The sequence below is a fragment of the Melozone crissalis genome, unplaced genomic scaffold, assembly GCF_028551555.1.
Source record: "Melozone crissalis strain CALT ecotype California unplaced genomic scaffold, PUWL_Pcris_2 ptg000002l_1, whole genome shotgun sequence".
Taxonomy (NCBI): Eukaryota; Metazoa; Chordata; class Aves; order Passeriformes; family Passerellidae; genus Melozone; species Melozone crissalis.
Window position 1 is genome coordinate 21,738,905 of NW_026535780.1, and position 138,450 is coordinate 21,877,354.

Below are 138,450 nucleotides of genomic sequence, written 5' to 3' on the forward strand. Positions count from 1 at the left end.
CCCTGTTAAAATTGTTTTCAAGTCTTAGTTACTTCACCAAGAATAACTGTTAAAATTTGCACTGCTTCGGAAGTTCCACTCAGATTCAGTTAAAATAGTTCTTTGTTATGAAAGTGGGTAGTTCTATCCATCTCTTGCACACCTAGGGGAGCTCTTTACTAAGTTTCATCCTATCACCCGCTCCAAGACTGAATCCAGCTCCTGTGGGGTGCTCTCAACCACAGCAATAAAGGTTTGGGGGAGCATAGAAGGAGCCTCTGTCTGAGGAAGCCACCAGTGGGGAACACAGCCAGAAAATGAATCTCTAGCATGTCAGTCTTTGTTTTCTGTTTGTGGCAGAGTTAGCCATGGCTTTTTATAATGCATTTACAAGCTCCTGGTCAGGAGTAATCTCTTAATGTAGGAATTTTGGCTGCCAATTTGTTCTTCTGTATGATAAAATTGCTCCAGAACCTATGGCAAGCTCCTTGCCAGTCCTCAGGAGTCTATTCCTACAAGCAAGATAAATCTTGCACTGACATCTTCATGTTAGCAACCATGGACTGTCTTCTGAAAAGTGAACATGAGTTGTTGCCAGTTCACATTTATATTTGCTGTTTCTGAAATATATTTTCTTCTTTCTATTTTAATTCTCCAAGATTTTCTGCAGCAAGAATCCCTCAGACTACAGAACCATTAAACTTCTAAAAAAAATTGCGAAGGAGCACTGTGTGGAATAACAAAAATATATTTGTGTCCTCCTGAAACTTGTTTATGCTGACAGGCTGAGTGAAAAAACTTCCTTTTCTTACTTTAAAAATACTTGATTATTGTAAATTGTTGTCAATGGTGATGATGGACTTCAACTAACAGAATTTAGAAATGCTACACAGGGACTGCCAACTGCTGTGTTATTGTGTAAACCTTATTTCTTGAAGTTGTATGTATTGTTTGGTGCCCGTGTGTCTGCATGTTTGTATGTGATGGAAGGGAAGCAATGCTGCTGGGTGACTGATGTGGTTGGAATGCATCTTTTTATGTAATCAAAGAACTTATCTCCTTTCCTCCTCTTGCAGTTTTACATCCTTGTGTGTCCCTCTGTTTCATGAAGATGAAGAAAATGATTGCATGTTTCCTTCTGCTATTTGCACACACTCTGCTTTCCACTGTCATGGCAAAGGATCTCCCTGGAAGGCATTTTACTCGAAGAAGGGATGTTAACACACAATCTCTACTGGGTAAGTTACACACAAAATACCCCAAACACCACTACCAAAAACTCTCTCAAATACAAACGATAAAAAGCATAAGCAGCTGGCCAAACCTTGGCTGAGTTAGTCTATAACAAAAAGGAGATTTTCATTTGCCAGCAGGTATGTGATAATTTGTTGACCAGGTAGCAGCTGTTGAAAGAAGGTGTTTACTTTTGGGGTACTAGATTTACTTTATGTAAGTGGTATTAAATAAAGATTTGCTACCAGACTGTTGGCTTGAAAAAAAAAAGAAACAACTTTGTTTTCAGTATTTAGAGGAAATAAGTGTTGGTCCATGGAGGTTCTGTCAAACGAACCTTTTATCATGCTGGAAAGTTTTACCTGTCTACATGTGTGTAATGTGCATAAAGATGATTGAATAGAAATCTATGGCTATTGAAATGAGGCTTGTCATTACATTATTGATGATAGTCCTTTTATTTTGTCAGATTTATTTATAATGAGTAGCTTATTTTATAATGAATAATTTTTTATAATTTTCCTCCTTTGCCAAAAATCTTAGGACAGGGTGTATCAGTTTCAGCTTATGGGCTGTCATGTTTTAAAATATAAGGTTCATCTCTCTATTGTTGGTCATCACCTGTGCATCACCAAGCAGTCAACTTTTTAATATCCTAACAGTTTGTGACTTAGAATAACTGTCTTTTGCTAATTGTTTAAAGTAATTGTCAGGTTATAGATGGGGTTTGGACACAGCCTATCATTAGGGATTAATTGGTTCACATCAGTAGTAGATCTCATCAGATACCTCTCTCCAGCCACTGGGGGATGGTAAGTGGGCTCCATGAAGGTCACCTAACCCAAGAGAACATGAGGAATATGAAGTGTCCTACAGAAGATACATCAGGAAGAAAGAAAGAATATGGGGGAATAGAGAGAAGAGCACCAAATTTTATCAGTGAAATGCTTGTCTAAATAAAATGCAATCCTTTACATGATGTAAAACTCCATAAAGTACCATTTACAATCTGGTACTTTAAAATGTTGATTTTCAATTCAACATTCAAATTGGGCAAATTTAAAACAAAAGATAACAGATTTCCATTTCTTATTCATCTTTCTCAAAACTAATAGATGCAGTCCTGAAACACTTGGGGTTCTGCTACTGAATGCTGAAAACCACAGCTCTGGAGATCTAATTCGCAAAAAACCATGGATATAGAACAACAAAAAGAAATACTCACATTCACAACTTACTTAACAAGAATCCCAAACTTTCTAAAATCCTAAATTCTAAAATGTGATTATATAGGAGCTCTTCCCAAATATTTTAGGATTCCTAGCAAATACCCTAAGGGAACTTATTACTTTAAGAAATAAACTGCCTGTCTCTAGAAAATGATTGCAGAGACAAGGTGTTATGTGGAGAAACAGAAAGTGTCACATTCCTTAGTTGCCATTTTCCCTGTGATTTTTTAAAAATTCCTTTTATAGCCTCTTTCAAATTTAAATAGTGGAAAATATATGAAAGGGTTACCAAACCAAAACATGTAGAATAAATTATTTATTTCTTCTTTCAAAAGCCAAGAGATTTCTGGTCCCTGCATTTGGAAACCAGTGGATCTCTACTCACTTTGGCATATGCAGGATGCAAACAGTTTTGGCTAAAGGAGCCTCTTCAAGATGTTAAATGATGCAAAAAACTTGGAACATTCTCTGAGCCAGCCCATAAAAGTACGTGGCAGTTTGGAGTCAGACTCTTGGGCCTTGCTCTCTGTTTCAAGAAATTAGGTCACCTGCTTATGTGCAGCAACGTATAGAAACAGTGGCATGGTAAAAACATGCCTCTCTGTAAAGAACAGAATGTGTAAAGTGCCACTGTGCTGGAAAGTTGAGTGTTCCTTAAATGCCATGAGAGAGAACAGGGCCAAAACATGATCTCAGTGACATCAAGTAATAGACTTAATTAAATCCCTCCAGAATTCCAGCAACTTAACAGGGATTAGAAGTTGTCACATTCTATGCAGTGTGCATATTATAAGTAGTGGTGGTGATGACAATTGCTGCTGTTGTGTAAAGACTTGCTTGGCAGGCAAAATGGAGCAAAATAGCTGCAAAGAACCAACAAGTACCTGGAAAAGTAATAAAAATTAAGGTTGGGAGTTGGATTTTTTTAGATGGAAGTCTCTTTTTCAGGACTAAAATGAAAGTTTATGCTATGTAAGTATAGCAGTATTAAAATAATTTTATTCCTTTTATCTTCTTTTCACCATTTTTAAAACAAAAGTGTACTGCTGTGATAGCTATTTACTGGTAAAATAACAGCAGTTTCCAAGTACAGAAGTAAAAGTCATTGTTCTAGGAGACTGACAAATTAAATAAGTAAAATGGAATGGATGAAAAATTCTGTGGGATTGTCCATATAGAGAGAAAAGTACTTTGAGATCCAGGTTTAGGTGGATTTAATTTTTCATCAGCCATGCACTAATACTTCATAGATTTCTTAACAGTCTTGTTAGGTCTAATTGCCTATACATTTTAACAAAGTCCTCTGGAGGAATGAGCTGTGTCTAAAAAGATATATATTCTTCTTATTCCTCAATTTTTCAACTAAATCTCAATACATGTTGTTTTAATTTGGCAGGTCTTTGCATTGCTTATTGCTGTTTAAAATGATTATTGCTATGGCTAGTAATTTCTGTGAAAGAGCTAAAATATCTTGTTCAAGGACATATAGGAAAGTTTTTGGAACTCTCATTTTGGAGAGTTTTTGGAACTCTCATTATGTGGCCCTTGAAAGCCAAACTCCTTTGCAGGTTTTTCTTTTATGAACCACTGAGTCAGACTTCCAAATATTAGAAACTTGTCAATTGTGCCAAATTAATTAACTTTTAACATTTTCTTAAGTCTTTCTTGCAGCATATTAGATATGCATGTATTTTGAGTAATAAAAATTTGTATTATATTGCTGGAAGATGCTGTTTTCATGCAGCTGTATTTATGTTTTAAAGAATTGTTTCCATAGTTGTGCAAGGTCTTGTGAAACAACAGAAAGATATAGGATTGTCAGTTTCTCTTTTCTGTAGCAGATAACAGTCACCTTTCCCCTTTTCTGACATATGAACTAAATGTTGCCTTCTTTTCCCCCTCATCAGTACTTTGATCCAGAATTTGGATCAAATTTGGCTTATCCTGACTTGTGAAAGAAAATAATATTTTGGTTTTTTCTAAAGAAAAGCAGTGATATGCTTGCTACATGGTTACAAAGATAAAAGTCTGTCTGTTCGATTAGCTGATTCCCTTCAGACACAATGAAATGGCCTTCTGCACCTAAACAGACTGATGAAGAGCAAGGTCATTTGTCCAGAGTGGTGATTTCCATACCGTGTTTGCAAGGCCAGTGAGAGGTCCACAGCACCCTTCAGCAGGTTTCATGTCTAAAAGCAACATGCATCCAGTCTTTGTAGATCCAAGATGTAGTGCCTTTTTGGTGTTTGAAGTTGGGAGGGTTTTTTTCTGAAGCAGATTTGGCCCTACTGCATCTTAATAATATATGAAAAAGCAAAGCAAATGAAAATTCTCACATTGTAAAAAAAAAAAACCCACAAGTGTTTGTGTTTGCTTTTTTTCTTGATTAACTCTGTTCTAATAAACTGGGCATGTATTTCATTTCATGTGGGCATACTTTGGAAAGATCTGAAGTGGATGCATGAAAGTTGTAGTGAATACAGTGAAAGCTAGAATGTAGAATACTGTTCAAAGCCATAACATTCTTTCTGTTCCTTAGGAATATGAAACATGCAGCTACATGATTTTGAAAATAACTGTGTAAGAAGAAAAGCTAATTTAGGGGGCATTCCTTTAGATATTACATGATACCAGAAGAAAAAACAAAAAATTAACAGATACTGCACAAAATTAAAACAGAAAGGAGGCCAAGAAGGAAATGTACTTGGCTCCTGTTCAATGGAAGCTGCTGCAAAATGCAAATGCCTCTGTCTGCGTTAAATTATATTTTGCAACAAAATGTACAATGATTTGTCTCTTGCTTGTATATGTATGATTCCACTAATAATATGAAGTAATAGGAACTATGTGGAACACTCACTAAGTTTATGAATCACTTGCTACATCCAGTTAAAACTAATCCAAGGATTATTATCTTCAACCCCATTCTTAAACTTGAGTGTAGGTAACTTTAGGGCTCAAGACATTATCAGGTTAAACATTCTGAGTTATTTTAGCAGCAGATTAGAAGGAAAAGTATGTGATAAAAGTGAGCCCAACCCATCATGCTTCTGTGGAGTGCAGATAAGATTCCTGTTTAATTTTGGTTTAATTCATTGTATATTTATACAGTAAGAGCTGACCAGAGATCTCTAAATTCTGCTAATGTGCTCTGTTGAGCCAATGTGGGATGCTTTCTGCTGTAAGGAGCTAATTCACAGCCTCAACGTATGGATGTGTTATTTCTTCAGATAAATGCAAGCCTGACAAGTTTTATGTCCTCAGATATAATCCTGTCAGAAAGTAAAATTATTGTAACTGAAATCTGTACTACAATTGAAATGAGAATTATGTCACAGTAACTACATCATGTGCTAGACATACTGTACTGGTATGGTACTGGGGGAGATGAAAACTCTTCCATGCAGCAGATGAAGGTAGGAAGTGATTGCAAATTACATCTTTTGAATTACCACATAAGTAGTTAAAATACAAGCAAAATCCTAGCCAAGCTTTTGTAAGGATACAGGGTAATCAAATACCTACCCATTCATTTACCTGTCAGTTTTCTCTTCAAAGCATGATGTTGTCATATAAATTGGAACACATTTTATTTGGAAAGAGAGCAAGCAAAGCATTTTACAGACAGCAAAATCTCCTGGTTTTTCCTTCTGAGGTGTGTAGATACCTACTGCAATCATTGTGTCTCAAGGCAATATTAGCAATCGTGTGTTTTGCTTCCCAGTAGTGCTTGTTTCAATAGCTGAGAGGTCATCCATGAACTTTATTCTGACTCTCAAAATTTCAACTTTCATCCTTATCTCTCAGCTGTTGGCCTCTCCCCCCCAGTAGCTGCTTTTTCAGATTCCAGGGTTTATCCGCAGTAGAACACCTTCTCTCTGTGTCTTTGAGGCTTGGTAGCATGGTTTGTGCTAAGGCTGTGCCTCCCCAGCCCCTCACAGAGGTCCCAGAGCCTGAGAAAGAGAGATCTGATCAGCAACCACATCCCTGCCCAGCCAGTTGCTCCTGCAGCAGCTGTTATCCCTTAAACAGCCCCAGCTAATGAGGGACTAGCTGGGACCGTGACAGACCTCAGGGATTTATGTTCTGATCTGAGTATGCTCATCTGTAGCCAATTATCATGGAGATCAGAAAGTTTGGATTTTGGTCTGTGCTAGCAGTTTTTAACCACAGAACAACATTCTGCTTGCCAACTCTTGTATTTAGTATTCATTATTAATTTTCATGTGTCAAAATCACATTCACTTTTAAGTCACCTATGGGGTATTTGTGTAATTTAAATTATATGGAGTATAATTTGATTTCCAGCATCACAAGAAATTATATTGTATTTCTTTAATGTGTATTTCCTCTATCAAAGCCTTTTCCCTCCTTCCTCTCGTCTTTCTTTGTTTTGTTTTCTTATTTTTAATTTGCCCCTCCCCCACCCACTTTTCTTCTTTTCCCTTTTTAAAGGTAATTTGTAATATTTCCACAGGATGAAAGAATATCTGCTGTTACAGAAAAAAACTTGAGTCATGAACTAAACATCAAATGATCTTTGTATTTCTGAATTTGTTTGTTACAACCCCCTCAAATTACTGTGAAATACCATTTCTGTTTGAAAAAAAGTTTGTCTTGAAAAAATTCAGTGAGGAACATTACTGTGAGTAAAAAAACTGTTGTTATGAGTATACTCTCAAGGAGCTCAAAGCCTCCTCTGTGTATTATGTCTTGAAGAAAAATCAGGCCAAAAGAAAGAACACTGATATTCAGCAGTGTGCTGGTTTTGACTTCATTTTGAGCACTTTGCCTTCTTAATTTAAAAAGTACATATGTGCAAAATTAATTTGAAATTCATGGAAATAGTAATTGCACGACTTCAAGAACATTTCATTTTATAGGCATGAGTGGGTGATCAGACATTATTGTGCAGGAGGACAACATACTTTAAATTGCTTTGGAACCTTGAAGACACCATCTTATTTAAGTACTGCTGAAGCAGAAGAACTGCTGGTTCACCAGTGGACATGATGTCCCACATGTTTTGGGAGACAGGGGGAATGGTATACAGCATTATCTCCTCATGCTGTTTCTGAATTTGTTCTGGAAAAGAATCTAATTCTTAGACCGTTACCAATAGATAGAAATATGTGGTTTCAGGTCAGCTGATCAATGAGTAATGTTGAGGTTGCCAACAGCTTTCCCCATAAACAAATACATGGACAACTTTAAAAAAAAGTATCTATAAGAGTTTTTAAAAGGTTAAGCTAATGTCCTGAAAGCAAGACACCACAAACTCAGTAAGGTCACATTTTTTCTCTAGATTGTCTGTGCTGCTACTAACAATTGTTTACTTTCTCCAATAATTTCTGTGTCACCAACAGCACCCTAGGTAGCTGAGGTAAGATAGGAGTCTCAGATCTTCAAGCAGAAAGCTACAAAGATCACCTTCTCCCACACAATCACCTTTTTCGTGTTGGTTGCGATTTGATATTTTACAGGTGAGTGCAGGAAAAGACAGTCACAGAGTAAAGTGCTTCCAGGCTGGCTGTGGGAACAGGATACAAAGTAGCATTACTGTGCGTACCACGAGTTTCCTCATCGTGGCTCAGAAAATGAATTCCTCATCTCTCATGGGTGTAAGCTATCCTTAGCTGAGAGCACATAACATTTGTTTCTGTCAGAGAGTGGTGGGTAGATTTTCATGTTGCCATGTGCATGGGGATATCAGGATACTTTATCCTTCTGTGCAGGTGTTCCCCTGCCTGCGAGGAAAACAACCTGCTCCCTGGCCCTCCTGACCGTGAAAGCAGGTTTGGCTCCTGTCAGGAAACCCAACAGTTTCTGTCTCAGAGCAGCTGAAATATGCAGAAAGAACTAAGAAACTTGAGACTGTCCTTACGCCATACTTTGGCTTCATACCAGAGAAGCACCAGTATAGGTAAAGAAATGAAGAAATACTATGAGTCAGTTCTGGTTCTTTGGATTTAGAGAGACTTAATGTTAATAATGACCTTGTTATTTTGAAAAGTGTGACAGGGAAGGAATAGAAATAGTGAGGTGAAATGAGAACAAAGTAATATACTGCTTTAGTCACTGTAGTGACTAATAATGAAGCATTTGCATGTAGAAGGAAATGGAAATCTCTGGACAAGAGCCTCCTGCTGTATAGTTGTCCCAGAAATTTTGGAAGTTCAGAAAAGATTTTGTCAGAGGCAATAAAGAAATGTCTGGAGGCTGTGTTCCATTTAGAGATTGTTCCCAGATGAAGAAATTTGTAAGGAAAAATGGGTGAGCTGCCAAACTCATAATGAACGTTTGGGTTAGGGCCATAGGCCTGTGTGTTTGGGGAAAGATTCGCAGCAAGCATGGGGGCAGAAAGTACAGGGGCAGGTCTTGGATCCACAGCCTGTCCCAGAACTGGGAAGAGGTGGTGTCACCTGCAGAACCAAGAGCAGCATGTATGTGTGCTAGGGAAGGGATATTGGGCAGTTTCTAATGTTTACTTCAGGAACTAGGTATGATTATATGTAATATAATATGTATATGAAATATACATATATATATTATACATATGAATATGTATATATGAAACATACATATTCATATATAGATATTTATATATGAAATGTACCATACCCTACTTTGTCCATCTTTGAATTAAAATGAAAAAAACCCAAAAGGAGTGGAAGTTAACTTGCTCAAAATATCTCACTAGAGACAGAAGTGCTTGGAATTAAATGCTCTTCTTCATTTATTCTTTGCAAAAATCACAATCACGAAATGTTTTTCCCAAATCATTTTGCACTTGGTATGTTTATGAATGAATTGGAAATTTGGCTACTATTTGCCTGTATAATTTTATATAGTCTATAATTTTTTAAGATTAAACCTTCTTGATGACCTAGAAAATCTTTTGGAATTATCTGAGAACATGTCAAACACAGTCTTTCTGGCTGGATATTTATCTAGGGAAAACCAGAAATATGGCTCAAAAAAAAAAAAATTTGACACCCAGGAAATTCATACATCTTTTAACAAATTTTGTACGAGTTATGGAGAGATTTATAAGGAAAGAAGTCGTAAAAAGAAGACAGGCTGGGAAAATGAAATAATAAAATGGTAAAGAAAGAAGAGACATTTAGAAAGAAGTTGTAAAATATGCTAACAGGGAGAATAGTTTTCTCCCCCTTTTATTTACTTTTCAGTAAAGACTTGTTCTGTTACTCAAAGATAAAATCTAAAAATAAACCTGGTGTTACTGCTGGCAGTGTCACAGGACATATGATTATTGTATATGCATTACTGGGGAGTGAGCTAAGAAACAAAAAATATTAAAATTACCATTAAAGTCTGCTGAGGCAATACTTATTCTATTATCTCATTTTTTCTTAACTCTTTTTGCTTGAATTGTCATACTCTATAACATCTTCATGGAGCTAATATTTACTTGTTATAAATTACTTTTTCAATATGTAAACTTGGTTGTAGCATTTGCCAAACTGAGCTGACCTCCTTTTGCTTTGCATACAACAATAGCCTTCTTTAACATTTATCCATTCTCATCTATGAGGATAAAGCCAAATAAGTAATATCTAGATTAAGAGAAAGGAAAAAAATTATTAAGGGGTCATAAAGATGTAGGACAATACCAGAAAATAACTAACTCATTTTTGAACAAGCATTTTTTCAAGACAACCAACTTGCAAACACTTTTGAAAAATGACCATCTAAAACTTTTGTCTTTGAATGTGTTCAGTTTGAATATCCACAGATGGAAATGTTTGAGGAAATGAAACAGTGCTGGGCACATTCTTGCACATTGGAACCTCCGCCATTATTGTTGCTGTTAGATGGCTGGAGCTGTCCGTGACCCACAGAAACTAGGCATCACCATGCATGATTCAGAAGGTACAGAGAATAATCCCTGCAGGGATTATTCCCAAGAGGCCTCTTGCATACAGCCACTCTGTTTGAGCAGGACAGTGAGTTTAACACTGTGGATGGAGCCAGGTGGGCTCTGAGCTTAGCTGGTGCCTCAGACTGCTCTCTGGCACTGAGACCAGTGATACAACGTGGTCTGCTTCTCTGCTGGGGAATACCCCAGCCCACAGACCAGTTCTGTCCACAAAGGATGGATCCCTGGTTCATGCTGTATCATGCCTGAGGACTGCATGAGAAAATAAGAACTGCCCTCAGACAACAGTATCAGGAACTGTTCTAATGATTTAACAGTCTAGAGGAGTCAATTTGAATGCCCAAGAAAGCTTCTTAGTGCTACTTTAGTTGTATTAAGGGAATGTGACATTAGTGAAAAATGAGAGGATAGAAACATGCTCTCAGACACAGAACCTGGATGGGTGAGCAAAATCAAAGCACTGTGAGCTTTGTCAAAGCCAAAACAGGCTCAGCATAATTTGCCTTGAGAAAGGAATAGAAGGAAACCTGCAGTCATCAGATAAAATGATTTGACTAACTTTTCAGCTTTAGAGGAAATAAGGATGCTCAGTATTATTTTAAGCCTTGTTTTATGAATCTCAGTAATTGGATCCTAGCTGGATTCTTCCCAGTAGAACTGAAATTTCCTTGCATTGTTAGTGTTCCAAAGGTGGCATCACTGTGGCTGTCATTTACGAAGTAGATACTGAGTAAAGAAGGAGAACATATTTACTACTGGCTTGTCTTCTCTTTCCTTGCTTCCCCTTTGGATAATACAACCCACACTGAGGGGTTTTTTAACTTTTGTGTTGGCAATAAAAGACCTCTGCTGACTTAGAAGTAGGTTTATGGATGAGTAGCTCTTTTCAGTGAGTAAATTTTTATAAGAGTGAAAGGGAATTACTTTTAGTTATGAAGATATTTGCCAAAATTGTGAAAAAGTTCACTGTTGAAAATGAGAGCTGGTCAGAGAAGAAATTATAGTTTACAGGACAGAGAAGCATGTAACTGCTAAAAAGCTACTGATTGCCACTCCTCAAAATACCTCCAAGCTGGATTTTTTTATCTGTAGAAGAGTAATATAATATTTTTCACTGAGCCCAAGTTAAATCAACTTTAATAATTACAGCATTTAAAAAAAAATTCATACCAAATCAGAAGACAAAGATTTTAAATACGTCTTTATTTGGAAATGTTTTATTAAAAGTTTCTATAGATAGTACTTTGCTGGTCGAAGTAGTTTTGAAAAACATTGTGTTTCATTCATCTTAATAGATTTTTCCAAAGTAATTCAGCACAGTGTGATGTGTTTCTGTCCACTAAGGCTCTCTGGGCTTTTTCCCACCAAGATTCATTCCAGACTTCAGAATAGACAAATTAGTCTCTTCAGACTGGGATCCAAATCTTTATATTCCAATTAAAAGGCTTCAACACCATGGCTGTAGTTCTGATTTGATTTCACAGAATGGACAAGGTTGGAAGGGAGCACAGTGGGTCATCTGGTCCAATCTCCCTGCTCAAGCAGGGCCATCCCAGAGCACATGGCACCGCATTGTGTGCAGATGGTTCTTGCTTATCTCTAGTGAGGGACACTCCACCACCTCTCTGGGCAGCCTGATCCAGTGCACCCACACAAATAAAGATTTTCCTCATGGTCAGGTAGAACTTCCTGTCCAACAATTTCTGCCCATTGCCTCTTGTACTATTGCTTGGCACCACTGTGAAGAGCCTGGTCCATCCTCTTGACACCGTCCCTTCAGAGACTGATAGACATTTATGAGGTCCCCTCTCAGTCATCTCTGAACAGGCCCAGCTCCCTCAGCCTTTCCTCATAAGAGTGATGCTGCAGTCCCCTCATGACCTTTGTAGCCCTCCTCTGGACCCACTCCAGCTCCTCCATGTCTCTCTTGTGCTGTGGGGCCCAGAACTGGACACAGCACTCCAGATGGTGCCTCACTTGGGCTGAGCAGAGGGGCAGGGTCACCTCCCTTGACCTGGTTCCAATGGTCTTCCTGGTGCGGCCCAGGATATCTTTGGCCTTATTGGCCACAAGAACACAGTGCCAGCTCATGGACATTTGATTGTCCTCCAGGACCCCCAGGTCCTTCTCTGCAGAGCTGTTTCCAGAAGGTCAGCCCCTGTCCTGTCCTGGTGCAGGTTGTTCTTCCCCAGGTGCAGGACCCTGCATTCACCTCTGTTGTTTCAGATGGTTTTCTTTGCCCATCTCTCCAGCCTGCTGAGGTCATTCTGAGGGGCTGCTCAGCCCTCTGGGCTATCGGCCACTCCTCCCAGCTTTGTGTTGTTGGGGAATTTGCTGAGGAGGCCTCTGCCCCTTCACCCAAGTTATTGGAAAAGCTAAACAATACTGGGACCAGTACTGATCCTTGGGGGACACCACCAGTGACAGGCCTCTAACTAGACCTTGTTAGTTAACCAAACCAAACCAAACCAAACCAAACCACCTCTCTGTACACATCGTCCACACTTCCTGGGTTTGCCCATGAGGATTTTGTAAGAGAGTGTCAAAAGCATTGCTGAACTCTAGGTGGACAATATCCACTAATCTCCTCTCATCCAGGCAGTCGTTTCATCATAGAAGGCAATCAGACTGGTCAAGCATGATTTACCTTTAGTGAATCAATGCTGGAATCTTTTAAGGGAAATAAAATAGCATCCATTTTACCCTTTTCCCTTATCTGTCCTTCCTCTCATATGCACACACATATTCTTAACCTTTTTTTCTGTAATTATCCTTCTTTCCTCTTGGTCTGCTCCCACAAATCATAACTTAGCATTATCATCATATTGCTGGGGAATCATTCATGTTATATTAGTAAAGATAATTTGTAATTTTTTATTTATAATATAATTAAGATAATAAGGTGGAAAATAGTTATGTCAGGATATCTGTATGCCATTAGAACTGGAATTTTGTTTCTTCTGAGCTTGGCTTACATTCAGCCTGCTCTGAATTTGAAAGAATAAGCAACCCGAGCATATTCCTACGCTTATGAATAAAGCTGTACTGTAGACTGCTCATGAATAAATCCAGGCAGTCATTTTTATTGTCATTAAAGAGCATTTTTATTCTATGCCAAAAAATGTTCTTGGTAATCTATGAAAGAGGCTTCTGAGTTAACAAGTGAAAACAGGCATCTTTCTCACCCCCTGCCTTGGCAGAAGTGCACGGTGAGTGTTCGTCAGCAGTCACAAGTGAATTTGTTTAAAGGACAGTCTACAGAGAGATGTTTTTCCAATTGAGTCCTTGATTGGCCCATTTGTACTAGTGCAGTATGGCATGTCCTTTGATTGTACAGTCAGACACTGCTTTTCCACCAAACATTCCCTAGTGCCTCATTCACTGTACACGATGGATGACAGAGTGCTGGGATTGAATTGGGTTTGGCAATACAGTTTGGAAACTACTGATTAGGGGAGTCTCATCTTAGTAAAATAAGGATGCCACTACAGTCTGATGAGCATTCTTCCCATCTTTAATCTTTCAAGCTAGGTATACAAACACAACTAAGAACCTCACAGATTTATTCATAGCCACAGGAATTTAGGAAGATGAACAGACACAATGATTGAAGCCATATGTATATCTGACCCTATGTTCTGACTCTGACAGAGGTCAAAAGTAGGTGCATGTGGAATAATTTAAGGACAAGAAAATGCCACCTGCAGTTATTCCATGAACTGCAATGCTTTTATGATGCAGGGATTTCCTAATTTGGAGGAGTCTCTAGTATACACATTAAACCTCTGTTGATTTCTTTTCATCAGCATCCCATCAAAGTCCTTTTTTCACATGCTTTTTCTGTGGCAAGTGTGATAGCTCAACTCACAGGCTTGTCTCAAGCCTGTCATGTGCCGGCTTCTTGTGAATGGTCAGTCTCTACCCATTCTCATCATGCAACTCATGCATGTGTCTCATATTTCTCATATTCTTTCAGAAAAGTATGCTCAGCAGAAGCCAGAGGATGTACCCAGAGTCCCAGAAAGCTCTTAGTATTCCTACAAGACAGCCAGCCATCACTTCTACTGCTATCCCTAATAGCTTGGCCTGCCCATCTGTGCCATAGTCAGATATAGACATACTCTGTCTGTAATATTTCTGCTTCAGTGATTCTTGGAATAAAAGGCTTCTGAAAGCTGACATAGATTTCAGGGAGTGTTCAGTATGAGTGTTTTTTTGGCTGAGTGGAGTGCCACTGCAGACAACAGGGTTTTCTCTCTGATGCAACCATATAATTTCTCTGTGATGCTGAGCTAGTCCAATACATGAAACTTTCCCCAGATGGGTATTAATTACATGCTTGAAATCATGACATTTGATTTGTAGAACTGCTGAGCGTTCACAGCTGCAGTTGACATCATTGAGAACAGTACTTTGTACATGCAAAGTGCTGCTTAGTGCCAACTTCCTTGAAAAATCCATCCCTTCTCTTATCAGTCAGTGCAATTAACAGATGCTTTTGACCTGTATTTCTTTGTGTTCTATTTCTCTGTTTTTAATGAAACACTTATATTCTCCTGATATACTTGTCACAGTATTAGATTTCTAAATTTTCAGACCCTGCCACATAAAGCATCACAGTGCATCCACTTAAATAGTTAACTCTCATTCAGAGAGGTTTTCCACCCTTGCATAGGTAATGAGGTCAAAATCTCAACAGTGACAAAACAGGGTAATGCACAAGTACCTGAAGAGTGACATTTGACAAGGGCATGTAGTGGTAGGACAGGAAGGAATGAACTAATAATAAACTAAAAGAGTCCAGGTTTAGATCAGGTGTAGGGAAGAAATTCTTTACTTGAACAGATTGCTCAGAGAAGTTGTGAATGTCCCATCCCTGGCAGTGTTTAAGGCCAAGTTGGATGGGGCTTTGAGAAACCCAGTCTAGTGGAAGGTGTCCCTGCTTACAGCAGAGAGGATTGGACGACATGATCTTTAATCCACTGCCATTAACCATTCTGGGCACTTACCTCACACACACACACACACACACACACACACAAAAAAAAAAAACACATAATGATCAAGTATCAGGCCATTTTTATTATATACTGGAGAACAAATTTATATTGCCCAAGTATTCTTAATTGTGCTTTCTCCTATTTTTCCTGAATTTTCACAGCACTTGTCAGAGTTTGTTTAGACAGTAAACCTGAACCTATTTGCCTTTTGAAATTGTAAAGTACTGTTTTTGCATTTTCCTTTTAGAAAACTCGTGCAACAACAAACGTCTGGACCTTGTTTTCATCATTGACAGCTCTCGCAGTGTGAGTCATTATGACTTTGAAAAAGTGAAGGAGTTCATTTTGACCATCTTGCAGTTTCTGGACATCAGCCCTGACGCCACGCACGTGGGTCTGATTCAGTACGGCAGCACCGTCAAGCAGGAGTTTTCACTGAAGACCTTCAGGAGGAAGCAGGACATCGAAAGAGCAGTGAGGAGGATGATGCACCTCTCCACTGGTACCATGACTGGACTGGCTCTGCAGTATGCAGTGAACATTGCATTTTCAGAGACAGAGGGGGCTCGACCTCTGAGGCAGAATGTGCCCCGAATTATCATGATAGTGACAGATGGGAGACCTCAAGATCCTGTGGCAGAGATTGCTGCTAAAGCACGTAACTCAGGAATCCTAATTTTTGCTATTGGAGTGGGAAGAGTGGATATGAACACTCTGAAGTCCATTGGGAGTGAACCACATGAAGAACATGTGTTTCTGGTTGCTAATTTCAGTCAGATTGAAACATTGACCTCTGCCTTCCAAGATAAACTTTGTGGTAAGATTTTTATCTATAGATTTGAATATATAGATGAAAGTGAAACAGAAAAAATAAGCATTATCATTAAACTTTTTTTTTACATGAAACCTTATCTGTTAGAACATATGTATTGAAGGGAGATTAGCCAAACAATATCTAGAACAGCAGTCACACACATGGGGAAAACTCATGCTACTTTTAAGTGCCATAAAAAATTATTTCATTGTTCGTGGTCGTAAGCAGTTAGGCAAACACACATATAATGATTTTCCTATTTATTACATAATAGCAATAAATTTATGATTTATGATATTTGAATATTAGTTAAGTTTTTTCATCTCTTCATTTTAAGAGTGGTCTCCCTTAGCAGTGAAACTTTTAACTGCTGGACAGTCTTTCTGTTCTTTAAATAGTCTTGAGAGTCCATGAATTCCTCTTCCAAAGCTTACATACGAATTCTATGCAAAGAATCATTTCTGTATATGTCTTGTGACTGGAAGTGAAACACAGACTTAGAAGGTTTTGTATTCCATCTGTTTTAAATACAGGAAGTTAGGAAAAGCCTTTGCAGTGACATTATTTATTCATCCAATAAGGTAAATATTTAAATAAGCATTAACTTACAATGGAGATATCACTTCCATCTGTAATTCCCTGATAAGGAATTACCTTTTGCAAATATCATGGCATTTGTAATTAATTTTATTTTAATCGATGTGCTTGGTAGACTTTTTCATTTATTCCTGACATAAATGTGAAAATATTTCCTACAACTTTGGCCTTTAGCTGATGTCTTTTCATTAGAATCCAGAAAAAGAATGCAGGGTAAGATTAAATGATCACTCATGTCTAGGGATGCTTTTGCCAGAAAAGAACTGCAGCTTATTGTAAGGATAGTCTGGAGGATTTTCATTACTTGATCTTTTCCAAAATTGTTTCAAAGAGCAGCTGAACTGTTTCAGCAGAAAACACCAACACAGACAGTCATCAGATAATAGATTTTTTCCCATTTCTTCCTTGCTGTATTATTATCTGGCATAGTGGGATATATTTAAAAACCAAGAAAGAGTAAACTAATCATGGATTCAGAGTTTAAATGGAACCTGCAGCAAATGCTGATTTTTTAGATTTTGTTTTAGAAACAAATCCCATACAAATAACATTTACTTGGTTGGGATTTTTTTCTCACTGGGCCATATCCAATAAATTTATTAGAGTTTTTAGCTCACTTTTAATCAAAATTATATGTTCCTCAGTGAAGCCACCCCCCACTGCTGATGGAGGACTATGGAGGTGACAAGGATAGCAGCTGCCTCCTGCTCCCAGGAAACGCCTCCACAGGATTTGCTGTGCTGAGAATTCAAAGTGAGATCCTAAGACATGTTTAAAAACTCAGATCCAGGTTTCACAGAGAGTTTAAACTGTTAGATTCATATGGATTTCAACATAAGGTGCTAAACTGGAGATAGGATCCATAACATTTTATTTGCTCTTGACTGTGAAGCAGCATTCAGCTTGATGAATTTCAAGAGAGTAAATCTGGGAAGCAGAGGCTATGATTGCTGTCTTGAAATTCATCATTCCTCCAAGAAATGTGGTTAGTTTAAGTCCTCCCAGGTGTGGACCCAGAGGCAGTATCAGTAGCTGAGTGGAACATCTGGACACCTTGTTTCTTTGCTAAAGCAATTGAAGGCACCCCTCTGGTCAAGTCTTCTGGAATGCTGTCTGCTGGGCTTTGTGCTGTGGGAAAAGACCTTGGCCCCTGAGCTGTCCTTGTGTCTGAATCACCCTTGTGTCTGTGGGAATGTGTCTTGATGGTTCTTGTGATGATAAGAGAAAACCATGGCTAAATGGTGAAGCTTTGTGGGGAAAACAAGAAGTAAGCCAAACTAGCCACTACTTACTACTGAATGGGAGAGATTACTAAGTACCCAAGACCTATATTCTCAGAAGAATCCCTGTGAACTGTGCTCTATTCTGTTAAGTCAGAGGTTCCCTACAGTTGCTGCCCCTGACTGTTAAAGGTTTGGGGATGTCAGGAACACCAGATGAAGCCAGGACCCCTTTTTATTACTAGTCAGCAAGGTAAAACAGAAGCAAGGAGTATCCTAGACAAGAGTTGAAAACTCAGAAAATGTCACTGGAAATGGGAACAGAATCCAGGAAAGGAGATGGAGATTAGATGAAGTGTGAGAAAGACAGGACTTGGGATGGAGCAATCAGGAGCAGATAAAGTCTTTATTATATTCCTGTAAAGTAAATAGCAATGTCATCCCCATTTTACACTGGAGGAATGGAGGAACAGAAACAGGGTTAAGTGTGTCAAAACTAACTTAATATTTGACTCTACCTAAAGTTACCTCCACTAACTTTAAATATTTGACTCAGTGCAATCCCTGATGTGATTTTCAGGCATGTAACATTTTGGGATTAATACAACATGTTATTCATGGCTCTACAGCCATCACTTGCACTCTTGCAAATCCAGATTCAGGTCTCTATCTGAACAGTTACAGTGTGAAGGCTGATGTTTCTTTGAAGATACTGATACTATTGTCTTGCCCAAAATCAAATAAGGACCCTGTGATATAAAAATAAGATCTAAGTCACAACAAGGCTCATGTTCAGATTCCTTAACTATGAGATCACCCTATTACCTTCCTATGATCACCAAACACCTCCTGCAACAGATGAGGTTGCAGAAATCATTCAGAGAGCAGACTCCACCACAGAAATCAGACTAATGACCAGAGTATCACTGCTTTGAAATGGGAGCAACAGAAACACTTCAGAATATGTACACTGTACTTGTGTGGTAGATGGGAAGATTGGTAACAGACAGCAACAATGTGCTCTCAGAAGGAACGGGAGTTATTGGACTCCTGTCATTGAACACTTTCATTTTCAGAATGACAGAAAGATGACAAGACAAGAAGTCGAAGTAGGTCTGTGTTCACATAAATAAAAGTACTTGAGAAGATTTATTATGGGAGAAATCTGTGAAATCCAAGAAGCTGATTAAGAGATTAGGGAATTGTGGTGGTTTGTGTGTTAGCAATAAATACCTAACTCTAGTAACTGTGCCAAAGAGCAGATACATAATCTATATCTTAAAATCACATGTGGGTTTTTTCCACCAGTACCACACCTACCAGGTTAAGGTACTTTGCAGGCTTCTGTTGTGGCTTTTAGAAGATTACAGTCAATATCTATTCCATAAATTTTGAGCTTTGTCGACCTAGCACATTAAGGAACACATCAATCCCTGATTGCTGTTGAGCAAAATAGATACTTTTCCACACAAAGTTCTCTGAGAAGTAATTCACCTATATATTATGGCGATTACATACAAGCAATGCTGCAGTGGAAAAAAAAATATCAGGATTTCTTAATCCCCAAATAATGCTCTGGAGAAAAATAGTTCAACAATGAATTTGACTGAATGGCCTTCATTCTTTTTCTCTTTCATTGGCTGTCTGCTGCATTTTAATACCTGCTATTAGAGACATAAAATACAAACAGAACAAAAATAGACTCAGAAAGACTTACAATCTGGAGGGTAGCTCATCTCACCTCCTGCATAATGAATCTTGGAGATGCATATCCTCAGTGTCGTCATGTATTACTTGCATGTCCCTCAACATTAATAACTAAGCAAGCAAACAGTATCTTCATTAAGTTGTTTTTTAATAATTCTTCTTTATTATTGGGTACTGTGTGGTGATTTTCTTCATGCGAGAAGTTGAATGTCCTCTAAATCAGCTTACACTTAAATTTCACTTCTTTTCTAAAGTTGATTATAAAAGGTTTGTTTCATTGTCTTCATAGGGCCACCAAATGATTAGATTTTTCAAATACTCCTTTGTGTATTTTTATTTTCTTAGGATTTCATTTTTTGTCTTTACTAGCAACACTTAATTTGAAATTTATGAGTTACTTCACTAAAATTTTCAACATCAGTTTTTTTTCAGTTGTGACCACAAGTAATTAGGACCAGCAGCTAATAATGTTTTCTTTTTTTCTTTCAGTGCCTCATATGTGCAGTATAGTTGAGCATCACTGTGATCACTTCTGCATAAACACCCCTGGCTCCTACTTGTGCAGATGTAAACAAGGATACATTCTGAATGCTGACCAGAAGACTTGCAGCAGTATGTTATCTTTCTTTTCTCTTTCATACTCCCAAAAGTTGTTTAACATCACTTACCCTTTCTGTTGGGCTCATAAAGAACTGAGGTCAGTACATATTTAATGACAATCATCAGAAAGTGTCTAGAAAGGTGAAGTTGTAATTCTTTTTCTTGCTTTAAGTGAAGTTCTTACAAATCTTTCTGAAGTATATCCAGCTGAATTTTATACACAACTCTGCAGAGGTACATTGTAACTATATGAAGTTACATTTGAATTTTATTGGTGTTTTAACTTCAACAATTAAAAACAACCAAATCAGTAACTTTATAATTTCAAATGAAGTGAATTTATATACTTTAATAACTTGTTCAGCTAGCAACAGTACTAAAAGGTACAGAATGGTGCAATAGACCCTATACTAGAAAACTGTGAAATAACCTGACATTCTGAAAAGCTCTTTCTAACTGCTGGTGGAAATATAAGGGTTTGCAACCTTTTAAAGAATGGTTTCAGAAGACTTGCTTATGCTCCCATTCCTCTCTTTAAAAGTGTTGACTTTTTTCAGTTTTGAGTAATTGGCTGTATAGTTTATAATAAACTTTATTTCCCTTTAATTTTTATTTTTGTGAACAGTATTTTGTCAGTCCATTTTAACTTCTTTCCTAGTAATCAACAGCAATTTATATCAGGGGGATCCATCAAATTTATTTCTGTATCCACCTTATTTTAAAGAAATTATGTAATGCTATATTTAATTACTTGTGGAAAATGTACGTGCTAAAAATTCAAGTTTTTATTACACAGCAGTGTACAGATTCAGATGAAAGTGCATGGATTCAAATGAAATCTGCTAAACTGATTTTAGCCAGAAGAAAAATTTTGAAAAACATCTTTTCAAGAAACTGTGGGAGACAGTAATCATAAGAGCATAGGATGTAGCTCTTACAATCGATAATTTAGAACTAAGGTGAAGACTGCAGGCTTAAATCCCATCATTGTATTTGATGTTCTGTATCTTAGGAGAGTGCCATAAAACTGCCAGGTTTCTTGAGATATTAGTGGACTCTTAGTCTCTCTTGCTTAGATTTGTTTTATATCAAATATGAAGCACCAATGAAACAGTGAAGGTATGTAAATAAATTTTAAAAAAAAGTAATTACAAGTTTGAAACATTCTTTCTTTATTGTCTCTTCTTCTTTTTACTCTGTTACATTTCCATAGTTTTTCCTCAGCCAGCAGTTCAACATTTGGGCATTGCTTCAAATACAGGTTAATTTCCAAGAGTTTTGGAATTGTATGTAATTTTCCTGCTAGTGACCCAGGCACAGTAGCCCTCAATATGCTCCCTCTCTACCATTTTTCAAAGCCCTTTGCTGCATTGCTTTACCTTGTTTTTTAGCTATGATATCTATTGGTTTTCCCCACTTACCTCTCACATGATTTCTTTGCTTGACCTGCTTTGATTGTCAATCAGATGATACCAGATTGCAGTTTGATCAATATGAAAGCCAAATTAGTCCTTCAATGTGTTTGCAGCGTTTAGGTTTTTTACATCACCAAATTATAAATTAATTTTAACAATTAGCACTGGAAATCTGAGAGTAATCAAACTGGCCTTAAATGTGCTAGGATGGTGCAAATCACTGGTGAAGAAGAGAGATGATGCTCTATCAGTCTAGAGGAGGTCAAACAATTAAGTCTAAAACCCCCACAGAGATGTAACAGAATTCATGAGGATGGGGAGTCATGCCTGGACAAAGGGGACAGCTTAGTTCTGGAGGTAGGAGAACCACAGTGAAAGAAAAATGCACAGTCTGAGAGTATTTTAGTTACCTTCACTAGCTGTTAATTGCCCACAAGTGCACAGAGACAATGGATTCCTCACTTGACAGCTAAGTAAAATAAATCTTCATCATGTTTATGTTAAGTACAATACATGATCAACATAAACCAAATGTATTTATCTAAGGTTTGGTCGTATTGGCACCTCTTCAATGAACAAATAATTTCTTTACATACACAATTTAGCACTTTCTGAATTAAACAATACAGAAAAGATGAATGCTATGTAGCTAATGTTATACTGTCTTTTCATTCTTTTGTTAGACTCTGTTTTTATTGTTCTGTTCCCTTTTTTTCGTGTTGTGAGAGTATATGCTATCAATACTCAGTCTTTAAAGCCCTTAACAAAATGGCTTCAATCAGCAATGAACTGGCAACTTCACTTCATGCTAGGAAATGGTTTTTTTGAAACTGAAAATATTCTTACATTTGTTTAATTATTATGGTTTTGCATCCATGAAAGGATGCTCCTTTTGTGTACTGTGGTCTAACTTTTGTAGAGAGGAGTGTTTGTGTCAGATAATGGGTATTCTTTACTTATTACACTGTATTTGTTTGTTTAACTAATCTCTCCCATTCTTCTCTAGAGATGCTCAAATCTTACATTAATAAACAAAATGATACAAAAGAGGAATGTAGCTGAAACAAGCTGGAAAATTATCTATTTGTGGGTGTTTACACTGGAACAAAAGAGTTAAGCGACTGTTTATGCTGTTCATCATGCTGCTTGATATGAAGCAGACAGCTATAAAAGAAAATTTGGTTTTGCTTGGCTGATTTCCTCAAACATGTTCCAAAAGCCTATTTTGTAGCTGTAAATGACCATTATGTGTTGAGCAGTCTTTGAACAACACAAAGCACTCTGCTTACCAGAGCTTTCGCTGGGGAAACTTGGGGTTCTCATAAAGCTTTAGTCTGTTGAAAAGAAAGCCCAGTGTGCTTTATTTGGCTAGGTGCTGAACTGACCTCATTTGTCATGGTCATTTTTTTGAGATCTTTTGCATGGGAGGGGTGACTTGCTATGGTATTTTGCATAAAAATGAAAAATTCTAAAACCCAGAAATTTAATATGCCTGAGTTTTTTTCTGTTGTGTTTTCCTTTTCTTTCCCTTTCCAACCTCATCATCATTTATCTGGTTATGCAAAATAAAGCCCCAAAAATACATAAATAAACACAATTACTTTTCTTTAAAAAAAAAAACCCTGAAAAATGCACTTTGAACATTTTAGGGAAACATACCTCAAGGAACTCTACTAGACACCATTGGTCCATTAATAGTCTTTGCCATCAACTGAAGGAATGAGTGCCTCAGCTTTGAGTGACTGATCTTATTGTCTTTCACTGTTTGACAGAACATTGGCATGATCTGTGTTAAAATGAGCTCATCTCTAAAGAGCTGTCCATAGCTTCCTGAAATTTATTTTGATCTATGGTCTACCTGTGCATTGTAGAAGGTCAAAGAATGTCATACTCATGCAATTATGTGTTGTAGCTCAGGACCTTTGTGCTGTGGAGAAACATGCCTGTGAGCAGATTTGTGTGAACACACCTGGGTCCTATGTCTGTCAGTGCTATGAAGGATATGAGCTTGATGCAGATGGAAAGAGCTGTGTTGGTGAGTATGAATTGAGCAATTCACATTTATCTCTTGACAAAACAAAAGCAAAACTCAATATAAAATAGTATCCACTTTAGCTATAGACAAATATATTCTCCTGAGTGAGTGGTAGATGAGAAAGCAGACATAATTTACATGTTTGTAGGCCTTTACTGATAATGAATGGTGTCTTGGGAAAATTGTTCCAACCAATTTCACACAGAAAGTAATTTTCCATTTTGACAACACACCCGATGTTTTATTCAAGATCCATGTAGGTGGCCAGCAATGTACTGGCATGACATATGTGGCCATTAAAAAACAAAGGCGGACAATCTCGGTAGCTGCTCTTCAGACAGAAGTAATGCACAGAAAAACTTCAAAAGAGGACAATTTTTTGATGTTTTTTCACTTGATTTTATGGTGATGTGAGGAGACATTTCAACTCCTTTTTGGAAAGGTTGACTTTAAGGACAGTTTAACCACTTTAGGAAACCATCCACTATGTGCCTTTAATTTTCACTGCAGGCAATGTGGAAATAAATATAACTTCCAAGAATTACAGCTCAAAAGAGAGAGTGTGGAAATGTGGTACAATAACTCTTTAACACAAAACATACTCCCCTCTGTATTACTCTATAAATATCTCAGTCTTCTTCTCTGTTCATATGTGGTAAATACTTCTATTACAATTTCTTTTACAAGTCTATGTACCAATTCTTGTAAACTTTTCATTCCATGCTCCATTCTGAGAAAATACTGTCTCCTGTCTTCTGTTTCCACTGCAAAAAGCCCTAGTGAGATCTGGATACAAAATTACATTATTTGTTAGGTATTCTCTTCAGGCAAGCACTTAGATGCATGCTTAATTTCAAACACAAATTGAAGTGCCATGGAAATGAATCCAAGTCAGTCCTTGGCCTCAGTTCTGCCACAGGCTGCCACAATGCTTTTGTCCAACAGCCTACTCTTTCTTGTCATTTTAAGACAGCTCTAGCATATCTTCCTCGTATTACCTTCAAAAAGCTATTGGCTTCCAGGATAGCCCTGTTTTGAAATGCAAAATAGGTGACAATTTATGGAACTTTCTTCATGTAGCTTCATGCAAGACACACAAAAAAGATTTTGAGATTTTTTAGGCCTGGGATAGCATGAGGTTTTGAAGAATATTCACTCTCTGCTTACTCTTCAGAAATGTTTCCTTTACTTGTAGGCTTCATGATTTCAGTATAGGAGTATTTGAAGGTCTCAATATAATTTGTCTCCAGCATAATTTGGCCACTCATATACCATTTTAAGAACCTGGTTTTTGAAACAAAATTGTTTTGAAAATGCAGATAGTACTGGTTATTTAGGTAAGTTTTTATGTTCTGGCCCAGATTTCTACATCTAACATTCACCTAATAACCTTAGCTGACTCTCTTGACTTACTTGTGTTAGAATAAAGGATATACTTCTCTGCTATTTATTTGACTATATCCTGAGACAGGAAATCCGTGACTTCTGGTAACTTCTTTCATCCCTGATTCTTTCCTACCAGGTATTCTAATCCAAAATATTCATGCTTAATGTCATCAGCTGTTGTTACTATTTTCTATTAAGCTGAAGTTCCTTGACAGCCCAAGATATTCTTTCCAGGAAAGTAACTACCAGAGCTTTCATTGTGGTGAAATTCTTTGTATGTCAAGTCTAATATTAATTTTGTAATAAATGCGAAATCTATTTTTGTTATTTAAAACTTCAGAATATTTTTATGCCACTTATTACATTTCTTGCATTGGTGTTTGGGACTTTTGTCTGTTAATAACTTATCTGCAAAGTCTGGGGTAATTGCTCTTTGGAGGCATGATACATCTTTGATGTTTTTTTTCCCTACCTCCTCACTGACTCTCTTTGGCTTGAAGAGATACACATTTATTATGAGCACTATTGTTGACATTTAAAGATTTCATATTCTCTCTTCTATTATTTTCAAAATAGAGCATGCATGGGTTCACTGTCTTGTCTTTTACAGGAGTTTTTCTTCTCCACTTGATTTCTATTAATTTTTACCTTTTAGTAACAAAACATGAATACATGCTATTCATACCACTGCAATAATTAGCAGTATTAATTGGAATTTTAAAGCACATTATTAACATTTCTATTTTTTATTTTCCTTTTTCAGTTGCATATTTGGCACTTAACTTTTAAATTTTTTACTGATGTACAAGAATGGTTAAATGTATATTAATTATATTTAGTCTATGCAGAACTTAGTTTCTCTACATTTCTTGAACAGGAAAAGATTGGGTAATTTAGTAATTTGATGCTAATTTGTCTGCAAATCCTATTGACAGCCTTTAGAATTTGACTTTTCAGGTTTGAACAACTTGAGATTTTTGAGGAATATGCTACTACTAAGAATGTACAGCTTATGCAGATGTGATCACCAATGAATAATCATCCTTGCTGGAAAATTTTTTAGGGAGACTATGTGTAGTACTGACTCAATAGTGATAACTCTCAGTTTTCGTTACTCCCAAGCCAGTTAATCCTTCCTTTCTGTTAAGTATTTATTATCGAATGAGCAGGATCTGAATAAAGATCTTGATGCACACATATACTAGAGATCACTGAGAATAATAACAATTTTGCAAAAAGCAGTGACTTCATTAAAGTTAGTCACTCCTCCCCTTCCAGAGAATGAAAAGAGAATTTCAGTAGGAAATATGCATTGTGATATTCTTGGAAAGAGTCAAAGGTTTCCATCTAAGATCTCTGTGACTTCTAAAGTTTTAACTCCAGCAAAAGCAAATTAGAAAGTACCGAAACTTCATTTCATGGGCATGTTTATTAATTTTTTCTGATGGGTTAGTTTAAGGATCAGTGGTGATATTAATTGCTTTATTGACATGTGCCAGCCAGTTACCTGAATAGCAATAATTACATGAAATCTCACAGCCAGAACTCACAAGTATCCATTCAAGCTGACCACTGAACAACCAACCAATCTGAGAGTTTCCAATGCAGTTTATGAACGAATTTGTAGGATAAACAAAACTTGGAACTGTCTGCTCAGCAGTAAATCTGGCTGGCAGATTTGCCTTTTTTGATCTGTTTTCCACATGGACAAAGTCCTGTCAGCTGATGTTTGCTGGTAATGAGCTACCCTTTCTCCACCAGGCTGCTGGACACTCAGTCTCTCCACCTTGGTGTTGCGGGACATGCTGTCCTCTCTTTCCTGGCACTAGTGTTAGTTAGACTGTATCCATCTTGCTGCCCTTGCTGGGCTTGGATCCCTTTTTCTTGGCAGTGGCTTGGCTGCTGGCACTACTGGATTTTTTTGGCTGCTTCTTAGGTTCTTACGAGTCTTCCCTGAGTGTGTTTTGTTCTTCCCTCATGTGCTTTTTCATCCTCTTTATGCCTTTACTTGCTTTACACCTTTTCCTCCTACCCTTCTATTTAACTTCCTTCATCATCCCACACCTGAATAACCTCTATAAACATCATAGGGCTAAAACAACCCCTTATGAGAAAGGTGACCCATGCAGCCCATGGTTCAGAGAGGGCAATGTAAGCACCCAGAGTGCAGAACTGCTAACTGGAAGTCAAAGATGGTTTTCATCACTTACTAATGCCAAGGGAGAAAAACAAGGTGGAACAAATATGCAGAGATGACAACTGAATTAACAGTTTGCTCACTAAAAAGGACACTAATAAATCATCTAGAAAAAATTTCTTATTGAAATAGACATGAGAGAAAATTCAGAACAGTGAAATCTCAGGTTTTCACATTCTCATGTATATCTCATGACTTAGCATAAAATATGCTCTTCTCCCAGGGATGTGGGAATGGTTCAAAGCTGTGCCAGGGGAAGTTTAGACTGGACATTAAGAAGCATTTCTTTAGCAAGAAGATGGTCAAACACTGGAACAAGCTTCCTACAGGAGGAATGCTGTAGGAATGTGGATGCTCCAAACCTGTCAGTGTGTGAGAGGCATTTGGGCAAAGTCAACTCTGAACTGGTCAAACAGTTGAACTAAATGGTTATTGTGTGTCTCTTCCAACTGAATATTCTATTTTCTTATAATCATTAGTTGGGCAGTTGTAGATATTGCAATAGAAATTAATTTTGTTAAGGTTTAAATGCAGAGGAAGAGGTAACTTTACAAAGACATCCATATGGGCTATTTCCTAGGTATGATGCTAAATTGCATGTATTCTTTGGCCTACTTATTTCTTAATGTGCCTTTTAAACACTTGAAAATGTGCACATTGGAATTAATTTAAGAGGAAAGTTAATTGTATGGCACATTATATCCCTGAAATACGTATTCAGTAAATAAGTTTTAGTATTAATCGATTCTGGAAACAGGAAGGTTCCTGCCAGGAAAATGGTATCACATGGTAGCCAGAAAGTAATTTGACTTGATTCAACAGAACTATTCTGAAGGGTTAAAAGAAACTCTTTCAAAGTAGCTGAATAGGTTATCTGCTTTCCTGACTAGATGATCTTGACTAAATATAGTAGCACACCTGAGTGTGCGTGATTTACATAGGTGGGGCAATTGAAGAAAAAATTGATTGCATTAAAACAAATTACTGCCTCTTAAAGAAATTTGTGAGCCTCAGCAGTATAAAACAGTGAAAAATTTTACTTAGTTGGCAAAGAGGAACCTGTCTTGGTATGAAGCTAAGTACATTACTGTCTTCTGCAGAAAGAATCAGGTAGACTTTCCTAATGTAGGTCTGGCAGCTCTTTGTAGATAGAGCACCAGTTTTGTGACTTATCTTTAATTTCTTCTAAGACTTTTGTTGTGAAGATGAAGCTTAACCTACAAAGAAATTTTTAAAATCCTTTAATTTCTTTAGCAACTTTAAATCGACTTGTGTAATAAATGACCAGAGTTATGAAATAGATGACAGGACTGCCTGTGACTGTTTTTGTCCCCTGCATTATATAAGCAGAATATCCATGGAGAATATCAGCCTGAAACTCTCAGGCTTTGCAGTTGTAGCTGCTTTGCACAGAATGAATCTGGAGCACATTAGAAGAAATGAATGTACTGTGACAGTCTTCAGTGTAGAAGATAATGCCAAGATTTTCCTATAAACTCAGGCTACAGAACCAGCTCTTGAGAATTAACACAGCTGGGAGGGAACTAAGGAAAAGTAGAGCAATTCCAGGACTGGAACTTCAGAGACAGAAGACTAAATCAAACAAACTTTTCTATGCCCTGGACTACAGTGTGAACATTGGACAGAGATGCTCACTGATGCATGGTTTCTAGATCTGAGAAAACATGTTGAGAAAGCTCCTGACAGTCTGAGAGCTGATAAATGTTCAAAGTTGAGAAATTATTCAGGATTCATTTAAAATCTGATTTACCAGCTGTTGTTGTGAGTGCACTACTTTTTCCAGACAAGCTTTTCAAGACAGCAATTACATCAGCTTTTCCTTTTTTTATAGCTACTGTGTGTCTCTAGAACCATAATATCCATGCATAACAGTTCTGGGTTTTTTTCCTAATTGCACGTTCGTCTTGTTCTTTTTCAGTTGTGGACTACTGTGCTTTGGATAACCATGGTTGCCAACATGAATGTGTTAACACCAAGGACTCCTATTACTGTAGATGCCACCCAGGGTTCATTTTAAATCCAGACAAAAGAACTTGTGGAAGTAAGTTGTGATAAAGTTTAATTATGAACAGTTTATACTTTTTCTGTCTTCCAGCTGCCAGCAGTAGTCCTCCCACTGGTCCTGGGAGTGCTGACTAATGCATCAGGTATAGAAATGCATCACGTTGGAGTGCCCTGGAAGCCAAAGGTCTTGAAAGCAAAGCAAGTAGTTTTGAGGGGAGGGCCTAAAGGTAAAGGTCCCTCTTATGAACAGGAAACTTAACATGAAACCCAGCTCTTTTTCAACAGCAAAAAGCTGAAGCTTTGCCTTGGATTTCTCTTTGATTATTCTTTTTTTTTTTTTTTTTTTTTTGGTTAGAATATAATCTCCCTATCTGGGTAAACAAACAAGTCTGTGCAAGACAATTTATAATCAGTTTGCTTTGTAAGATGATCTAAAATAATCAGTAGTTTCCCAATCAGAAGAAACATTGCAGTCTGGTTTTCTGTGGATTTTTCTCCAGAGTGAGTTCTCTGATGGTGTGGCAAAGCTCTGTCAGTATCAGTATCTTCTACCAGGCTTCCGTGTTTCCACCAGCTTATAATAACTTCATGGCTTGCTTGTTTGTTGTTTGTCAAATTCCATACCAGGCTAAAAAGATTTAAAAATTACTGGAATTAGCAGTGGACATGAAGTGGAGGAGATCTGACAGACCAGAAAATATTCATGTCAAGGCCTCCCATAATTGTGAAACAAAGCTAAAACCTCCACAGTGTTTAATGTTCATAACTCCCTTTAAGGAAATGTCAAGGGAAAACCTTAATGTACTTTCCTGGTTACCTTTCTTCATAAATGTGGGCTTTGATAAAGAAATATTACTATTGTGCCTGTAAGCAGGAAAGCTCCATTAGATTTAGACTATTGCTGCTGCCAGTGATGAATTTAGCCCATATTATTGAATAATATGTTCAAACTTTATTTCTGAAAAAATGCATCAGTGTACAACTGCATTTCTGTGTGAGGGGCATTTCAATCCTTCTGATGAGAGATTTGGTTAGCCCATAGGTTGTATTTATATTGTGTATTATGGTTGATATCTATTCCATTTAAATTTAACATTTAGGGAGAAAACATGTAATCCAGTCTGGATATGTGTTCTTACCATCAAGGGAAAGAGACATGCACTTCTCAAAGGTGAACCCTTCCAGTTCTGACACAAATTTATGGAAGTGCCTGTATTTTCCTTGAATATACAGGGGGTCTCGATGACTTGCCAGATTGGACACATAATTTTTAGATGGTCAGAGTCAGGGAAGATGAAATTTCTGCTTCCCAAGGGCCAGAGTATTTGTAGTGGTTAAAATCATTTGTAGAATGTATTAACATTCCCATTTGTTAAGTATCTATCAGCTAAGGGCTGGCTAATTATACTTCCACATCCGTACCTATTTGAAATCTTATTTTAGTTGCCCAAGCACAAGTTTTTGTTAATTTCTTTAAGAATTTGGATTTTGAGCAGTGTTTTCTCCTCCAGTTTGAACCAAAGAAAGTCCTTAAAACTGCATAAACACTTCATATTCCTTGACTGATTTTTAGTTTATGGCCTAACTGTATGCATTATTTTAACATATTTAAATTGATGATTCACAGCATGTTGACATCTGAGGGAGTATTCTGGGAGACTAGTATTTCAGGCTTGACCTGTCTCTATCCTTTATCTGTTGCATGAGACAGTATATTAGGCATAAATAAGCACAAATAAGACTTACTAAGCCACTATTCTTTACACTCGATATCCTCTGAGCTTTGTGGATAAATTAAAGCATGAATGAAAGAACTGTGTAGCTCTTAATGCTGCAAAAGTCAAGACAGCACGAGAGCTCTTCAGAGCAAAAGTGTCCCGTAGTTCCCATATGTTATAAATCACACTGAGTTTGAGTCTGCTTAAACAATGCCAACAAACTACAGATCACTGGATTTAAAATGTTTGTGACTTTAAAAATTTAACATAAATTTCTACATGTTTGGCTTATGTACTGAGTCTCAGGGAACATGGCCAACAAGTCAAGACTCACACATGCCAGAGCAGTTCTCTGCATCAGCAAGCAGGCCTGAGGCACCCACTCCTGAGATCTCGTGATTGTCTCACAAGCCTGACTTCCCTTTCAAAAATAGAAAGTAAGCCTTTATGCTCATGGCTACAAAGAAATGCATGGAAATATAAGTGTTGTCAGTATGGTCGTGCATATCTAACAAATGTTTTCTCTGGGAGCTATTCCAAAGTTCTTAGAATGAAACACAAGGAGAAGTCTCATGAAGCCAACCTTGCCAACACCATCAGAGTGCTCTATGGCTGAAAGAGCACAGCAAGTTTGGTTTATCAGTGAGGCAGCTGGAGGACATTCAAGCCTCTATTAAGGAGATTCCAGCCACTCTTGCTGCTCCCCTCAAGAGGACAGATGGCAGCTTCTGCTTGTACTGGGTGCTGCTGAGCCTCAACTGTTCTTTACAAAAGACCTGTTTCAGTTCTGGGTTCACATAATTTGTAGCTGGGCAAGGCTCTGTTAATATCTTTGACCTGGGCTGTGTTGATAAACATACTAGAAGAGTGTTTTTAGTGTCCCAAACAGAATAGCCTCAAGGTTTCAACAAAGATAATACATATTTTTCAGCCCTTGTGGTCATCTTCAGAATCAGTTATCCAGGAAAAGTCTCTCCTTGAGTGAGCAAGGATTTGAGCAGGTAAATGCACCACAACACTGCTTAGGTCCAGAAGGCATAGAACTGCATTCCTCTGGTGCACACACAAGGCTTTGTGGGTTCTGTCTCTTCAGTGCCCTCTTAAGTAAAAATATATTTTCTAATTTTCATTTTAGTAAACAGATATCTCCATGTTATGTATAAATGTATGTGCATATGCTGTCAGAAAAAGCTTTGGTAGAGGAAATGTAAATGTTATCAATATTAATTAATATACAGAGTGATGTACAGAAATTATAACATAGTCCTTCTGAGTTTTCTTAGGAAGTCACATTCCACCTCATTTATTCTGAAAATATAGGTGGTTTGTTATCACAAAGGGCTTTCATCATATATAAACACTCAATTCCATTAACCTTCCACAAATCCAAAGAAAGAACTGTCCATGCCTCTGAAAGCAAATCACCTCTGGGAATAATAATTAGTTAACTTCTGGGAATAATAAAACCCCCTGAGTTTTCAGGTTGTATAATGAGGTGTTCAAAAGTGCCTGGACGTTTTTTGAAGTGTGATTTATGTAATTTGTGACTTGTTTATCTACTTTTGGCAGTGATAAGGGGTTAGGAGCATTTTTCACTAATGTAAATTAACTACACTGACACAAAACTAAGTGATGGGCAGACTCTACATCTAAGTGAATGTCAGGTTCATTGACTTCATCAATAATGATAAACTCTATAGGGGAAATATCTTAGTGCTTAGTGCACAATTGCTGTCCTTTCTAAGTTATTTATCTACAAGTGGTAGCTGTTTCTAGACTGCTCATCTTCTCTTCCATGGGCATTTCAAGTGGAAGAATTGTGAAGCAAGCACTCAGATCTGTTAAAAACTTCCACAGTCCTGATGACTTGTTTGTCCTGCTATGATCTAATAAACAGCATTCAAAAGCATGTTTGTGTGTTTGCTACACATCACGTCTAACATGCTCTGAGTGAGTAGGGGCAATTTTGATGAGCAAATGTATAAGGCTTAGCTGCAAAATGTTAGGAAATATTTAAGATTCTAACTTCTCTACTGCATGAACTATTTATGTTCTGTAATAATTCTTTGTAGTATGTGTCAGATGTATATCAGTATAGCAGATATTTGGAAAAAAAAGAAGCATTTTATTTTCATGGTTTTAAACAATATGGTAAAACACCAAAATGCTGCCTAAGGGGAAAAAAAAAGGCAAAAGAAAACAAAAGAACTCATTTTACCTAGTTTATTTCCAAGAAATTGTATTACTCACTGGCACTAATGTTTTTGCTGTTTAGAACCAGACTATTGCTCTCTTCAGGACCATGGTTGCGAACAGGAATGTGTTAATACAGATGATTCCTATTTTTGTCAATGCCAAGAAGGGTTCAGACTTAATCCAGATAAGAAAACATGCAAAAGTGAGTAATTCTTTGGACATAATAAAGTTCATCTGCTTTTATTTCTTGAACCTGAGTGAATTGTTTCCCTTCTGAAAAGAGGGAAGTTTTCTCTATAATTAAGGTTGAAACAAATGTTTCTTTATAAACTTGAACTTGAATGGAATGAATCATGTTGGGAATGTATACATTTCTCTGTTTGGTAGATTACTTTGTATATTAGACATTTTTGAAGACTTTTATGAAAACCTGAGGATTAGTGTAGGAAACAAAATTACTTGAAGTTCATTACTTATTTGAAACTTTCTGGCCTTGGTTTGTAAAGACATCAATAGCTTTGAAATTAAAAAAAAATCACCTTGTTTTACCCAGTTGATTTAGCCAAGGACAGATACATTTCATCAGCTTGGAAATTTATTGAACAGACAACACAGCTATCAAAATAATCTTAGAGTCACCCAGGAAACTTTACAGTTTCCTAAAAAAATTGTAAAAACAGCATGAGCAATGTTAGCGTTATAAACCAGTCAAACGTGCCATTTACTTTAGAATGACTTAGTGTTACAGCTCTTTTACTTTAGAATGACTTAGTGTTACAGCTCTTTTTGATTGGAGGCCTGGAATCACAGCAGATTTTTACTGTGATGTGTTAAAGTTTAGAGAGAATATATTCAGCAAAATGAAATAGCTGATCTCGTGACTCAGTTGTTGGGGGGAGAAAATTGTACTACTGATATTTTATGAATAATAAACTTGTTTGGAGCAATCTAATTCTATTTCTAGGCACTCATAAAATGTACCTGGTTTTGAAACTGTAGTTTTGTTCAGTCTTAAAGATACAGTCTCACAAAGCATTTTTGGCTACACAGTGCTGCTTTTGCAGTAATCCATGCTATTCTGCTTTTTATTATCTATATGGTATGTTAATACATTCAGGTTTTTATAGATTCAATAGCCTTGGTAGAGCAAATAGAGCCAATAGAGCAAAAGAACAGCATCGTATAAAATATTTATTGCCAAGGATGTAATTGCAAATTAAAGGCAAATTGTAATTCCCATTTGGGGTATTTTTCCTTATGGGGCTTTGGATTTAGCTGCAAATCTGGTGATGTTTCCAGGATTGGGCTCCTATTCCAAATCTTGTTGTAACAAGGGTCATGTTAGCTAAGCTTGTGAAATAAAGCAGAATGTTTGCACATATGCCCTTTCCAGAAGTCAGGGACAGTAGGTGAGTGGTGACAAGCACCAGGCATTCCTCCTTCACCACCATGTGTGACTTCTGATGACTACAGGAGGAGATCTGTGGGGGTCAGAGTGGAGCCTTACATAGCTGAGTGTTTGCAGTCTGCTCTCAGGTCCTCATCTCGCTGTCAGCTTTAGTAGGTGTCCAAAGCACAGAATCCAGTATTGTTTGAGAAAGGAGAGCTTTTCTAAGCCATTTTACTTTAGAAGCCATTATGGCTGGCTCCAATTTTTCTCTCCACAGAAGTAAACATCTGTGCTTTAGGTCAGCATGGCTGTGAACACAAATGTGTTAACATGGAAGAGTTGTTTGTGTGCAAATGTATCCCAGATACACCCAAGAACACCATGGTGACACATGCAGCAATGAGTGTGTCTCATGAACTGCAGTGGATAGTTTGCTGCAAGGGAGAGGTGTGAACAGTGAGAAAACACTCCTGGGTCCCTTTTGAGATGCTTCTGAGTCATGCAAAGCTCTGTTACTGCAAAGTCCACCAGAAGCCAGGCCTAGTGAAGTAATGCTGTGGTGAGATCCCTGATCCAACAGAGAATTAAAGCATCATTTTCTCCAATCCTAATAATTGGGGAAATGTGTTCAGCCTTTCACTCAAAGGCGCTGTGTAGCACAAAGGCAATGCTTGCTGCTGAACATCCATATCATTGCTATGGACTGTGTAACCTGCACACCTGCTGCTGCTGCATGCTGCTATGTGGGGATGTGAAGAGACCCATCCTTTCTCTGTGTTTGCAGCTTCAGTGATCCATTCCATGAGGTGTCCTTTTTCAGAAGAATGTTGCCAAATGAAGGATTGGTGTTTCCCAGAGAAACCCCAAGCACTGCCCACTTGGCATCACCCAGTTTTAGAAGATAGTTTTATTGCAGAGAACCATTTTGCATATCACCTAAAGCACTGGCAGCATTTTTCCCTGATGTAGTTACAACCTACTTTTCCAAAGGAATACTTAGTCACTGAAGTTTTTAAAACACTTCGTAGGACAGGGAATAATAATTTTTAAAGAAACTGTGATAAGGGCATATTTAAGGTAACCTGGATGAGTTGCAACTTTTGACAATTTTAGTTTTAAATTACCTCAATTTGAATTTCTAAAAATTAATATATTCCAAGACATTCCTTGTTTGTAAAAACAGTGAGCCTTCCTCATCCTTTCCCCTGGTTGCATTTTTTACACGTGTAATAAAGCACATATGATTACAACATTTACAGTTATAATGATTTCCAAAGCCCAGTAATTAGCACCTTTGTGATTACTGCACTCTTCAAAAGAGTGTGTTAAAAAATTCTGCATGAGAGCCCCAAATATTTAAATGTTAAAAATTCATATTGATGTGGGTGTTTGTATTGAAAAGATGGAGCCAAACAGATGTAATTTTTCACAGAGAATATGGGTATTTTCTTTTTTTTTGTTTTCACATTTTTTGTGTGCTCTGAGAAGTTACACAAGCCTCTTCATGATGATGTGAACTCTTGGAAAAAAGAGGAGGTTCCAGCTGGAACTTGCTTTAGCTAGTAAAAACTGACACCTCAGCTTCATTTGTTCAAGCCTACATTGTCTCTCTGCGTGTAATGGCAAATCTGGACCAATTACTGCAAACTCGTTGCTTAGTTAAATAAACCAATAAACAGAAATATTTAAAATAAGTGATTTATTATTAAGTACAGATTTTTTAAAATGTAAACAAATTGCTGCAGACATCTCTGTTCACATCTGTAAATGATTTGCAGAGGAGACATGCGAGACTATGTGTGTGTGTCTGAGGGAACTCCACTACTTTTGATCAATTTAAGCTGAAGTGATTTGGGCCTATATAACTAAAACTAGCCATTAACAAACCACTACTGAAACACTATGAGGAAGTTCAAAGCTTTTTTCCTAAAATGTCCTTTTTCTATACTCACAGACACAGCAAATTGTATAGTACATCTGCAAGTGCATGTATTTCACCCTACCGCTTTGCTGTCCACTGTGAGGAAATGTATTTCTTAAACCCAGTTCACACCTCTCTCCCTTCCCCCACCTTTTGTCTTTCACACAACTAGTTGCATACAAGACTTAAAAGATATATTCCATTTTATGTTACTTGGAATAGGAATAGGAAAATCAAAAAAATGGAACATGTTAAAACACTCTCACACTCATAATTTCTATCTGTCTCCCATGAGGCTTTAACTGCTTGAACCTGTTGGCCAGTTAAAGTTTTAAATTGGTGATTTCCTTTTGAAAAAAGAATTTAATCTTTATGAAACCATCTGAAAGCCATAATTTCTATTTCAAAAATTGCTAATACCCATATTTGCTGTGAAAATTTAAGGGTGAACAGAATGCTTTTTAAAGAAGGAAAGCATGATTCTGTGGGTGAGACCAGACTGGGCTTCAGGATTCTCCCTTCTCTCCACTTTTTGTTAGTTCAATCACATTGTGATGTTTGGCAAAGGAAATCTGCATTTCACCAAGTTTGCTATATGCCAAGTGGGGTTGTTTTAATAATTTCACTTAGGTGTTGTTAATTAACTCAGGTTACTCAAGTAGGTGGGGATACTGGCATAAATAAAAAGCTGTACTAATCTTTTTGCCTTGCTCTGCAAAGGCATCATGTACTAACTGCAGTGTCATAGTTTATGTATCGAAGACACCAATGTGATTTTTTCAATCATTAACACAAATCAATAGGAGTGGACCACTGTGTTGAAAGCAACCATGGCTGCGAGCAACTGTGCCTAAATACAGGTGACTCCTATGTCTGTCAGTGCTCTGAAGGATTTGTCATCAATGAGGACCTAAAAACCTGCTCACGTGAGTCTTGTGAGAACATCCTTTACTTCAACTCCCTTGGGAAAGGATTTTGGTTTCGTACAGGGAAAAAGACTCGCCTTCAATTTATTCTTACTGTCTGCATTTCGTAATACTTTAGTAATTATTTGAAAGCAGAAACAGAAAAATTATTTAGGAAAGAATATTTTTGAAGATGACTGTTAGTTCTGATATATTTAGAAAAGTTTTGGGAGACATATTCATCCCCTGGTTTGAGGATAGTTTTTCAGTCACATGACAAATGTATCTGACAGGTCATCTGGACAGCAGCATCCCCAAGGCAAAGTGCCCCACCTTACCTGGGGCAGGAGGAGAACTGAGAGCCCCACACTGAGCTTTACATTTAGCATGGGAACCCTTAAAAAGTGAGCAGTTGTCCTAGCAGCTCTCCACTCTTCATAAATCAAATTATCATTGAGAATTTATACAATTTCACAAACAGTTGAATGGCCTCCTTAACTGGAAAAATAATGTATTGAAAGTGCCAAAAAAAAGAACAATATGAGTGCATTTTACCTCTTGACTTTTTATGGACCTCGTTGGTGAGAGTGTTCTGTCCACTTTTTCCAGATTTTGGAGGTATGTTATCTTTCAAGCTTGTGGAGTTCTGGAGCAGCTCGAGAGTTCACCCTTTTTCTTGCTCTCAGGCAGAAAGTTTTAAGAGAAGTCAAACTGCAAGTCCTCAGTCACAAAAAATATCTAGAGAGAAGTGAGGCAAAGCAACAAAGGCAATTTGCCTTCGTATTTATCCCTGTGTTTGTCTTCATACAAACCTCTTTAGCCCCATCCAATACCTTGACAGACTTTGCTTCTGTCTGCCACTGCAGCTCTTTAGAAAAGGGCAGACAGTAACACAAAAGTATGATTAGTATACATGTAACAACAATAGGGTCTACTAAAAACAATTTTTTTAGGTATTTATCTCTAGTACCACTGAAAATTTAGAAACAGCCAAATAATGGAGATTTATCAACTTGCAAACGGAAAATCCATTTTCCTTCCTAGTAACATGGGATTATTTTTCATTCCTGAGTTATTTTCCTCCAGGCTGTACTTGGAAACCTATCAGCAGCAGAGTACAAGAAGCATTTGGACAACATTCTCAGGCAGATGGTGTGAGTTTTGGGGGTGTCCTGTGCAAGGCCAGTAGTAGGACTTGGATTGGTCCTAGCAAGTCCCTCCCAAATCAGGATATTCTATGGTTGTATGAAAATGGTGCTGAGTGCAATGAAACTGAGCTTTTTTGAATAGCTCCTCTTCTCATACCCCTGTCCTCATACATATTTAGGAAAGATTTGTCCTATTCCTGAGCTCTAGATGAGAGGTTGAAACCCCATGAACATTTTTAGGGACCATGAACAGAGTTTTGGCACTTTGCAATTTCCTGAATGGTAAGTTGAAAGGAAGGGATTAGCATTTAACATACACCAGTCCTAGTGAGAAAACATCTGGGACAAGCTAGTGTTATATGAACTGACTCAAGGATCTTAAGAAAGCTATGGGAACACCTGAATGGTAACCAAATCTGTACTCAAGAATTCATTACAAAAAAATAAATGTGTGTAGCCAATAGACAGTATCCAGTCCTGCTTGCAAAGTCTCAGGAGCCCTATGTCCTTATGTGACAGAGAAGAAACACTTGGGAAATTTGAGATGAAAAGTAGACCATATTTGACAGTACTTGTCATTTGCAATTCTTTGTAAAATCCTGAATAGTCCAAGCCAAATCCCACTGATATCTGAGAGGTTTTCTTCTTGCTGCCACAGGAACTGGGTCAGGTCCACAAGTGGGTTCTGGGGACTGCCACCTTCACTTCAGGCCATTTAGAGACTATTTAAAGAATGTTTACAAGGTAGCTTTTATGTCTTTGCCAGTGTCTTATATAAAATCATTGCCAAAGTATTTTGGTTTTTTAATCCACTTTAATCCAATCCAGATATGGACTCCGTTTAGTTACATTAAACACAGAAAAGTATGAGTTCTCAACTCTGCTTGAAGTAAAAAATGAAAAGTAGGACCTCGCTAGGACCTCTTACATTTTATTGAAGCTTTATAATCAGATGAGAAACTGAATTACTGTTTAAGCAGTTCAATGTATTTATATTTACTTGATTATATGGAAAGCAAACACTAGAGATGAAAAGTAATTGAGTCATTATTGGTTAAATTTTTAAATAACTTTGAATGCTCCTGCAGGAGTTGACCATTGTGCTCTAAGTGATCATGGCTGTGAACATTTGTGTGTGAATGGTGACAGATCTTATACTTGTCAGTGTTTCGAAGGATACAGGCTCCGTAACGATGGGAAAACGTGTAAACGTAAGTTATTATTCAGCAACTCAGAGTCTAATATTGCACACAGAGAAGAAATCTGTAAGGTAGGATTGGATTGCCTAAATGTTCAAGGATTTCTAGAGGTCATATTTCCCCTTTGGTGTCACATTTGCCAGCAGTATGGTGATATCTTGAATATGCTGAGGCACCTAAAATGGTACTGAATGCATACTTTTAGGCACCTGAATCGCATCCTAAACATCAGTGATATTTAAAAAGTAGCCCTGAAATTAGACAGTTGTGGGTCCAAAACTATCCAGAGCTGGGACAACTGTGATTTTCTTCTAAAATTTCAAGGCAAAAATATATAATGTTTATAAAGTCTTATCCAGCATGAAGCTTGCAACACTATTAATGGAAAGTTCATTTGTCCAAAATAGGATAAAGATTATTGCAACAGAAATATCATAATTGGGTTACAAATTTGGCTATATTACACAGTTATGAGTGTCAGATATCAAGGAAAAAAATAATTTTTCTAAACTTTTATAGCATAAGTCACCAAGTGATCAAAGAAGAATCATGGATAAATTTCAGAAAAACTCACAGGCATTCAGTATTTTCTTACTGCAATCCCCATAATATCTAATGTCAACATTTGCTGTTTAAAAATGTTTACAGAAAAAAAGTAAAGGCATCCAGGTATTACCATGATTAATTGAAAGCTTGTTATTCTTAGCTGCTGTTTCACAACATCACCCTCTTTTGTTATTCTGTGCAGAGACAGATTCTGCCTGTCTCAAAAAGTTAGGATACACTAAAAGCAAGTTAACTTTGAACATACTACCCTTAACAGACAGAATTTTTATATATTAAATTATTTCCAGGTAAAAATGTCTGCAAATCAGTCAACCATGGCTGTGAGCACATTTGTGTTAATGCTGACAATTCCTACGTCTGCAAGTGTCGTGAGGGATTTGAACTGAGAGAAGATGGCAAGACCTGCAGAAGTGAGTGACTGGTATCTGTTGAACACTTTTGCATGTACAAGGAAGGAAAGGGGTATTTTTTACTTCCTACTGGAAAAGAAGCAACAAACTTCCTTTCGACAGCTATATTCTCTAACATGTTTTCATTCAAAACCTACATTTATATCAATCATTCCCAGGAGAGGACATCTGCAGATCAGTCAGCCATGGCTGTGAGCATATTTGTGTTAATGAAGATGACTCCTATGTTTGCAAGTGTCATGAGGGTTTTCTGCTGAGAGAAGATGGGAAAACATGCAGAAGTAAGTACTCTGACAATTACTCATAGAATTTTATTTACAGTATGTACATCTGAGAAGCATTCAAACAAATACAAGAGTTTACTGTCATAATAAAGGAGTAGTCTTCATATGTATAATATAGGAATAGAATTTATATATTTATACATTTAGACTGTCCAAATGACTGTAAGAGACTCTGTGGACAAAAATAGTGTTTTTAATAGATCAGCTAACAGACTGGAAACAGAAAATATGATCCATTTGCTGTAGATGTTCTTTAACCAAATATCATCAACTGTTCTCAGATAAAGACATTTGCAGTTCAGTTCACCATGGCTGTGAACATGTTTGTGTTAATGCTGATGAGTCCTACATCTGCCAGTGTTATGAGGGATTTGCACTGAGGGAAGATGGAAGAACATGCAGAAGTAAGTTTCCTTCTCTTTAGTAGATTTTCTTTATAATCTGCACATTTGGAGATATATTTTAAATATGGAAATCTTATTTTTTAACAGATAAAGATGTTTGCAATTCTGTTGACCATGGCTGTGAGCATATTTGTGTGAATACTGATAGTTCATACCTTTGCCAGTGCTATGAGGGTTTTGTATTGAGGGATGATAAGAAAACATGTAAAAGTAAGTTATTTTAATGTTACTATATTTATTATATTCAGATATCTACATAAAAAACATATTATTTAGAGGCAGTTGTTCTTATAGGAGATTTTTCCTTGCAGAAAGGAGAATAAATTCTTTGTTTACTAGGAGTTTACTACTGTTAGTCTTTAAAGTTTTGGAAATGTTCTTACTCATTAAACTGTAGTAAATAAATTCTAAATTATTTCTAGATAAAGACATCTGCAAATCAGTCAGTCATGGCTGTGAACACCTTTGTGTTAATAATGATGATTCATACACTTGCCAATGCCATGATGGATTCATACTAAGGCAAGATGGGAAAACATGCCGAAGTAAGCAGTTTATTAATAAAAGAAGAAATGTATTTTTTGTCTTGCTAGAATATTATTCACTGGTTCATAGTAGCCAGAATGGAATATTTTTATCTATAGATCATAAGACTTGTATGAATTAAGGATTGTTTGAACTAAAGCTACATTTCAGAAAAATAAGACCATTTTAAGGTTTGAATGTAGGTTTTAAAATGTGAACTTCATTTCCAAATTAAGTATATTGAGTTTTAATCTTGAGCATAGGATGTTGCTACATTTTACTGTACTGTGTTCTTCTGTCTGTATTCATGCAGATCATGACTTGTTCTGTAACCTCTTAGCATGTTTTTTCTTTTGTAAATTATAAGCAAATTAAACTCCTTCAGGCTTTTTATGTCTTCTAATCTTTTTATAACTCTCTTCTTGCTCCCCTAAAACCTCTGCTGTTTATCAGTATCCTTGTGAATGCACCACAGTGAAAGAAAGTCTTCTAATAGGAGACTCAGCAGGATCCACAGCAGAGGAACAATAACCCATCTAATTCTTATTTGAATCTTCCTATCATTTTAAAAATAATTTATCTTTTGTTTAATCTTTTTTTTTTTGGCAAAAGACAGTGTTAGTCTCTGACCAAAATATTCTGCTAGTACTCATGTTCAATTAGTTATCTACCATGATCAGAAGTTATTTAAGATTCACAGTATTACAGGTGCCCCATGTCCTTAAGGCTGTAAGTACAGCCTTCATTCCTTGTTTCTGAATGTATATCCTTCATTCTGGCTGTTTTAAAATACATATGATTTGATGTTATCCACAAAGATTCATGTTACCTTATATCAGCAGCTGCTGTATATTCATTTGCTATTCTCTCAGAAGTGGAGTAATCTACAAACTTTATTAGTGATTATTATATGTCTTATTCTGGGCTGTCCATAAAAATGTTAAGTAGTAGAGAAGCAAAGCAAATTCTTGGAAAGAAAGTTACTTGAAGGTTACTCATTTTTAATCGGTTCTGTTGCCCTTTCTAGCCAGTGTTAATCCATATAATGTTGATTGTGTAGTCTGTTTCTTTAATCAAAAGAATACCAAGACTGCTGCCATTTTGAATGCTCCATTGTATGAACAGCATAAACTTTGAAAACCAGACTCATCATCAATTAAGAAAGACATTTATTTAGTTTTTCCAGGATTAATTTTTTCATAACACCAAATTGATTGATATTAGTCCTCTTTCTTTGATTTTACTCTGACTCAAGTTCCACATTATCTGTTGCATTATTTTAATTCAGATAAATGTTAATCTGGCAGGCTTACAGTGAACTACTCATCTTTTTAAACCATATGCAACCATACTGCTTTTTCAGTGTGTATACATACACTGAGAATGGAGACAACTCAGTGTTTTGGGGCTTCCTCAGAGTTCTAGGAGTTCCTGAAAATTAACATTAAGCATCAATGATATTCTTCAGAAACGTCTTTTGCAACTCTCTGCTGCAAGTTATCTGGAGTTTCTTATTCAAAAGTGTGTGTGTGTGTGTGTGTGTGTGTGTGTGTGTGTGTGTTTGTTAGGTAGATGCTGTGTCACCTACTTCACACAGAGTGAAACTCTTCACTCCAACAAGGTCATCAGTAATCTATTTCATAGGTTCAGATCTGAATACACCAAAGTGTTTAATATTTCTGCATGAAGATTGGCAGTTCTACTTTTCTGTCCATTAATTAATAATGCATTGTTAAAATGCTTTTTGTTCCTTATAGTATCTAAATAATGTACTCATACTACCCTTTATTTGGTTGACCATTCACCCCCTTCTCCTTCATCTTATTATTTCAGTGTTTCAAATTCCTACTTTTTTCCCATTCTGTAAATACTGTGAATGTTCCTTTCTTTCAGTCATTTTTCAAATCTTATAGCTGTTTTCAACTTCAATTTCTAGATTTTTAAACTAGCCTGGCATTCTTTTTAGATTATGAGACTACATTTTTTGGGGGTGTCTAGTAAAATAACCTTAAATAGTGCAATCATTGATAGTTTTTATTACTATTATTATTTCCCTCTTGCATCCCAACATAGTCTGGCTCATGCTTACTTTCAGCTATGTAAAATTTATCCTTCTGAAGTAATAGCCATGTCTGCTGCTGATCTGTATTTTATTCTGTTTATAAACAAATGTTTCTGAGTTGTGCACAGCTGTGTATAAGCAGATGCTAATTTTTACTTACGTTGTAATTTCTCCCTTACCCACTATGACCAGACCTTGTTTAGATTGCCATGTCTTAAATATAATTATTTTTGAGTTAGAATATTGTCTTATGTAGTAGCTTTTGGAATTTTTCTTTTGGTAGCAGGAAACCCCAAGAAATTTGCCTCAGGTTGAAGTTCTTCTAAAGACACAAACCTCAAGAGTCAAATTGAACTTGGCTCTCAGGAGGCCACTTTTTGTGTAAAGGTAGTTCTCCATTAGAAACTGATATTTTTTTTGTGTGGCATGAAGAAGAAAAAGGGAATGCTGATAGATGGCTCCACTTTCTTCTGCACTTTCTCCCCATCTACCCTTTTTGAAGAGGTTTTAACCAAGTGGTTTAACATTGCAGTCATACAAGTCCACGCATCAATTTTCAGCAATCCAGTTAGATTTTGTTTATTGTCTTATATAAGTAGTTCCTGTTCTTTCAGGTTTTGTTTACACAGACTCTTGGCACTGATATAAGGATGTCAAGACTTATGGTTAAATCATGTCCTGTGGTGTTTTTCTTTGTTTTGTTTTTACCAGTATGGATTTATGCTAAATGACTGTACTAAATTATTCCCCCCTTTCACTCTTGGTGCTCTTAATGTAAACTCCTCCTCTTTAATCTAGTCAGATTAATCCTAAAATGGTTTATTTTCAGTTGGAGGTCATCCAAACCATGAAGTTCTGGTCAGATGATAAAGAATAGATACTCAATGTAAGCTAAGATGTCCATCATTTAACTAGTGAGAGAGAAATTTGCTTTCAGTTTGCAAGCTTCCATCTCTTTTTGCTCATGGGATTGATCCCCTAGTTGTTGTATTTATTTAAAAAAATAATTTAACTAACAAGCCACGTAAATATTATCTAACTATTCCCAGGCAAGGATATTTGCAAATCAGTCAACCATGGCTGTGAACATGTGTGTGCTAGTGCTGGTGATTCATTTGTTTGTAAGTGCCAGGAGGGATTCCAGCTAAGAGAAGATGGAAAAACTTGCAGAAGTAAGTAGTCTGATATTACTCAACATACTCTTTATCTGCAGCTCATGCTCGTGTAGAAATGGGCTAACCAGCAAAAGCTGTCATCTGTTTTCAGATAAAGATCTTTGCAAATCAGTCAACCATGGCTGTGAACATGTTTGTGTTAATTCTGGTGATTCATATACCTGCAAATGCCATGATGGGTTCCTACTGAGAGAAGATGGGAAAACCTGCAGAAGTAAGCAACACAGGAACTTAATTGGATGAATTACACATTCAGTAATGAAGGCCTCTGCTGATGTGTGCTGACTACCAACTCTCCTGTTTGCAGACAAGGACATTTGCAACTCAGTTGACCATGGCTGTGAACAAGTTTGTGTGAATACTGAGGATTCCTACATCTGCCAGTGTCATGAAGAATTCATACTGAAGGAAGATGGCAAGACATGTAGATGTGAGTAGCCTGAGCTATAAAAGTATGTTTTTATTTGAGGCCTTCAAGTGTTGTGGGTGTGAGTGCACACATGTATGTTTGTGATTTCCAACTATTTGGGTTGGTTTAAAAAAGATACTGTCTCTACCTAACAAGCCTCACCTCACAAACCCCATCCACTTTTCTCAGATAAAGATGTTTGCAACTCAGTCGACCACAGCTGTGACCATATTTGTGTTAATACTGGTGATTCCTATATCTGCAAGTGTCATGAAGACTTCATATTGAGAGAAGATGGAAAAACTTGCAGGAGTAAGTTATTTAATCTTGTTTTGTACTTCCTGATCTGTTAATGAAACACACTATGCAACATAGTGTGTCATTTGTGTCTTTATTATAGAATCAGCTTAATGTGAGCTCCTTCATAGCAAATCATAGCCAAATTTTTTATATTTTGTGAAATTTATTTACTTAGCTAACTGTGCTAAATACAATTTTCATTATTCCAAGGTAAAAATGTCTGCAAAACAGTCACCCATGGTTGTGAACATGTCTGTGTTCCAACTGGAGATTCATACATGTGTCAGTGTCACAAGGGATTTATATTGAGGCGAGACAGGAAAACATGCAGGAGTGAGTAGCTGAAACTTCTATGGGGAATATGTTTTTCAGTATTAAAAGAAAAAACAGCCTTACTTTCACTCAAAGCTTGTTCAAACAGTTTTGTATTAGAGAAATAGTCTAATAAGAGGATTCTCTTAACAATTCTCAGATAAAGACCTGTGTAAATCCATTGACCATGGCTGTGAACATGTGTGCATTAATACTAACAACTCATACAGCTGTCAGTGCCATGAGGGCTTTGTCCTGAGACAAGATGGGAGGACATGTCAAAGTAAGTAACTCATGGTATCTGTCAGCCCCTCTTCTCTGGCATTGCTACATAAATAAACAAAGATATTGTACTCCTTTGTCATATGTTCTTCAGATATCATGTTTGGGGTCTTTGGATTTATAAAATGTTCAATAGAATACAGATAAATACTTCCATTTTTCCTAGGTAAAGATGTCTGTAAATCAGTTGACCATGGTTGTGAATATGCTTGTGTTAATAATGGTGATTCTTATATCTGCAAATGCCAGGAGGGGTATGTACTAAAAGAGGACCAGAAAACATGCAGAAGTAAGTATATTTTATTTAGAAAGCATTTGTTTCTTTTATTTCTAAAATTAATTTACCTCCCTTCAAAAAAATTATAGAATCATAGAATGGTCTGGGTTGGAGGAACCTTATTAAAGATCACTTAGTTCAATCTCCCTGCTGATGGCAAGGGCACCTTCTACTAGACCAGGTGTCTCCAAACCAAATATAGCTTGGCTTTGAATACTGCCACAGCCTCTCATTTCAAACATGATATAATATTTGAAAGCCCAGGGCATATGTGTGTGGCAGAAAATGTCTCAAACAATTAACTTGATGCTCTCCTAAACAAAAATCTATCAAATTGGAAGAGTTGTTTTAGTACAATAATAATTCTTTTGAAACATCAGGGAAAAGCCAAAAAGGAATCTTATTACCAAGGAATGTCCATTTTAATCAGGTCCATATACTGTGGGTGTTTTATCTTTATGTACTATATTTTAAATATGTACTATATTTTAAATTAATTTTATTTGCTTATCTTCCAACATAACATGAATTTATCTCATCATCTCTTAATACTTGGAGGAGAAGTTCTACTGGAATTCAGTAAAAACATTTATTCTGCCAAAAATGGATGCCTTAGTTGAGGAGACTGTGATTAGAACAGTAACAAGTTGTGGCTGTTCTCGATCCTAACTGACACCATGCACCATGCTGCCCTTTCTTGACTTATGCAGTGGTATTGAGGTGGTTCTGATATGTACATTAATTGCATTTTCATCACCTTAGTACATGTGAGGTGTCTTTTTCTCAGATGACTGTAGAAAGGAATTCTTGAGCAGTATTAAAATAGATATTTCCTAAGAATAGAAGTCCAGGCTTTAAAGCTGAAAATCCGTTATTTGTACTTTGACTTGGTAACAAACATCTCCAGTAATTTCTACAGAGTAATTTCTGCTGAATAATTCTCTTTTGTGTAGTGCTTACAACATTCTGCCTGTACAAAGATCAGAGGTGAGTGGAGGTCAAAGTTTATTTGGTCCAGACTAAGAAGCAAATCTTACATTCCTTAGTATGGCATATTTTCCCTGGAAGATACATTGATCCAATAGGAACTAGCTCCAATTGGAGCCCTACAGCTGGCCTTTGCACAGAGCACACTAATCTCTGCCTGCTGAAGGCAATTCCTCTCCAGAATTTAAAACAAAACAAAACAAAACAAAACAAAACAAGACAACTCACCTGGCAGAAGCAGTCTGAAGCTTGGAAGACATTCTCCAATCTCTAAAATCCCTAACCTTGTTATTGATGCCCTACAAACTACTTTGATTTTTGCATCTGCATATGCCAAAAAGTATGAGAAATACAAATTTTACAAATTTGCCTGTCTTCTGACGAACTCCCAGCTCTAATGGGTCAACCAGAAATACAGCAGCAATACATAGGTCTTCTAATTACAAAATTGGTAGACACTTACAAGCAAAAACCCCCTTATCTTGACAATTCTGATTCTCTCAATAGTTAAATAGTTGTAACACTAGTAGTAGTGTTGTATAGTTGTAACGCCTGTAACACTAATGCAGCTTCAGTGATTCTCTTCCATGTCTCTTAGTGCTGACAAATTTGACAAATGCAAGCTTAGTATACAGGCTTATCTCTGGAAGAAAATGATGGCAACTCTGTCTATGTTCTTCAGTTCTCTCCACTAAAGAGAAATTCTAAATATTTACTGATTGTTGAAGCATTTTTAACAGGTGTAGTATTCTGCAAAGCAGAATATGTCTCAGTAAATATTTGCTGTGGTTATAATTTTGTTAAATTCTTAGTCATTGACCTACTCTTAGCTTTTGAGACAGACTGTACACAACATCTTCAGACACATTGGCACAATAAGATGAGCCAGGAACAGGGTACTTTAAATGATCCCTGAATTTTTGCCAGGGTATCCAGATCCCTTTCCCAATCTTGTGGACTTTTTTCTTGATCTGTACACTCTGTTGCTCTTTTCACAGGATGCACTGAAGGCCCAATTGACCTGGTGTTTGTGATAGATGGATCAAAAAGTCTTGGAGAGGATAATTTTGAAATTGTAAAACAATTTGTCTCAGGAATCTTGGACACACTTGAGATTTCACCCAAAGCTGCTCGAGTTGGTTTGCTTCAGTATTCCACTGAGGTTCGTACAGAGTTTACATTAAAGCAGTTCAGCTCAGCCAAAGACATGAAGAAAGCTGTGTCACAAATGAAATACATGGGCAGAGGTTCCATGACAGGACTGGCACTGAGGCAAATGTCTGAGAGAAGCTTCACAGAGACAGAAGGAGCAAGACCATTCTCAGCAAACGTGCCTCGAATCTCCATTGTGTTTACGGATGGGCGGGCCCAGGATGAAGTGTCTGAGTGGGCTACCAGAGCAAAGCAACGTGGTAAGTGCAAGTTTGGTGTCAATGCTTTTATTGTCTCATTCTAAAAGGCAAATATTGTTAGGAATAAGATGTAGTAACAGTTTGGATGTCTAACGAAGAGAGTGCTTGCCAAAGCAGCGTGGCCAGTACAGTGACAGTGGCCGCTGTCCTGCCCATCAGATCTTTGTGTTCACAAGGGCCTTTGCTGCCAGGCATGTGCATCCTCCCCACAGCAGGGCTCTTGGGGAATGCCTCACCACAGGTAGTGGTGCCACCCACCTGGCATCCCTGAGTGCATCCTCTAAGGGTAGACATTAGATACACAGACATGGGAACACCGGGAACTTCATCAAAAATTTTAGGAAAACAAGAAAAGAAACCCCAAGCTGTCTCTTCAAAATACAGCAATCTATTCTTGTGAAAAATACTATGGTAATGATTAGCTATATTTATGTTTATAGGGTATATTCTTTTTATTTTTAACCAGTTTTATAGCACTAATGGTGTTCTGGAAGGAAGATGACTCTTTTGGAAAGAATATAACTGTAGTGTTGTCTATCTTACTGTTTCTATATACCTATATGCTAAAATGTGACTGAAAACTGGTGATTTTAGTTTCTAATTTCTAATATGTTTGGGCAGACATCCATCCTTTAGAACACCTGTGCCACAAATCAGAATCTTTTCATCTGTTTAGCAGAGTGAACTGAAAATTTTCAAAACTTGTCAAGAAAATAAACAATCTCTTTTTTTTTTGCTAAATCTTTTTTTTTAATTTTATGAGAAACTGCTTTAAGAACCATGGCTGATAGGCCACAACACAGAGAAAATAGCCAGACTTCAAAAGATTTTGCACATCTTTTTTTCTGTGCTTGTTTTATTGATTTGACATATTAATCAGAATTGGATACATGATTAGTAGAGCACTGATCAGGATCAATACCTCTCCATAAGGAGAAAAGGGGAAACCACCCAAGGATATGAGAAGGGCATGGGCTAACAAGAGTGGCATTCCAAAGAAAGATAAAGTGATTTTAAAATAACTTTAAAACCCCCAAACATTTACAGGCTTGCTAGTGAGATGAACCTACATGAGGATTTACAGAAGGAAAGAAGTACAAACCAACTTCCTTACTTGCTGAATGAAACCTCAGCTCTGGACTGCTGACACTGACTCTGCAATGCTACAAGCCAAACCCACCCTCTGTGTAATTACAGCATAACCAATAGAGTAATGCTCAATATGAAATGGACCTTGAATAACTTTATCACTGATATCCCCAAGTCTTTAAATAGCAATAACTTCAGCATGACTGGTGCATTCATTAAATTGAATTAGCTTCTGGTGGACAATTTCCTTTCCTGGATAAAGTGCAGTGGTAGGCAGATTAATGAAGAAAAGTAAGGAGATACATTAAAAGTTTAAAACTTGGAAAATGCATACTTTGTGGTATTATCAGACCCGTGATTCTTCAGCAGAAAGGTTAAAAGTTGCAATTCAGTGAGTGTGCAGCAGTTATCACCTCATGTTAAATAAAGATATCAAACCTATGAAGCTCCTAGCTGTACTATGAATCACAAAATCAGTACTTGTTGTGGGCACTTTCTAATCCAGAACTGATATAAAGAGAAATGCTCTATCAGACCATATGCTCATGAGCATAAAAACATAACGAGATTATTGAAGATCTCCATGTTTTGTAGTTATTGCTTGTTTAAAATCTATCTGGTGAGAGGGCTCTGAATCACCCCCTCCTTCCCTGCTTCCAGAGTTAAGAAAATTACACATCCTCATTTACCTTCTCCCTAGCACCTCTGCTGTGGAAATACTTGTCCTGAGCATCCCTGTTGTAAGGCTTTTTCTTTCCTAGCCCCATAAATTTCTGTTTTCCCATTCTTACCCTCCTGTGAGGGCCTTCCAGCCTGTTAGTGCCCCTCAGAGAGCAAGAATCAAGCCTCATTGTGCTCTGAGGATTTCAATGAAGCACTTAGGTATTTTTCTGAAAAATTACTGCCATCTTTCAGGATTCTGCCCCATTTGCTAATATGTAACATGTTTTCCCATCAACCCTGCATTGCATATACCCTACAGACACACACAAACCAGGGACTTGCAGTGCAGTTGTGAGGCTGAACTGTGTGATTCTCTTGGATTGTTTGTAATACTCTTTCTGGGACCATTTACTATCAGTAGTGGCCAGGCAAGTGTCATCTCTCTAACACAAAAACTGTATGTCAAATTACAGCAAACAAGAGAGCTTCTGCAAATCTCCCAGTAATTACAACATATTAAGCCTCTTCACTGATTTTAAAGTTATATATAACATACATTTCTTGGGCTCTCCCTGTCTCTCTTATTTTCCTTTCATGGACGAACAAGTGCTTAGAGTTAGAACTGCTGAAATAATAAGTATGTGCAATTTCTTTTGAATCCAGGTATAATCATCTATGCCATTGGAATAGGAAAAGCAATTGAGGAAGAACTGCTGGAAATTGCTTCTGAGCCATCATATAAACATCTCTTCTATGCTGAGGATTTCACAGCTCTGGAGGACATAAGTGAAGAGCTAAGAGCCCAAATCTGTGAAGGTAAAAAAATTCCATTTTCATTATAGAAGTGAATGTTTTCAGGTGTTTTGCTTTTTGGATTTTTCTGCCCTTTAATACATGAAGAGTATGTACTGATAATCAATCACTGGGTAAATTATCTTCCCTTTATTTTCATGAAAGTTGCATAAAATGTACAATTCTACGCCTAGAAGAATTAATCGCTTCTTCTCTTTTCTGTTTCTCTGGCTAAGTCAACCATGCAATGAACCCCACTCCACCAAATAAACATGATCTATTTCATTAGGAATGTGGGAAAATAATCAGGGATTTGTAATACCTTAATGAGAATTTTAAAAAAATCCTAAGACCAGCAGCAAAACCTAAACCACAGCAAAATAAATCATCAAGACCTATAGCATGTATTTACAGACTAAAAATAGTTCATTGAACATACACTCACAGCTACAAAGAGTGGATGTCAGTTTTGCATAAGCTCTGAGTTTTGCTACACAAATGTGGAAGGTTTGTTTCAGAAAGCACCCTTCTTCACTCTGGAATAAACAGCTTTTATATAAACATTCCCAGATGAAGTTTTGCAAGGGGAAGGGGGAATCTGAGCTGAGATGAAAGCTATGGAGCCAGAGAGAGGACAGCATATCTCTCCCACTCACACATTTCCAAGACTCAGAATTTTTTGCACATTCAAACTGGTACCTGAAGCAAAATTTAGAAACAACACATGGAATGATGTTTGTCATAAGACTAGAATTGTGCAAGATTATTTAATTTTCACTAGATTTTATCTGGTTGTTTTTCTTGGAATTAAATCAAAACAGATGTTGCCTTTTTTTTTTCTTTTCTTTTACATTATTGTATAAAATTAGCTGCAGGACATTTCTTTATACAGATCTCAAGAAAGAATCTGTAAAAAAGACTTTGAGGATGTTTCTTAGCTTGCATACTCTTTGTCCTTCAGTCCTAAGAAGTCCTAGTTTCATCTTTCTGAAATACTAAATGATAACATAAAGCCAAGTCAGTTCAATTAACCTTATTAGGCAGACAATCTTCCAATGACAGCATGTCATCTTAAAAGCTTTTGGAGAAGCCAAACCCAAAACTATCTGGCAGCCAGAACAATAATTCTCACTCATTAGCAAACCCCAGTATAATAACTCTCACTGACCAGCAAACCCCAGAGCTCAGGGATGGAAATGCATCCTTCAGGTACCCACAACAGTGGTTAGCAACCACATTTTTTTCCCTTTTAACTACATTATTTAAAATATTAAAAAAGAAGTAAATCCTGCCCCTTTGTGGCAGTTTCTTGTCTATACCTCCAGTAACTGGGCAGCACTGGTGCTTCAGCTTCTGTCCTGCCCCTCTCTCAACAACAGGCAATGAATGCCTCACACCTGTGAACTGAGGACTGACCAGCCTGGACACTCCAGAACTACCTATTACTCATCAACTCACTCCACCAGAAATTCTGCCTCCAAACCTGTTACATAATCTAAAAGTTCTTTTTTTTAATTCCTTCTGTTGTATACAGCGCAGTTTTTCTCCTCCTTTGCAATAGCAATGACTTTTGTCTTTACTCCAGCTTTGGTCCTTAGCTGAGGTCTTCTGAGGCTGCACCTTGTGAGGACAGTAGGAGATCCACAGAGCCTCTCATCCCTAATCCCAGCTGTGGATGCACTGCATGTTTCCAGCTAAAGTAGAAGTTCTCCAAATGTTTCTTTGAGGGTTAGGCTTTTTTCTTTTATTCTGCAAGAAAGCATCTGCCTTGTAAAATAGCTGCTGATTACTATTAATTATTCTTGATGACTAGTAGTAAAGGCAAAAAAGGAGGGGTTTTTTTCCCTATTGCCTCTTATTAAAAGGAATTCAGTTGGAAGGTTCCCATTCACTGCCTTGGTTCATGTTAATTTCTCATCTGACTGGAAGCACTAACGAGGCTCCAGCAATGTCATACATAATACACACTCAATATGATTGCAGCTTCAGCCCTGGGCATGTGCATTGTGGGAGCTTTTAATTACATGGTCATATACTATTTTTGTCACAAGACCCCAGCCCTGATCAGATGACAGTACTCAGCAGCCAGCTGGTTAACATTCTGTTCTCCTTCCAAACTGTGGATAGTTATCAGTTCAGCAAATATTCAGATTCTGCTTTTGATGACACTCTCACAGGCTCCTCCTAACAAATTACTTGTGTTTTTTTTACAAAACAGAACACTAAAAACCAACATCCAATTTCAGCCTTGTTCCCCAGCAAATTTATTCATTGCACTGACTTCACCAAGGGATTCAGGGTGATCAGCCTCTGTCACTACTTGTGTGTTTATTCAGCTTCACAGAGGCAATGAGATCAGAAATCTTAGAGCCCCAACTATTCTTCAAGCCTGAAGAGAAGTTTCTTAAATGCCCAATTGCTATTCCAAACTGGAGACCTCCTGCCACACCTCTACCAGTGCATCTGTCATTTTTCTGTCCCTAATTACATGTCCATACCAGCCCAGTGTCCAAAACTCAAACATTTCGGGTTAGTTCCTCTGCCCTTCCTAAAAAAGCCCCTCATTAGCTTGCAGCTCCTGAACAACTTCTAGAGCAAGTCATTACCCAGGGTCAAACACTCAAAATTCATCTTACCTTCTCCATTGCTCCTACAACAGAAATCTTCACCATCCTTGTTCCCATTTGATCATTCTTCAGCTAGACTCTGTTTCTCGTTCATTTCATTCCCTTGTGATCTCATCCCACACCTCTCTGCCCTGAACTCTTCTCCAAAATCTGAGTTCCTTCCAGCAGTTGGTTCTCATGCAGACTGACATATCTATAGCTCTCTATATAAATATTGTAGGTCTGCTGCTTGGTCTCTGGTCTCCTTATTCAACCACTCATCTGCTCTTCCCTGATATTCATGCTCAGTACTTTCAACCTCCACCCAAAAGGGAGTGGTCTCCTTCCCAGTGCAATTTAGCACAGCTGTATATTATTATGCATCTGTCAAAACTGACTAAACCAGCAGGGACCCCAATAGTTATAGCAAACCTGGATGTCACAGAAGCATCTTTCACCTCCCTACTGCATCTTCATGGCATATGGTGCGAGTTTGCACTGTCACCTTTTACTCCCATGCATTCACTTTTAGGGAAGGAGCTCTGGCTTCCAGAGGAGGGGCTGTGTCCCAGATGCTCCATCACCCTGGCATCATCGGTCACGCCGTGCAGTTGTTAAATACCTGCTCTTCAGCCCATCTGGGCCATGAAGGGCCCGGAGTCAGTGGAAGGTGGAGTGTTCATTTCCTAGGGAAGGACCCGTGCCTAAGGAACCGCAGCCGCCTCCACGCTGCCCTCTGGCGGCAAGAAACGGGCAGGGCACACAATGGCGGCCGTTCTGCCTCCCAACAGGTTTCTGTTTCCTCTCCATCTCTTGACTGAAAAGATCGGGGTGTGCACTCTGAAATAAATCCTTACATTTTAAAGGCTGTGCTTCATGAATTAAAAACGTGTATTTTTTGCCTGTAGTGTATCAAATAGACTCTGCTGCACCCTTCTCACCTAAAAACTCCCAACTCCCTGATCAATGTTTCCCATTATAAAGAAGAAAACTGAAGGACAGGAAGAAACTTTTTCTTTCTCCAAGCAATGTTCTTATTCAGTTCACCCCAAAGGATGATGGATGATAATGAAACATGAAAGAATTTTCATTGTAGGACACAAAGTAGACTGCTGTCATTTCAGATTGCTTCACTATTATTAAATAATCACTTTGGTTTTGGAGGAGTTATTCTGATAGTCTGAGTTGAAGGGCAAATTGTGGAGTTTCAACACTGGACCTCTTCTAAATTGCACAGGTATGAGGCATTCTCCATGTGTTATGAGAGATAAATGGGGAATGTGAACATTTTTATTGCTCTTTTGTGATATCATTTCCTTTGGAAATTTCTATCTACCAGCCTTGAGAGAGTCACCTCACCAGCAGGATGCATCATCTGGGAGGCTTCACAGGACTGGTCCACAGCCTTCAGGTTGGCTGTTTTAACTCAAGTGTCCTCTCCTGCTGCCTTTTCATGCTGCCTTCTGTAGAGAACTCTCACAATTCAGCTAAAATGGTTTATCCCATGTCCCTGCCTCCTCGCTCCTCCAAGTCACTCTGCAATGTGAAAAATGGAGATTCACTGTAACAAAAGCATGGCTGCATGCTTCTTACATCATTGGAATGAAATACTTCATGGGGAAGCTTGTATTTCAACACTGGGCTTCACACCTAAAGCATGTTCAGCTTTCAATCACTTCTGTTTTTCACAGGAACCTTCACAATTCCCTTTCAGTTTTGCAACCCACAACTTATATCATGTATACAGTAAATACAGCCTAACAGCCTGGTTCCTTCATAGCTTTGTATCCCTAATCCTTTCCTTGAATGAGTGAATTACCTACTAATTAAGGAGAACTCAGTGCATGCAAGTAGAAAAAAAAATTATAATTTAGTGGGTCTGATTTTTAGAGTGTTGGGGGGGGTTTCCTGCAGGACCTGAATCAACCACAATAGCCATCACAGATGTCATTGACTGTCCACATCTTGCAGTACATCACAAGTATCTTTTTGAAGACAGTCACATCCACTCAACAACAGGTAATTGGGTTCCTTTGTTTAGAACAACCCGCTGTTCTTTGAACATGGAAGACTACATATTGTGTACTGTTTTCCAGTACCAACGGGATCTGCCTCAGGGTGTTCCTTGGGATGTTGACCTGTTTTGAGAACAGGCAGCTGTAATAAAACTGCTCTGCATCCATAATGCCTTGTCATTTCCTCCCCATCCTATTCAATTTATTCAGCATTTAGCCTATACTTAAGTGTTTCTCTTTTTCAGCAAAAGCCTCAAAAGACAACGACCAGTGCAAATGTGAAAACCTTGTGACATTCCAGAACTATGCAACCAGTGAAGTAAGAAAACTCACCCAGCGATATATCCTTTCTGAGTAACTGCTTCTTACAGGTAAGATAAGAAAGGCAGGTTAAAACAAACTACATGTTTTCAGATCAAGTCTAAACTGCCTCCATAGCTAAAAACAGTTTATTGTTATGAAAATCCAAACTACGTAATAGTTGCCAATAGGCAAAGCCTTTAACTTTTAATCTGCTTCTTCTTCATAGAAGGAACAAAAATATTAACAAGGATCTTGAATTTTAATAACTCCTTAAGTAAACACTTTCAGGAATAGCAAAGAAACAACTGGTCAAATTCAAGACTAACATGGTTTGCTTTGGGTTACTTCTTCAGATGCTACTGAAATAGCATTTACAGACTACAGGTTTCCCTGCTGAACTCCTTGGTGAGGCACATATGCAGTGAGTAATTTAAAACCATACTCTAGATAAGGAGGAAATCAGAGGACTCAGGTTTGGTTAATCTTGCATTAGAAGAAATGCAGATAAAAGTTAGCAAAGTGCAGATCACTAGCTTCTGCCACTCAGTCTATTTCAAGGGAGCTGCTAGTGCAGCAGCCTTTACCCTGCCTGCAAATCCACATCTCAGGAAACAGCAGCAAACTGGCAATACAACTCATTGTGCACTATTTATGCAGCAAATTCATAAAAGCTGCTTCTGATCAAATAAACGCTAACAAAACATCACATCTTCTACTTGTGTAACTGTGTGCAAGAGCAGTAAGCACTTACTCTCTGCACAGAGGAGTGCAGTGATCCCCAACAGCTCATCACTCTGTGCTTCCTAGACAGGAACAGCTTCACACGGTGAACTGTCAGTGCAGAGGGAGGCAAGCAGAGCCCTCGGTGACTGGTAACCTGATGCAGAACATGGCAGACACTTTAAGGAATTATGTTCTAATCACTTGATTAAATTACTCCATGCAAAGCAGACTTCATAAAGAGGAGAAAGCCATCATGTAAGGTTATTGCTAGGTGCTTCAAATGCTCATCAACACACCTACTGCTCTGATAGGACTTCTTCCAACAACTTTGGAGAAAAACTTCTAGGTTATTTCCCACATCCTTAAGTGTTACATGACATGCAGCATTCCAGCCTGCATGCTAACAAGAAAGGAGACCAATTCTTGCCCCTTCAGAAGCTCTTTACCACAATCTCCTGCAGTGGGCTGTGAGGACCTCTGAGCTTACTCAAAGAACTTAGTTACTAAGCTTAGAAGCTTAGCAACATGTGCTTTTTTACTTTACCATTTGAGCAGGAAACTGTGATTTTTACTCCAATGGCTCAAGGTAATGGAAAACCTGTCAACACTGAACCAGAGACTAGGAATTTTGATAGGAACAGTGCTAAGCACTTCCTCAGAGCACTGTGCAGCCACTGCTTTGAAGAGTATGAACAATCCAGTTTCCTCTTTATTACAAACTTAATTTCTCTGCCTTATCTCAAGAGCAAGCTCAGGTATGAGGTGCTAAACTAGTCCTTGGTAACTGCAGACTGCTGGCTAGTCCTCATCCAGAGATCTGGGGGGTGGAGGACGGAGAACTGGCTACATAAGTAGCTCCAGTTACACAATACAAATTCAGAGTGACCAGTCCAAACTGTTTTGTGTCCAGCTACACTAACTTCTATCAGTAAGTTGAGTGCAGTTTCACTGTTTCAACTTTGCCTCTGTGAACACTTGAGAAACACTTGAGAAAAATGGCTGAAGAAAATGCAGTTCACATGGTGCTCCTGTGCAGAGTAAGCTTGCCACAGCAGACAGATGAGCAATTACCAAACCCAATGTCCAGGCAGACTGAACACCCACAAAAGCAAGATACACACCCTTGCTCCTTACTAGCAAGAGATTTTCCTGCTGACAATGAGGGGGACAGCACACGTAGCTGTTCTGGCCAAATTCTATTTGCCTGTCTGCCCTAAAAATTCCTAACAGCAATGTGTCAAAGATCCCAATTTATATGCCCAGTTCTCCATTTCCCCTTGTGCAAGACGTTAAAATGTTGAAATCAAGACTCTAGTCAAATAAGTAAGGAGTGGGGTGCAGCAAATTCATCCTTCTGAGGTAGATCTCAGTGACTTCAGATCTCACTTGATGCTAGGCCTCCTCTTCCTCTCAGCTTCCCCTGGCTGCAGCCTTTCCATAGCACTCAGAGAGAGGGGCTGAAGTAAACAGTACCGGTCCAACATCTTCCTGCAGGAGACAGCATTCCTGCCAACTGGAAGTGCTTATCAGGAAAGGGATACTGTACACTACTTTGTATTGCTACAGCTTCTTACTGTAACTGGAACCAGCCCTAGATCCCCCAGTTTGTTGTTCTCTATTCCACGTTTGTCTGGAAACCACTGCCACAGTTGTGGACAGGAACAGATCATGAGGAGCAGACATTCTTACTGGGGTCTCAGAGCCCCAGAGTTCTATAATCTACTGCCAGTTATGTGCAGTTTTCCACATGATTAAGTGAAACATTTTTAAACAGCATTAACTAGATAAATATTTACCCTCACTTTAAAATGGAGAAAAGCAATCAATTTGTAGAAACAGCCTTTTTAATAAGCTACAGTCTGAACTCCATGTCAAGGTAAACCTGTTAAATAATAGGGCTTCACACAGCTTTCTCAACTCAGCAGAAAATAAAGGGGATTATTGTATGAGAAACTACTGGGATTGTAAGAGAACAAACAAAAATGTTTATGGACCATAGCAATCAGGTAGCTGACTTTTTAATGCATTTTATCAGTAGCTCTCTTTCCTTAACTTTTATCTACTGGAAGAAATGACAAAGAGAATGGAAGACTTGGAAAACAGACTAAAATACTGATCAGAATTTGAAGTGTACACTACACTGTATATTTATACATACAAATTTGTCAGAGCTATTTTCTTAAACTGGTTCGAAGTAAAATAACATCTTTGTGTCTGAAGTTGAAAAGAATATTCTGGATCCTTGCATTTATATGCCATGTGTTGTCTTGCATCGATTACAGATAAAAATGTTGATAATTTTATATAAACAATTTAGTAACTAGCAGAAGTTCTAATTAAGCAGAACTGAAATAAGCTATGCAAAATAATAAAATGGTGTTATTTTTTGAAATGAAACCTCCATGTTTTGAAGTATTTTTAGGGTATGAATTTGACTTGCTTTTCTGTATTTCCCTCCTCCACTCCTAGTATTTTAAGCACAGAGATTGTGTATGTATATAGTTCTATGTACAGACATACACAGAACAAGCAAGACAGCATTCACAGCCATTAGGATTGACTTGGATTCTTCAAAAAAGTTACTACTGGAATCAATAGGAAGTAAAAATGTAGTTACACATTTGTGTTTAAACTGTAATGGAATTAAATTACCCAAGTGAGAAGTCTGCTGGGTTATCAGGGCATCACAACTTGAAGTTTCAAAACCTTTTCCTTATGTCTAGACTACCCAACTTCTCCCTGCTGTCCTTTTGTCAGTATTCACTGATTCTCTAACTTTCCTGAATGCAAGGAGTATATTAATTCTGAAAATATTACTTGGTCAATTCAGCTAGCTGCACACCTGTCAAACACTAAAACACAAACAAAACCAAACAAACTGCTTCTATTCTGGCCACCCGAAGTGTCTTCAAGTCTCACTCCCTTCCCTTGACTGCAACTCATCTAGATCTGTGGTTAAATAGGTAAATATACCAGCACTTCCTCCTTTGCTCTGACACACCTCAGAGTTTGCCTCTTGACTATCTCCAGATGGAAACGCCAAATTTCATTCACTTTATAACAGAAGTAGTTGCAGCAAAACTTAAGTGATTAACTGATGTCAGACAAGCTGGTGAGTGTACATGGATATACAACAGCAAGCTTTGAAAGATACCTCATGCTTTGGCATACTGTGGAATTCTGCGGGGTCACAGGTACATCCTGATTTTCATTAGGTGTTTGTTTTTACCATGTCAGAAAATCACTGCCACCTCAATTACCAATCCCTAGTAATAAGGAACATCCTGCAGTCATGGTCTCAAACAAAACAGGCACAAATCTCTAAGATACTGACATTCTCAGCAATTGCCTTGAGAACACCAGCTCATCTGTCTCAAATATCTTCAGAAAACTGAAAAAAAAAAAGGCTACTGATTTAAAACAGCTTTGTGAAGTTAACTGGTATCTTACTGAAAGCCTATACTACACATCTAGAAGCTATACCCTGTTTGTCCTTTTACAGGTATGTACTTTTGGATGTTAAAGACAAAGGAACTGATGCACAAATTCTACTTGATTTCACTTGGTAAAAACAGTGTGAAATATTAAATATAAGTAAACCCTTAGGGTTCCCCACCAACATCCCAAATTTGCTACTGTCCCTTACATTATGGCTTACGTTTGCATTAGCACTCCACAAGCAAACACTAAGGGAGCCCCAGCCCGTTGGGATTTGGCACCATACTTGCCATGATCAAGCCTTCCTTCACTCACCTCTTAAGATCCACAATGCCTACAGAAAGAACAGCAATTTTGCCATGTGAAGGTTATTTCTAACAGAACAAGAAGCACAGCAGTGGTAATGAATCTTCATTTATATAGTTTGTTCCCTAAAACCAACAAAAATATAATACAAATTTTTCTTTAAAAGAGATCTGTAACCAGTTTTATTGTAGAAATAACACCTTTACAGCATTTACTTCTCACTGGTTTGTTCTGGCATGCTTCTAATGATGTCAGAGTCACCTGTAAAACAAAAATGTATTGTTAGAAGAGGACCCATGGGAAGATGATTTTAGGAATAAAAGTAAGAAAAAAACCCTCTACTCATAAAATCACCACAGTGATTCTAGAAAAAGAAAACAACCTAAAAGAACAGACAGTCTGCTCAGGAAAAAAGTGAATAATTTTGATAAAATTGACGATAAGAATACTTGTAACTGTGTTTTTCTAATCCAAGCACAGTATTTTCCAATAATTACACACCTGTCACCAGCATTTACAAAGCCAGGACTAAAACAGCAATCTAGTCCTGGAGGACACAATGCATAGTTTTACTCTAGCGAATGTCTAGCCTCCCCTGATCACAGAGATATCAGGACAGCGAGAATATTCGCATTGTCAGCTCCAGAGCATTGGGACTGACTTACAGCTCCCACCCCACCCAAAACCAAACCTGAAAGTGACATTTTGACAATTAAGTTTACAGTTACTATTTGAATACAAGCAAGCTAAATAAAGCTTCCTGAAGCAGTAGGAAATTCAAATCATTCATTGTGACTTGGGGAACAGCTGGTTAAAGCCATTACAGGAATCATTAAACCTATGTGTATGCATTCTGGTCAACAAACAGAACAAGGGATTGACTCTTCTCTTAAAACATTCTGGAAAGAGGATGGGAAGTCACCTACTTAGCATTCTATATAAGGAATCTGAGCAACTCTCTGGGACAAACACTGTCACCAAACCATACTAATTACATACAAATGCAGTTTTAAAATGAAGCATTTAACATGATTCTCATTCCCTTGATGAATATCCACCTGCCTATTGGTTATTTTTCTATATACTATTCTGGGAAGCAGGACAAGTCACAACCCTTTGTCTCAGACTAAGAACAGTCAAACAGGGCTGTTGTAAACACTGTGTTGTGCAAGCCCATGTCCTAGCTGATGGGTTCAGAAACAGGTCCCATATAGTTGCTTCCCAGACACCAAAACCTCCCTAAAGACTGACAGGCAGACAAAATGCTCACAGGCCTCAGCAGTAAAAGAGTTATGTGCAAGAGATGCAGCAGTGCTTCCAGGTTCTGAGAACCCTGGACTCACAAAAGAACAGGATCTTGGTCAGCAAAAATTTTAAGTGTTAAACCTGATGGAAAAATGCAGTCAAGTGTGTCATCACTCCTGCTCATTCCTTGCTCAGTGCTGCTACTCACAGGAGAAGGGAGGATCCACAGACACCTCCTCATTTGGCCTCTACACTGCAGGAAGGAATTACCTGGGTCGATGATGGCCAGTGTGCACACTCTGTAGTATTTTCCACACGCTGTGCCCAACTCAATGTTGTTCCCACTATAATGATGGACACCAGTCTTAGCAAGCATAGCGTAGTACTCGATCTCTGATTTTCTGAAATCCAAAAACTGGGTGTTAACAGGACCACAAACAATTCTGACAACTGCAATACAGAGAGAGCAGCTTTAACTCCTACCACACTTGACCCTTAACTTTTCCTTCCCACCCAGAGAAACACAGCTGCTTCTTGTGAGGCAGCATCACTCCACGCTTGTGGCTCAGGAACCTTTATTTAGATGTCTGCTGAAGGTTTGCAACAACAAACCCTTCAGGCTGCTCCTACTCAGGCTCATTTTCACATGGTAGAAGGATTCAGCACTTGCAGACCTCTGGAAGGTCTTTCTTTAGGTGCCAAAGTGCATAAACTAAGAGTTAATGTTGATGGCCAGATGGCTGAACAGAGAGGCACAGGTGTTGCAGCTGAGAAAGGAAGCATGTATTTTAATTTAAAACAAAAAGTCCACCTATGCTGCCCTCTCTTTTGACTTCCACCAGGACAGTCTAGCAGTCAATACTGTTTCCCAACCATTTTCAGATCCCCACTAATACTGGGGACTGCTGCCCACTGCAACACTCTTGGTATTTCTCAAGTATCTAATTTCTGGGCTGTGCACTGACATTGTCTTGAGCCTGTCAATATCCCTCAACAACAGAAAGGGCCCAGGTATTCAATGAGGAAAACATCATGACATAGTACAAATTGCATTCTCAAAAAATCAGTTTCACTGGCCAGGACCCGAAATTTATAACTAACTTTGACAAAGTGCTTCAAATATTTTAAATCTGTCATCAGTTTTTCTAGCTATAAAATTATTTTCCAATATACTACCTTGGAAAAACATAGGAATTCAGCCCCATTACACTCTTAGTGAATGCTATCAAATATGAAAAGCTTCCAAGACTTTCTCTAGTGCAAACTCCTTGAATCAGAAAGCCAGAAAAACACCAGGAAGCATGTCAACACTTCTAGACTTGAAATCATTACACAGCAAACTACTAAACAAACTTCAGAGCACTCTAGAACATGCCAGCAAAGCCCTCTGTATTAAGTCTCTGGAGCAATTAGCACGAAGCACACACTGCATTTGTACAAAGAGCCCACCTCGGAATTGTTTTCTCCCACATCTGCTTACCTCAAAGCAGGACAGTTGTTGGCGAGGATGACCAACTTGGCTTTGCCCTGACGAATCATTTTCAGAGTTTGTTTGTACCCAAGCACATATTTGCCACTTTTCATAACCAGCTGAAGCCTGGAGTTGATGGACTCCAGGGACTTTTTCTGAAAAAGATGTAAAGAAACGTTATTGTGTTACTTCACGCTTTTCAAAACAATGGGGAACACAATAGAGAAATTTCAAATACGTGCACTTTTCATAATCTCCCTATAATCTGAAACATGGAATAGGAAAGGCCAGTCACTCACCAGAGTATAAGAAAGCTCATAGATAGGGGCATTGCTGATACTGTGTTTTCACAAGTTCAGAAAGTTCTTTCTTATCCCCACATCCCTCAATAGAAAAATGCATCTCAAAAATACATCTCACTATTGTTGTTGCTATCTACATAAATCAGTGACAACTGCATGTATTTGACGAGCTCTTGTCAAGGCTTTGCAAATCTAAGCCAGGTTCAGAGCCTGTCTCTCCCCAGGGCACACACTGACAACGCTACATGGAGCAGCAGAAAGAAGGAATTCTGTGCGATATCGAACTGATATTACAACAGCGGAGCTCATGACAACAGGTTAGGCGCATCTGACGGACGAAATCACCACCTCTAACCAGGAAACTCAGATCTGTCAGAGCCACTGTAAGAGAAAGGCCAGAACATGGCAGGAAAGGCAAAACCTGAACTCCACCCGCACTAGGACTCCCTCGGCACCACCTCTCCCTCCCTGCAGCCCCCTCAGGAGCTCTGCAAGCCCCCGGGACATCGCACGGAGGGACCCGAGGACACCGAGCGCAGCGGGAGGCGGCCCAGGGGCGCGGCCAGTGGCAGGAGGGCACGGCCTGAGCTCCGAGGGCCGCGATGGGCCGTGCCCAGGGGCCCCCCAGCACCCCCGGCCCCCAAGCCAGGCCCCGCCGGGGTCCCCCCGCGCACCAGGGCGCTGCCCGGCCGCTCCGCCACCACGTGCGCCCGGCGCGGCCCCGCTCTCACTCACCGTCTTCTTGGCGGCCACCATGTTGCTGCCTCGCGCGGCTCGGGCGGTACCTGGAACACAGGGGGATGGAGGGGAGCGGTCAGAACCCGGCAGCAGCGCCCGCAGCGGCCCCCGCGCCCCCGGCCCGGCCCCGCTCACCGCAGACGCGCCGCCAAGATGGCCGGGCCGCCAGAAAGGAAAGAGCGCCCGGCAAGCACCGCGCGAAGACCGCGGCAGCTCTCGCGAGAGCCGCGCACACCGAACCCCGCCCCACGGCTGCCAATGCGCCCGAATCGCGGCGGCGGCCCCGGGAGGGGCGGGGCCTTGTCCGAAGTGGGCGGGGCTACACTATATGGGGGCGGGTCTTGAGTTAATGTAGGCGTGGCCTGGCTGAACGAGAGAGGGCGCTTGGGGCGTGTGGGCGGGGTTTGGGTGAGGGGCTCGGCGGCGGGGCCGGTTCGGCGGCGGGGCCGGCTCCCGCCCTTTCCCATGCCTACCACTTCCCTCGTTCCGCAGAGGGGCATTAACGCATGTTACACATCACAGCCTCGCGGAAGGCTTCAGGAGCTGATGAGGGAAGAGCCGTAGCGGCCTGAGCCTCCCATCATGGAATCACGGAATGGCCTAGATTGCTAGGGACCTTGAAGCTGACCTAGTTCCTGCCCCACTGCCATGCCATCTTCTGCTAAACCAGCTTGCTCAGAGCCCCATGCCACCTGGCCTTGAATACCTCACAGGGTCGGGCTGTGTCCATAGCACCTCTACCAGTGTCTTCACCATCCTCACAGTAAAGGGCTTCTTCCCAGTATCTAATGTAAACCTCCTCTCTCTGTTTGAAGCCATTCCCCTTTCTCTTGTCACTAGCAGTACATGCTCTTGTAAAAAAAAAAAAAAGTCCCTCTCCATCTTTCCTGTAGGCTCCCTTCAGGTCCTGGAGAGCCACAATCAGGTCATGCCAAAGGCCACAATCAGATCATCCCAAAGCCTTTTCTTTCCCAGACTGAGCAATCCCAACTCTCTCAGCCTTTCCTCACAGCTCCACACCTCTAATCATCTTGGTGGCTTCCTGTGGACTCAGTCTGACAGGTCAATGTCCTTCCTGTGCTGGGGACCCCAGAGCTGAGCACAGTACTCTGGGTGGGATGTCACCAGAACAGTGTCCCTGGGACTGTCACTTCTGACATAGGGCTGATGGGGGAAATGGTGGGATGGAGAAGGTAAATCTCTTGGGCAATGCAAGGTACCAGCACAGGGGACATGTGGTGGTCTGCCCCGTGTCCCTGCTGTCCGCACTGCCTCGCTGAAGCAGCAGCGCCTGCCCTCTGCCCTGCATCACAGCCCCTGACAGGCCCCAGTCCTGCATGACTGGCCTGTTCCAATGGGACACAGCTCTGGGATGAGCCCGAGCCCAAGCCCACAGACAGGTTTCTTTCATGAAACCAGCCACTGAGCCTGGGAATAGACTTGGGCCCGACTCTGCGTATGTTAGAGGTTCAGCTCTGGGTGCCCTCAGTGCAGCTCCCGGGTTTGCCGGGTCCATGGCTCTGCACTCCCACCAGCTGTGCAGTGTCTGTGCAGTGTCCTTAGCCCATCCCCAAGCAGCTCAGCCCCTGGCTGTGCCAGAGTGACAGTGCAGGGAAACTTCCTCCTGTCCTCCATGCACTCTGGAAACCAGCAGCTTGAAAGTTATTTCACTGAGCACACACACACTGCAATGTCTAGGACCAGGGCCGCGACATGAGGCTGCCATTTTCAGGCCGAGGACATTTGTTCTCAATCCCACAGTTCTGTCCATCCTAGAACAAGCAGGCCAGGCTGGCACAGGGAGGAGAGAGAGCAGCAGCAGCTCAGCTGGCGCCTGCAGGGATGAGCAGTGTGGATGCTCTGAGTGTGAGCTGCGGGGCTTGCCTGTGACACTCCCCTAGAGGATGCTCAGGGATCCAGCCTGGGGACAGGACAACAGGTTTGCTGCTGGTGTGACTTGATGCTCTTAAGACACTATCCCAGAAAGGCATCACAGCGTGTACAGTTCTTATAAAATTACAAAACTAGCATAGGAGTTTTGCTAGACTCACCCAGGTTAGCACAAGCACGGCAAAGTGGTGGGCTTGTTGGCCTTAGGAAGTGTGACACATTTATCAATATGGAATATGGAGCAACAAACTAAAAAGCCAAAACAAAACATGTTGCATTCAGTTATTCTAGTATGCTTTTATTAACAGGTATTATTTCAAATAAGGGAAATAATTTATAGCAATGTATTGTATGCCCTTCTCCTGGTATGGCTACCTCCATGGTAACTTTTTCTGATGTATGATCACAGACCTAACCAAAATATTTCCAACAGGATATCCTTCTCAGTGACAGGCAGCCTTTGGTCAAAATGCAAATCATCACCCCAATCATTTTTTTCTGGGTAACAACCTTGGGTTTTGATAGATCAGTTTAAGCATCTAAATTAAGATCTAAAGTAACACTGAGACAAAGATATGTTGGAAAAAATGTTACCAAACTTAAATGGAGCTGGAATATCACAAGTGAAACTCTGACATTTGTCCATCTCTAAAGGTAAAGTTCTCTGGGAATAATGTCTGTGTTAAGCACATAAATTATACATGTAGTATATAAATAATGATATAAACATGTTACATTTTGTTGTATCTCTATAGTCCAATATCTTTTATTGAAGAAAAATCACATTTCTATCCCTTTACAGAGTATGATTCAAAAAATTTTTAAGTATACTCCAAACTTTTCTTTGGCAACTGAAAAGTAAACTCCATTCTATGTCTCTTTCTATTCCTGTTCCACTTTTTGCCCTTGTCCCGGCCATCAGGTGCATTGCTGTTATTCCCCATCAAACTGTGACTTTGCTTTTAACTCTTTATACTTTTACTCTGTTGGTTATGGTCTGGTGAAACATTCATCTTTCATCCTTGTTGAAATTCCAGGCAAGGGACTATAAAGCTCAGTGGGCCTCCTGAAGTCCTCGGTGCCATTCCTTTGGGCTATTCCAGGTTTTACGTCGCCTTGCAAGATGCGGGAGCCGTGCATGGCTCCGGGAGAGGGAGCTGTTTCCAAGGATACCCTTGCAGCCTCCGCTCACGTTAGGAGAGAGCGACTTTCTTTAGCTGTTTATATTTATATCACTGCTTCTTTCTAGTAATGTGCTTTTAAAAAATCTCCGCATTTCCAAAGGAACTTTCTGATAGACACTTTTGTCATTAGACCCCAAATTCTGCCCTAAATCTAGGTGGAATAAGGATTGGGCTGGGGGTGGTGGGAATACATGCAGAAATGGGCACTATTGTCTCTCTCAGCCCCCAGATCTCCCTTCTGTGAAGGCCTCTCCTGGGGTCTGTGGTCCATAAAATGTCCTTTATAAAGACAAAGGGCCAGTCCGAATCAGATGAAAATTACACTAGAAGAAAGAAAAGGCTTTGGCCCCACTAAAATTCCTTAAACAGTATTACACAGCCACTGTCTGATGTTGGAATATTGCAGCTGGGAGTGCATGGGCCTTGACAGCAGCTGTTTGAGGATTAAGGAATGGGGGAAGGCACATCAGGGAGAGTTTGGCACCCAGGCACCCTCAACACCCTCAGGGATCTTGAGCTCCCCTCCACAACGGGGCTGTGATACAGCAGAAATAGAAGAAAGGCAGGGAAGCAGCAGACAACAAAGAAGTCTCAAGATGGAGTGACCCAGGGAGCAGCTCAGGAAAAGCAGTGTCCCTCTCCCAGCACCTGCAGCCGGCACTGTGGTCTCATCCAGCCGCCCTGCCTGCCCCACCATGCTCAGCCAGGCAGGTCAGCTCTTTCTGGGGCTGAGCCAGGTGGGGCTCTGGGGCTCAGTTTGGCAGGGGACATGAGCATGCAGGGAATGCAGAGTACTTGGGGAAAGCAGGACCACTCCTCACCCTGGCCTAATTAATCTCTGGTGAGAGGCCAGAAGCAGGGTTTCCAACAAAGAGGGAGAACTTAATCCAGAGAGCAGTGGTCTTGAAGTTCTTTCACCACTTTTTCCCCACTAAAATGCTGACAAGGTTGTGTAAGAGAGCACCAGTTAGAGGTGTGAAGAGGTAGAAGAGTGACAGCACTACAAGAAAAGTCAGTGGTGGAACACTGACCTATCCCAAAAATTAGAAACCAACTTCATTTTAGGTGAATGAAACCAACTCAGTGTATCTAAAAAAGGGAAGTCAGGGTGATTCCTTGTTGGGATTAATTAAAAACAGAGGCCAGACAAAATTAAGGGTGTAAAAAGTGGTTATATTTATTGAAGAGCATTCAGGTACACTTCAGGCAGACAAAGTCTACCCAGAGACTACACCCAAAAAAAATGAATGACTTGTCATGGGTTTTCATACTTTTATCAGTTTGATCCATTTGCATATTGAGGGTTCATCTTCCAATCACAGCGTCAGATAATAAAGTCATTTACCCCAAGTTTGCTCCCCTCCCAACTCACTTTTGTTTATTTCTTGGGGTCTGAGACAGAAAGGTGTCCTTGATTCCCAGGCCTAGAGAGGAATTGTTTTGTCTGACCAAAATGGGGAAGACAGTAGCTGACACTCTATATGGAGTTTAAAGTTATACACTGAAGAATTGCAGGATTACAAATATATGAAAAGCAGAAAAGCTAAAATCCTAAAGCATCAAGGCAGTCTCCTGCAGCAGCACTGACACCAATGGCAGTGCATCAGCAAACAAGCCATAGTGGCAGGGGCACACACACCTGGGGACAGATAAACAAGTTCATGGAGCTGGCCAGCGTCACCCATGGAGACTCTTGCTGCAGTTTGGCTGCAAGGAATCAGCACTGGACATAGTGCCTATGTGGGTTCATCCAAGCAGCATGCCTTTCTGCAGAGAAATCCCAAAGCTACTTCTTCTCTGTGTTATAGAACCCCAAGCACTGTCCCCACAAATGCAGTGGTAATAATATCATCAGCTTTTCTCAGTACTCACTGGAAAATTCAATGAACAGTAAAATGAGGTACTAAGGTTTGTGTGCTAATTATGTGTGCTGTTGTAGACAGTGTATAGTTAACTGAGAGAACAGGTTAGAAAGAAGAGAAAGAGAAGAATGAGAAAAAATCATTCTGAAGTCTGGAAAATGAGCAGTACATGGGCCCCCTCTGGTACAGTCTGGGATGGATCATTCTGTTAAATTCTCTGAACTTCTGAGGTCTTTATAAAGCTGAAGTGGCAGTGCTGCTGATCCTCAGAGAAAGTGAGGATCACTCTGGCAGCCAGGGATGCAGAGGAACATCTGAAACTGTACCCCTGCTTAGCCCCTTCCCCTGAGTGTCAGTAGGCAATGTGTAGAACAGTGTGTAGGCAAGGATGAATATATGCAAAAAATACAGTCCTGCTTTGATTTATAGTCTGGTCTAGTCTCTGCACAATTACACAACAATGCTGTGTGAACACCTGCAGCCATTATTTTCTAGTTTTGCACATCAGAGCTATTAAAAGTGACAGATTGTGTTCTCTGATAATCATTTCATTTACAGCAAATGCAAACATGTTCATCTGATTTTCACAGGGCCATGCACTGAACTATCCCCTGTATTGTCAGGCAGATGAATGCAGCTCTCTGTTTCAGATTACTGGGAATTTAGAATCACACTAAGGCACAGGTCCACTAGATCTGAATTAAAACCTTTCTTCAGCCACCCTTGAAGCAGCTTTACCATGAGGAAGGGAAGGGAGAGGAAGAAAGAAAGAGAAGAAAGAAAGAGAAGAAAGGAGAGGGAGGGAGGGAGGAAGGGAGGGAGGGAGGGAGGGAGGGAGGAAGGAAGGAAGGAAGGAAGGAAGGAAGGAAGGAAGGAAGGAAGGAAGGAAGGAAGGAAGGAAGGAAGGAAGGAAGGAAGGAAGGAAGGAAGGAAGGAAGGAAGGAAGGAAGGAAGGAAGGAGTTGTGGAGGAAAATGGGTCAAGTGGAGAAAGGCTATCTCATTAGGGAACAGGGACAACCTTGAGGTTAAATACTGTCTGTTGCAAATACCTGGATATCTGCAGACCTGGATAGATTTTCAGCCAATAAAAGCATGTTAAGTATGTGTGTGTGCGCATACATAAATATATACATGTATAAATACATGCATTTTTATACCTCTATGTGTAGCCAGCTTAAATCCAGTGCCAGTACAATGAGAAACTGCATTTTCCAAGGGTCAAATTGTGCAGAAATCCACAGGTGCAGATTTCTAAGGACAGTAATTAGTTTGATGAGAAAATCTTCAGATTGACCCCTTTCCAGAAAATTACAAGGCATGTACTAGGAGCTAAGTTTCAAGATCATTGCTATCCCAGGCAAAACAAAAATAGCTATTTCAGAAGGCAGCTCTCTGCAGTTCATAATTCAGCATCACAGAACAGCCTTCAATGGACCTACAAATATTTGAAACAGTGAAACATTTGGCCTGAATTACTTGACACAATAAACAATTTAGAATATGTTATTACTTGTACTGGTCGTCCTGTACCCAAAGAGCTGAGAAAAGAAGTCATCAAAAAGAAAACTTTTGAATAAAGTAATGTCTTGAAAAATCACTGTGATTTGGAAAGTAACAAGATTTGGGACTATCAGAAAATAGATATAAATTTAATTGCTGGAGTAGGAATAATATCTAAAATACTCAAAAATCTTAACAGCTAGTGAGCTCTGGAATGAGTGGAACAAGTTTGGTCATGTAGTACTGGCCTGGAGAACTTAAAAATTATCAGGGCCTTAGAGAAATCTTCATGAAGTTTGCTTTTGGAAGTGTATGGCTGATTGTATATAAGAGGTCATAGGTATTTGTTGCTTTACCTCTGGATGTACAGCTATTCCTAAATATTCATAGTTTACATTTAATTTTAATTTCCCAATTTGTATTCCCGAATAAAATAACTAGCTTAATATAATTGTTTCATTTATTTGCTCTTAAATTTGTGGGGTTTTTTTAGCTACTTTGGTACTGCCTTCAGCTGGGGCAGTCTCTGGGTGGTTTGGATTAGAAGCAGAGAGTCTGTGGAGAGGTGCCCTGCCGAGGGGAAGGGATGGGATGGAAAACCTACCAAGGGTTTTCAACATCATGCTGCAGCCACAGTGTCACTTTAATTTCTTGGGGACTCTGTAGAAGGTCTGTGCAATCCCGTGCTCCCAGAAGGCAGGAGGGTGGCAGAGAGGCAGTGTGTCGCTATCCCGGGGGCTGTGTCTGTGCTGAGTGCTCTGTAGAGGGCACAAGTTGGCCAAGCCTGGCCTGGCCGTGTGATCCAGCTGAAACTCTGAGGTGCAGCCCTGTCCCGGCGTGGCCCTGCCGTGCCCAGCTCCAGCACTGGCTCTGTTATGCGCAGCCTTCCTGCCCGAGAGACGCAACTTCTCCTTCACACAGGAAGAGGGAAGACCATGACATTGTTAATTAGTGTTTGTGGGAGTCACCTGCCAAAACGCCCTTGGGCTCTCATTTCTATTTCTGTATCCTATCCAAGGCTGTTTAAAGAACAGGAAGTACAGAGCACCCCGGGTGAGCCTTGCTGCCAGCACACACTGCCCCGTGCTCCTCTCTCTGGCCTTGCAAACCCTGAGTTCCTTTCTCTGCTGCATCAGTCAGCTGGATGGGAGGTGCACTCTGCGCAGCTCACCCTTTGCTTAGGACAGGGAGGGAAGCAGGTACAAAGCTCTGCAGGCAAGAGAATGACCTGAATGTAAACTTCCCTTTCTTATTTCCCTCAGTGCCCAGTGTTTGATGAGCCTGTCCTGGTGGTCTATCCTCCTTAGTTTGTTCTTTGAAAGATCACAGAAGAAAGGTGGGATATCAGGTATGTTTCCTGGCATGTCAGGCTTCCTCAGCTTCGGAGTCCCAGGCACTTCTGTTTCCTACCTGTGGCAGCAGAGCAGTGGGATGCCTGGTGTCTCCATCTGTGCTGTACAGGAAATCCCCACGTGCTGTGTAGGGAACTGAGCTCGCTCCCACCACAGCAGTAAGGATTTCACACCAACAGCATGGATGTTAAATATTTCTGAAATTAATTTTCAAGTTGCTAAGCCCCTTTTTGCACTTCTGCTTTTGTTGTCACAGAGCAACACATTTTGCTGTTTGTAAAATTATCAGCATTTCAGTGTCTAGCGTCTCATAGTAATCTCATATATAGCTACATGAAATCCATAGAGCCTACAATGGATTTTTTTCTGTTGTTTTCTAAAAGCATCCTGAAAATTAATTCAAACTGAAGAAGCAGAAACTATTGCAGAAATTATTGGAGTTATTGCTACTGCTGTACCTTGGCTCTGGAACATCACAACCCTGGACAAATGTCCAAATATAATATTATTTGTCTGAATAAATTTATGGGTGGATAAAAAAAGCTCATTTAGAAGAACACATGGCTAGTCTAAATTTGACATAATCAAATTCTGTCTTGGGTGCAATACATACATTATCTGCTCATGCAAGCAAATGTGAGGCAAAGATTCTTCATTCTTACACTCTGGGAAGTTTTTACACCACCTCAGCATTCCTGGACATCTGTTGATTTGCCTAAAAGCAAATATAAAAATATTGTCTTTATTTTGCCTTTCAGGCTGATGGTAAAGATGTTGCAGGTGGCCGCTGAACCCAGAGGACTCTGCAAACCAGGGATTCCTTTTTGCCTCCGAGCTGCTGAGACCCCAGGGGTCTGTCTGTCTGTCCCTCTCAGTCCCACAGGTGCATCCCGCAGCTGTTCCTGTGTGCAGGGAAGGCTGCCGGCGGGGCTGCGGCTCCTGTGTGTGTACGAGCCCACTCCCAGGATGCCCAAAACTACAAACAGCCAGTGCAGGTAACCCAGTCCGGCTGGTCCCCTCCCCGTGTCCTGTCTGGGGTTCCCTACAGACACCCCATACTCTCAGGTTCACAAGCTCAGCCACATTCACGGACTGCCGAACATCAGCGTGGCCTCCGAGTCCGTGTGATACCGCTGCCCAGACCTGCATCCTCCTAGCCGGGCTGCGGGTCTCCTCTCCTCGGTGCTATCGGGCTCCAAGCTTGCTAGCGAGGTTTACGAGCACACCCTCAGGGTTAAACTCCGGGGCACACGGCCCTGCAGTCCCTTCCCTCCGGCTGCCACTCACACCTTGTGGCACCCTGGCACAGCGCAGGAATCCGCCCCGGGGCAGCCGGCCAGGCCTGAGCGCCGGGGGAGGCTCCAGCGCCGGGGCCGCCCCCGGCTCCGCAGGTCCGTGCTGCCCGCGGCCGCGCCAGCCGCGCTCCGAGCCGAGCCGAGCCCCGCCGAGCCGAGCCCAGCCGGGCCGAGCCGAGCCGAGCCGAGCCGAGCCGAGCCGAGCCGAGCCGGGCCGAGCCGAGGCGGCCGTCGGGAGCGGCTGCAGAGCCCGCCGGCCCCGCCATGGGCTGCTCCAGCAGCGCCCGCAGCCGCCCCCCGGAGCCGCCGCCGCTGCCGGGTGAGCGGGGCGGGGGAGCCGGGCGGGGGGAGCCCGCAGAGCTCTTCGGGGATGCAGGGCCGCGCTGCGCTCAGGTGGTCCCGTCCTGTCCCGTCCTGTCCCGTCCCATCCCGTCCCGTCCTGTCCCATCCCGTCCTGTCCCGTCCTGTCATGTCCCGTCCCGTCGCGGGGAAGGCGCCGCGGGTGCGCGTCCCACAGAAACCCCAGAAGCGGGGCCAGGAGCCGTCGGGCTTGCCTCGGTTTTTAATTCTGCCCGCGCCGAGGAGGGAGCTGCGCCCTGTGAGTGATGGCTTCGAAACTGGTGTTTCTTGTGAATGAATGCCCAAGTCACTTCCACTCCGCTCCGCAGGTTTTTTTGTTTGTCTAATTTCCAGATACGTCCTGCTGTTGGTCTTTTTGTGTAGTACCTTGCCAGTCTAGTGCCCTTTCTTTCTTTCTTTAAAAGAATAATGAACTAGTAATATTTGACCCCGCTATCCTTCCTTTTTCTTACAAAATCCACCCCGACAAAGTGTGCAGCATCGGCAATGTTCATGTGACTTTAATTGGCTCAAGTCACAGCAGACTAATTTTGTGAGCAAGGTATATTTGCAGGATGTTCCATAAGAATATCCTTGCTATTCAGTAAAACTAAAACAAAACTTTGTTTCCATGTTCATCATATTTGGCTCTTTGCTCCAAGGAAGGTTTGGAAACACTTCTGTAAGAACCTGAATGCTGCAGTTACAGGAATTGTCCTCTCCAGAAAGATCCATCTCGAAGGCAGACCCAAAAAAGTTGTTTGCATTTCATTTTACTGCATTTCTTTCCTATATTCTTGAGTTATGATCTGTTGGTGCTACTGTGCCTGCAGCATCCATGGTTTTTGCATTGGTTTATATTCTGTGTGTTGTCTTGTGGTGCTGTGGCTTGCGACTGCAGAGAGGAGAGCAGGTTATGGGCTGAGCGTTGTCTGTGCCCCCACAGAGCCAGCACAGATCTGCTGAAAGCATCAGGAGAAACCTCTTTATGCTGTACCTGCTGTCTCAGTCACCTGTCAATGTACCAATTCCTCTGCCTTTCCATCCTCCACTAAATGATACCTGCAAAGGAGCACTGAAGGGTTCAAAGTAACAGCAGAAGTAATTTATTCTGAGTATTTTAATTATTCAGTATAAAAGCAAGTTCATGGCAGAATAGATCATGAAATGTTCTAAATACATACACTAATGTCACAGCAAGGACGAAATGCAGTTTGTAATTACAGCTGAAAGATCTGCATTAATTTGGCAATTACTAACCAGATATGTTAACAATTTAATAAGAAAAGATAATATGAAAAAAACTTCTCTAAATAAGTTAACAAGGGCAACTGCATTTCATTTTCTTCCAGTGATGTGTAACTCATAAAACTTTGAGGCTTTTCCAAAAGGAAAGAAGGCAAAGAGAAAATACTGTAGCCATGGCCCACATACATTCACTGTGTTTTTCTTTGTTTCTCCAGCTAAAAGAGTCTACAGCAGGAAAAATAAAAAATTTTAAATTTAAAAATAAAACAAAACTAGAAGAAATTCTAGGAATGCTGACTGCCACATGATATTCATTTTTCTTGGGGATAAAGATATTGAACAGATTAGTGAGAGGATTTATTTTTTCCATATTAGGGAATTCTTTGCATTTCAGATGAGAGCGCAGGAATGCTTCCACGGTTTCCAGCAGTGCAGATCTTGTGTTGCATGGCAGTATTTCATAATCCAATTTTTATAAAACGTTTTGATGTAGAGAGGGCTAGCTGGAAGTTATAGGGCTGATGCTTATAGAAGCTGCAGGAGATTCTTAGTAATAATAAATTTGAATTTTTTCTTTTACTGCTAACATGAATTAAAACTCTGTATAACATGCTAATTTTCATGGCTCATTTGTTTCTATCTGTAGGCTTTAAATGATCTCTCTCCATCTGGCACTGAGCAAGGTGAAGGTGTGAAAAGTGTCTAAAGGGATGAAAAATAAAAATGTGAAAACACCAAATTTCTGGTCTCTGAGCATACATTACTTTTTTAATCACTGCTTAGAGTAGCTTAAGTTTAACATTTACTCACTATTCTGATTTGGTATCTCTTTCACCTTGAGCTTCATTTTAGGAAAAGGAGTGCTTGGGAGACAAGGTGTGATAGAGATCTAGAGAAAGCAACCAAGGAAATATATTTGCTGTTCCTCATAATGCAAGAACTGCCACTTGATGAAATGACCAGCAGCAGGCTTAAAACCAGCCAAGATGTGTTTTACAGGGGGTGTAAGTGGGCTGCAGCCCTCATTCCCATTGGGTATAGTGGAGACTGAGTGTAAACAGGTTGCAAAGGGGCTTGAACAGGTTGACAGAGGAATTCCCCTGACAGATTGACGCTGAGCCCCGTGGGCTGGGGCCCTCTGCCCTTCCCCCTGTCAGAGGCAGGGTCTTGCCCTGGGGGGGTCTGTTGTCAGAGACCCATTGCTGAGTTTGCCTCCTGTTGTTGCATTATAAATTGCCATGCCACTGTGGATTTGGAGGGGTTGTTTGGAACTTGGATGATTTGACAGTTCCTGGGACAAATGAGATTTTATCTGTCTCATAGTCAAAATTGCCTTCTGTCTGTCTCAACAGTCCAGATTCTCAGTTCTTGCTCTTCTTCTGGCTTAGCCATCCTTCCCTGGGTCTGTAGGCACATGCTGATAAGGTGACTCTTGCTGGGGAGCTGTTTTGTTTGAATGTCTCAAAAGAACTCTAAACTTACTTTAAGGGCAGCAATATTCAAGCAGATGTTTTAAGAGCAGGGTATACTACTTTTTTTCCTGTTCATCTATGTCTATATGAACATGTGTAGATGTGTTCATCTGTGAACAGTATCATATGGTTCTGCTTACTGGCATTGACACTGCAATCATAATTTTCTCAGAAAATACAGTTTTTCCAGTTTTGTAATTATTATATAAACAGATTTCATGCTTGAATTACCGGGGGTTTCATCCTGACATTCTTTAGGAAAAGGTTAAGTACAAGATCCTGTCAAACTGAATTTCATTAGAATGTTAGTAAGTCAGTCTGATAGGTAGGTATAGCTCATTTTGAGTCTTCAGCTTTTATCCTTAAATACCTGTCAAAGTAATTTTGTCAGTTCTTTATTAATAATTTTTTTTCTGCCAAACTCCATTGCTTTGCTAGCCAATAAGTTGATGAAAGATGAAAGAAGTGGAAGTTTTAATTTGTTTAGGCTTCCTGTTGCTGATTTTCTTTGCTAGACAAAACATAGTATGAATGGTAGTTTAGTATTGAAAAAGACAGACAAAGTGGTTTTTGTTTTATGAGGTGAGCACTGCTCATCCTCTGGGTTCTCAGGGGTTGTATTCAGTCCACCTGAAGGTACCACCAGAACTTCTCACACACAGCCCAGGACAGCAGCTCCCTCACACTCCCCACATTGATGCTGTGCTTGGTTTGGGGTAGGAAAAGGTGCTTCCCTGCAGTGTCCCATCACCAGCAAACCACCTGCACGCTGCAGATTCAAAAGGGAAAATGTAATTGAACATTGACTTGCAAACAAGTCTGCTCTCTTCATGTAAAAATGTATTGCATGCATCAAATGAAAACTTATTTTTACTGTAAGAGCCACACCATCCTCTACTGGATATGTGCAGCAGACCTGGGAGGGAGTGTTTTCCCCAGCCAGGAGGGAGCTCTTTGTCAGGTACTGCTTGTGTGGTTCACTGTGGGTTTAGTTGTCATCCAGCTTATGTGCCCATTCACCAATTGTCTGTAATTCTCTTTTTCCTTTCCTTGCCCCGCTGTGACTGAAAGCATCCTCAGGTGCAAACACCGTGACTGCAGGTGACCGTGGAACTGCAGCTGACCAAGCCCCGCTGGAGCCAGCAGAGCGTGCGAGCCTGGCCTCGGAGGGGAGCAGCCCGGGCCAGCAGCTGCCGGCAGAGGAGGCTTCAGCCGCGCTCCGGGACGTGGAGGGACAGACGGGGTCGGTCAGTAAAAGGGAGGAGCCAGAGGGCACCGAGCCGCTGCCTGCAGCAGAGGAGGAGAGCTCCGAGCTGCCCTCCGTGTGGCGAGAGGAGAGCGGGGGCCCCTCACCGCCAGCGCCAGGAGAAGATGCTGGGGCACCATCGCCAGAACCAGCAGAGGACAGTGGGCTGGCAGAGGGCAGTGACAGCTCTCTAGTGGAAGTCGTCGAGAAAGTACATATTGCTGAAGAGGAGCACCTCGCTGAGGGTAATATTTGTGCTTTCATAAATTCAGAAGACCAAAATTTACCTCCAGGGACTTCTGTGTGGGTCCTCTTGGCTTTACTAAGAGCCTCAAATGAGCTTCTGGAGTCAGAATTTGGTCCAGGGAGTCTGTACAATGGGAGGCATAGAAGAATGTGGCTGGGGAAGCCTCGGATTTACAAGTCCAAGCTGTAATAAATTTAATCAGCAGTTCCACCTCTTCTATTTAATTTAATGTTCATTTTGTTCTTAGCAGGTAAAATGTCCCACCATACCCCTCATTTAAAACATTGTATCTCTGGGTAGCTCAGATACATTCCTTAATATTTGCGCAGCCCAAGGTTCAATTATTTAGTCACATGTACTAAAAATTAAATTATAAATTACTAATTATTAATTATGTGCCAACTGTCCCTGCACACATAAAGCTGGATATAGAAGAAAAAGCATCTCTTGGATGCACACTTGGCATCTCCAGTGTGTCCTTGAAGCTTGGCTACAAGACAAGCAGAATAGAAGCAGTAGTGCAGAGATATCGGGCTGGTTTTGCACCAATGCTTGGACATGACTGGGTAGGGAGAGAGGCTGTGTGAGGAAGCAGTGGTGTCTGAAGTGATGGGATTTCCATGTGCTGTGGAGGGACCTTTAGCAGGAGGTGTGGTCCTTCCTGGAAATTGCAGGCTATGCTCCTCCTTGGGCTAGTGCCCAGAGGACATGGACTGCACTTGCCGAAGATGAACACTTCACAGGAGAAATCAAATTTCTCGTAAAAGGTACAAAGTAGCTCAGTAAGGAATCAAGTGCATTCCTAGGGTTGCTTTTCTTCAGGGAACAAGCAGGTGAAGCACATGAGGAGTATTTCTCTGCAGGGAGACATCCTCACTCCCCTTTGGCCTTGCAGAAGTGTGAGGTGCAGAAGGACTGATCCGTGTGAATTCCAGAGCCAGTTACACACGCTGCCACTACTCCTGTGGCTTTGTGCTGCTTGTCTCTGAACTGGTTCTATGAATCTCATTCTTTGCACATCCTTTGTAGCTGAGCATGGTTGTTGGATTGCTTTGTCCTCTCCTGTGTCTCTTCATGAAAGAATTTTGTCTTCTACATAATCATCTATCCTTTGGAATAAAGTCTTGTTTTATGTAAGCAGCAAATGACGGGTTGCTCACCTGTTAAAGACACATCCTGCCCAGCTGCAAACTCCAATTTGATTATTCACCATTTGTAAGCCTGAGGGCAGTGCCAGAGGCAGAGCAGCACACCCTGGACCTTGTGCTGTCATATCTCATCAGTAGAAACATGTTTACAGTTGTCTGTCTGTCTGTCTGTCTGTCTGAAGATGAGTTGTGGGGCCTCTAGCACCAAGTGATGTGTGCAGGGCGAGTGAATGAAGCTTTTGGGGAAAAGAGTTTTGCTCCTATTATTTCCGTGGTAGAAGGAATGCCTTAACTTGTGTGCACTCTCTTTCTTTCTTCTGAGGAAGAAGGGATTTTCTATTTTGATGCTATGGTACATATGATACTTAGCATTTGTTTTGCTTTCCCTTTATGCTTTCATAGCTATGGGAGGAAATGAGTTAGGCAGCAGCTTCCCTGAGAAAGCAGGGTTTCAGCCAGACTTGCATGTTACCATGTTTTCTATTTCTGTTTTTTTTTTCCAATTGCAAATAAAACTGCACATCTATGAAATAAAATACAGGAAAATACAATTTGAGCAGAAATATACGCATTATTTCCTTTGGATACAGCATCAAGGGGATTTTGTGAAAGCATTAGGAGAACTTCATGAGCATAAGGCAACCATATTTCAGCTGGATGATGAAAAGTGTTTGTTTTGCTGTTTGTTCTCTCTGGGTTCATTCAGGGGATACCTTGATAATGTGCATTGGAGAGCTTACAAAACAAAATCAGGTTTACAGAAAGAAGCTGGGACACTTGGTGCTTTTTTTAGTGGATCCTAATTTGATCTCCATGGTTACCCTTCCCAGGTGAGACGGGAGAACAGGTGGAAACTGAGCTGCTCAGTGAGACAGTAAGTGAAGGGCCTGAAACAAAAGAAGAAGAAACAGGAGAAGCTGTGGATAGTGCAGCAGCGACAGAGATAGGTATGTTGACAGAGGAGGGAAGGACCACATGGGTTGTTGTTTAAGAGACAGCAAAGACTGTCCTGTCCTTATTGAGCATATCTTGTTATTCCCCTGTAGGCATACAGCTGCTTTCTGCATTTTTACACAAGAGAATCAAAAATACTTTACAGTAAAAGACATTTTTGGAAGCAGCCAATTGGAAGTCATGCTTTTTACATGGGTCATCTTTATATAATACACAAGCCTTAACAGTGATAACTTTACCCACTTTGGGAAGAATGATAGACTGTAACATGCAGTCTTGGAAAATAAAAAACCTTTGTTCAAGTCATGACTCTGCTTATTATTATTTGCAGGCTTGTCTTTGTAAGTTAAGCCTTAATGCTGCTTTGTGATTTCCATTCTGTGCCAGTCATTTTAGATCCCCTTGATCTCCTTATCAGTTGAAATTAGCAGTGAGGTGCTGTGATGAAAGCACATTACACAGCATGTTCAGTCACATGGTGGGAAGGAAAAGCCACAGGCCAAATAAAGTTCCTCTGGAAAACTGTCACATCAGCGAAGAGAAAAATTAAAGGGGATAAGATTATCCCTCTGGCAGACTTTGAGATTATGGTCAAAATTCTGTCACCACTGTCTTGCTACAAAAGTTATTTCTTCTTCCTCCACATTCACTAAGAACCTCACACGTGAGTCTATCATGTAAGGTGCTCACACGCCCCAGAAGGCAGAATTAGAATCACAGAATAATTTAGGTTGGAAAAGATCATTGAGTCCATCTGTTAACTCAGCCCTACCAGGTCCATCACTAAATCTTGTGCCTAAGTGCTGCATCCACACGTTTTTTGAACACCTCCAGGGATGGTGATTCCAACACCACAGGTTACCCTATGGTATTGCTGGAATGTGGAAAAGGATGAGCAGGCAATGCTCCCCCTTTCCCCCAGCAAATGTTAATGCAATAGCCGGAATCACCCTCTCCTTCTCCCCTTCCCCCTAATCACTGTTGTACTTGGTCATGCTCAAAATCTCTCTGGGCTAGCAGGTATTTCTGTAATTCAGAGGAGAACAGCTTCAGCAGAAAGGGTGGCAGATACCTTACACCAGTGTCTTTCATGACTTCCAAAGGAGCCCCTTGCACCTGGGGTGAGCAGTCTTTGGTTCCTTCCCAATGCTGGGATGTGTCACAGCCTTAGGGCAAGCCAGCTGTTGCACTGCTGCTAATGCTCCTACCAGAGGGCTAAAGGAAATGATATTCTTTGTTAAAAGCTCCTATGCTTTTGCAAAGAATCATCTCTCCATGCTATGAATTCAGCAAAGCACTTAATTTGTTCTAGGAAACCTCAAAGAGCATCTTCCTGCTCCTGAAGAGTTAGAGAATCATAGAAAGGCTTGGATTGGAATGGACCTTAAAGATCCCCTAGTTTCAGCCCTCCTGCCATAGGCAGGGATGCCACCCATTAGATCAGGTTGGTCAGAGCTCCATCCAACTTGGTCTTGAACATTACTAGAAATTTCACCCAGTGATGAAATTTATTGCTTTATTGAAATTCTTCCTGCATTTGTCTGCTTTGACAGTATTCTCCCCAACAGTTTTGTAAGGGAGCAGAAAGAGCAGCCCTACTTCTCTGTCTGTAATGCATTTCAGATGATGGGAGTGCACTGACCCAGCTCAGAGAACAGCTGCAGGCAAGAGGAGCAAACAATGCTAAGAAGGGAATACTGATCATTTAAACCTGGGGTTCTGTTGTGTAAGGGAGCAATTCTTCCATCTTGAAAGGATATTGGAGAAATAAAGCAAGATTCTGGGCAGGAAAGCAAGACTGCTTAAGGGAATGGAAAAATTCTTACTTTGAGAGACATCAAAAACATTCACATCTTTGTCTCTAGGAGGGTATGACTAAGAGGATACAAGCTGATCCTAGTTCAAAAAAAAATTAAAAATAGGGCTCTAAAAGTAGCTGATGTCCACCTAAGAACAAGGGAATGCTCAGTAACATACTAAGTGTTGAATTTGAAACCATTGAAGGGACTTGGCTTTTTTAATGTTATATTAACAATCTTCTTAGTCACAGAGAATCACTGCAGTTGGATGCCTTTCATTGGTCACCTTCATTCCCATGCAAAATTTCCCACCTTTCCTGTGTTCCTTACCCTCCCTCATGGAACACCACAGCTCAGTGTGAGGAAGTCCCACATTCTCATGTTCCCTACCCTTGCTGAGTCTCCTAGCTGGGGAAGGAGTACTTTGAGGTGGGATGGCCAGACACTGTGATTTCAGCCAGTCACCCCCTGGGGCACTGCCTTTTAGCCATCGAGTGAGCCCCAGAGCTTCTCAGCTGCTGATGGCCAACAGTAGCTTCAGGGGCTGGACACAGTTCCTCAGCCATACTTTGTCATGGAATAGCTGAGGTAGAAAAATAGCTCTGGAGCTTGTCTAGTCCTGCTCAAGCAGGAACAGGTTGTCCTGCTGGGTTTTGAATCCCCAGGGGTGGAGACTGCATCAATTGTGTGCTGCCTATTTCCATAACTTAACTGTCCTTACAGTAAAAGAAAAAAATAATCTTGTATTTAAAAGGGCACTTCAATTTGTGCCCTTTGTCTCTTGTCCTTACTTAGGATTTACTATCCATGAAATGCCTGCCTCTGTGCCAAATCTGACTGGAAGGGTGTAGTGATTTCAAAAGTTGTTAAGAGAAAAGGCAGCAGGGTGAGGAGGAGAAGAGACTGTAACAGTGACTCACAGAGGTGATGTTAATGTCTGTGACAGGAACTGCAACTGTGTATGATGGGATGGCAGAAGAGGAAGCAGAACCACTGGTTGCTTTTAGGTCCATACAGAATATTCTTACAGATTTGGGAGAAGAGCAGATATCCCCTCCATCCTGTGATACTTCCAGGGAACTTTCACTTTGAGTTCCTGTCAGATTTAGTGAATATCAAGTTATACTTTCCATTAATTGCTAAATTAATTTTCTCCATGTGTTTCAGAGACAGCTAATGTCAAGGAATAGAAGTTATGTCTCAATGAACGTCCTCTTCTTGGGCCTGCTCTTCTGTTCACATGAATATTTTTAAATTTTATTGGGTTGGGAAAATATAAAGGCTTTTATGGATTGAACCACAAGCTACAGACACATGAATAGGAGGCATCAGAAAAGGTTTTATATAATACAGATTTTTTGAAGTCAAGCTGCCAGGGCTTCAAGTTTTTGAAATACTCAAACTTTCATCTCCCTGCCACAGAGTGCCTTCTATACACACCAGCATACCTTTTCAACAGCAGTATGATCATTCCTTTTTCAATTAGGAGCTTTTCCCAGGTTCAGATTAACTGGCTTCAAATTGTTGAAACCTTCAACCAACATTATATAGCATGAAAAATAGAGTGTAGCTTTTTTCTCTTCAATTATTGTATGGAGGCAGGTCCTCTGAGTGCCTGGACTACCAATGCAGGCAGCTGCTGAAATGTACAGCACGCAGAGGACTGGGAGAGGAAATTTACCAAGCTCTAACTAAATGCAGAGGGCAATTTTCCAGAAAATAGAAGATAACAGAGTGCAGTGTCCACGACCCAGCTGTGTGCTGCTCACTCCCCATTTTTAAATTCAAATTTTTTGAAGGGATTGTAGTACAATACAGGGGGCATTTTTAATTGAATGGGATGTTTTAGTTATATAAATCCTAGAAGATAACTTCACAGCTGTTAACATTAATGGCCAATAATAACCTGTCTTTAGCTGTGTAGCTCTCCTCATATGCATTTGTGGCTTCTAAAATGGACTTCTAAGAGAGAAAATACAAACCTGTCTAAGAGACAAATATAAGCCTGTTCCCAAAGAAAAGGTTATCTATTTTATTTCTCTATGCTATCAGGGACTGTCTGGGTTGTTTTCCAAAATGCTAAATAATAATTTGGAGATGAAGCTGAATGGCAATACTTTCAAACAAATTTCCTGTGAAATAGGCCCTAGATAGGATTGGTGTTTTGGGTCAGATAAAGAGTAGAAATTTGTTCTGGTGCTGAATGTTGCAGGATCACAGAATCAATTAGGTTGGAAAACAACTCTAAGTTACTTTAGTCCAAATGTTGACTGAAGACCACCTTGTCAACTAGACCATGGCAGTAAGTGCCACATCCAGTCATTTCTCATCCAGGGATGGTGACTCCACCACTGCCTTGGGCAGTCCATTCCAATAACCCTTTTTGTGAAGAAATTCCTCTTGATGTTCAACCTGAACCTTTGCTGGCACAGCTTGAGGCTATGTCCTGTGCAAAGAGACTCGATCTAATACATTGCTGGGGACTGTGTTTACAAGATCTCTGGCATAAGGATGTAGGACATGGAGAAATGGCCAGTTACCTAAAAATGGCAAGCACAATATTGCTCTTTTAATGGCTTTATTGTATAATAGGACTTAACAAAAATCCTAACTGTCACCAGCAAATTATACAAATCCCCTCTAAGAGATAATTTCATAGTGCATGCACATGTCTGACTCCAGCTGACTCTGATTTGTATTAAATAATCCAATTGATATCCTTGGCCTATTAACCTTTTGTATAAACTGATAGTTCTTGGCTGTATTACTAAATCTAAGGTTTTCTCCTTAGCAGCATTCTTATGAACTTGTCAGTTTCATTTAATGTCAACTTCCTCTAGGCAACACCACAAACTTTTAAAAGCCAAATGCATACATTTTTTAGGGAATTTTTGCTAGGTGGATGTCACTTTTAATTTATTTTTTAGCTTTTCTGGCCTTCTGTAACAGAGAAGCTAAAACAAGCTGCTAGGTCTATTTAAAACATCTATTGACGTTAAAGTGAGCATCAAAAATACAAACAGAAGTAGTCAATGTTTTATCCACATACTCAAACCATGCCATGAAAAACAGCACCATGCACTTTCAGGAGTTGGGGAACAGGTATTGAGCAGAATGAGAACACCCCAAAGTGACATGGGACTGGGCTGGGTGTACAGCCATGTTCCAGGATGCCCCAAGCACTTCCATCCTCAGCTGATTTCCTCCTGTGAGCTGGGAATTCAGTTCAGCCACCAGCACATGTACTAGCACAGCCCCACTCCAAAACACAGGAGATGAATCGGCAGAGACAGGCTGCCAACAGGCAAGATCATGAACTGCAGTCTGGCAAGCATGAAACTATTTTTAAGCATAAACCAACAAGAGTTCTGTGACAGAGATCAGTAGTATTCATAGCAACAGAGGAGACTTCACTTGGAAATAAAATTTAAAGATACAAGGGAGTCACAATGACCTGCTCACCTCAGAGTCACTCTTTCTACCACTGTTGTAACAAGGATGACAGGTGACTGTGTATGTTCTTCACAGTTCAGCTTCTTCAGGCCATTAAGCAATGCAGATGAAAACAAGAGGAATATAAACTAGTTAATGACTAAACAGTAGCAGTATTTCTCAATCATCTTCATCCTCACAAAGTCTATAATCACAACAGGTGAATTCTCTTTTTCCTCTCCTAAAGAGGAAGTATGCTTGATACTGTGTTAAATATGAAAAGTTAAATCACCTAAATTATCAAAATGTGCTTGCTAGAAATATGCTGAACACTCCTGCCCTGAGAAATAAGACATCCCTGCCATGCAAATTTCATTGAGATCTGGTATTCATGGTCTGGAGCTACCAAAGCATGTACTATGGATAAAGAGCCACTGCCTGCAGTTACTTGCCCCGGCATACCTGGGACTACTCAGAGGTTGCAAGGAGCAGAAATTTGTCTGTCAAAGAGCTTTCTCATGTTAAAGGCTGGGAAAAGGAGGATTTGCTGCAATATTTGTGTTTATATGATACACCTCCAGATCTTAAGCAACATGTTGGTTTTTTTTAAAATACAGTCAAGCATTTTTGAGGATTGTTTTGTATTTTATCAAAAGCTAAACGATCTTCAGTCCTCAACTTCATCCAAGGTAGAAGTAACCATTCCTCACTGAAGGGAGTGCTGGGCAGTGCACTAGAAAGAACAAACTTATTTTCCAAGCTAACAAGAAAGTTCTGGTAGAAATTTTTTTTCTAGTTACCAATAAACACAGCCCTAGAAGAGGTTAAATTTGCACCCTGCCAGCTCTGTGCAGACACATACACACACTGTAGGGTCTCAGAAGATCCCAGCACATCTGGCTGGCTGGGGTTGGCTCTTTCACTCAATGAGGAACTGCTTTTAGGTAAACACTGCAGCAAGAGAAAGTGCTGGTAGAAGAAGATTGGGGCAGTTTATGTGGTTTAAGAGAACACAGGTTCATTAAAACTAGGTACTGAAATTTATTTTTTGCATTATTTAACCTGTAGAGAATATAATCACCTAAAGAAGAAAGAGTCTTACTAAAAGAAACACTTGGTAGAACATACACATTTCAGTACTTTATACATTGCTTAACTTTCACAGAAAGAGAAGAGGTGTTTTGCTGTGTTTTTTTAGTTACATGTGATAGAAACAGATTTTAAATGCCAAAATGAGGATGGCACAAGATGAATTGCAACTTTGTATTTTGCATGCAGCTCAATCTACCAAAGGAAAAACAAAACCCTGTCTTTTAACATACCTCATTTTAAAACTGGATTTGTTAAATGTCTATGTACTTAGTTTGCAAATTAAGACCTAGGAGATAGGCTTTTCATATTGGAGAATCATGGGTGTTGGCCTTTTTGTTTTAAAGAACAGAATCAAATAATATAACTGCTTAAATAAAAGAAATGTTTCACACTTCTTTGTGGAAGGCAGATTTTTTATTTTGAAAACTACTATGTTAGAGCTGTAAATAAGAGAGTTTATTTCAGTTATTCTAAACTTCCTGTATCAGAAGAATACATATCAAGAAAATGTCTGGAAAGGCTTTGATTTAAATATATAGTCTAAAAACTACAACTATCCTCATCTGAAGAATCATAAAGCTAAAAGGGAATTTCTGTTCCTGAGTTTTTGCAGAATGCACCTTACTGATACAAACACTTAATGGAAGCCTTGTTAGCTGCATCCAGCATGGAACTTTTCCAGGTGTTTCATTTACATCTCAGTCTCAGACTGTCCCCCACTGTGCAGAGCAGCAGCGCATTCACTCTCCTGCCACCCAAGGAGGGCTGTGATGGACTCTTAGTGGCCAGTGCTCAACTCGGCACGCCACAAGAACACCGCAACTGCCACCTAGCGCTGGGTTCCAGGCGGGCACAGGGGGAAGGCAGCGAGCAGTGAGGAGGGATAAACCACGGGGTTATAAAAGGCTGAACACAGCTCATGCTCAAAACAATTGAAATCAGCTCATTTACAGTGAACTTGAACTGAATCTCCCACAAATCCGTGAAATAGATCCCAACCAAGTAATTACACCTAAACAAAGCAGTAACAGAGAAACCCAATATAAATCAGGAATTGAACTCCATTTAAAAGTTTAAATGTAACTCCATTCAGTTACATTATTTTTAATTATTATTAATTAACAAAATGAAGGAACATCTGCTTTGTGTTTCCTAGGAAGTCATAGCCATATTAGTTAGTACTAACTCCTTCCTAACACTTCTGACCATGTGTTTTCTTAGGTGGGATTGCTTATGGAATCAGAGCTATAGAGCATAAGATGCCTTATTAGTACAGCCAAGAAGACAGAACAAGATCAGCAACAAAAAGTTTATGCATAGGAAGTTTATTTAGAGAAAAGTCAGGCATTTTTCAAAGGCTGTTTGGAAGTCTGCTGTTTGAAATAACAAAGGCATTATCTTGCTTCTAATAAAAATAATTATCTCCCAGAGAAAGCAAGGTAATACTATATAAAAAAATCCTTGTATCTGCACAGATTTGCTGTGTCAACCTCATTATGAACCTTTTTTCTATAATGGTACAACTTATAAGCTCAGTGAAAAGAAGGAATGGCTGTTTCACATTAAATCTAGGACTGGTAAGTAGGGCTGACTGTTCTCACAGTATCTATTTATACTTGACAGAAGATCAATACAGAGGGATGGGATAAGTTACTGGCATCACCAGCTGGATTTCTCAATATTGCTTAATCACCCCATCAAACCAATGCTTCTGACCTTAATGGCAGAGGAAAAAATGACAAGAACTGTAATGATGGTAGCTGAAAGCTTCCTGTCCTGGAGAATTTAATCCTTAGCTATTAGGATGTAGATAATAAGCCTACTCTCTTGGTTCAAATTTGTTATTGAATAAGCAAGCTGGAGACTTTTTTTGTAATGGAGTATTAAACCACAATCAGGAAAAGTTTGTATCCATAATAGACAAGCACATTTTGCAGTTGCAATTTTATTTTATTCTCATTAAACATTCTTTAATTTTTATTGGTTTTTTAAAATCAAAAGTCAAAGTTGAATTGCTATAAAAAAGATCACAAGAAATGTTACATGTAGATATTAATATCCATCTGATTTATAAAGGTACCACTTCAGAAAATCATAATTTTCTTCTTTCTGAAATTACTGTCTTTATTAAGCAGTTGCTTACATATGAAAAAAAAAATCTGAGTCCCAACAGTCATCTATTATGTAAAGAAAGGTTAAGAAAATTCAGAAGCAAATAAAGTAAAATTCTGAAGTGAAGATGTATGCTAAGCAATTAATGTGTTCTGTTTTCTCATTTCTGTCATTTTTTTAATTTAAAATTTTTTACTAAAGACCTACAATTACAAATCAGTATAGTTTTCCATGTCCATATCACTCATAGTGTAACTCCAATACATTCACCCAGGTATGTACCTTAACACCTGAATATCCAGTCACCCCCACAAAGGGCAGATCCTGTCCTGCAATCTGGCTCAGCTGATTTTAGCAGGACTCAGGCACTTTTCAGAGTTTGTCAGTACAGAACTCACTGTGAGTGCTGAAGAAAGCACCTTTCCTCAGTAAGTTTACTGATTTCAGCTGTGTGTAACTGCTGTTAGTCAGCTGTAGGAATTGGATATAAGGGAGAAGTATTAACTCAATCTAAAACTGCCATTGTAAGATATCCAGTCTCTACTTATAGTCATGCTGAAGCATCTTGGAGAGGTCCCTGAATGGCAATAGCTTCAATCTCAACTCTGGCCCCCTGTGACAAAACAATGAAGAAACATATTAGGAATTTAATGTATCTATTTTATGAAGCAATTGGATGAACAACACAACTTCATAAAAAACAGAGTGACATTTGAGAGAGATTATATTTCTGACAGTTGTATTACTGATTTAGCAATGTTCAGTATGTTGTAAATTCAATTTATGCTTACTCAAGTATCATAACCCCTTATTTCTAATGTTTTATCTATCTTCCACCATAAAGAAATAAGTATCTCACATGCGGATCTCTGACAATGTGTGGGAATAACAATGGTATACTTAGAAAAGAAACTAATTAAGAGTCTTTATTGAAATAATTGCAATCAAAGCTATTTCAGAATTCAAAAAGCTGTCAGAATGCTTCAGTAGTATTTCAGAAAATGTTGGGGTTTTTTGTAGATACAAAAGTGACACTTACTTTGGGCAAAGCAGCAACTTGATAAGCTGCTCTGGCTGGGAAGTTTGCCTTGAAAACTGTAATTTAAACAGAAACATCCAGCAATCACTAACCTTGGCTTGATAAAACAGAGTTCAAAGTAATCTGTATAAAATGAAATCATTGGAACAGTTTCAGGTTCAAGGCTCCAAGACTTCTATGCCAGCCTTGTTTTTTTTTGTTTTAGTGACTGACTGCTCTCAATCTCAGCAAGCCACCACTCATCCCCAAGCAGTCAGCTGCAGTTGAGACCTGGTGGCCAGTGATAACCTGTATTCTGCTGACACTGCAGGGCCTTCACACCAGCTTGGCTGCAAGAGGATGATTAAATCAGAATGGTGATCATCCAGTTTCAAACACCAGGGAGTGGGAGATGGCTCTTTCACAGAAGGAGTAGGAGAGAGAAACAGGCCTCTGCCAAAAGAGTCATGAGCAAAGATCCCAGATTCACATGAAGTCACCAGGAGTCCAACGTTACTCATATCAAAGGAAAACAGAGGAAAAGTAGGGCCTTGATTTATTCCTCTGTGCCCATTTAGACCTGACAAACACAGATATTAGAACGGGGGTAAGGCATGGGGAAGGGTACTGGTAAAGATATAAGAGCTGGATTTATAGATTATTAGAATAGTCCAGACTGAAAGGAACCTTTAGAGATTACACAGTCCAATTCACCACCATGCCACAGCCAAGAACATCTTTCACTGTATCAGATTGCTCAAAGTCCTGTCCAGCCTGATTGAACACTTCCAAGAAACCTGCATAATGAAGTCAAAGTTTTACTAGTGACAGTAATCACAAAACTGTTAATAATGGAAATGTTGGGGTCCTGCATTGAGGTAATGATTCACAATGAGAGAACAGCAGCAACTGTTTGCTCAAACTCCAGCTGGAGGTCACAAGTAACCAAGCATGCAGCTGGTCTGGTTTTACCCTGCTTAAGCACTCACACCCCCAGTACATGTTGACAAGTAGGAGACTGTGTTACTTGCTTCTCAATGAGACTTCATTCAAGACCAGATGCTGCTATCTAATTCAAAGCCAAAGCTATATAAATAAGGAGCTCATGCAAATTGTCCCAAATTATTCTGCACAACATGGCTCCTTGGAATCACCTATTTCAGTCTACATTCACTTTTGTTGACCAAGCACTGTTCTCTTTTTTCCTTCAAGGGGAGCAGCATGGCTCATCCTTGTATAAAGAACGAGCCCTGTCCCATAACAATGGCCCTCAAATTGTTCAGAGATACAGACTTTAAAGAAATGGAGATATAAAATCTGAAATTCAGCATTGGAGGCTGCCTACAGTAGAATTACAGCCAGGACAGCAGAACATCAAGCAAGGTAAGAGGCAAAGAATATCAACTTGTAGGGATAGCAGGAGCTGATTTTCACAGGACAGTGAGTTAGTCAGTGAGATGGTAGAACACAAATCCACATGAAATTAGTCACTGCTTGATCAGATACTTGAAATTTTAAAAAAAATTTCTACAGGAATTTCAAAAAATATGGAACTACATCATCTGAGTCATTAAAACACTTTGACTACCATGAACATAATTTGTTCCACAAGCCACAATGGTAAAACACAACTAAAATATCTACTTACATTGTTTGTAAACATCATTGATATCATTGTAGTCCTTCATGTCAGCCATCAAAACTGTGGTCTTCACAACTAGAAATTATGTAAGTGCAGTTATTTTAGACCTCTGACTTGCATTAAAAAAATTGAAAAACTTTAGTGCATTTCTTGCTTTTATTTTATACATTTCTCTCAAGTATTCTAAACATTTTGAAAAGTTTTGCAGATATTGACCATTAGAGCTACAACCTAGGGAACCACCTAAAAAAATCTGAGCATGTGGTATGTAATAAAACTTTAGGGAATTAAACCATTCCTGACTAGCTCTGAAAAAGCCAAATTCTCCCAAGAGGCACTGAACTGATAAGCAGATCAAATAAAACAGGTGTTATAAGCCAGCTGCTGGCAATAACTTATATATAATAACATCTGCTGCCAGAAAAAAAAGTTCATGGAAGGTCTGAAAATATACTCTGTGCTAGAATTTTTCCCAGGACTGCCTAACCCAGCATTAATCCTGGTGTGGCTTCACCAGTAGAATCCTCCCCCCAAAACCAGTGTCTAGAATACTAACAGCACAGATACAAACCTGCTTTCACCTAGAGCAAAGCCTAGGATGCTTAAAATGTCTGCAGTCACTGAAACATTGTCTGTACCCGAGCTCCCCCAGCTGGAATTAAAACATTAGTACCATTGCCAGAAGTTTTTGGTGAAAGACAGTGTACCATTGATACCCATTGCAAAGACTCCCATGTAGATTAATTTCTTTTATTTTTTAACCTAAATTCACAATTTTTGTTTCTCCCAGCTATTGGTAACAATTGAATGTCCAGCAAATAGCTTTCTTTTTTTTTTTTTCAAGGTCACTTGATTTTTTAATATTTTAATTCAGGTAAAAACAACCACCTGTCTGCCAGAGTCACAGCAGCACTTACCATTGCCATAGTCACAGCCTGCAGCTTTCAGGATTTCTCCCATGTTTTTTAGAGCCTAAAGAAAACATGAAACAAAAATCTTTTAGCTATCAGCTGGGTTATATTCATGTAAGTACGTAAATATAACTTGTGACTTGGCTGAAGTTTTACTGTTAAACCAGCAGAACCTCAACTGTCAAAAAAAGACTAACTTAAATAAAAATTAATAGGAAGGAGCATCTAATAAATATTAAACCATCCACTCATTAGATGTAAATACATGATGCAGTTCCATCTCATCCTATTATCTCACTCCACCTCTTTGCTGCTGGGGGAGTAAAACTTTGCCTGACTCAAGCCAGGGTTTTTATTGGGGTGTGAACCTTTGCTTCAAACACTGATTCTTTCATACCTTCCTACATGAAACAGATTTCCACCCTGACCTTCGTGTTTTCCAAGTTGTTGGAAAAATGACAGCATTAGTTAAGAGGGAATGATTTCCTCCTGCTTTTCCCCCATCTGGACAATGTGATGTGCTCTCGATCCTCCTCAATTTTTCACAATTCCACCTTTAATGAGACACATGGCAACTCCATTACAAGTTCATTGCTGGAAGACTTCTTACCTGCTTGGTTTCCTCCTTTGCCCCTCCAGAGACAAGCTGCCCAGTGGAAGGCTCCAGCCCGATCTGCCCTGCAACGTACATTGTCCGGTCCACCAGCACGGCTTGGCTGAAAGCACAAGTGCCATTTTAGGTCTAATGTTGCCCCACAAAAACATTTCAAATTTCAAATCCAAAAGCACGTTTCAAATTTTCTACAGTACTTTATAATGTATCAGGAAGAAGACTGAGGTTTTGCACATGCAAGTCTGTACGTGCAGTCACACATCAATCTGCTTATGCTTTTGAAGAGCTGGGATTACACCATCTAAGCTCTGCCCTCGAGGAGATAAACCTTTGTTTCTTGCAAAGGCACAAGGTGTAAATGCAGTAACACAACACTAAACTGAGCTACAGGTTCCCCACAGCAAATAGCACAGAGGGAAGGCAGCGTAAATAAAAACTTTTTTTGCACCTGCCCAGATAAATATTGCATCCCTGTCTGAGAAGCAGACAATACCTTTCAACCACAATTCACCTGCAGAGCAATGGAGAAAAGAAAAAAAAAGGAAAGTCAAAAGATATTTAACATTTTTCTTCTTAAACAGGCACTATGATAAAAAGTTACAGCTGTGAGGTGACCCTGCACCCTGATTCTCTGGCAGCATTCCTCCAGAGTAATGAATTTGGCCAGTCAGCAAAACACCTTGATCACTCCATTCCTAGAACAATCACTCTCCTCTCACCAAATAACCTGAGTGACTTCTTTGCTGAGTTAATTCAGAAGAATGCAAAATTCAAGCTATTTGCAAAAAATGTATATAAAAATGTCAAGTGTGCTTTTGCTGAAGTTGAGCCAGCAACTATTAATGTCTCTACTACAAAGAGGTTAAAAGTTGAAAGCAAAGATTTAAACTACCTAGCAAACATTATACAAGTGACACAACTTAATTATCTTCAACCAATAATTAAAAGTATTTTGCAAAGAAATTATAGAAAGATTCTTTTGCAAGTGCTTGTGGCATGTCAATACCGGTTTTCATATCTCTTCTCATTCCACAAGAAAATGGAATGTTTTGGCCATTCAACAACTCTCTCAAGCTGCACAAACTAGAGTTAGGCACCTCCCTGAAGTATCTGAAATAGGAGGTTTGCTTCCCTTTAATGTTGATGGAAAAAGACGGACATATTCAGAGAATATTTTCAGTACATCTCTCAGCTGAGATTCACTCAGTTGGATTGTCTTAATGCATTCACCTCACAAGGTACTAACCTAATCTAGGGACTCAGTCAAATGATCAGGGTTAGGCAGTCTGAACTTCCCATCTTTTCTGTTACACCTGCCCTACATTCTCCTGAATTTCATGAGGGGAAAAAATAGCCAGTAACTTTGTCAGATATGGTAAACTGTCTTACATGGGAATTATTTTTTCTGTCATCAACTAACAAAACCGGAGTAAATCACAAAACTACACCATACAAAGAAGAGAAACCAGTGAATGGTTTTCTAGCTGACACAGTCTTGTTGATAGAAATGTGTGCATGTAAACATAGGTTTCTTTAGTTTTCTTTCCTACTACTGCTGCTGTGGAGGGAGGCCCTCAGAGCACAACCTTCTGTTTGTGTTTGAAGCACAGGGAACTGTGCAACAAGAAGGTATGGGCTCTCCACTGAAAGAGATTGTCTTGTACTGCTTACCACAAAGCAAATGACAGTGAAACATTTATCTCAGAGACCTTCTGAGAGTCCTAAATCATGAATAACTTGGGAAAGAACAAGCTGAAGCCTTCTGATACCACTGCCAGACAAACATCTGCAGCAGCCTTATTGGGTCTGCTCAGCTTCCTCCTCTTGGTGTGCTCACCAGGGAATCCTCCATTCACTGAGGCTAGGAACAATTTACCAGCCAGGGAGCACAACTGCACTGCACTCAAATGTACAAGTGCAGCTAAGGGAAACTTCAACTCCACAAACCCCAATCAATTCTTAACTGCAGATGCACCTTGTAACTAGGGCCAGTTATAGCTACTCATTAATCAGCAGGGATGTGATGTGTGTCTGAAGTCAGTCATGTTTCAGTGTGCCTGAATGCATAACTGGGCAGACACTGTGACCTTGGAACAACACTGTCTGTCAGAGAGATGGTGTTAGGAACCATGCTCTGTTAATCAGATCTTTACACAAATGACTGTGGATTAATACAAGAACAGTATCCTTTAAAAGGTTAATAACATTAATGATATTAGATCCATACACAGATATGTGTCTTTTTATATATCTGTCTACCTACCCATCTCAAGGTACTGGCAAATGGATGCAGCAAAGGAAATAGAAAAATACAGTAAAAATAGGTCACCAAAAAGCATATTGAAGGGCTGTAGCAGAACCAGGAATGCAGCTCATTCATCCCAATCCTTCATTGCTCTGTAACCAAGCTCAGACCTCACAGCAGAGATGTGGCAGTTATTTCTTGTGCAACTTCTGCTCTCTGGACTTTGACAAGTTTACTAAAATCTGATAAACTAAGTTAGTGATAAACTTATTGATGTTAGACCCATCATACATTTAACAGGCTGCACAATAATCAGTATTTAATCAAAAACTACCAATAAGCACAACATTTTGGAGTTGAAAGCCATGTTGAAGTCTGGGACAGTGGTGTGGACATGCAGACAAAGAACTGTTGCCTTCCCATGTCTTAGATGTTCTCCTGATGCCAAGCAATGCCAGGTCCCTGGCTGCCATCCACCAACAGTTTATTGTTTACAGAAGTTAACCTTCATGTCATGTCTCTCTACTTCTACACTTTGTATTTTTCCATCTTTATAATGCCTATAAGAAGTCTGAAGCTTAGAAAGCTCAGGACACAAAGTAATGGAGACAAAAAATGCACCTGGAAGGCACAAAGATGCTATTGTGAACACAAAGCCTGAATATAGAATTAAAAATTCTTAGAAAACATCCTGGTAAAAACCCTTCATTACTTTAGCTATGACAATCTACTATACTGACTGAACATATTTTCATATCCAAATTACAAAGAGAAACCTTTCTACAATTAAAACTGGGATTTTTCATTTTAATGATATGCAAAACTGCTAAAGCAACATACTTGCAAAAATGCTGAACATCTTACATAATTTCACAGCAGTTCAGCTTTTAGGCTGAAAAACATTTATAACTACTCAAAATAAGAAAGACTTTTCAATTCCCAGGCATTGAATTCTCCATCCAACCAAGCTTGCCCTGGATTTGGCTCAGCATTCACTCTGTATCACCTGCATAGTCAGCATCTCTAGCTTCCCTGCACAACATGTTTGTCTCTAGCCAAGCACCTTTTTCTGGAGAACAGTCATACTTCTTCCTTTTTTTTTTTTTTTTTTTAATTCACTCCTTACTACTAATTCCAGAATTATTTTCCCAATCTAACTTTTTGAGCTATCTCCCTCCGCTATGGGGCTGCACTTTGCCGTGGCCCCACAGCCCCACTCGTGCTTTGGGACTCCAGGTGCCCCTGGGGGTTACTGGGGAGGGGGAACCAGGAGCAGCCCCTGCCCTCAGCCCAGGCCTGCCTGACAGACCCCAGGGACCTGCCAAAACCCCGCCAGCAAACCCTGCTCCTGCACCTCCTGAGAGACTTCCCGCTCCAAAAATCACAGAATTGTTAGGGTTGGAAGGGGCCCCTGGAGATGATTCAGTCCAACCCCCCTGGCAAGGCAGGGGCACCTGGAGCAGGTTACACAGGAACGCATCCAGCCGCGTTTGGAATGTCTCCAGAGAGGGACACGCTACAGCCTCCCTGGGCAGCCTGTGCCACTGCTCTGCCACTCCAAATATAAAGAAATTCTTCCTCATGTTGAGCTAAAACCTCCTCTGTTCTAGTTTATGTTCTAGTTTTCTAGTCCCTTGTCCTGTCAATGGGCACCACTGAAAAGATTCTGGCACCATCCTCCTGGCACCTGTCTATGAGGTATTTATAGGTGTTGATGAGATCTCCTGTCAGTCTTTTCCACACTAAACAGCTCCCCCATCTCTCCTCAGGTGCTCCAGACCCCTCATCATCTTTGTGCCCCTCTGCTAACCCTCTCCAGTAGCTCCTTATCTTTCCTGTACTGAGGAGCCCAGAACTGGACAGGGCTCTCCAGATGTGGCCTCACTAGGGCTGAGCAGAGGGGCAGGATCACCTCCCTCGACCTCCTGGCCACTGTTCCTGCTGCACCCCAGGACGCCACTGGCTGCAAGGGCTCTGCCGGCTCACGGTCAACTTGCTATCCGCCAAGACTCTCAGATCTTTCTAAGGTATTACCTGTAGGGACCCAGTGCAGGGGCTTTAGTAGTGCTGATTATTTTCTTCACGAGCGAGGCCATGGCAGGAGCTGGTGCCGAAGCTGCAGTGACTGCTGGGGCCTCCCTGCCTGCACTCCCTCCCCTTAGCGTTCTGCCGGAGCACGCCCCGCCCACCGCCGCCCGCGGGCCTCTGGGAAATGTAGTCCTTCAGGGGTCTGACGGCAGAATGCTCATGCGCGGTAGCGGGGCGTGGGTGTCCACGTGTGGCGGTGGAGGCCGCGCCGCGAGTGAGCGCCGCGTCGGGGCTGGTGCCGGGGGCTGCGGCTGCACCTGCACTTGCACCGCCCGCCGAGCTCTCCCCTCCTGTCCCCGCTGCGGAGAGGCTCCGCAACCCCGCCGGAGATGTCTGGGGCGCGGGAGAAGAAGCGAGCCAAGAAGATGAGGAACCAGCCGGCCAGCGTCACGCTGCCCGCAGAGCCGGGGCCCTTCGGCGGCGGCGGGAGCAGAGCCTGCCCCACCCCAGGTACGGCTGTGGGAGCCCCTGTGTGAGGCCATTCCAAACCCACCCGGGCCCGTTCTGTGTAACCTGCTCTGTGTGACCCTGCCTTGGCGGAGGGTCGGACTGGGTGGTCTTCAGAGGCTCTTTCCAGCCCAAACTATTCTGTACCCTGTGAATATGCCCTTCTCCCTGTCATCCCTTCGGTTACATAACGAATCCTTACAGTTCCCAGTCGTAAAGTGAATTTGGAGGTTATACCCGATCCCGTTTCTCCCTTGCTTTTCCGCCAGACCTGGGAGCTGCAGGAGGGGCTGGTGTAGTCTGCCGGTGCTATGTTTTCTCTCATGCACCAGTTTTCCCTCAGATGTGCATGCCCAGCCTGTTTGCCTGCTGGGGCTGGTGGCTCCTGTATCTCTGAAGGGTGTTGGCAGGAGGCAGGAAAGCATGTCCCTAAAATGTCAGTGTCCTGGGTTATTGCTGGAACTTTTTGTACACAGGTAGCCTTTGCAGCTGAAGACTGAAGGATCCTGTCAGTTTGTATGCTAGATGCTCTTTTTGTCTTTGAGGTTTGACCTGCATCCTCTATGCTTCAATCGGACCTCAATTTCCCCCACCACCTTCACATTTAGATACTTTGTTACCTATGTTATTTCTGGGAAAAATCCCACTTAAAAAGGACTTGTTACTGTGAGGCCTTCAGAAGTTGACAAATTGCATCTTTGTGATTGAATGAAAAAACCCTTAAGCGTCATTGTGTATTTAGGTGACTGAAGAGTTCCTAAGCGGACAGAATGACATAGCAAATTATGCTCAGCCATGTCTGAGGATTTTGGAATGTCATTACAGGAGTACTGCTAGATTAAATACAGTTTCCTAACTTCATTTGTGGCAGGGAACTTCCAAGATTACATGGTTATGTTTTTCCATTCTGTTAAAAGGCGTAGATTTTCGTCCATGTGGCATCCTTCTCTAGTGTCAGTATCACAGTTTTACAGAGCTGTTTTGAGGAAACAGAAAAGCAAAATCCTAAATAGGAGTTACAAAATTATGAATCTGTACAGCAGCTAAAATAATTTAAGGGTTTTTTAGTCCCTTTTTAGTCAGTGATAGTTTTGCCAAACAGTCTTCTGATTATGATTTTTATGTCCTTCATTAAGAGGGTGTGTTTGTGATATGAGTTAATTTTGGGCTGTAGGCCTACACAGATTTGCTGACTGAGACAGCTTCCATCCCTCTTTCCCAGCTATTTCCTTCTCACTTTCACCTCAGTGTCTGGAAAATGCTGCTCTCAGGCAAATGTAAAACCAGGTCAGGACATAAAAGCTAATTTCTATTTCTACACCAAATTATTTTTTCTGCAGTATTACTGCAGTTCTGTATGATGTGTGGTTGCAGCAGGCTACAACAGTACTGCTGCTAAACATAAAACTTCAGTTTCTTGCTTATTTGAAATGGAAAAAAGAGGTTCTTTGCCTTTTAAAGTCTCATAAATTGAGATGCTGCTGAATGTGAATCTACTCCTGGCTGGTCTTCATGCCAGTGGTAGCATTTTTGGGACAAAGGAGCAGGCTTGTTTAAGAAGCTGATCAACCTGAAAACTGTTTTTTTTTTAATCTCACACTCCATTTCTGTGGACACACAGAAATGATTTTGATTTTGACTAGAGAAGCTCCCTGAATGCTATTGTCCCTTGTTCTCTCTAGCGCTTGTCTTGATGTAGTGGATGGGGTGATGGGAACGGCTGTCTGGAGCTTTTTTTAGTTGGATTGTCCAGCATGAACTGCCTGAGAACCATATCTCAAGTTGTACTAGAAATCCTAACTAAGGCTTAACTGAACATAAAGTTATCTAAACTACTATATAGTATTTGTTAGGCTGAATGTACACTGGTGTTTGAATAAGGACTTCAAGGCCCTCTGAAGCTTTAGGTACTTGCCAGGTGCTTAGCACTCCTGAAAGGTATGTCTGTACCTTAGAAAGCTTTACTGTAGGCTTTAATTATTTAATTTCAGTATTGGTTTAAGTGCTTGTACCAGACAAGTAACTTATTGCACCAACATACATGTATCATGCTTACCTTAATTATTGCTCTAAAAGAATTATATGTCAGGCAAGAATACATTTGCTTATAGAAAAATAAATCAAGGAGCAAGTGGAAAAAATAACTTTGCTGTTTTGTTACTGAAACTCTGACAAGACAATATTAAAAATCACTATGATGTTGCATGGACTGATTTTGCTCTGACTCTTGGAGGCAAAGTCTGGATTGTGTACCATTTTCAGAGCATGAAAAGTTACTTATTCTACCGCAAGTTTGCTTCAGGCAGTGTAAAATTCTTATTTATTCCTGTAAGAAAGAATATAATTCTTCTGATTTCTGGTGGCTTTTGCAGTTACACGTGGTAAATATAATAGGAGTCTGCAATGCAGCTTTATGAGAAAAGACTAATAGAGTTATTTGTGTTTCTCTAACCTCTTTTCATCTCTAAACCTTCCAGGAGATGTTCATTCTGAGCAGCAGCAGAAATTTTCAAATCAGTCATCTGGGCCGCCTTACAGGAAAGACCAGTATTTTTCAAAGGGGCAGAATAGAGGAGAGAGAGGCAGAGGAAGAGGAGGGCACCAAAGTGTATCTGAGGAGATGCCAAAATACATAACAGGTTTGTATATGTGAAAAGGTCATAATTAATCTGTCCAGGGTAATTTGCTGGTGATTAAGTTTGCTGTCTTTGTTTTTGTGCAAGAGCAAAAATTAGAACTGATGCTATGTTCTTCTGGTTTTCCTGATTTTCTCCAAAACACAGAAGTAATTGTGAAGTGGAATTAGTGATTAGCTGTTGTTCAATGGGTCCTTTCAGACTTTGGAGTGGAAAAGTTACACCTGCTTGTAGTGAGGGAATATGCATTTTGGCTTCTATTTACTAGCAAAATGAGTACTGACAGTCATCTGCTTTTAATGTAGCCAGTGAAACTGATTTTGCTCACGGTGTAAGTTAAATATAGCTTTTTGTCTAACAGAAGGTTTATTTAGGAGAGCAAATCAGCTTTGCAAAATATGGCAGTGCTGTTATAGTAGATACACTTCCATAAACATGAAATGAGATCAAGCTCTGGATTTTTATTTCATTGTTCCAAAACAGTCCATAATACGTGACTGCTTCCATTTTTTTTCCATGCTAAAGATTTTTTTCATCTCCCTGAATGCCATCTGAAAAGAGTGCTATTCTAATTTAATAAAGAAGTATTTAATGCAAATAGGAATCGTTGGTTATTACAGCGACCTGAGGAGGTCTCCATGGCGAGAGAAGGACGAGAATCTTGTTTCTTGATCAGAAGGCTGGATTTATTGATATATGATATATAATACATTACAACTATACTAAATAGAATAAAGAGAGAAGTTGCAGAGCTGCTAAGCTAAGAATAGAATAGAAAAGAATCTATAACAAAGTTCTGTGTCCAGGGAATCTTTTTTGGAGCTTGCTTCTGTGATTGGCTCTTAATTGTACACATGGAACATGAACCAATCACAGGTGCATCCTATTGCATTTCACAGCAGCTGATAATCATTGTTTACATTCTTCTTCTGGGGCCTTTGCTTCCCAGAAGATGAACAAATCTGAAAGAAAGGATTTCTGTGAAAAAATGTCTGCGACAGTTGGTTAAACAGCTTTGAGATTCATTCATGTATAAATATTTGCTTGACCATATCTGTAAGCTTCAGGATATATAAAGAACTGAAATTTCTTCAGTGACAGTGTACACTTCTTAATTTTATGTCAAGAAGATATTGGACTGCTGTAGTAGGAGTAATTCCATAGTTCACATATAATATCCTCCTCTGGGTTGTTTGCTGTTTGTCATGCTCTGATGCAGTTCTTTCATTCCAGTGTCTGCCTTTGCTCAAGCTCGTGCTGCTGAGATCAGTGCCATGTTGAAAGCAGTTTCACAGAAGTCTTCCAACTCTCTGGTGTTCCAGACCCTCCCCAGGCACATGCGGAGGCGAGCAATGAGTCACAACGTTAAACGCTTACCCAGGCGGCTCCAGGAGATGGCCAGGAAAGAGGTATGGGTGTGTGTAACAGCATTTCCTCTAGTGGGCACAGCCAAAGCACAGTGTTCAGCTCTGTAGTTGTTAATGTTCAGACCTGAACTTCTGCCCGACTTCCTGAGTACCCTAAACTTTGATTGAGATTTCACTTCAATGCAGGAACGCCTCAGTTTCAGGTGGAAGCTCAAATAGGTCTCACTAACCACCTGGCTTTGTAATTACTGAACATCTTGAAAAGTTACTAGATTAGTGATAAGAGTCCACTCTTGGACAGTAGAGGGTGTTGAGGTGGTGCACTGGTCCCAGGTGGTCCAAGAGTCCTCAGTAAGACCTGTCTGCCTTGCAGCCCAGCACAGCTTTGGGATGTGACTGTGCCAGCCTCAAGCTAGTGCAGCTGACGCCATGGTTGGAGTGTTACAGCTCCAACGTGGGGGATACACTGGGGTTGTTGGCAGGCTGCGTGATGTTTAAGACTTAGTAACTGACTAGTCCTAACAGCTCATGGAACTCATTTTGTGGCAGTATCTCAGCATTTAGTCAGAATTTGCCTATGGGGATTACTTGCTACTTACTCACTGTGGCCTTCCTGTGTGTTTAAAAAGGAAAACTAAAAATGAGTTCAGCAGGATGTTATTGGTAAATGATGTTCCCAGTGTTTGGCATTGATCACTTTATAATCTCTCAGAATTCTTAAAGTGATCAATTGAGTTTACTTGGTAAATTTTGTCTGTATTAAGGTTGACTGACAAATTTATTCTTTGCATTCTTTTTTTCTTTTGCATTGTCTTTAAGTTGGAGGTGGAGACCTTGCCCCCTCCACCCTGATTTCCTGCAGATGGTTGCTCATGGTTTCAGAAATAATTTCAGATACTTCTCAGCCACACACCAATTACATGTTTTTTAGGGTGTTTTATTGGATCTTCACAACCTGTATCTCACTGTTTTGGTTCACATTCTTTTTGCTTTGTCAAACATGACAAGAGATGCAGTTTGGGCCCGTTTTCTGGGAACTGAAGGAAGAAGGCATGGACTGTTTTGTATAGTTAGTTATGTGTTAGCCTTGTTAAATCTAGATTTCTCTAATGTTTATGTTTGGTTCTTTTGTGTCCTGCTTTTTTAACTCCTTTCATATGACAGCCTTTCTGACTTCTGTGTACGTGCTCACACTTCCTCTCCCATTGGATTTTTGAGATTATTTAATTGGCCCTGGTGCAGCTGTATTTCTTCTGCTACATTTTCTGCCTTCAGGTCTTTTGGTGTGGCTTATGTGTTTGCATGCTTTCTTGCAGCTTGTCATGTCTCTGTTACTTGTTTTTGTAAAGGTTCTGCCTATTACTTTTCAGTGTTTGATCTACATCTTCAAAATTATCTGTTTCAGTTCTGCTGCATTTTCTTCATTTGTCTTAGATCCTTTATCATGACCACATTCATTGAAACATTTACCTCGACCATCTCTTATCTCTTCAACAAGATTAAAGATGTATATTTTTCACCTACAATGCCACTGTCCTTTTTCTCTAATTGCCTTTCTGAACCAGTCACCTACCACTGATCCAGTGGCTTGTATTTCCTTCTCTGTGATGAATGATGGGTCTGTTGCTATTCTTATAACCAGTGGTCTGTTGTCAAGTGTTTCTTGGTGAAGTCCTATTTCTTTGTGCCACTTTTCTTCACAAAAAGAAAAACCAAACACTGATTGAATCATGTCTTCCTCTCTAGTTGTGCATCTATATGTAATAGTTCAGACCTTGATTAGGTCTGGTTATCAAGAATTTGTCAGGATATTGCCACACTCCTCTCTTGTCAGCTTCTATGAGTTGTAGAACTGATAGGGTCCTTTCTGTCAGTCTGATAGTCTGTACTGCTTCTGAATGAGCTCAAACCTCCAGGCATTTTCCATGTCACATTGATTTGTTCATGTGAATATATTGATGTGTGGCAAAAACTTCACACAGGAAGTAGCAGCACTTACTGTTCACTGTTAAGTTTCTGAATGTGTGGGGATTTTGTTTTGTATATGGGTTTCAGTCAAACCTTGATGCACTTCTGTGGATGTGATTTGCATAGAAAATTTCAAAGTTAGTTACCCTCAAGAGTGATCCAACATAGTATAACTTAATGTTAGTTCTTCCTGTATTCTTATATTTCAGCCTTTTTCTTTTCAGATTTTTTTTGCCTTGAGATTTAATTCAATATCCTCTCTTCTAAAAACAGGCAGAGAAAGCTGTGCATCAGAAAAAAGAACAGTCAAAGACTAAATGCCGCAAAGCTAGAAGACGCCACATAAATTTGGTAGCAGAGTTTAATCACAGGCAAAGAAAGAATATTTGGCTGGAAACCCATATTTGGCATGCAAAGAGATTTCATATGGTAAAGAAATGGGGATACTGTTTAGGAAACAGCCCTACAGAGAAGAGCTACAGGGCTTGTTACCGAGCCATGACAAAGCAATGCCTTCTTCAGGTACCACCTCTACATGTTTTGTTTGATATTTTGCCAAGGTGAAGTAATCAACTGCTTAGTTATAATGAATATTTCTGTCTCTGTCAAGTACTGTTGGGTCAGCTTTTAATAAGACTGCCAGGTATGAAATGAATAATTTTTTAAGTGTAATTCTGGGTGACAAGTTTCAGAGAGAATAAGATGAGCCTTTAAAGGAGTCTTACAATAACTATGAAATACTGAAATACTGCATTTTCAGTTTTCTCAAGAGCGAAGAGATTAACTGAATCCTTATATCATCTACCTGAGTAGCTATTGAGGAGAGATAATTTATTCTATGTCCTTTTTGATCTGTTGGTGTGAGAGGCAGGTTGGCCCTCAAATGAGAAATGCCTCACCACTTTCCTACAGCTATTAATTTTAAGTTAAAAAGAAGCTCATTTCACTTTGGCAAACTTTAGAAAATGAAAAATTTCTACTTAAGAGTAAATTGTGAAGCTCTGTCTCATCCTTTCTTAACAAGCTCACTTTAAAGAGTTATCCTCACTTTAACCCTATCATATTGTTTCAGGACTTATCATATTATTGTTGCCTGGAGTTGACGGGTAAAGAGAATGAGCTTCTGAAGCAACTTGCTCGAATATGTAGCATTGACACAGGTAAAATTTACATAGTTCAAAATAAAGATTCTGAACAGACTAAAGGATGACACATCCTTTACCTTTTTTAGTAATGTGTCAGTAGTGGTTACTCAATAGTAGTAACAGAGTTGATACTGATTTTGAGTGAAAAATGTAATTAAGATGTCGTAGTAGGACTAGACATTTTTATTTCAGCAGCTTATTAATAAACTATTTATGGTACAACATCAGCCGCTCAGCAGCCAGACTGAATTTCAATTTTACTTTGTTTATTAAACAGCATGTTATTTTGTTCTTCAATAAGTATCTTCTTTTTTAGGATTGACATTTCAAGAGGCTTCTTGTCTGTCTGGAAGATTTGAGGGTTCCCTGAATCTTTACCGAGCAGATCGCTATCCTGAGGGTATGCTTGGTCCTGTTACATTTATTTGGAAGCCCAGGGATGGGTCTGAAAACAGACAGTTGTGGATCTGGGTGCATCCAGCACTGAAGCAGGTATATTTCCTATATAGTTGAACTCTTATTTCTTTATGTATTGTGCATTATTAATGTTAAAGAGGTAATCTGAAAAGTATGGAAGAGCTGGGTATAATACATGGCTTCAGGAACTAAGAGTTGGAAGAGTATTTCCACTCTAACAATATTCATGTTCTGCAAGTTGTTCTTATAAAGCTTGTACAGAAGGTGTGTGCTGCTGAGGTGTTCAGCTTCTGAAAACATTTTTAGTGTCACTTGCTTCAGGATTTATGTGCAATATTATGTTGCTTGATTTACATCCTTTCCACTGGCACCCCCAGCAGGCTAAGTTCAGTATCATCATGGATAATTACATTCTGATACTTAGCTATCAGAATGTAATTTTTTTAAAAATTTTTTTAATTAAAAAAAAAAAAAAGTAAAATCCTGTGCACAGGCAATTTTTCTTATGTTAATTTTCAAGAGAACAAATTCTTAGCAACTTTCAATATTACTTTCAGCTTTTCTTAGCAAGCCTTTGACTTCAGCAGAATTAAATTTTATTACTTGAAATCCACATAGGAAAATTAAATAATGGAGTATAATTTTCAAAAGTATACTTAAGGTTTGTAGTGTACTGCATATCATCCTAACCCAAACTTCATTTTTCTTAAGGACATACTGAAGGAGTTAAAAGCAATTTTTCAGTGTTCAGAGCCTGAAGAAATCTGTATTTCTGAGCCTGTTACAGCATCAGTTCAAGAGGAAAAACAAGTGGAAGTTGTTACGAGCCTTGGCAGTAAAAGAAAGAAGGAGGATAAAGAAGGAGAAAAAGCTGTGCCAGTGAAAAAAATAATTGGTGACGGCACTAGGGATCCATTCCAGTCCTACTCTTGGATCTCACGGACTACTGGCATTGCAGTCAGGTTTGTTCACAGTAGAGTCAGAAGCTGTGGCTCATAACCACATAACATTGGCTGCATTTCTGGCTGAACAGTACTGGGGAAAATAATGTGTGTTGTCCAATTGCACATTCACCTGAAACTTTGCCGTTTCAGTGACAGAAGCATGGAGGTTCTCAGATACCGGCTGATCGGCCCGTTATCACACTCCATCCTCACAGAGACCCTGAAGGCAGCTTCTGTCCAAACAGTAAGGAAATTGACTTTGCATGTTCGTGTAATTTTGGTAATGTTCTTAGAACGTGCAAGCTTGTTTTTTGCTAGAAAGACCCATAAATTATCTAGCTTTCCTTTTTTATAAAGGCCAACCTATGTATTACCCTGGTGGCTTCTCTGTTTTGAGCCTCTTGACTAATGCTGATCTTCTTCTCAGGAAGAGCTCCCACCTGGATTTTAAATGGGAGTAGGAAGAAAATACAAACAGTTGTGCTGAGCAGGCTGTGTAGCTTCTGCTGAGAGGTCCAGAATAATTCATACTCCTTTTGACAAACCACACATCCTGTTTCTCAAGCTAGGAGCTAGAGCACCTAAAACCAGGGAGCAAGACATGTAAAGTACAAAAAACTTACTTGTTTTCAATCAAATACGGCGTTTCTCCAGGATTTAGGCGTTTCATCCCCTTCTTGGCATACAGCATCACTGTGGTTTTAATGTTGGGTTTTTTTTTTTATTGTCTCTTGAAGCAAACATGATGAGGTCATAACATCTCTGGCTTTCTGTAAGAAATAATTAATGACAGAATTATGAAGCATTGTGGATTGTTTTATTTATATTTGGAATACAGGTTACAGCTTATTAGAGATTTCTGTAAAGTATAGGACTATACTTCATCAAGAAAAAATTACTTTGGTTTAAAACTTGAAGACGAGGAAAGTGACTATAGTGTTTAAGGCAAACAGACTGAATTCATACTGATAGAAAATAATTAATAACTATTTGCGTTTAATTAAATATGTTGTTTTCCAGGAGATGGCAGATTCAGAAACAGAACTGAATAACTGGTGGGTAGAAAACTGCAAGGACTCTGAAAAAGTATCTCTTCATCAATGTCAAAGTGCTATCTTTGAGCTATTGGAAGGTATTTGGGCATGTGGATGCTGTTGGTGGAAGGGGGGGAAACTTAAAATCTAGTGGTCAAAATTGGCATGCTAAAAAAGTTGGCTTCATTTTGGCCATGCTTATTTATTGGATGATCAAGATAGTGATGCCTTTGAGAATGTGCTTAGGTACTTGTCAGGGCGTGGCAAAGAATTGAAAATGTTACATTGCGGGTATTTAAGGGAATTTAAATCCCCTCTGTAGTTCAAACTCTTAATAGAAAAACTGAATCTTGTTTGTTATCTTCATGAATTTAGATTTGGGATTACTGATGGGATATACAGTCTGGTGTATACTATCACTCTCTCTCACCATACACTTCAAATTAAGACAATAAGTTGTACAATACATCCACAGATAAAAAGATAGCCTCCAATCCAAAGTGCAAGTATTATACTTTGTTTATATATATTCATTTCTAAATTAGCAGTTGTGTATTTGGCTGAATTGTAAAGTATCATAAAATTAACAAGATCTTCTCAATTTCTAGCACTGAAGTAGGTAAGGCACTTTGGTAGATCTCAAGCTGTCTATCCAACGTGAGGCAGTTAAGCACAGATGAGATAAAACTTTCACAAAGGACTTCTGAATTTCCTTCCTCTTGATGACAGGTGTAAAACAAAGGTTGCAAATGCAAAGAATGAATTGAGTATGTGACAGTGACTTCACTTTATGCCAAATGTAAATGTAATTGCAAACCAAGTCTTTCACTGCTCTTGTTGAGTTTTTTGGTACTGGAGATTTAACAAGCATTGGTGAGTTTTCCAAACATGTTAAATAGAGTATTCTGGATTGCTTCACTGGCTTACAGTGGTGTCACATCACTACGGGCAAAAATGCACAAAATACTAGTGCAGAAAAAGATCACAGCTTAATTGGTGGTTTCATGGCAATGTTCATCTGTGTGTTTTTAAAGGGATGACCTCACCGTCAGATATGCCACCAGGTACGATACTTGGCCTCACTGTTGGAGATCCTCGAGTCAATTTGCCTAAAAAGAAGACAAAAGCCATGCCAGACTTTGAAAAATACCAAGGTGAAATCCCTTGTTTATATTATATGAAGAGATCTAGTTTCTTTGTTCTGTTGTTTTCATTTACTGTCATCTTCTATAGATTGTCTCTTGCTGTTTTCCTCTAGGCTTTGGTTCAAAATATTTCCCACTTCCAGAGCCCCTGGCAGAACAGAAACAGCTTGAAAGTTGCATAGGTTCTAGAACAGCAGTTGTGAGGGAGGGACATGCACCAAAGCTGGTCTTGTGCTCAACGGAAGCCTCTGTCTGACCATACAGATGATCCAGGTTCGAATCCTGGCAAGGCCAACCAGGTGCTAAAAGCTCCATAGTAGGTTTCTGTTTGGTGTTTAGTCTTCCTGTTTCTCTCTCCAAGAAGATATCTGCTATTTCTGGTTTATAGGCCCACGATGTTGAAAAGTTGCAATTCCATTGCAAACATTGCAGGATTAGTATTTCAGGTGGTGAAGATGCTGGTTATGATAGAAAATGAAAGATGCAAGCATAACTTCTGAAATTTTCATTTCAGTGCTGACTTACACAATGTTTCAGTGCAAAATTCAAATTCATATGGATGTGAATGTCCTCTAAAAATGTGCAAAAGTATTTGCAGGATATAGGGGAGTTTGTGTACAATGTGGGCATGTCCAGGTTGACTGGACACAGGCTGCCTCATCTAATAGGAGAAACATGATAGCCAGCTGGCAAGCAGTAGCAAATAGGACAAATTGAAAGTTCCAGAGACTTCAAAATACTGCATTTCCTTGGTGGTCTGTTTGCAAGACACTAGAATCCTCTAGTCTCACATATCACTTAAGTCAGGTTGAACACCTACTTCAGTTACTTTTAGCTCTTTGCAAAATTCTGCTATTTTCATGTTCTTACATCCTCCTATTCTACCCTCTGCATCCAGAGCAGCCTTTCTGTTAATTAGTTCTGCTCAGCTAACTTTCTCATCATTAGTGTTCCTGTTGGAAATGCTGCAGCATACATGATCTCTACTTTGGTTCCTTCCTGCTGAGAAGTAAGGTGAGATATGTAGCACTTGTTTACTGGTTTGAGCTGCCAGAAAAGTTAGCTGCTATAGAAAGTAATTTGATGTCTTTCATTGTGCTTGTCATGTCTGTGAGGATGTGTTCAGGAAGGCAAGATGAACACAAGGCATTTAGGTATTTTAAATGTCTCCTAGTAGTTTCTCTCCCACTGCTGGAGCAGGTTTTCCCTCAGGAAGGATGGCCATGGTAAAGGTAATGGTGTAAGATAGGCAATCAAGAGTACCTCTGTGTTTCTTCCTTTGGCTGGGTAGAAATGTCCATCTTCAAAATCTTTCTGCCTTCACTTGCAAAAAATCTTTCATACCACAAATACTCAGAAAAGCTGGTGTTGCTTTTTTGTTTCTTTCTGAGTATTTTTTTATTTTTTTCATAATGAACTTAAAACTGCTTCTGTGCCCTCTGACTTTTATTTAGGAGAAAGAGGAGGTCCTTGTTCAGCTAGCAAGGAAAGGTAAATGGAATAATACTTTCTAATTTAGGTTCTGCTAAATAACTTACTGTTACACACAGCTGCAAAATTTGAGTAAGCAGAAGGATGAAAGAAGACAGACAATACCACTGTCTTCCAGTAGAACTTGCCCCAAAAAAAGACTTCTCTGAGATCTGCAGTTCAATTTCAGTGCTTTTTGTTTCCTCCTTCTGAAAAAAAATTATGATCCTTAGAATTACTAAACTTTCTGAGCCTTGATTGTGTTGTGACCTTACTCAGATATGGTAATATTGTGAGCTGACCTTTATTAAAAATGTTAATAGTAATTTATTTGTCTTAATCACATCTTGTTTATTGAGCAATAAAAGGGAACCATTGGTGTATTCCACACTTTTCCCCCCCTTTTTTGCTTCTTGGACATTCAAGTACTATCAGGATTAATACTAGTAAGATTGAAATAGCACTGTATACATTAGCATACAGGTTCCATATGTATTTTAGCCTCTCTTGTTCTTCAGTATTGTATAAAAGCCATCTGATTTTCTTAGATAAACGTTACTAATTTAAAGATGCATTGTTTGTCAAATGAGTGAATAGTTTAGGTAAGTTATAGCCATCACCTTTGCTTAGGGATTGTCATACATGTAGTCTGTGGAATGATACACATCTGTTCATACTACTTTTTTTTCCAAAATGCTGTTCTGAGATATGCCTGTGTAGTTTTTCCCTGTCAGTAACACACTAACAAATCAAATGTAATTTCAGTCTTTCCAAGTTACTTTATCTCTTCAGTGCATATGCATGTGTGCAAGCTGTGTGAACACAGGCTGATCAGATTTAATTCAAATCAACCTAATTACTTCTTCAGGCAGGAGTCAAGACTCCTACATGACTGCACATTAGTTCTGTTCCTTTCTCCAGTTTGAAGTGCACACCTGACATTTTGATATGTTGTTACTGTCTCATATGGAGAAAACAAATTCTACTGCCTTAAAAAACACTCAACATGGAGTATGGTGAAACGTCTACACACACCATGAAACATATGTGAACTAAAGTTCCTTCTGCAGACACAGAGCCTGGGGCCATGCCTGTAAATGCACCTCTTGCAGAGGTGTAGATATCTGTCCCCAGCTGTCCTGATACCCTCCCTCCCTGCAGACAGACACAGGGCTCTCAGACTGCTCCCAGGCTGTGTTTCTCTTTTTTTTTGTGAAAGGGTGGAAGGAAAGGTTTCAAATAGAACTCTTAGGCCTGTCTTCTAAGACAGATAATCAGCTGTGCAAATCAGATCAATAGCTTGAAATGGAGCAAAGCCTTCTTCTATTTGCCTGTATTGTCTAAGCACCAACTATTGACACCAGCAGAAGTAGCTTGTTGATGAGCTTCATGTGCTTATTAGTGCAACTTCCTATTTGCTGTACTAGCCCTAACATCTTACTTTCACTATTACCAGCAACTTATTCATCAGTAAGATTATTTCCCCAGAAATCTTAAAATATGGACTGAAGAAAACAGGAGAGAGGTAAGAAGAATTGGTGTGAGGGTTTGGGATTATGATTTGAATTATAGTATGCTTAGTAGAAAGAATAAATTCTCCAGGTTCAGCAAGGACCAAAGAGAAGGAATGTACCAAGTTAGAGAAGGAGATTTTAGGGTAATAAGGAGGATATTGGATGAGTGGTGGTGATGAAAAGAAACTGACTTAAAAGGTCTTTCTCTAGTGGGGCAACAAATATTCATGCCATTATAGAATACAGGAATTGCAAAGAGCTCTGAGAATATGACAAGGACAGGCTGCCTGAACTGTAGTAATAGAAAGAAATGTTAAAAAAAGCAAATAACTTTGCAGTGAATAATTTGCAGTTGAAGGAACTAGAACATGTTCAAGTAATTTAACATAAAGAGATTCTGGTGTTCACAAGTGCTTTCTGTACAGAAGATGGAAAAATACTTTCCTTACCTTATGCTTGTAATTATGTGCCCTTCACCCTTGGTTATCTGTAAGAGTCAGGAAGGCATTCCCTAGCACCACACACAGCTTTGTTGCTCTTTTTCTCCTTTTGAGGCATTCATACTTGCTTTTTCTCCAGACAGAATGTGCTTTGCCTTTAGGAGTGTTGAGCTCTCTTAGGTTCCTGCTCAGTTTACTGTTCTTAATTCTTGGTCAGAGAAGGAATTCTTCTGCTTAATTGGCAAGGATTCCTTTTTTAGATTTATTGTTCTTAATTTGAAGGAATTCCACTGTAATCTGATAATTTATTTTGCATTTCTTTTCCTCAGATAAATCTAGCTTATTAAATAAGCAAGAATGCATGGCAGTTATCAGTAACATCACCAAACTGTCACAAGTGCTGCAGTAGTTAGTATTTCTTGCGAAGGATTTTGCAACTTTTTGTAATGAGTGCATCTTAAAGACTATGGATTTTAAATAAATAATTATTGCAGTTATGTTTGGCAGTACCTATTGGTAGGTACTTTTAGTACCACTAAATAATGCAAGTCTTCTGTCTTTGAGTCTTTGTCTACATTACCTAGAAAAATTAGCAGAACTTTTTTAAAGAGATTTAAATAATTTTAAAAAACAAAACAGCATCCTACATATTAAAGGAAGATGTTATGTTCCTTTAATATGTAATACCTTGTGGATGATGAAATGAGGAGCAATCTCTCTTAAGTTTTTAATCACAAAACTATTAATAGGTTCATTGTATTGTTTCTTGGTAAGAATTACTTTACTTAAATGGATGAGCATTTAGTGTGTACTGTACATTGAAGGCTGTTAATCCTTAGATCACTAAAGGTAGGTACACATTTTCTTTGCTTTCCTTATATTGTAAAACTGAAGAGATAGGTTATTAAATATTTCAGCAATTCATTTTAAAGCTGCAGTTGTTGTTTTTCTTCAGTAATATACACAGCTGTTGATTTGTGCAGGCATAAGCAAGAATAGTCCCTTGGTTGAAGCACACAGCCTGAAAGGATCCTGAGCAGGAAACTAGTACTAAATAATTGTTGTAGGCTAAGCATAGCCATACAAATGTTTCCTGTATGTACATTTCTTACAGGTAACTCTTGCTCCTCTTACAAGTTTACTTAGGCAGGCTTATTTCAGGCTTTATAATGTTGCTCTTTGTGATTTTTACTGAATCTGTTGAGCTTCACACTCTTCCAGAAAGGCCAGATTCCAGAATATCAAAGGTGGTATGTAAAGATCTAGTTTACATTGCCAACAGTCATGTCTTTTGTTAAGAAGAAATGCTGTTGAGAAAATACCAGGTTGGTCTTTCTAACACGAACAGTTGATTTCATATTTTGTGTTTGGAAAAACATGTAATAGTAAGGTGTGCCAGAAGCAAGGATGCTTGTTGAGCTTTTAACAGGCTTTTCTTGGTTGTCTGCTCATTATGATATGGAGGTGGCTTTGGTAATTTGGTACTTCAACCAAAAAAATGGTTTGAATTTTTTTTAAAGGTTCTTTTCTTTTGTAGATAATGATAAAGTTAGGCAGCTGTACCTGAAGGGTGTACCTGCAGACTGTGCTCACAGCTTTATCTGGGACCATGACATCTGTAAGAACGTCACTGAAAATAAAATCTCAGAGCAGGTAACTCAGTAGGTGGATTGCCATTGAGGAAATGGTTCATGGAGTCCATAGAAGGAGACTCTTGAAGTTTGTATAAATCTAAGATTAATCAATAGCTTCCTTAATGTCATAGTATCCAGCTGCTGATGTGTTGTGATTTTTTGTAGCCTTTGCATAATGTTCTTGCACAGCCATTGACCATGGGTTCAATTAAAAGAAAGCTTTATTGGATTGCCTGTGGGACTGTAGTTGTAGGTTTACATAACAGAAAAGTTTGGAATTGGATTTTCATACATCACCTTGACTTGTGTAGCAGAAAAGAGTGTCACAGGAAGGCTCTGGCCTTTAGCTGTAGGCAGGATGATTCTTTTGAGTGAAAGAGCTATGGAAGCTGAAAGGAAAGAAATCCTGTTTTTCTGAACTGCAACACACTGTGCTGTGGGTGTGCTGGGCAGTAACTTGTGTTTTGTAGAGAACTTCCAGTTTGCTGTTGCAGGTTTGAAATCTCCCATCTTCACATTTTCATTGACAATGGAGGGCAGCCCATAAAGTGCATGGATAAAAACGTGATTTAGTCCCAGGAGCTGATAAACTTTTGCCACCATTATAATCAGAAAGAGAAAACATGTGTATGGCAAAAATATCTTTTCAAATATTCTTTCTGAAATTTAATTTGTGCTCTTTCAAACTGTCTGACATAGTGTAAAAAAGCAGAGTACTTAAAAATATTACACTAGCACATGACAGTTACCAGAACAATCTTTTTGTATATGACAATCTTTTTATATATAAGTGTTTTTTATGCTGTCATGAAATCTAATGTTTACCTGATAAAACACAGGGAGTTGGTTTGTTTCTTCATAAATGTATTTTTAATGTGGTACAATGGCACATAACAACTGGTAATTAACAAAACCTTGGTGCCAGCATGCTTTATGTGAAACTGTTTGATGACCAAAACTTCTGCCCCTCTGCTGGGATATAGTTCAGGTTTGCTCCATGTATTGACAGACTGAAAGCGCTTGTTCAATCTGGTGTTGTGCACAAGTGTATAAACACAAAGTTGCAAAACTTGATTTTCCTCCTTCATCTATGTTGTACCTTGTACCTACTCTTTATGAAGGACTATGGAAGTAAGAAGGGGAGAAAAAGGGTGCTTAATACTCTTTTCTAAAATAACTTTTCATGCCTTGATGAAATTCTGTTAAAATATACAGTGTATTACTACTATATTTTCCCTCGCTGTAAGCTCACCTTTTCTCTGTGTCTTGGAAGGGTATCTGGAAGAGGGAAGAAGAATGGTTATTAACTTATGGGAAATGTCTCCTCCTTCTCAGGATTTAAACCATATGAGAGCTCAGTTACTGGTACCTGGATCACATCTTGATTTGGGTCCTTGTGAATCTAAGATTCCCATACTGTTGGTGCAGCAGCCAGGGAAAATGGCTGGAGAAGATCGACGAGGATGGGGGAGTGGCTGGGATATCTATCTCCCAAAGGGCTGGGGCATGGCTTTCTGGATTCCTTTTGTAAGTAACTTTGATGGCAAATTGCAAGTAAATTCAATAATTTATATAATTTAGTTTAAATTAATTTATTTTAGAGTGTGTACTTCACATTGTATAACCAATTCCCAATTACAGGATCAAAATTTCACTTCAAAAAATGGTATATGAACTGGTGTATATGACAGAAGCTTGGCCTTGAAACTTAAACATTAGCTTTCCATATCTTCTGTTAGGAGACAGCTGTGCCCACATAAAACTATGCCCACGTGGCAGTCTAGAAGCAGCAAATCAGTGGGGAGTCAGGAGAGAAGCTGAAGCTATACCTCTCTGTGTTTCTACAAGCATATGCCTCTAAAGAGAAATCATTTGGTGCCTGCTGCTAATCAATTTCCAGCTTGGCTATCTACACCTCTGTCACCAAAGTTGCTGATTTGGGAGAGAGCTTAAAACAAAGTTTGAGTTCAGCTTGAATACTCCTTTGATGCTGTTTGAAGCAGCCTGCTTTGTGTGTTTAGGTGGCAGTTTTTTTACCTTTCTGCAGTTAAAATGATGCTTTTGAATGTTCAGGGGATTTAGTTACAATGATACCTATTGTATGGTTAAAATACATTGGGCAGTGGTTGTTGAAGTAATGCAACATTCCTGGCAATGTCCAACTTTAAAACCTGTGAAATTCTCTTCAATTTTGTTGATAGTTTTGCAGAATTAAATTTAAAGCATGAATAACTATTTTGTTGAAATTAGCATTTAGAACTGTAGAAACCTTGCTTAAGTTTATTTTTTAAAGCTTAAGTGTTAGACTTTCAGTTTTCTAAGGAAGTACCCTCTGAGCATTAATGTTTTGTTTCAGCTAGGAACCCAGAATTGGTTCAAACGTTGCTTTCTGGGTGTTTGATTTTTATAACAGATATATCGAGGTGTACGAGTCGGTGGCTTGCAAGAGGCATTAAAGCATTCTGAATACCAAAGAACACCTCACACTCCAAATGATTTCCCAGACTGCCAGGCAGGAATGCAGTTTGCCAAAGAACTGGAAACAAGTCTTCTTGAAAAATTTAAACGGTAACATTAATTTAAAAATTGGTGATAAGAATGACAAAAATTAATACTGCTTGAAATATTCCCTTAATTATATGTTCTTCTGTTCATTTAGACTTGGACTTTTTGAGATCTTTCACCAGTGTTTTAGGAATCTTAGATATATTTAACTCTGCTAAACAGAGCATATAAATTAAACCCTTCTATTCCCAGAGACATGCTCAGTTATAGAGGTGTAACAAGGCTGCATAGCAATAAAATAAACAAAACTATTTTCAGATACCTAAGCAGCAAATGGGGGAGGAGGTAAGAGAATGCAAAGGAGTATGTCCAAGTATGTACCAAGTGTTGAAGAATAAAGTAAATTAAGAGGTACATTTTGGTATCTAATTTTAAGTATCAGGCATTCTGAAGATTGCCTTCATTTTTACTGCAACAAAGAGAGCTCTTAACCATGAGTTTGGAGTAGCTGGAAGTGTCCTCTGCACCAACTGGTGTTGGTTCCCCTTCCAGATAGGAGGGGAAAATAGGAGAAGTTCAGAGGAAAAGGTGGTGGTGTGAGTCACAGCAGGTAGATGTTTCTAGCATGGTTGCAAAGATACATCAGCATAAATATGTCTACACATTTATGTAGACATAAATACAGCAGCATTTTCTAGAGTGTAATTTTAAAATTGTTATTCAATGAGGTTTGAAAGTTAATTGTGCATTCCCTTTCTGTTTTAAGTACTTGATTTTGAAAATATTCTCACCTACTTATTTGATTTATCATTTAGACGTCCACCTGCAAAAAGGGCAAATTATGTCAAGCTGGGCACTCTGTCTCCTTTCATCTGTCCTTGGGGGCAGCTGACCAAGAACTGGGAAGGAAGAATGAAAGCTTCAGGAGGATTTTTATGTCCTTCTTCCCCACATCCTGACTGCTGCACAAATGAAGGGCAGACCCTTTGTGACTCCAAGGCAGAAGTGGTCAGAGAAGCTTTTCCTGAGAATGGTGAGGCAGAGGAGACCATGGAAATAACAAGTTCTGAAGGTGCCCTAAAGACAGAGGATCTTACAAGCACCCAAGACTTTGGTGAGAGAGATGAAACTAAGACAAGTGACTGTATTGTTCTCAGGTATGACAAAATTATACACACATTTGTTTCTTAACTGGTATTGAATTGGGGAAAAGGAAGAGCTCAGCCTTGATTATTGGCATGAGAGAATTCTTTCATCCAAATACAGTGAGATTAAATAGTTTTGTCACAAATCAGAATCTGCTGTTGAGTGGAAATCCTGCTTTTCTCCAGCAAACTTGATGGCTACATAAAGAAAACTCCTTAAAGTATCTTAAGTTTAACACTTTGGAGTTTACTGTAACAGAGATAACCCCACAGATGAGACTGAGTAAGGCTATGTACGTTTTTCAAGTGAAAGTCCATTTTGATTAATAATTTGGAGAAAGAGTATGCTTCTATCTCCACAAGTGCTAGAATTAAGTGAGTTCCTGCCAAAAACGTCAAACCATATCGCACTTCAGAACCTGTTGTTGAATCCAGAACCAAAGAAGCAAGTACGCAGACGTGAACCGAATCGAAAGATCCCGAGTCTCGCCTAACGCCTCTTGTGCCTGACGTTCTTTGTACATCAGTAGAACCCATGAACTCTGATTTTGTGCCAATGTTATTCATGAGTATACTAATTGAATGCTGAATGTTTGCTTTACAAAATTAATATTTAGCTGAAAACTTAAGTTGTTGTTTTTGCATAGAAAGAATTTTGCCAAAACTTAGTTCTTGAAAGAGATGAAGAAAAATCAAATAGTATACTTGTTTTGCTTGATTTTAATAGTTTTTTGTCGTGCAGATTTGCCTGTAAATCAACCGAAAACGAATGTTTAGATATTCTGTCTGCTTCCAGGTCGATGGAGCTTTTAGAGGCTCATATTTGTGACTTTAGGACTGTTGGCTGTGACAATCATCTTGCATTCTCTTTCCTAATACATCACCACAGGTGATTCTTGCACTCCTTAACAAGGTCCCCAGAAAATAGAGAATCCCCCGCATTCCAGTGCAACACATGAGGGCAGCAACAGTACTGGAAAGTGCCTGAGCACAGGTCTTTCATTTTTGTGTGGTTACCAGGGGAAGAAAACACTGAAAGTTCTGGACTGCATTAGTATCACTGGAGATTTTTTAGTGTTTGTGGTTTTAACAAGCTTTGGGGGTTTTAACAAGTGATGTCTCCTTCCTTCTGAAGACAACTCATGAGTTCCACTCACCAAAGTTCTTTTTAGGCTAAGGGTGATACAATTACCAGCTTGGAAGGTTACAGAAAGCCCCAGGGCTTTTCTTAAGTGTGCTCTTGCAGATATGTGGGGTCCTGGATTTCTGTTAAACTGCTCATTAGTAACTATCTGTGATGTTTGTTTTCAAAAATTTTTAATAGGAGTGAGAAACTACTAATGCAGCTGTCAGCCTGGTGTTACCCCACTGCTGGGAAAGATCGGCGGATCCGCCTCATTTCTCGGCTGGGACAGAAGGAAATGACTGAAGATGTGTTTTTGCCAATTTTGATGAGTTACCCAAGGGCTCTTGTCTGGGTCCATTTGTCACTCTTGAGAAAGGGGAACCCTGAATTACATGCCATGATTTGCATCCCAACAGAAGATGACTTGCTGTGCCTAAGCAAAGACAAACTCTTCTGTGGTCCACAAGAACCCAAGCACCGTGACATATTCAAAGACAAGGTACAGAAGCAAAAAGAGGAGAAGAAGAAGAAGAAAAAGGATAACATGAAGTCCCTAGAGAGTGACCCTGCAGGCATTCCAGATGAAGAAGCAGCTGAGGACCATGAAGACCTCGTTCTCGGTCTTTGGTCAGATGCTCTTCCAGATGTTACTTCCCACTGCTCCAGGACTGTCTTGGGGTATGTCACTCGAGGGGATTTTTCACTGGCTGTAGGCTGTGGAGAAGCACTGGGTTTTGTTAGCTTGACTGGGTTAATTTATATGTTACACAACCAGCCAGCAGATAAGAAAGGGCTTGTTTTGTTAAGGACTCCAGCATCTTTACAGTACAGGTTTGCAAGACTTACTATTGAGGTTTAAGCATCATTGCAGTGCAGTAGAATGCCAAAAATACCAAAGAATTTTGTTTTGTATTCTGTGGCCTTTCTGATTTGTCTCAAATTCGAGGTTATTCTGAGCCAAAACAGCTCTATGAAATAATTAAAAAGCTTTTCAGCCTTATTCAAGAAAATAACTAATGCTTAAAGAGAGTAGAGTTACTTTTGATGTCTGCATTGCTAAGGATTTCTAACAGATCATTATCATGATCTTCTTTATTTCTAAAGAAGCATATTCTTCCATTTTTTCTCCTCAAAGCAGTGGATGCTATAACAATATACAGGAAATCATCATGTTAATTTTAGAGGTCTTTGCTCAGATGGACTGTAAATTTACAGTGCACTTTCACATGTAACTGCATGCAGTCTGATCCAGTGTACATAGCAAGTGGCTTTCCTGATTCCTCGTATCTGAATAGGGGTGGCTGCAGTGCACCAGAGCTATGTAGAGAAAGCTGAATGCTTAAATGAAATACAAATAAAATATAGACCAGCTATGTCATTGTGAATTATAGCAACTGGAGCTTTTAAACTGGAAAGCGTATCAGTCTGTCTCCCTGCTCTGAAAGGTAATAAGCCTTACAGATGCAAATTGCTACTGAATGCCACAGTGGGTCAGCACATATTTTCTGTTAATAATAGGGGATATTTTTGTTCCTCAGAACCTGAATTTAGTTTTGTATGGAATGTGCTGGAATTGAAGGTTTCTTCATGTTACAGTATTGTTCATGAATGTTGTTCAAACAAACATAAAACTTGTAAAATATGCTATGGGGTAAAGGGAGAAAGCTGTTTGATTTGCCTGGGGTAGTGTGGGTAGGTTGTTTGTGTTTGGTATTCTGTTGTTTGGGTTTTTTTAATGATAGATTTAAGCATCTAGCTGTTCCTGAGTTAAGGAACTTGAAAAGGAATTTACAGTAATATGCTGTAGTTTAGTAGCAGCATGATACAAATATATGTCAGTTGGTAAAATTATCCTGAAATGATCATGTACAAATAAAAATGTAATGTATTCTGGAGTTAATAGTCTGTTGACTAAGTTTGATTCTTAGAGAAATTAAGTATGGATTAGTTAATGACTTTTTCTTTCTAAATGTCAGTGTTCAACCTAATTTCCTCTTTCACAGTTTTGTTTGAAAGTCTTAGGCAAATTTATTAATGTTGGCTGGAGTTGCTGGAGGTAAGATTTAGTGTGCCTTTACCCTCAAAATTATTAAAATATAGGACCATTTAAATATGGCACACACATGGAGAAGGAGGAGGAACATCTGATTGCAAGGGAAATATTGGAAGTGGGGCTGGATTTTGTTTTTAAAGTCTTCAGAAGATGGATTGTAGAATGTGCACCAGCAATGGGAGTTGTGGTGGCATGTGGGAAAGAAAGACGCAGTTTCCAGCACAGCTTGGATTGCAGCTCCCTGAGAAATCATGCTGAATGGCTCTTCACTGCTCACCTTTGATGCACCTGATAAAGCAATCATGGTCCCAGAAAGGTCCTGGGAAGCATCTGCAGGAAAGCCAGCAGATGGCCCCAGAGGAAAGAGTTTGCTTCTGGCAGGGCTGGGATTCACACGCTCCTGGCTGTGACTGTGAGTGCTGCAGCCTGTAGGTATGTGAGAATAAGGAGCCCCTTAAACTTTACAGCCTGGCTGCTCTGATCAAGTTCTCTCATGGCAATAATCCTGGATGTAATCCTTTTGAATTGTAAGCCCGACTGAAATATTTCTAGGATCACAGTTTCCAGAGCTGTGCTTCATGGGAAGAAAGGAGGGCAGGTGATGTTTGTGTGATTTTTTTTCCTCATCACCTCCCTCATCTTCTTAATAGATAGATATTTACTTGCCTCAGTAGACCTGGCTTGTATTTGAGAAATAAAGAGAAGCCCCTACCCAAGCTATCATTTTTTCTTTTCTGCTTGTAGACCTTTTGTTCACTGAGTCTTTCCCAGGTTTTTATTTAAAAAAAACCCCAACATCTGGAGTCTTTCCTTTTTTTCTTCTATTGGTAATTTCTGCCAGGTTTTCATTTTGACACTTCCTGTTACTTTTCTTTGATTTCCATTCTCTATTTTTGATTTATGATCCTTGTCTCTAGTGAGCCAGTGAACAGAAACTGGAACCCAAGTGCATCCTGTTCTGTATATCTTGTAATATTGTTACACAGTTGTTTTCCTGTAAGTCAGTGATTTATGCCTTAAGACTTCACTCCTTGTAAAATACGCTGCAAACCAGATAAGTTAAAAATGCTCAAAACTCTCAGCCAAAATTTGTCAGAAAAGTACTGTGACTTTATGTAGCTGCAAGGAAATTTTTATCTGTGGTTGCAGTTTCCAGATTCTGTGTGTCTCAAGGGTGATTTAGTCATAAAAACCATGTCAACACCGGATAATCAAACTGTGGCTAATTAAACCTGTGTTATCTGTGCATCAGCTGCACAGTATGCCTGTGCTCATCATGTTGAATCAGGTGTAGTTTACAGAACACATCTGCTCTTACTGCAGTTGCTGCACGTTGGTTAACTTACCCCAGAGCATCTGGATCAGCTCCTGTGGGCTGTAATGCACAAGCATTTTTGGGAACCTAGGAAGCTCTGGCCTGGTGAAAGCAGCTCTCACAAGCTCTCAGGTTCCCATGCTATCCTCCAGATAACTTTCTCAAAATGGGTGCCAGCACAGACCCTTAGTTCTCGTTCTGTGCTTGGCAAGAGCTTTTGGAAGCCGAAATGAAGCACAGAAGGCAATTTTGGCATTCTCTGTAGCACAGTGAGGAGGTTGAATGGTAACGCACGGCTCCTGTAGCTCTTTCTGTGGCTCCCTCAGAGCAGCTGTGGAAATGCTGCGTTTGACTCACCTGGTTGAGGGGTCTTTTCCCAGGCTGAACCACAACTTCCATGGCAGTTGCCTGCTCTGCTGACAGGTGCAGTGACTAATGGACCTACCAAGCTGAGGGGCTCCAACACACACATTCTTTACCATCTCAAATCCAGAAAATGAGGTTGCAGAGGAGGATGGTGATTACTCTGTGGGATGAAGTGAGGTGGGACTGGGGCCAGATTGTTGTGTGTTTGTTAAAGATGTTCAGGGCAATCTGTTTAGCAGCCTGTAGGTAATGGGAGAAGTTATCTGGCAGAAAGGCAGCTGGGGTTGCTGAAACAAATCTGGGAAAATAATTGACAGGGTGTTAGACTGCTTGATGGAGATAGAAGCCTTGGGGGATCGTGGCATACCCAGACAAAGAGCTGTCAAATTCAGCATGACATTTTTCTTTCAGTGCTCTAAATCTGGAAGAGCCAGAACTGTCAAACCTGATCCATTCTCATGTCCATGTGAGGTAGGTAGTAGGAACAGAGCCCGGGGGAGTAAACCACCAAAGGCCAATTTCTGAAGCACTAAGACTGAGAAAAGCAGAAAAGCAATTGCATTGTTACATTTTCCAAGAAATCAACATACAGAAAACCCCAACCCAAAATCCCTTGCTTCTAAATGATATTCACAGAGGTCAGCAATGTAAACAGCACCCACAAATCACCTTGTGCAAATTCAACTCAGCTGTACTACAGTTCTTTGCAACACTGGTCTCATCAAATTCCTGCAAGAGCAAGTAAAATTTTATGGAGTAATGAGAACTTAGAAACGATAGGGGTATATGGCCTGAAACCATTTTGTGCCAGCTTTGAAAGTCAGAGCCAGTTTGATGTTGGTCAAAATAATAAGTTCAAGGTAGTTTGCAAAGTAGGTGGAGTGAAAAAAGACAAAGCACAGTTTTTATTTATTGCATTGGGTCTCTTCGTAAATAAATTCAGTTTTTTTCTACAGTAGTAATATGTCTGCACAGGATGATTTTTTTAAAGCATTTTTAGACACTCCTAAGATGAGTGTAACGTCTACCAGCATCAGCTTGCTTGATCCATTCTAGTTGTCTTTTCATCATGGGCCTACAGCAGTGCTGCTATTCTGACTAGCTAAGTCCAGTTCTTAAGAAATAAAATCAAAAAGACATTCAGGACACAACAAGAGTAAAGCAGAGAATGAAAAAGCAGTCTGAAGGAAGAGAGTAACTCAAATTTCATGATCCAAATATGTGAGGATTTTCTGCAACTTTGCAGAAAGGATGGTGCAATTCAGTATTTCATTTCATCTCAAGATCAAATAAGTAGCCAGGATAAGAAAGCTGTTTCAGCTCAGTCCTTCTCTCAGCATCCTGTTCTTAGCCCAGAAACTGTGTTTTTTTTATAGAAGACCAAAATGGTTGTGGTGGATGGGAGAGCTCAAGCACCTCAAAATCCGTGTCCATCAAAGCTCTCTCACATCACTTCTCTTCTGGGTTTGCTCTCTTTTTTCATATTAGGTAATATTAAAGGCTTTTTTTTTTTTTTTTGTCTCTAACCAAAGGATGAAATAAAAACCAACTTGGACAGGCAAAACCTGAGTTATCTAGAGCTTTATTACTCAGAAATTACTTTAAATGCCACCTCAGGAGTAAGCCCCTTCTACCCATGGAGACACCCCAGTTGTTTTGACTGTGGCTCTAGTGATGAATCCTATGTGTCTACAGTTGTAATTATTTATAAATACCATACATGTACTTCTAAAACTCTTACCTGGGTTGTATCAGGTGTCATCCAAGAAAGCTTTGACCCAGAGGCAAAGCTAATTGCTCAGAATGAGTAGGGTTGGGTGGGAAAGAGGGGTCATCCACATCAAAGTCTGTTACTGTTCCTCAGCACTGAAAAAAATCCAGAGTGCATGCACAGAAAAACAGTAAATCTGCAACTGAAAATACACTTTTCAGATGGGCAGCTGCTTAATGCAGTGATTTTTGATTTTTTTTTTTTTTTTTTTAAGATGCATATGGAAGTAGTTTTGGTACAGACCAGCAGAGATTAAAGGGTTAAAAATAGATAATTTATTTTCATGTAGAACAGTGTGTCTTACAGGAATCAATTGCATCCAGGTTTTCTGAATATTTTTGCAATGCAATAATTCTTTTAAATTAGTTGGCAAATACATGAAGGAGGTTCCAAATGAAGGCACAAAAATTTATTAAATTGGTTGAGAACTGTAACCAGTTGTTTTTGTTTTTCAAAGAGAAGGAGATGAAAATGAGCATTAGTACATAGTAGTTGGAGGAATGTCTTAAAAAAGAATTAATTGTAGTTTCCCTTAGTCCTTTTAGGGCTTTCACTGAGCTACTGTATTTTGAGGCATTAATTATTTGTATTCATAAGAGTTAATTATTTAAAAAATAGATGTAGTTTGTGTTGGTGTCTTTAAGAACTTACTTTTATGCCAATAGGCAGCACACAATGGCCCAACTTCTAAAATGGCAACCCAAACTACAGATTTCTGTGTCCCCTGAAGCCTCCCCACACCTGATGCTGGGGCTGAGGTTTGTGGGGTGTTGCCGGTGTCCAGCAGCACCCAGTGGGACACACACTGGAGCCTGAGGAAACAACCTCCCAACAGACCAGGTTGCTCAAAGCCCCATCCAGCCTGGCTCCCACCATGAGTTCAGACCCTGTCCCCTTGCCATTTGGTGTGGAATGGTTCATGGTTTGACAGCTTTCCTGTAGAAGTGTAAAGACCACAGCAGAGCGAATGACTATACCTATTCACAGAATTCACAGAATCACAGGGTTGGAAGAGACCTTAAAGATCATCGAGTCCAACCCAGCCCTAACTCCTCAACTAAACCATGGTGCCAAGTGCCACATCCAGGGATGGTGACTCCACAACATCCCTGGGCAGACCATTCCAGAGCTTTGTCACTCTTTCTGTGAAAAACTTTCTATGCTGTATGTGTCTTTTAAATTCTGCTTTGATCCTATTCTGTGTAAATCTTGACCTTTATTTTGAAACGCTATTTTTAAATTCAGATTTCCTTCTGTAAAAGACCATCAAAAGCTGAAAGATTACTGTCCCACAGTACAAGAGGAGGGATGCTGTTAGGTTTGCCAAACAACTGTCACAAATATGTAGGAAATACAACATAAATTCATTTTTCTTCAAATGTTTTCTGCAGTCAAGATCCCAGGCTATTAGATTAACTCCAGGGACTATAAAGACAATAACTTGAACTACAAGTCCCAGGACAGTAGCCAGGTTTCATGTGGTCTTCAGGGATGGGAACAAATAAACCCCACCAAAAATAATAACTTCCTTTCACCATTGAACACAGTGAACTCCACATGTCAGCTGGATTTCAGAGTCTATTAAGCAGTAAGAGAGGTCAATTCTTCTATCTAGAAGGTCATGAAATTGATGACCATTAAAACTTGATTCTTATCCAAATCCATTTGTAAAATTAATTTGCATATTTTTAAGGACATAAATTACTCTATAGGGACCTAGACTTGGAGGAAAACATACATTTCCTCCTTTTCAGTCCTCAAAATGCTAAGACCACTGAGTATTGAAAAATATTAAAAGCTTCAGCCAATCTGACTGAAGCTTGAGTCTGCTTCTCAAATGGGAGCCAAACAGGGTTTCTGATGTTACAGACAGGATATACCTTTATTTCATATCATCAAATTGTAAGAAAACCTAAAAGATTGTCCTTTGAACTTTGACTTCTGTCATTAACATTTCCTTTGGTGTAACACCTGTCTTCTTTCACAGCCTGCTGTAGGCATACTTCTATTAACTGAGCCTTCTGCTGTATGTACCTATATTTTTTGTCATTATAAATTTTTTTCAAATGGAAAATACTATAGAAAAGAATGAAAAGCAGATACTTTTTCTAAGCTTTTAGACATCCAGGTATTTTTTCCTAAATATGAAGCAATATATCTTACAGGTGACTCCATAGAGTATGGGTTTTCCAATAAGTTAAGATAGTCATTAAAATAAAAAATACAAATATTTTAGTAAGTGTTCTGTTTCCACTTTCAATTCCTGAAAAACACTTGGATAAATTGGCAGGGCATTTCTCTTCCCCAAGTCTCCTTTGTGCTCCAGCATGCACTTGGAATTAGTTCCTTTCCTCTAAAGAATAAAACCATCAATCTGTATGTCCTGCCACTTCAAATTCAAGCTGAATACTGAAGAGAAAAAAAATAGTGATTGGCAGAGCTTGGAGAGGGAGCCAGGAGTGCCAGCTCATCCAGCAGAAAATTTCATGTAAAACTATTCCTAGTCCAAGAAAACCAGACCAAAACTCTCACTTTAACGTCCATCATTGATGGAAACAAAAGCTGTCGTGTATCTGAGTATGTTCCAACTTAATGAAGGGACAAGGAAAAAAAGAGGAACCCCCAGCTGTGACAGCACATATGAACAACATCTCTTCATGAAGGAAATAAAGCACCAAATTAAAATTTATGGCTTCCCAGTAGCATTACATACCCTGGGAACAGCGAATGTTTTGTTCCTTCCCAAAATGACAAGTGTTAAGATCATAAAATCAAACTCAACTGGAGTAGCAAATTGATTCTAGACAATCTAGTTCTTGCAGGCTATGTCATGCCGAGTGGAGTTGATGGTTGGTTGCCTAGGGTAGCAAAATATTAGGAATAACAGTATTTAGTGGCTGTTCCTCATGAGCGTGCCTCCGAGAGGGGAGGAGGTGTGTTCATGTGTTACTGTGCTTACCACAGCAGAAACCCTAGAACTGAGTCAGTCCTGAGTGCTGCCTTTCTAGCCAACTTTCCAAACAGCAATGAACTAATAGCATTTCCAAAGGTTAACATTTCTGTATCTTTGCCAAATGGTAGGGTCATGCCCTGTTTTTCTGCTTAATACTACTTACTTCCCTCACTTTTTTTCTCATGACCTTTTCCCCACTATTTGCCACCATCCATTTTGGCCCTTTCCCATATTGCTACAGATCTCTAACATACTTCAATATTTGTGTTTTGCTCTGTCTGCAAGGAAGGGCTGCAGAGCTGCTGTAGCAGTAACTACTCTGCCTAAGCTGTAGCTGCTAACCATGCAACAAACAAGGCAGGTCTGAAACTTCTTCTTAACAATGTTTTTCACAAGTATAATGTTTTAATCTTTTTCCCTTGGATGTTATACACTATTTCTGGTACAGCTGATGTGATTTCTCTGAGGCCCTAAAGACATTTTGGCTTCTGTGCCTCTGTGCCATCTCCTGTCACAATAAAGCTGTTCAGTAGCACAAAATGCACTGAGGACAGAGCAGGTATTTACTAAGTAGAGATGCCACTCTTAACCAAAAAAAAAAAAAAAAAGAAGAGACAGAAGAGATGATCCCTGCACAAAAATGTCACTCTTCTGTGAAGGACTCCGAAGAGATTGCCAATATTTACTGTACCCTTGTGTGGTTTGTTGGGCTCTATTATTCCCTATTTCTCAAAGAAACTGATCTTCAGAACTAGATCCACTGTGACCATATTCTCTAGTTAGATGTCCAGCTTGTTTGCATTTTGGAGCAAGGTGCATTTTTTGTAGCCCAACAGCCTCTGCAGGTGGCACAGCAGAACTCACACAGTGAGCAGGGCCCACAAGCTTTGTCCAGACTCCCATCTGCAGCCAGCAGACAGCTAAACATGCGGGGCTGAGGCTTACAGAGGAGACCTCTGCTAACAGTTTTGTCATAGCAAGAGCTCACCCTGGGCAAGAGGTTTGTCCTCTCCAGACCCTTGGTTTCCTCAGACTGTTTATTTCATGACATGATGGTCCTGCACGTGGTGTTTGCTGCACAGAAATGTACCAGGTGCAGGATTAATGAGTGACTGAGACAGTAACACCCAATCTCATATGCTCCTTAGGTGACATCCAAATTCCTGTAACTATCCAATTAACAACAGAAATTTCCTCCAGGACCTGGCTCTGTGTTGCATTCCATGGACATACTTCCATAGCAAATGTATGCCAGTACTGCCTGAAACTGCCTTCTGCTTGAAGTCCTGCTTGAACTGTTGGGAAAGGCAGGGAAAGGTCTGAGTAGTTGTTTTAATGAGGAGAGGGGTTTTTTCCTCCACTTCTTGCTCATGCAGTAATGACTGAACTTTGCTTCCTTTATTCTTGTGAATGAAATGTTTCAAAATACACAAACCCACCAAATTGCAGGCAACTGAAACACAACTGAAATCTGGAATCGGGAGGTGACAGCTTCTTCAGGTTAGGGACTGAAAGTGAGGTTTCAACCTAAGCCTTTTCACCGTGTTGGTCTCTGTTCTCACCCTAGGTTTTAATGTAAATCATTGCCTAAATCAGTTGCAGGCCGCCAACATGAAGAGAAGCAATAGGAGAAGGATATGTTGGCAAAGAAAAGGGTATTTTGGCTATCCCAACGGTAGGATGGTCCACAGAAAATGCAGGAGAGGCAAAGGAATTGTACAGCATGATCATCTCTAGGTGCTAATGGGTGGAGGGATCAAAAGGGAGAAACAAAGGGAGAGGGTCAAGGTGCTGGGTGTGGTGTGAGGGAGGGGCTGTGACACAGCTGGCCGAGGATTGTCTCCGAGACCAGGGGGATGTGTCAGAGGAAGGAGATTCCTGCCCAGCTCCTCCAGGGCCATCCCAGCTGGCCCCAGTCCCACCTGGTGACGCTCCCAGCCTGGCCCCCCTGTCCCCCACTGCGCATCAGCTCCTCACCAAGGACAACAATCTTCCAGTTGCTTTTCAAACTCTGACTTGGGACTTGTATTTTAGCTTGAAGATAAACATTTTAAAAGCTGTCTTCTTTCTCACAGTGCCGGCACAAGTTGTTTTTATTATCTTAGGAAAGCTTTTCTTGCCCAGGCCAATTTGTTCACTGTTTGTCTTGTGGAGTTGGCCTATAAACCAGCTTTTAGGGATTTATTGTATGACATTATCAAGAAAGCAATCTTTGAAAAAAACTAAATCACTTACAACAATACATTTTTCTTCTTTGCAAATGGCTTCATAGAAGCCAAATTATCCAAGCTGACCACCCAAACCTACTGGACAATGCTCACTCCAGATGAAAATGTTTAAGTTTAGTAATGTTTTAATCCTAAAATGTTTTAAGTGATGATTTAGGCAGGAAAAGAAAGTTCTTACTGTAGGGGAGAAACAAGACTGTTGTTCAGAATTGCAAATTTTGGAGTCAGCAAAGCATGGTAAATGCACAGACATGTAAGTCCTGCTCTTTGATAGATTTGTGTTGTTTTACACACACACACACACACACACACACACACACACACACACGTGCACACACACGAGCATGTACTCTTATTTAAAGAAAGAAAGCAATGGGCAGACAGAAGAGCAGAGATTATTCAACCCCCACATTTTATGACTTCTTTTCTGTACAGACTGAACCATATGAGTGTTGATTGTTGACTTTTTTAAGAGATTACCTTCAAAAATTTTGACATTCACAGTAAATGTGCTACTCAGATTAATTCAGTTATCTTTAACTGTAACAAATATTTAATTTCCTTTTTTTTTCCTCTGACATGTTTCTGTGTAATCCTTTTTTGACCTAGTGCCAGTATTTTTCAGATGACTGTAATTTTATTGCTTTCCTACAGACAAAGGAAAAAGGCATGTCTTTCTCAAGTGCTCCTCAAAAAGAACAGAAAAGCAGGACTGTTGTAAGTAGAGGAGACTTCAATATTTACTTTTTATTACTATTTGAAAGGAAATTTGATGGAGGAGAGAGTTCTGCTTTTAGTCAGAACATCCTTATATGTCTCATTTCTGAAGCATCTCTTCTGCACTAAGAAAATGCTGCCAGACTCTTAAAAGATTACTCCTCAATCCAGAAAATTAAAGAAACCCATTGGAAATCTGGCTCTTTTCAGGGATCCGTACATTTACTGTCCTTATCATCTAGATCCCCCCCACCCTTTTTCCTTGGGATGGTCTTACATTTGTGACTGCTGATGCAACTGCCCTTAAAATCTCCACTCCCTCTCAGTTCCTGCATGATTTGGTCATCACTGACATCAGTCAGAAAGTATAAGGTGTTGACTGTATCAGCTCTGATTTTATGCTCCACCCCATGGGAATACCCAGGAGATCCTCGATCTCAGATTGTCCAGGAATGCTCACAGCACACCAGCATGGGTTGTATTTGCACAGAGTTTAAACATTTCCTTCCCTAGGACAATTATAGTGCTATTTCCCATTCTGCTGTAAGTTAAAGCTGTGAATAACAATAGAGAGGTCTAACCACACCCCTGCTGTCCAAGTAATCCTTGACCAGCCTGGCAGCTTTAGGGAGCAATGCAATTCTGCTCTCAGATGTTCTCGTGCCCCTGCCCTGGGAGAGCATTTCTCCACCTCTGCTCTGGGGACTACTCCTTTCTGCAGGACTTCAAAGAATGGTTTCTGAGATAATTCTAAAACAAATCAACTCCCCACTACCTCCCCCATCCCAAAACTGCCCAAACTCTCACACCATGCTGTCACTACTTTCAAAGGGCAGCCTAATCTTCAGTTGGTTATTCATGAAAACTGCTGCATTAAGACTGCTCAAACAGTCTGCAGCTTAATCCTCAAAAAAGGTAGTGGAACTTTGGATTAAGGAGCATGGGGAAACACTTCTTTGGAGGAGCCTGTCCACTATTTCATTTATTTGTGAAGACACAAAATACCTGCCTATCGTGTTGTCTGTACTCTTTAGAGTCAATGACAGATTGCAGTATCAGGCTTCCATCTTCTATCAGGTGCTTAATACTCATGAATGAAGCATACTAGATGCAACAGCACTGCTAATAAAACCAGCAGGTTAACATTAATTTACTGCACTCTTTTTGTCTAGTGGAATGAGGGTTGTCCAGGGTGCTGGGGGTGCCTTTTTGTAGTCCATATTTTCCTGCCCTGAACCTAAATTTATTGTATTTAATGCAAATTAGTTATTGTGAGCAGTCTGTTCTTTCTGACCTTTTTGGAAATGAGCCAGAGTGCTCTGGGGGGCAGATGTGGTGTTGATCCACTTCCACTGGATCAGCCTTTGGTTGATAGTTCATGCCCACTTCTCAGTCTCATGCTTGCACTCCACTGTGCTGTGCTTATTTCCAAGAGCCAGAGCAAGAACATTTGTCCCAGCAGAGTGCTGCCCTTCCTCTGTATGCCACCCTTGTCCAGACACATCCTGTTTTTTCTCACAGGCACGGTTATTACCAACAATCCTTGGTTGGCTCCATAGCTATCTGGCTATCAGTGTCTGAGACATACAGATTGGCCCCTTATCTTCTGGCTTCCACAGCTGCCTGTTATCTAAGTGAGTTATTTGCACTGCAGACACACCCAGCTGCCTCTGACCACTCAAAAATGCTGCATATGAAGCTGGCCCAGAAGGATTCAGGACAGCACTGTAAGCAGAAGATATCAAACACAAATGTGTGCAGAGGACTCAAACTGGTGCCCTGACTGCTGACAGCTCTGGTGCCTCTTTCATCACCAGGGACACAGCACTACCCCAAAACCCTGCTGTGAAAGGCAAATAGAGTTAATGGGGAAGAGGGAACTGAAGTCGTTGCTCCAGAAAGGAGGAGGCCAGGTTTTAGAGCTTAAAATAGATAGATAGATTAGATAGATAGATAGATAGATAGATAGATAGATAGATAGATAGATAGATATAGATAGATAGATAGATAGATAGATAGATAGATATAGATAGATAGATAGACAGACAGTGATTGATAGATACTTATTAGATACCTATCTTATCTGATTTCAATTTTTTGGAAAAGGGAAGCAGAAGATTGCTCTACCCACAAGCAGTGAGGAATTCAGGAGAGTCTCTTACCTGTACTAGGACACAATATTTTGTAACTGCAGGCTCAAGGCAAGAGTCTGACTGCCTCCCAGTAACCCCTCAGCTAACCCCAGCAGTTTGGTCATTAGCTACTAAACAGCTGAAGTAAAGCACAGGCCCCTGGTATCTGCTGCGGCTTCTGCAGTCTGTGAGCACCAACATTTGTTGAAACAGAGTTAGGACCATTCCTGTAATTTTTTTGGACTCTATTCTTGTAGTTTGATGTTGAGATAACCTTAACCAGTGCTTTAGTGAAGTGCATGTTGCACATTTTACCCTGTTCCATGCAGCCCAGCTGCCACCTCACTCTGCCAGTGGCATTTAGCATAACAAAATGAATTAACATAGGCTTGAGTTTTGGCCAGATAAACATGATGCATTTTTAAGGTATGATTTTGTTTTGGCCAATGGTTAATGACATGTTTAAAAATGTGATACTATTTTGCATTAGAAAGCTTTTTTATGCATCATAAATAACTAATTTAACTGAGTTTTAATTATATTTACTGCATACTGCACAACTTCAGTTCTAAGAAAGAAATAATAAAAAGGTTCACTCTGAGCACTGAGAGGCATGGAACCTGGCACTCTAACAACCACATGATAGGAACAATAAAATTAAATGTTAATCAGTGCCACCTAAGTATGCAGTTAACCACGCATACCCATGAACACTTTTTTCTCCAATAACACATATATCAAGAAGAAAAATGTCCTAGTCTTGGGCACAGCTGGCAGAGAACTGCTTTGTTCTCTGCTGTAAAGATCACATTTTGAGCTGATCATAAAAGTGCCAAATTTTTCCCATCTCAGAGGAGATTTTTCATATGAGGACTTTACTTCAGGGTGCTACTGATGGTTGTTTATAGTCAATGACTTTAAGAGTATGGTTTAAGTTCAGTGAAGGAGGTAGTGAAAACTGTTTGTTTCTTAGCAAAACAACAGTACTGGATTTAATTTCTTTTTAACACAGAAGGAAAGAAGCATCTTGTCCTGATGGCAATAGGAAGTGCTGCCACAGCACCCTCCGGATTGTTGCAGCAGAGTCAAGGCTGAGCAGAAGTGCTCTTTTCCCAATAGTCTGGCTCTTCCAGTTCCTGAGGACACTGCTAATAGTCTCCAGTTCAGACTGGGAAAGGATTTCAACTTGTACTTTTAAACTTCATATTCATGTTTTGAACACTAAGAGGTACCTGGAGCAGTGAGGACCCTGACCTCACTTAGGCCATAGAAAGCCATTTGTTTTGTAAAGTGCTGCATCCTTTGAAGCTGTGCCCACCTGTTGGGGCTGCAGGGCACCCTCCCCATGCAGCTGGGGGTTGGGTGATGCACCCCTCATCTGCTTTGAGCAGTGGCCAAGGTGAGCAGAGGTTTCCCTTCATGGACAGTGATGGCCATGAGAGGAAGCTCAGCACGTGCAGGGTAATGGTGCTGGCAGAGCTCTGCAGCACGATGGCAAGCAGTTTGGGGAAATGCCATTTTTTACTCAGCATATTCTTTGCAAAATTACAGTTTGTCTGTGCTGTAAGTGTCTGGGAAGTACATGTCAGGGATGTTTCTGGAATCAAAGTGAGTACTTGTTTGACATAAGTGGGAAACATGAAAGGCTCAGCTCAGTCAAATATGTGCAGCACCAGACCCTGGATCAGGGAGGAAGGGCTGATGTTCCAATTGCTCCTTGGCAAAATTACCCCAAGAATTCTCTCCTTTCCCTGCCCTTTCATGGGTGCCCTTTTGGGCTCCCAACTGAAGACTTTGCTGACTGCAGCTGGAGATTGAGGAAATGCAATAGACAGGAAAGTAAGAGTCTATTTATCCCTGGCAAAGCCTGCCTTTTTCTAGTTTCGATGGAAAAGAAGACGAAAGTCCACGGAGCACTTGAGCGAACAACAAATGGCACAAGAACAAATGCAGTGAAAGGGAATGCCAAGGCTGTCATCCCCCATCAGCAGTTTGGATGGGTTTCCTGCTCGGAGCAGCACGGGGGAGGCTGTGGGCCCTGCTGCAGGAAGCAGGTGGTTTGCTTTACCCAGAGCCATGCGTAATGGCCAGCGCGCTGTGCCGCACGCCGGCCAAGCTACAGCAGATGGGCTGCAGTTTGCTCCTCTCAAGGATATTTTTCATGTTATGTGTGGAAAAGAGCAGTAACCCTTGTTTGTTATATGAGGCCTTGTAGGATTTTATTTGGAAGAAAGCCATTTTTGAGATTTAAAAAAAAAGCCATTAAAAATATGAGTCACTGTAATCACTTTTAAAGTGCTCTGACAGGGCTTTTTGCAAAGACTTCACTATTAAAGGAAACTTTTTTTTAAATGAAAAACTCTACCACAAATAATTTCAGGCTAATTGAGGTGATATTAGGATCTTTTCATTTGAAAATTCAAAGAAAAACTACCCCAAACACCTCAGAGCACTGGATCCAAGCTATTTGCTGTGCAAAGCTGCCAGCAAAATAGCTATGTCTGTTCTGTGGCTTAACATAGCACCTTGGGCTGTAAAAGCACCACAATATTCCCACTGCAAAGGTATTTCAACTCCTATATCCCCCAAAGCCTGGGGGACACTCATTCCTTGTTCAGAGAGAGGCAGGACCTGAAGCACAGGGTCCACCCAGGAGCTGATCCACAGCCTGGGTAAATTAATGGCTGATCACCTGAATGGTGATCCAAAGATGCCAGGGCTGGTATGCACATCCCACTACTCTTTGGGGGCTGGATGTCCCAGTCAGCATTGCCAGATGCTTGTGTCCTCTTGGAGGGAAGATGCCCCAAGTGCTGCTTTCAGAACACAGGCTCACTGTGAGGCTGTGAGCAGTGAGGGACAGAGAGAGCAGAAACCTTTTTGTCATATATTAGCATCTGTCAAATATCAGCATCTTTTCTTTCTGGTGCACCATCACCATCCTTGAGAAGAGACCAGCTGACCTGGGCAGGGTCTCCCCACATCCAGGCACTCCTCCCAGTGTGGTATTTACTTACCACACCTCAAACAGTCACTGAATTAGTCACCGTCCTCCCAAATCTGGGCTGAGCTCTCAAATCTCTCAGGTGCTGAGAAAGGGCAGCTCTGTGATGTTGCCTGTTACCATTGCCAGGTACCACCATCCCTGTGTCACACTCTGGGTCAGAGGCTTTCAAAGCCTCCTGCTGTGCTGGACTTCCTGGAGACCTCTGGGCACCTTTGGACCACCACCAAACTCAGCAGTGAGTCAGAATTCAAATCACTGAAAAGAAGTGAGGCTGCTGCATCTCTGGGTGTGCAAAACAGCCAACAATAAATTACAGTGTCAAAACAAAGCACAGGCAGCTCCCTGGAGAGGTGGCAGGGCTGCAGCTGTGGGAAGTGGGGAAGCCAGGCATCCAACCATGGCACGCTGGGTCTCATCCTGTCTGTGCTCTACTTCTTCAGTGCTGCTACGATCTGATTTTTACTTTGTGTTTGGCCAAATGCAGACACTGGAAAAATGGAGAGAAAGCAGAAAACAACCACAGAAAATAATTTGAGGGCTTACAGAAATATCTGGTTGTGAGAGACTTAGAAGGCTTGTCTCTAGCTTAGTGAAAAATCCATCATATTGTATTTTGCTAGAGGGACTTAACAAGTGCTTTAAACCACTGGCAAAAGGCAAATAGCTGCAAGCTAAACAAGTTAAAATAGACATAAGGCAGAGTTTAAAAGCAAACAATGACTCATCGCTAGTAAAAATTACTAATGGCATTGGTGGTTCCTCTACTTTGACTGGTAGGAGAGGATGGGCTGTTTTCTTCTGTGGATGGGTCAAAGGGTTCACACAAGTGCTGGGAGGAGGTTGCCTGACTTGAACTGTAAAGGAGGCCAGGCCAGATGACATAAAGCTGCCTTCTTATATCAACAACCTTTGTTCTTCACAGTGCTGAATCGAGTCCTGCATCCACACCCCCAGAATCCCCGCAGCATTGTCGGGACGTGCTGTTGGTTCACTGTTAAATATTGTCAGCAAAAATAAACACAGGGGTAACTGCAATGCTTGGTCACAGTAAATGATATTCCTCAGCCCTTTTGCATTGCAAAGGACAGAACAGCAGTTCTTGAAAAATCAATAGAAGGTCCTGTAGTGTGTTGTTGTATTCTATTGCTGAACAATGTGTTACCAGCCACGACCTTCAGTGACAGGTAAAAGCTGCTTACCTGGCAGCCTCTGTGCCATGCAAGCATTCTCTCCTACTCTTGGCTGAGGGCATTGGGGAGCATTAGACAGCATAAAGCTCTGCACCCGGTACACATGCTATTGAAACTCAAGGAAAACTTTAATTTTTTTTTTCAAATGGGGAGAAAACTCCTGATCTTGTGCTCACGTTGCTCTGGATTTATGCCCACAAGCTATCAGATGGAAGACAAATGACAGTGCTGTTATTTCAAGCAGTTTAATGATTCTGGCAAAAGACCTGGCAGCAGACTCCAAAGATTTCATCTAGGCAAGGCAATGCCTATTCCAAGAGTGGAAATCTTCAACTGGAGAGCTGGCAAGTGCATGTTTGTGCTGGAGGCTTAAATCAATCATTTCTATTTTTCCCAAAGTGATTTAGCAAAGTACAGAAATTGGCTCCTTCATCAATGGCCACAGGCCACTTTTCACATTTAAGGTATTAGTGCCATGGACTAGAGTGATATATTGACTCCATGTAAAGCAGTCAGTGTTAGCACCACCTGTTTAATCATTCCTTTACAGTAGCTGTAGTTTAAAAACTGTCAGCAAGTGCCTTGTTGACCCTGTCAAAAAGGAGCCCAGGAGACCACTGTACATAACTGGTCCCCTGGAGTAATTGCTCTGTGTTCATGCAAAACTTTCCTACCACCACAATACATTTCTGAGTCTGCTGCCCAACAGCATCCCTCTCATGGCTACCTTGGGAACTGACAGATTCCTCTGGGACTGATGCCTGAGTCCATTAGCAAGCAAAATACTGATGGAGATTTGTACTATGAAATGCACTTTGAAAGTCTTGGACAAGCTTTAGGGGCCTAACTGTGAAACTGGGATTTAGACTAAATAAAAAAACCTACTCAGCAGCCACCTAATCCTTTACTTAGGCCTGGAGATTCTTGAGATTCTGTGGACACCAAAACTGTCCCTGCTTACTCTGTGGTAAGCAGAAAGTAAAGGGAATGTAATCCAAGACTGCAGGTTTACACAACTTCCTTGCTGAGCACTATCTAGAAACACTTCCCAGGTGATGGAAATACTCTGGCAGTACTGTATCTTCTTATCAGAGCAACCTGTGTTGTATAGATATCACACTGTCCAATTTGCCTAAAGGGAAGACCTTGCAAGAGCTCTGCATCAAAGACAGTACATGCCCAAGAGGCATTGATATGAGGCTCAAGGCATCCCATTTAGCATGTCTCAAAAATATGTTTATGTGCATCTCCAGGGGCCAGATTTGCTACATGTGCTCTGAACAGATTTAGCACATGGCAAGAGGACAAGGATCCTTCCTACATGGTCAGGAGTGCTTAATATGTAGTGATTATTTGCCAGTGCTGTCTCCTTTTATGTCATAACTAAATGGTTACATCAGCCAGGTGCTTGGGAGGTGCCTCTACAAATTCTCCAGCTTCAAAAGGTTGAAGCATCTCCCATCTGCCAAGGGAATTTTGTATTTCCTCCCTGCTTCTCTAGGCAGAGAACAATCATCCTTCACTCCCAAACTGATGGGAAATAAATAAAAAAGCAAAACCCAAACTAAAACCACAACAAAATTATATGAAATCACTATTTATTCACTGATGTCCCTGACTCTGTCCCAGAACCCAAAAACTCAGGATTTCTCAAACTCTTGAGAATGGAGACCACTAAACATTTCTCTATATTTTGCTCCTGAAATGGCCTTGGTTTGTAAATCTTCCAGCTTGGCTCTCCAGTAACAATTATGATCCTTAGCCTCTATCTCCTTTCAGCTAGTTGCTAACACAGTCCAGCTGATTTCTGGAGAAGGAATGAACAAACAAATTTGAACAAGAAAAATGTCAAGCCTCAGAGGACAGTAACAAAAGGGCACACTGACAGACAGCTCAGTCTAATCATCTGCACCCCAGTGTTATAAAAGGGAGATTTTTCTCTGCAAGCAACCATCGATCCTGCATAAAGAGGCCTGGAAGGAGATATTGCATGGCTGAGAACAGTTTGAGTATAGAAGACCTTTCAGTCCATCCTTTCAGCACTGTTTACACACCTTATTGCAAACAGTCACTGAAAATAAAAAAATTAGCCCTTAGAATCCTTTATAGTCAGACATGTGTCCGGGCTTTTAGCTGACCTTGGGACACTGCTGGTTGCCACAAGCTGCTATCCTAGCCCC

The 138,450-nt window shown here is 40.0% G+C and overlaps 4 protein-coding genes, 1 long non-coding RNA gene and 1 other non-coding gene across 6 annotated transcripts; 3 read left to right on the forward strand and 3 right to left on the reverse strand.

The window, feature by feature from the left end:
- The first annotated feature begins 1,144 nt into the window (after positions 1–1,144).
- On the forward strand, positions 1,145–59,574 carry MATN2 (matrilin 2). Its single transcript, XM_054287658.1, has 9 exons — positions 1,145–1,217; positions 15,589–16,158; positions 23,607–23,729; positions 29,252–29,374; positions 46,711–46,833; positions 48,807–49,220; positions 51,636–51,788; positions 56,631–56,726; positions 59,475–59,574. The coding sequence occupies exons 1-9, from the start codon at positions 1,151–1,153 to the stop codon at positions 59,525–59,527; spliced, it is 1,722 nt and encodes a 573-aa protein (XP_054143633.1). The 5' UTR covers positions 1,145–1,150; the 3' UTR covers positions 59,528–59,574.
- A 1,676-nt stretch (positions 59,575–61,250) lies between these two features.
- On the reverse strand, positions 61,251–65,104 carry RPL30 (ribosomal protein L30). The gene is made up of 5 exons (XM_054288238.1): positions 65,047–65,104; positions 64,909–64,958; positions 63,881–64,026; positions 62,671–62,801; positions 61,251–61,416 (listed from the first exon to the last, which is right to left on the reverse strand). The coding sequence occupies exons 2-5, from the start codon at positions 64,927–64,929 to the stop codon at positions 61,367–61,369; spliced, it is 348 nt and encodes a 115-aa protein (XP_054144213.1). The 5' UTR covers positions 64,930–64,958; positions 65,047–65,104; the 3' UTR covers positions 61,251–61,366.
- On the reverse strand, positions 61,655–61,789 carry LOC128933433 (small nucleolar RNA SNORA72). Its single transcript, XR_008482782.1, has one exon. It is a non-coding gene; the product is annotated as a small nucleolar RNA SNORA72 (small nucleolar RNA).
- Positions 65,105–78,211: 13,107 nt separating the features above from the next.
- On the forward strand, positions 78,212–80,872 carry LOC128944853 (uncharacterized). Its single transcript, XR_008483836.1, has 3 exons — positions 78,212–78,545; positions 80,526–80,642; positions 80,742–80,872. It is a non-coding gene; the product is annotated as an uncharacterized LOC128944853 (long non-coding RNA).
- Positions 80,873–89,218: 8,346 nt separating this feature from the next.
- Positions 89,219–97,676, reverse strand: RIDA (reactive intermediate imine deaminase A homolog). Its single transcript, XM_054288111.1, has 6 exons — positions 97,548–97,676; positions 93,266–93,371; positions 92,662–92,716; positions 91,751–91,819; positions 90,124–90,179; positions 89,219–89,697 (listed from the first exon to the last, which is right to left on the reverse strand). Exons 1-6 carry the CDS (start codon positions 97,607–97,609, stop codon positions 89,635–89,637), a joined length of 411 nt encoding a protein of 136 aa, XP_054144086.1. The 5' UTR covers positions 97,610–97,676; the 3' UTR covers positions 89,219–89,634.
- A 182-nt stretch (positions 97,677–97,858) lies between these two features.
- On the forward strand, positions 97,859–120,395 carry POP1 (POP1 homolog, ribonuclease P/MRP subunit). Its single transcript, XM_054287534.1, has 15 exons — positions 97,859–98,051; positions 100,526–100,687; positions 101,918–102,093; positions 104,293–104,541; positions 105,092–105,179; positions 105,481–105,656; positions 106,293–106,543; positions 106,676–106,769; positions 107,546–107,657; positions 108,594–108,713; positions 113,666–113,781; positions 115,098–115,289; positions 116,176–116,330; positions 117,083–117,424; positions 118,737–120,395. Exons 1-15 carry the CDS (start codon positions 97,931–97,933, stop codon positions 119,395–119,397), a joined length of 3,015 nt encoding a protein of 1,004 aa, XP_054143509.1. The 5' UTR covers positions 97,859–97,930; the 3' UTR covers positions 119,398–120,395.
- Positions 120,396–138,450: the final 18,055 nt, after the last annotated feature.

What these genes read in the sequence shown, in the direction of transcription:
- MATN2 (XM_054287658.1), top strand. Translation starts at nt 1,151, where the DNA reads ATGGCAAAGGATCTCCCTGGAAGGCATTTTACTCGAAGAAGGGATGTT. An exon ending in AAGAGCCCAAATCTGTGAAG is followed by an intron (nt 51,789 to 56,630) that starts GTAAAAAAATTC and finishes TCTCTTTTTCAG; the next exon opens with CAAAAGCCTCAAAAGACAAC. An exon ending in AAGAAAACTCACCCAGCGAT is followed by an intron (nt 56,727 to 59,474) that starts ATATCCTTTCTG and finishes ACTTTTATCTAC; the next exon opens with TGGAAGAAATGACAAAGAGA.
- RPL30 (XM_054288238.1), bottom strand. Translation starts at nt 64,929, where the DNA reads ATGGTGGCCGCCAAGAAGACG. An exon ending in AACAACTGTCCTGCTTTGAG is followed by an intron (nt 62,802 to 63,880) that starts GTAAGCAGATGT and finishes TTTGGATTTCAG; the next exon opens with AAAATCAGAGATCGAGTACT. An exon ending in ACTGGCCATCATCGACCCAG is followed by an intron (nt 61,417 to 62,670) that starts GTAATTCCTTCC and finishes TTTGTTTTACAG; the next exon opens with GTGACTCTGACATCATTAGA.
- RIDA (XM_054288111.1), bottom strand. Translation starts at nt 97,609, where the DNA reads ATGGCCTCGCTCGTGAAGAAAATAATCAGCACTACTAAAGCCCCTGCA. An exon ending in CAAAGGAGGAAACCAAGCAG is followed by an intron (nt 92,717 to 93,265) that starts GTAAGAAGTCTT and finishes TGTTTTCTTTAG; the next exon opens with GCTCTAAAAAACATGGGAGA. An exon ending in CAATGATGTTTACAAACAAT is followed by an intron (nt 90,180 to 91,750) that starts GTAAGTAGATAT and finishes TTTAAATTACAG; the next exon opens with TTTTCAAGGCAAACTTCCCA.
- POP1 (XM_054287534.1), top strand. Translation starts at nt 97,931, where the DNA reads ATGTCTGGGGCGCGGGAGAAGAAGCGAGCCAAGAAGATGAGGAACCAG. An exon ending in GATGCCAAAATACATAACAG is followed by an intron (nt 100,688 to 101,917) that starts GTTTGTATATGT and finishes CTTTCATTCCAG; the next exon opens with TGTCTGCCTTTGCTCAAGCT. An exon ending in CTTCTTGAAAAATTTAAACG is followed by an intron (nt 116,331 to 117,082) that starts GTAACATTAATT and finishes TTTATCATTTAG; the next exon opens with ACGTCCACCTGCAAAAAGGG.